Genomic DNA, 106,272 nt, shown 5'->3' with positions numbered 1-106,272 from the left:
TTTTGCTAATTAAAACCATCTACCTCTTTATGTTGTATTACCACAGTTGCAGTCAGTGAAAGTGCTCAATTGTTGATTCATGCATAGGTGTGGATGGGCATCCTTGTTTGCAATTAAATGACAGAAAATATTAAGGCTTATGAAATCCCCAGAAGTCTCCACTGAAATGAACGGTGGCTTTTATTTATCATGTATATGTACTGTATCTCACCATAATTAATTTATTTTATATACTAAACATAGTAATTTCTAAAAACAAATTGATTACAAAAAATTAATACAGCATACCTCTGAAAAATATATTTGAGTCAAAGATTGTTTCCATTTTGTCTATTTCATTTGACTTTTGGTTATTTTTCTCAGACTCTAACAACAATTCAACACTGATCTGAGCTGGGCAAATTTCATTTGATACTACAGAGGTGAGGTTACAAAGATCTTCTGATTTTTCACACAATGAAGGGCTGCCTTGCTGTTTTGCATTATGTACTGCAATTAATGGTTCCTTCATTGGCATTCTTACAGATCTGAAAAGAGGAAGTTTTACTATGAAGGAGAAATATAATGTATAATGTATCGCATAAATATATAAAAGTGAGCAGAAAATGCTAGAGAGAAATGATCAAATTTATGTAGACAACAGTTTTGCCTATTTGTATATTTTGCTAATAATTTGATGTCTCAAACCATCTTTTTGCAAACTAGACACAAAAGCTTTCTGATTACCTTTTTTAAAAAAATCTCTCTTCTTTATTCTAGAACAGCATGCAGCAATTAGGTCTATAAAAGCCCCTGACAGATTTTAGCAGAATTTCACATTTGCATGCTCACCCAGTTTGTGAAACAGACCCATATTACCTAACTGAATGATACAAAGTCTTGGACTGATGATCAACACAGCTGCTTTGACCACTTGTCAGTGTAAGAGGATTCTGAATATGCTATTAAAAATAAGAAAAAAAGTGAAGTAGCCATGTTAGAAACTGCTCAAAGGTCTGGAGTATTATACATAGTCCCAAGGTAAATCAATCACTGGACAGAGAACAGGTGAGGTGATGAAAAGTGGATGATATATTGCAGTTTATCATAGAGCTATTACCATTGCATATGTGATATGCACATTATATATATTTATACAGCCTACAGAACATTCCTTCAAAAGAATACAACTATTTCAAAGAAAAAAATGTTTTATGCCCAGACAAACCTTTTTTTTATATTTACAGATTATTTTAATCCCAAAGCACATACACATGCAGAAATTATTTCATACATCACTGAAATGCAGAAGCTATACAAGAGTGCACAGCAATTGAGTTCAATAGTTTAGAACAGAAAGTGAAAAAATATTGTGTTGAAACTATATAGGTATAAAGGAAAGCAAAATGTATTACCTAAATTGGAATTCTGCCATGATACCAGGGCTCCTACCTCATTTTTCAGGCAGAGGTCTCATCTAAAAGAGGAGAATCCCCCACAGCACAGTTCCCTCGAACACCACAGGAGGTTAGAATAGTACTAGCTCTCTGAGGAAGACTGCCACCTGCTAATTTACCAACAGCACTTTTGCACAATGTGGCTTCATCAGGATAAGTAGCTAAGTAACTTTAGAACCAGGTTCTCGAAATACAAAGGGTGAAATCCCGGCTTCTTTGAAATCAATTACAAAACTCCCACTTACTTCACTGGGGCCAGGATTTCATCCCAAAAATCTAAACACTTGGGGTAAAATTTTCAAAAGCACCTAAATGACTTAGAAGCCTACATTCCATTGACGATCAATGGGTCTTAGGCACTTTTGGAAATTTTACCCCTGGTCAAAAGTTAAATAGTATGGACTATAAGACTAAGCAGCAGACACGATAGCCTTACCCCCTTTTATTTACAACATTGTAAATATACAAACGAAAGACACTTACCTCAGAAAAACTGCTCATTTCAATTGCTGTTAAAAGGTTGTTATTCATAAATGCTTCTATTTCTATGAGAGTTTTATTCTGTATATAAAAATATAAATGAGGCCTTAAAGATGGAATTCTCTTTTAAACAGTTAAGCCCTTATATAGGAAGAAATCATAAATAACAGTAAAAATATTTTGTAACCTTTTCATGGTCAAGGCAGAGGAAGAAGCAATTTCTACATTTGATTAATTTGCTTACAGAAAAATACAAAAGTAAAACTGGGATTAAAATGTCCACACAGAGGTGTGTTGTTGAGTTCCAGATCAGTCAGAAGCATGAGGTGATCTTATAAAGGAAAAATGAATTCTGAACAAGAATTTTACTGAGAGATAATATATAGCCCCACCTTTTTCCATCCTGTTGGCAACTGTGTATTTGAAATAATTACTGTAGGTAAAATATTTTTAAATGTTCTAGTTAAAAAAATTAAACTAATTTTCTCTGAAGTTTCCACTAAAATGTGATATTTGGTTTTTAGTTGCTCAGAAGGTTTAAGTATTATGGTAATTACAGCATACCAAACAGTTTAATTTTTGACGAAGCACGACATTATAAAAATGCAACTCCTCTACTTCTTTCTGTAGAAAGATCTTCTCATTCTTCAGCCTCCGAGTATTTTCCTTCTCCAGAGTCAAAGCCAGAGCCAATGCTTTATTATTATGTTTTAAAGATATCTTAAAAATAGAAGAGTTGTCTGTAGAAAGAAACAAAATAATCATAATTTTCTACTTTTTGCTCACTCCTCACTTTCTTCCAATCAGTTTGCCTCTGTCTCAGCTACAGTCTATGACATTACTCATAGTTCTGATGAAGCAGTAGCAATGGTTACAGTTGACCTAAGACACATTACAAACCTTTGTTTCCAGTTGCTTTATCACTTTTTGGCCTAACAAAAGCTGTTCTGGGCTGGGAGCAAGAAGACCTTAAGTTCTGGTTGCACTTCTTCCAGTACCTATGTTACTAATTCTGTGACCTTCAAAATGATTACTGAGCAAGGCCTCACACTTCTGCCTTCGGAGATATAAGTATTTATGATTTTCCCACATTTAAAGCTGAGATATTTGAAGATCTGAGAGGCTGCAGTACTGGGAACAGAATCCAAGTTTCTAACACAACAAACCCGTCTCATTCACATATCTCATTGCATTGTCTCTCATAAAGAACATGCCAAAACTATGTGTTTAGCTATGGAGTCTGTAAAATGACGCTATTCTTGACTCATTCAGTGCACAGGTCAGATACTGTTCAGAGAATAATGCAGCTGTTCAAGAGTTTTGGTTATCCTCATCATTCAATTATGGCCCCATGACTTATTTACAACCCATCATATTTTGTAGATGAGGAAAAGTGAGGCACACAGAATTTAATGTCAACATTTTAAAATCCACTAATTTTGGTGGCCAATATGAGATAACTACATCTTGACTGTAGACATGTTGAACAACCACAACTACATAAGAACATAAGAATGGCCATACTGGATCAGACCAAAGGTCCATCCAGCCCAGCATGCTGTCTGCCAACAGTGGCCAATGCCAGGTGCCCCAGAGGAGCACCCAGAGGGAGTGAACCTAACAGGTAATGATCAAGTGATCTCTACCACTGAAGCATCTGAAACTAGTGTGCACTTTTAAAAGGTTTGGCCTAGCTGACTTGCCAAAGGTCAAGGGCATAAAGTCTAGCAAAGAACCAGATAAAGAACACAATAATTGTCATTCCAAGTAACATGTTTTAGTCACAAGACCATCTTTCAATTCTCAACCTTAATATTATATTAATGATAATCCTCTTTATTTAGGCAATTTAGCAAACATTAAGCACATCCATCACCCCATTTACTTCAATGGTGCACACAGTATATGGATTAAATTGCTGTAACAGTTTACTTTAAAGTAATTACACTCACTTATTATTTTAGTTTTGATTTTAGATGCAAGACAGGCATTCAGTTTTGCAGCTTTTAAAGCTCTATCCTTCTTCTCTTTCGTGTGCCCTCTAATGGAACCCTGCATGAAAATGGAGGATGTTTCAGCAGTTGCTTTGTTCGCCATTGTCCAAAAGGCCCTGTTTATCACAAAGAAAAAAATTCCAAAAGGATACAATATAAAGATTGCTTGCAGGGTTGTTATAGCCATGTTGGTCCCCAGATATCAGAAAGACAAGGTATGTGAGGTGGTATCTTTTATTGGATCAACTTCTGTTAGTGATAGAGACAAGCTTTTGAGCTCTGAATTCAAAATGGTACGCCCACACCTTGAATACTGCATGCAGTTCTGGTCGCCCCCTCGCAAAAAAGATATATCAGAATTGGAAAAAGTACAGAGAAGGCCAACAAAAATTATTAGGGGTATGGAACAGCTCCATATGAGAAGAGATTAAAAAGACTGGGACTGTTCATCTTAGAAAAGACATGACTAAGGAGGGATATGATACAGGTCTATCAAATCACAAATGGTGTGGAGAAAGTGAAGGGACATGTTATTTACCCCTTTATATAACACAAGAACCAGTGACCATCCAATGAAATTATAGGCAGCAGGTTTAAAACAAACATAAGGAAGTACTTTTTCACATAACACACAGTGGAAATCATTATCAGGGGATACTGCGAAGGCCAAAAGTATAACTAGGTTCAAAAAAGAATTAGATACATTCATGGCAGATAGGTTTGTCAATGGCTATTAGGCAAGACGGTCAGGGATGTAACCCCATGATCTGGATGTCCCTAAGCCTCTCACTGTCCAAAAAAAGCTGGGACTGGACGACACATGATTTATCATTCAATAAGTACCCTGCTCTGTTCATTCTCTCTGAAGCATCTAGCACTAGTCACCGTTGGAAGACAGGATACTGAGCTAGATGGACCACTTGTTAGACCCAGTATGGTCATTCTTATGTTCTGTTCTTATCCACACTATAAAGACACATTTATGCTTGTGCTTTTAAAAATAAAAAGTAACAGGTCTCAATTTAGGGTTACTTATCCCTCTTAACCCTAGAGATAGCTCAGTTTTCAGAGATCTCAGGGCTCTCAGATAAAAATGTCAAGTTAGCTCAGTTGTCCCTAATGGTTTAAGAGTAGCAAAGTATTTAACAAACATGTAAAATGAATGTATCACAGTTTTTGGATCTTGCTAGCTCCACTTCATTTTCTGATTCACTCAAATTTACATTTAAAGAGGAAATATATTCTAGCCCACTTCACTGCTGAGGATTCAGAATGTAATTGATCAACTGCTGTTCTGTTAAACCAGCTTCACAAAACTCTGCCTTCATTTTAACAGCATTGGAGTTTACAGTATTTCCAACCTGAAGTATTCAAAAATCATGTCAGGGTTCCAAAAATCATGAGATTAGCTTAAAAATTATGAGATTTCAAAATATATTTCAGGTTTTGTATTTACCCTCTTGATTTCTGAGCCTCTAAAGGGTAGTTCAGTCACATTTTCAGGCTTAACTTTGTAACCACATGGGCTAAAAATCTATTTTTTAAAAAAATGAATGCTTACAGTCACACAACTTTAGAAGCAGGGTTTTATGAAAAACATCAAACACAACAAAACTTTGCTAAAATTAAAAGAGTTGGTAACTTGGGACACATTTAGTTTGGATGAGTGTCCTGCCATGTTCTGACTGGTCGTTTGGGTTTTATAGATAGTCTCCATGTACCAATTGACAAAGATGCACACTGGAACCTCACCACACACAAAAAAGTGGGGAGACAGGTGAAATAATAAAAAGAATTTTCCAACTACTTTTAGCAGGATATTTTAAAAATGAATATTAGACAATTTAAATACAAAAATCAATCAATTCCTTCATAAACCCACTTGATGCTGTTAGCATGTAGGTAGGCTCATTTAACCTTTTAAGCTAAATTTTAAAAAAACCCTGAATTAGGAGACCTAAAATAGCTCCCAGTTCAGCTTTATAACTAAAATTTAATGCAACCCTGACAGTGCGGAAGAACTGGAATTGGACTTGGGGGGAAATGTCATGGTCTCCTTTGAGGTTCATCCATTTGGAGGACATTTATCAATGGAGTCATCTTAAAAGATCCAGAACAGGGGCATAGCCACAGGTGGGCCACGGCCCACTCACTTAGCATGCAGGGCCATCCCCCAGCCCCTGCTCTGCTCCACCGACACTCCAGCTGGGGTGTGTGTGGGGGGGCCGCTTGCCCCACGCCACCCAGCACTCCAGCCTGAGAGTGGAGCAGGGCAAGCCCCCACACCCTCACAGGAGCGCTGAGCAGAGGGGGTGCAGCAGGCAGGGGCACCCATTTGTCTAGGGCCCCCCAACTGGCTGGGGCCCCTGGGCACACACCTTTGGCCCAGTGGGTGAGCTTCAGGTGACCCAGTGGCAGAGTGTCCTTCGCCCCCCGCAAGGCTGGCTGGAGGAAGTGGGGGGGAGACTACACCACTGATCCAGAGACATATGAATGATCACAATCTCATTACATATTCCTGAAACAGCTGTTGGTAGCCGATTGTGCTCACACCTTCCTGAGACTCCGTGATGATTGTGCTTCACATGCTGGGAAGTGCACCACGCCAAGCCCACTTGGGGGAGGCGGGGAGTTTTGATAGCGCCCCAGGCCATGCCGGAGAAGTAAAATATGCAAACTACAGCGATGAGCAGAGCAAGTGGCCGTGCACCGGGACCGGCGGTCCCGCACTATGTCTACCACTCCCCTACTCAGCGGAGCGAGTGCCCTGCTTTCCAGCCGCCCCGGGCTTGGCTTGCACCCTCCGCTCTCCGCCAAGCGCGCTAGTGCCGGGGTCGGGGCATCAGGCAGGCCAAAGCCCCTCTCCCGGGGGGCAGAGCCGGCGGGGAAATGAGCTGAAGAGCAGGGGGAGTCGGGGCAGCGGGCGGTCCCCGTCAGACAGCGCAGTGTCAGAGAAGAGCCGTGTGCGGCGGCGGCGGGGAACCCTACGCAGCAAAGGGCCGCAGGCGGGCCAGAGCTGTGAGGAGCCCCACACCCCTCCCTCCGGAGGGGAGCTGTGGGGCAGGCGGAAATCGGCCCAGCTCACGCCAAATCCCGGCCCGTGGCCAGGCTGGCGGGCTTGCCTCGCACGGCAAAGCCTTCGGCCAGGGGGCGACACAGGCGCCACTGCCCGCCCCTCTCTCCACGAAGTAACCTCCTTGCATCCCCGCACCCCAGACTGCGGGCGCAGCTTAGGCTGGCCGAAAGGCCGGACGTGAGTCCGTAGCCCCATCACCTGCTTCCCCCGGCCCGAGCGGAGCAGACGACAGCTGCGCGACCCCTCACGCAACGGCCGTTAAACTGCTGCTCCGCGGGGCGCGCGCAGCCGCCTCTGGGCACCGCGCGCCCGAGACCAAGCAACCGGGGCGCGGGGACAGGGGAAGCGCGCGCGCCGCTTGGGTCGAGGCGGAGGTCTGAACGTGGTGGGGGCGGGGCGGAACTCGCACGGGGGCGCGCGGGCAGGGCAGGGCAGGGCAGGCGGCGTGGCTTGCTACGTCGTAGAGCGGGAAGTAGCTTGCGCAGGGATGGTGGGGGTGCTGGGCGCTGCAGGCTCCTCGGGGCACGCAGGTGACCCACCTGCCCCCATAAGAGCTCAGCCCGGGGCACTGGGCTCTGACGGGGTTTGCTGCCGGAGCTCTGCTGGCCAAATCTGCTCCTCAGTCAGCGCCTCCCTCGCCCTTTAAAGCACTGGACAAAGTAGAGGTCTTTGCAAATACTACAATCACGCGCACTGATAGCATGGCTGAAAACTGCCAAATAGGTGACTACAGTCGAGTTCACTGCGCTTTTAAATGTAAATGCCAGTGCTTCCCTTCCCCCATTCAAAATCTAGCCATCCAGCTAGGGTGTAATTAAATACAAGATGTAAAGAGGACACACGGGATTTGGGGCTAACGTAGCAACGTGTAGGTGACGTGGTGCTCATCGCTGTAGTTTGCATATTTTACTTCTCCAGTATGGCCTGGGGCGCTATCGAAACTCCCCGCCTCCCCCAAGTGGGCTTGGCGTGGTGCACGGGATTTGGGGGCTAACGTAGCAACGTGTAGGTGCCAAGGGGAGTGTAGAGTAAGAGGCACACGAGGTCTGGAACTAGAACAGGACACGACCATACGTAAAGTACATATAAAATGATCGATACTGCAGAAAACACTGCCTTTATTAAAAGGCATCTGAAATTTGGTTTACTGTATGTCTAAGAAGCAGGAACGGGAAAGAGGAGTTTGAAGGCACAGGTAGGGGGAGCCTGGTGTTCCTAGAGCCGTGGTTTTCAACTTTTTAATCATTTGCGGACCCGTAAAAAATTTCAAGTGGAGGTGGGGATCCCTTTGGAAATTTTAGGCATAGGCTCTAAGCCTCCCCCCCCCAGGGGTCTGTGGCCATAGGTTGAAAGCCACCAGCCTCGAGGAAGCAGCTGCTGTCTCCCTCATGCCTAGCAATGGCCCAGATGAGAGATGCTATATAATTAGTATAGACGCTCAATGACTACACATCTTCAAGTATTTTTTTCATTTACTTTTGTCATAATTACAAATTCATGATCTTCTGAATTTGTTGCTCTAAATTGTTTTGGGTGAATTTAATTAAGTACATTCTCCCTTTTTCAGCACCAGCTCAGTGAAAAAAGGTGCAGGATAACTATAGAGCAGAAGAACTTACAAAACAAATTACAATAATTCAAAAACACTTCCTTTACTGTATTTGATTCCTTTAATACTGCAACACTGAAAGTTAAGAACAGCAGTTTTATTGCCCTAGGTTAGAAATATGCAACTGAAAAACAGTAGATTAAGTACTTTGGAATTAATTATAGAAGGATAACAAAATGTGTTTGGGAGTTTTTTTTGGGTGGGGAGAAAGACAGGAAGGATTGAAGGTACTTTGGAAATAAAAAAACAAACTACTTAGATTATTATAATACAATAACATTTAACTATATAAAATATCAACAATAACCACAACCATAAATATCCACAACAAATGGTTACAAATAGTTTTAGGCACAATAAAATTATGTTGTGGCACTAGAAACAGCACTTACTTTTATCTTAAATCAAACTGATATTTTCATTCACCGGATAGGTTAGGAAAGAACAGTATGGCAAGTGCAGAACATTTTAATACATCATACATAGTACATGCTTTCTGGATCACATGGACAAATAAATATTAAACAAGTACTGTTTAAATTTACTGAAAGTCCAAGAGAATGGTCTAATCAAAAGATTAGTTAAAACATGACTGCAGCAATATACTGACACATAGGTAAAGAAAATATTCATTAATTTTTGTATGTTTTGTAGTACCAGTGCAATATTATACTGAAAAAGTAGTATTCTTGATTCATAAACTTCTGAATTTGTTGCTGTAATATAACTAAGTACATTCTCCCCTGTTCAGCACCAGCTCAAAAATCTTTGTGAATTTATTCTCCAGACCAAAGGTAGTTGATTATTTCTTGTCAAGGTCCAAATTTCTTCGTCAAGGCATAACCAAGGTCCAGACTCCAGAGAAAAAATAAAACAGACAATTATATTAAGTAAATAAAAAGATTTTGGGGTCCATTCAAAAACATCTGGCAATCTTGATTTGGCCCATGGTCCACCTATGGACTACCCCTGCTCCATATCTAACTCTGGTTTTTATTATCTATAAAATCAGACAGAAGATATTTAAAATGGAATAGAAAGTCATCTTTGTTTGAACCAAAGGCAAGATGTTTTCTTTAAGGAGTTTGGAGACGATGCTCCCAATCCTACAACTTGATCTGCACAGGCGGTACTCCTGGTGGGGGAATTCTGGGTCACTATGCATGTATAGAATTCACGGCCCCTGCAGATTTCTTTGCTTCTCCACAGAAAATGATGGGGAAGCAAAGTCCCTCCCAAGTAGTGCGGGCGCATCATTTTGGGTGCCTGGAGCAGCCAGCAGAGAGGTAAATTACCGACAAGGGGGGCATGTTTGGGGATGCCCCAGCCAGTGGCTTCTGCCCTGCGCCAGGCTCAGCTGCTAGTCCCAGCTGGGGTGAGGGAGGACAGGACTTCCTCTTCCCCGGCAAGGAGTGGCTGAAACTGGTCAGACTCACCCCCAGAAACCTCCCCCAGCTTCAGGAGGCTCCACACCCCCTCCTGCTTCCTGCCCCCATTGTTTCTCAGCTATGGGAGGGAAGGATTGCTGTATGGGGAGCTGCTCCACCGTCCACCCAACCCCTGTGCATCCACAGACCCTCTGAACCTGGACACCCCCCCCACTGAGCCCCACCCTACCTGCATCCAGACCCCCTTCCCCAAGTTCCACCCCCCGCATCTGGGCCCTAGTCCACCTCACAACAGAGGCTTAATTCATTAATAGTTCTGGTAAAAGATCCTTAGATGGAAGGTATTATAGAAATGCAAAGTAGTGTTACCATTACTTTGTCGTCTCCTGTAAGATGGTCAATTTCAACCTCAGAGCAAGCAGTTCCATAAACAAAATATTCAAATGGTCCACCTTCCCTATATCCCAGTCCATATTTGTAACAGAACCTTTGATGGAGGAAACAAAGTTTTTTGGTAAGCCTTCTGTGATAGTTCCAAAACTATGTCTATGTGAAACTTATGATTTTATGAAAGTTTTGTATCACTGAATGTTTCAGTGTATGACAAATCAGCCAGTTGCTGCCAGGGCTGGAGTCACATCTCCCAGCCGAGGTAGTTAACCTGAATAGCCTTCCATTCAAATGACAGCACATTTGAACAATGGAATAATGCTGCCTAGGGGAAAACCAGTTCTACCCAGGTTGTCTGCAAGTGGAATGGTTGGAGCAGTGGAAAATACCCAGCAGAAGAGAAGGAAAAAAGAAACAAAGTGTTGGAACAGGCTTTCAAAAACAAAAGAAAACAACCTGTCATATGACCCCAAAGGGTTAAACTAAAAACCAGGGTACCCACAAGGGTGTTGCTCTGGGGAAGTGTGCTTGAGCCACTGGAGTAGCTTGGGAGCTGAACCATAAGGATCCATTCCCTAGAAGTGGCACCAGATAGTGAGTCTGTACCCAGGAAGCACGCCTGAGAGGTCAGAGACCAGAACTGAAGCTTGTCCAAAACAGTGTTTCCTCTAATTTTTGACAGGCCATGTGCGCAAAATATTTGTGCAAATTGTTGTGCTTCTGTGCAAGTTTTTGTGCATACGGTGTTTTGGATCTGTGTGCACACAGCTTAGTGGGAACAGTGGTCCAGACCCAAGGGAACCTAGAAACACACATCCAGTTGCCTGTGCCACAAGGGGGAACTCAGCCAGGACTCTGATGCCTTTATATTAACACAAATGTTAAATACCAGTAAACTGGATTTTAACAATTGTCAAAAATTTACACAAGTAATTATTTCAAAGTTTGTTTGCATTAATACATCAAATGCAAGTGGATATTAATGTCCTAGGCATATACCGGTAATAGGCATGTCCTATGGTAACCTCCTCTATAGCCAAACACCCTCAAAGTCCTGGATTTCCTGTTCATTTGGATGAATGGTCCATTCAAAACTACTGAGACAGATGTCTAGTCTAACAGCCCTTGACAGGGCAAATACATGGTCTAATCCACAACAGTGGGAGTGAGTACTGCCCAGGGAGTACAATAATGGCCCTTCAATTTCCACCCTACGGGTTTATAAGAATGAAAAGATCCTTCATTTTGACTAGGGAAAAATACTAAATGCTTTGTGTACATACTAAAAATAGTTTATAGGCAAGTGCTTCCTACTGTAGCTCAGTTTTATTCTGAATATGCAGTGGCTCCTCCATAGTTCCTATAATATCCCTTACTTTTGGGCATGCCCCCCAAAATCCTCAAATAGAGGACTGTGAGCATCAAACCACAAGGAAGGTAAATTTTTCTACAATAGTTGAGGTCAGTTGGTTAAGTGTTCCTTATTTATGATACCTTAAAAATTTGACCAAGAGTCCCAAAAGTCTAAGTATTTTGCCACTTCATAGCAAATCCTTTCCCTACCCTCCTTCCCCCTGAAAAAAAAAAAGAAAGAGACATAAAAAAGAAAAAAGATAGGTTAGTGGATTCACCTAGTAAAAAAACCTAGATTACTTAGAAAGGAACAAAGGAAGGTTGAAATTGTCAAGGGGGCAGAATTAAAGTAGCTTAAGTATAACAGGTCTTACACTTAAGCATTTTCATTTCTTGCACTTTTAATCATAACCTTAAATTTTCTGGCTTTTTAATGTTTGCTTCTCGCTAACAACCTTCTTGTAAGGGTTCCCACCCCTCAAATCTTAACTAGGTTTGTATATGGGCATCATAACTAAAGTCAACTGAAAACTCATGAGACTTATGTTAAGTGACTTTGAGAACGATAACGAATTGGCCTAGTTAGCACTGACCAACCCCCACCCACACACTTGGTAAGGCAATGCCCATCTTTTCATGTGCTGCATCTATATACTGCTTATTGTATTTTTCCACTCCATGCATCTGATTAAGTGGGTTTTAGCCTGCAAAAGCTTATGCCCAAATAAATTTGTTAGTCTAAGGTGCCACAAGCACTCCTTGTTGTTTCAACCTGCACAGATGTCTGAGGGAAGAGTTTGCAAGGTATTGTGACAAAGTTCCTCCTCTGCCAGTGGGTCCTGCGCTTATTGGCAGATTTGCTTGCCTCAGAGATTCACGGCAGCCCTCAGTTTGGCCACTCTTGCTAGTGGCTCAAACCTGCCATCCACTCAGCTAACCTCATCACTGGCCAGCATGGGGGAAAATGGAGAACAATCCCCGCAGCCTCTGTGTCCCACCTAGTGGGTTGGGGACAGGGCAGATCCCTTTCCAATTTAGACCTTCCCTTCTGGTGTTTCTCACAGACCAGGTCAACTCCTCCTGTGTCTGATCAGGAATTGGGGTACTGGAAGAGAACCCGGGCCCACCCTCTACACCAGGTTCCAGCCCAGGGCCCTGTGGATGGCAGCTGTCCACAAGGTTCCCTGTATCAGCTGCGTGACGGCTACAACTCCCTGGGCTACTTCCCCATTGCCTTCCCCCCCAGCACCTTCTTTATCCTCACTGCAGGATCTCTCTCTTGAAGCCTGAACTCTTCACTCCTGCAGAAGCAGGCCTTCTCACTCCCTGCTCCTGGCATGCCCCCTTATTAACTGATGGAGGGTCCTTTTTAAATCAGGTGTCTTGATTAGCCTGCCATAATTGAATCTAGAATGTTCTTAATTGGCTCCAGGTGTCTTGATTAAGAACATTCTAGATTCAATTATGGCAGGCTAATCAAGACACCTGAAGCCAGCTTGCCTGTCTTAATTGGTTCTGGTAGGTTCCTGATTGCTCTAGGGCAGCCCCTGCTCAGGTCACTCAGGGAACAGAAAACTGTTCATCCAGTGGCCATTATATTTTCTGCAAAGTTTTGAGCACATCTATTCCCACCCAAACCCTGGGTCCTTAGCTGTTGCAGTGGTACAAGAGAAATCCAAGACAACAAAAAGGTATATCCCAAGGACAAAGAACCCCAAAAGTTGGGCCTGTTTGGATGCAAAGTCTATTTGTTGGCCTTGCTGCAACTACAAAAGTATTATTTGCCAAATACAATTTTCAGACATGGGAGAGTAGAAGTCTTTTAAATTCAAGTTGCCTCAAAACTAGGAAGGAGCTGAAGAAAGTTATATAGGGAGGCCAGAAGGTTGTCAGAACAGATCAGCAGGCAGACATGGACATCTTGGACACGCCATAAGGTTGATGGCCATGTTGTAGTCATATTGTAAGGCCTAAGGCCTTTGTCTGCAGCCATATTAGAAGAGCTGCCATCATAAAGCTTATACAGGGTAAACTCATAAATTGTTTGCCCTCCAAAACACAGAGAGGCATGCACAGCTGTTTGCCCCCAGGTATTAATACATACTCTGGGTTAAGTAAAAAGTGATATTAAATACAAAAAGTAGGATTTAAGTGATTCCAAGTAATCACACAGAACAAAGTGACTTACCAAGCAAAATAAAACTGAATACAGATAAAACCTCACCCTCAGCAGTTTCAATAAGCTATCACAGACTGGATGTCTTCCTGGGCAGGGGGCGGTTCAGTCAGGGGAGCTTGGATTGGGGGGTGCAGTTAGTGGCAGGGCCATCCCGAGAGGGGGTGGTCAGGGGACAAGGAGTGGGGGTGGGGTGGGGGGGTTGGATAGGTCAGGGCTTCTGAGGGGGGCAGAGGCCAGGCTGTTTGGGGAGGCACAGCCTTCCCTACACAGGGGTAGTGTATTAAAATTGCTCAGCGTAGGAATGTGCTACTTACACATGCCAGCCCTGGTGCTCCGTTAAGTACCATGTTCCTACAGGGAGCAGTTTAATCACTGCACCCAATGGCTCTTGCAGCTGCACAGCCCAGCAGGAGATCAAACACTCAGAGCACAAGCAGTGCAGTGAGCTGAGGCTGCGGAGGAGGAACCAGGGGCTGGCTCCCTGGCTAGGAACCTGTGGCAGAGCTGCAGCCCTGTGCACCTCTCCAGAGAAGAGCAACCATAGAATATCAAGGTTGGAAGGGACCTGAGGCAGTCACCCCCTGCTCGAAACAGGACCAATCCCCCATTTTTGCCCCAGATCCCTAAATGGCCCCCTGAAGGATTGAACTCAACCCTGGCTTTAGTAGGCCAATGCTCAAACCACTGAGCTGTCCCTCTTGCAAGAGACAAACAGAGGGAGAGTTTTTCCTCAATTTTAAAAAGTTCAAGCCCAGTGTGCACTCATTTCCTCTGACCTATGCAATACAGGGAGACTTTTGAAACCTTTACAGAGTAAGTAGAGAACAGCTTCTAAGATGGCTGCCAGGGTGTCCATGAAAGGGAGCTACCTCCCCGCCCCCTTCATTTCTCACAACATCATTCTGAAACTGGCGGCCACTGGCGGGGGGGGGGGGGGGGGGGGGGGAGGGAAGGAGGGGATGGGCTGCTGCTGGATCCCAAGGTACACACAGCATTAGTATAGGGCAGTAAGAGTCACATGCAATGTAACAGGAATAAAGCCCCACTTTCGTCACGTCTCTCCCCTCTCCAAGACCAAACTGCACTGAGCCATTTTAGCCAGTGGCCTGGGGAAGTTCCTGCCCCCCTCTCCACAACAAATCATCGGCTCTAACCTTGGCTCTCCCATTCACGTGGATCACCTCCATGGTATAATCCTGAAGCTGGAGCCTCCACCTCAGGAGCTTGGCATTGAGCCCTTTCATCTGGTGTAGCCACGTCAGGGGCGCATGGTCGGTGTATACGGTGAAGCGTGGCCCAAGTAGATATTGCTGCAACTTTTTAAGGGCCCATACCATGGCCAGGCGTTCCTTTTCTGTGGCTGCAGAGTTCTGCTTCCAAGGCAGCAGCTTTCTGCACAGGTACTTGATGGCATGTCTCTCCCCCTTTCCGTTTATCTGCATTAGCACTGCACCCAGCCCTTTTCCGAGGTGTCAGTGATCATCATACAGGGCTTGTCTGGATTTACCAGCACCAGGCCCTCGACCACAGCCTCCTTCAGAGCACAGACAGCCCTCTGGCACTGCTTGGTCCAGACCTCCTTATCTTACCCCCTTTATGCCGAAAGGTAGGACCAGGAACTCATCTAACCCCAGATGGGTGGTAAAAGCAGGATTTCAGCAGGGCATCCGGATCCAAAAGGTACTTGCCAGTAGCCCTTGGTGAGATCCATAGTAGTGAGATAACAAGCCCCCCGCCCCTCCAAGCTTGTCTAGAAGCTCATCAGGCCTAGGCATGGGGTAGGTGTTGAACTTGGTGATGGCATTAAGCCTCCGGTAATCCATACAAAACTGGATTGACCCATCCTTCTTGGGGATCAATGCCACAGGAGAGGCCCAAGGGCTGGATCATCCCTAAAGCCAGCATCTCCCCCCCTCTGTTCTGGGCTGTTTTTCCAGTGACCTGGAACGGGGAGCATCTTACCAGGGGGTGGGCTCCTGTCTCCACCTGGTGGAGAGCCAGGTTAGCAAGCCCAGGCTAGTTGGAGAACAGCTGCTGGTAGGAACACAGCACCTCTCGGATCTCAGCCTACAGGGCAGGGCTTAGCTGGTCTGAGAGGGGAACTGATTCTGGCAAATGGCAATCCCTGTCCCAGGGAATCAATCCACAAGGGGGTTGTCTCCCTGCTCCTTCCACTGGCCACACACGGCCAGTATCAAATTCTCCCTGTCAGAGTATGGCTTCATCATGTTGACATGGTACACTCGGTGGCTCTGAGCCCAGTTAGACAGTTTCACTACATAGTTTACCCATTCAGCTGCTTGATAACCTTAAAGGGCCCATCCCAGGCAGGCTGTAGTTTGTTCTGTGGACAAAGTGGGGTTTTATTTATCTTGTTATGTTGCATGCGAGTCTTACTGTCCTATACGACTACTGTGTGTACCTTAGTTTCCTCAGTGTACTGCACCAATACTTAGCTGGTGGGAATTGGGTGTGCAATTTTGCTGAGGCCTTCAGGACAGGTGAGACTGCCCAGCTATTTGCACATACGTAGCCAGGAGGGGTGTGTGTGAGACCAGGTCACATCCTTTGGCCTGGGAAGCAAGACAAAGAAGGGGCATCAAGGGGGGTGTCTGAGGTCAGGTGGCTGGAGGCTGGCAGTCTGCGTTGGGGGACTGGAAAAGGGGAATCCAGGGCATCTGGCCCAGGATTCCCAAGATGGACTCAGCTGAAAGTCACAGATTTCTGTAATAGCAAGCTCTGTTCTACGCTGTGTTCCTGTCGACGAATAAACCTTCTGTTTTATGCTAAGAGTCACCTCTGACTGCGGAGTTGGGGTGCAGGGCCCTCTGGCTTCCCCAGCAGCCCTGCCTGTGTATACTCACTATGGGAAGCGCACGGTGTGAAAAGGGGATGCTGAATGCTCCAAGCTCAGACCCAGGAAGGTCGAAGCTGTGTAAACATCTTGCCCTGGAGACAGTATGCTGAAAGAGAGGAGGCATGCTCCCACAGAGTCCTGACTGGCTTTGTATGGAGTAGTTCCAGAGCATTGCCCAGTGACTCCGTGACAACTGGTGGCAGAGGTAGGATTAAATTGCACCCTGTGGACAGAGCATCCTGCAGTAAGTGACTGGGGAGCAATAAAACAAAGGAGGATTAGCGAAAGACGGGCGTGCTGGAGGCTCCGAGAGGTGTGATTCCAGGAGGCAGAGGAGCCTACGGCTTAACCCCTGAGAACGGCTGTCGCACTGAAGGGGTGCCTCCCAGGGACTGTGGGGAGCTGAGAGGGCACAGGCTTGTGAGTCCGTGACCCCTTGGGAACAGCATGGAGATGGCCTATAACCATCTCCTTAAGAAAGGCATTGTAGAGCTGTGCTGAGAGAGAGGGCTGCGCATTGGAAAATTCACCAAGGCACAGCTGATTACCCAGTTGGAAGAGAATAATTGCTCTAAGGAGATGGTTCCTGAGCCAGCTGGGGCCACGAGAGAGGCTGGGAGCAGCCAGGCAGCCCCAGGGGTCATCCCAACCACCGACCCAACTGGGGATGCGGGAGGGGCTGAAATCAGCCAGACAGCCCCAGGATACACCTACCCGACCAGCAGGGAATCTTCCCAACCGAGTTCCCCGTTCGTGGAGCTGAGACGGTTAGAGTTGGAAAAGGTACTGAAACTGAAAGAGCTGGAGGACTGTGAGAAGGAATGGCAGGACTGTGAGAGACAGAGGCAGTATGAACTGGCAATTGCAGACCTGAGAAGCAGAGAGACCCCTACCATGGTGAGTGCGGATGGGCCCAGGGTGGCTAAGCCCACAGGGAACTCAGATATAAGAGTGCTGCCTCAGTTTAAGGAAGGGGATGATAGAGATGTCTTCCTCACTGCCTTTGAGAAGGCCTGCAATGTGCACCAGGTTGACCCTGCAGACAGGCTTTAGCATCTGACCCCCTTACTGGGTCCCAAAGCCATAGAGATGTTCAGCCAGATGGATAAGGTGGAAGCAGGTGACTATGAACTGTTCAAACAAGCCCTACTGCGCAAGTTTGAGCTGACCCCTGAGGTGTACAGGAAGAGGTTCTGGAGCGTGCAGAAGACCCAGGGGATGACCTATCTGGAACTGGTCACGCTGATGGGGGAAAAAAACACCCGCAAGTGGGTGAATGGGGCCAGGGCCCAGACCAAGGAGGATGTGATTGAACTAATGGGGCTGGAGCGACTATATGAACTCTGTCCTCCTGACCTGAGGATGTGGTTTGTAGACAAGAGGCCGAAGGACCTGCACCGCGCAGGGCTGCTGGCTGACGAGTTTGTAGCTAGCAGGTCGGGACATGGAATAGAATCCCAAGGGGACAGGCCCACATCAGTGTAGAAGGGGGGTCACCCAGGGGCTTCCCTGAAGGGAGTCTCGGATAAATCACTCCCGAAAGGCACAGCCAATACCAGAGCTGACCGACTAGCCTTAGGGGACCAATGGGACCTGAGGTGTAATTACTGTGGGCAGAGGCCACAGATGGGACAGGTGCCATAAGCTCTGGGACAGGATGAGCAAACCGAGCCCTCCAAGGGTTAACTGGGTGGGAGCCCAGCCAGAGGAGAGGCTGGCTCCCCAGGCAGGTGGGTCTGGCAGTCTCCCAGGCCAGCTCCTTGAGGAGGCTTGATGCTCTGGATTCAAAGTTCTCAGTCTACAGGGTGGGTGTGGGGTGGCCCCTGAGGAGCAAGTGCCTCATTCCCCTGGAGGTGGATGGGAAGCAGGTCACTGGGACACAAGTGTTGAGGGGATGCTGGCGTGGCTCAAGGTGGTGGCCCCCAAACCGGGTGGTGCCCAACACCTACCTAACCCTGATGGGTGTGTGTGGGCCCCTGTTTAAGGTACCCATGGCAAGGGTACATCTGAAATGGGGGAGCCAAGGAGGGGCCCCAAAGATGTGGAGGTGCACCATCAGTTGCCAACTGAGATGCTGATGGAGAGTGACCTGGCAGATTGGCCGGGTGGCCTGCAGAGCGCCTTAGTCATCATGCGTAGCCAAAGCCAGGGAAGGGCATTCTGCTCTGACACTGGGACAGTGCCCTGCCAGGGGTGCAGGTCCCTACCCCGGTGGCAAAGGAGTCACTGGGGACAGGACTTGGCGGGGCTGCAGCCTCGGACCCAGCCACTGAGAGGGAGTAGGTCCACATCCCTTCCCCAGCTGCTGAATTCCAGGCCAAGCTGGGGAAGGATCCCTCCTTAGAGAAGCTAAGGGAACTTTCTGGCCACAGCACGGCAAAACCCCTGGGGAAAGGCTGCCGGGAAAGATTCCTGTGGGAGAAGGGATTCCTGTACTGGGAGTGGGCTCCCCAAGGGTAAGTGGAACCATGTGGGGGGGGGGGAATCAGGAGACAGCTAGTGGTCCCCCAGAAGTATCGCCGCAGGCTACTGTACCTGATCCATGATATCCCTCTCTTGGGACACCAGGGAATCCAGCGCACCAGGCAGAGGCTGCTACAGAACTTTTACTGGCCCGGGATCTTTGATGCCATCCAGCAGTACTGCAGGTCCTGTGACCCCTGCCAGAAGGTGGCGAAGGCCCAGGACAAGGGGAAAGCAGCTTTGAGGCTCCTGCCCATCATAGAGGAGCCTTTCCAGAAGGTGGCTGTGGACATAGTGGGACCCCCTCAGCAAGGCAACTCAGACAGGGAGAAAAATACATTCTGGTGGTGGTAGATTTCGCTACTCCCTATCCTCAGGGGATTGCCTCAATAGAGGACAAGGCTGACACTGTGACAAATGCACTGCTGACCATTTTCAGCAGAGTGAGGTTTCCCAAGGAGGTCCTTACAGACCAGGGCTCCAATTTCATGTCAACTCTGCTCCGGTGCTTGTGGGAGAAGTGTGGGGTCCGTCACACCTGGGCCTCAGTGTGTCACCTTCAGTCCAACGGGCTGGTGAAGAGGTTCAATGGGACCCCAAAGATGATGCTGAAAACCTTTATGAACCAGCACCCACAGGACTGGGACGAGTATTTACCCCCGCTGCTGTTCGCATATGAGGAAGTGCCCCAGGAATCAACAGTGTTCTCTCCTTTGGGGTTGCTGTATGGGAGGAGAGCGAGGGGACCTCTGGACTTGTTCAGGGATGAATGGGAGGGGAAAACCTCGCCCCCGATGGAAAAAAAAAATCGGAGGTGGAGTATGTACTGACTTTCTGGGGAAAGCTCGCCGAGCTCATGGACTTGGCCGGGGAGAATTTAGCCAGGGCCCAAGGGAAGCAAAAGGTCTGGTACAACCACTCAGCGTGTGCCCGCTCCTATGCTCTCTGGGAGCTGGTGACGGTTCTCATTCCCATAAGAACAAAAACTACAGGCTGCCTGGGATGGGCCCTTTAAGATCATCAAGCAGCTGAATGAGGTAAATTATGTAGCAAAACCCTTGTGGCCAGAGTCAGGCACCGGCACAATGAGAGTCCATGAAAACATTACATTTCTTCTGGGACGATTAGATCCTCAATAGCTGAACACATCTTTATGACACTTATTCAAAGTAAGAATGGCCATACTGGGTCGGACCAAAGGTCCATCTAGCCCACTACCCTGTCTTCCAACAGTGGCCAATGCCAGGTGCTTCAGAGGGAATGAAGAGAACAGGCAATTGTCATGTGATCCACCCCATCGCCCATTCCCAGCTTCGGGCAAACAGAGGCTAGGGACACCATCCCTCTTTCCAGCAGATCTTGCAATTTAAAGCAGATTCACCCAGTCCCTTAACTGTCATCGTAAAGACACACGTACATATGCTGGACATGGACATTAGAGAAGCAATCTGCTACAAATAAGTGGAACAACTTTTACATTTCTACCTTTCTTGTATGACTCTCCGGGCCAAATGTTTAACAGACCTCCTTAAAGGCTTCCTCAACATTTGTAGGCAGATTTAGTTGCATAGCAAATTGGTCAGTTACATGTAGTTTCTGGATTTGCATAAGACTTTGTGCAAATGCCGAGGTTTGGCCCTAAAAGATCTGTTAGCTAGCACTCAAACAGGAAACTAAAACCTACTTCTAAAGCAGATAGGTAATTTATTGACTTTGAAATATTGGCTCCACCTCTTCAGTATCTACTGCCTGTCCTTTGTCCTTCCCAGAAGGTCAGTGACAATTATATCCACTTTTATAAATAAAATATTCGCATGCCAAAAAGGGATACCATCACGGTGAGTTGTCCTAACTGCCTACAACAAGTTATCATGGGTATGTTAAATTGAGGGGAAAACAATCGGTAAAGAAACAGATTTTTGTTTTGTACTTCCAGGTATGCACAACAGACGCAAGAAACAACCCCCCTGCCCATCCCAGATGAAGCCCTGGCTGCAGCAATACATGCTTTTACCTTCTACTCTACTTCCTCAATCAGCCCAATCTAGATGAAGCTTCAAGTGGTCCAGCACGCTGGAAGAACTCCTGACAGCATCACCTTGGCAACAGCTTATTTGAACACGTTCAATGCACTGCAGTGTCTCCCCAGTGCAGGATTTGCTTTGAGGTCCTAGCCCTAATCTATAAAGCCCCACTAATGTGAGCTAGATCAGGGGCTCTGTGCAACCCTTCAAGAATACACCAATCTGCACAAGGAATATGACTGACAGAGCTTGGAGGGGGAAGACAACACTCACTGCTCAAGTTACACTTCCCCCTGGAGCTGAGAGCCCTCGCCTGTGGAGCATCCCTCTGCTGGGGATCAGGAAGAGCCCATATATTTGGCAAAATAAAATGCTGGAACATCCTTGAAGGCCTGCCCCCAAGAGAGGGCAATGGGGCAAACTGCAAAAATGTCCCCCATTCCATAAATGCACAATACATCCCATAGGGCTCATTCTCTCTTTTTTTAAATAATGGTGTTAGCCACCTATATAAAGTACACGGTGATGGTTGTTTTACTCATGGCTAGGGTAGATACATACTCTGCAGCAGTTGGACATGGCACCAGCTGAACAATTACCTAGTGCGTCTATTTTGTGACTTAGACTACGGGGGGATGTGATCCTTTATTTGGGTTTATATTCTTCTTTGGGGAATCATGGCTTGCTGTGCCAGTAAGCAAATGAGTCAGGTGATCTCAGGTTCCTGTGCGCATGGAATAGGCACATGCACGTATATGAACGAACGGATGTCTGCATGACTATGTTCTGCTTCACCCCACTCCCACTTCTTTTTGCTGTCCAGCTTCTTGAGAGTGACAAACATACAAGCAATCCTGAACCATGAAGGTCATGACCTCAAACAGGTAGTGAGCTGGTGAAAAAGGAGCATTTAAGAAAGCCTATAATTACAGGAAAATTTAAGTTACACAGTTTTTGGACTGAGTAGCTATAGTGAGGCTAATGAAACGGAGTCATTTAGACACACATGCGTACCTGGTTGGATGGTCTCTACACTATGCTGTTTAAGACCCTCTAGCAAGACTTTCCAGGGCTTGGCATTTATACCTGGAGAGAGGAAGAGTTCTGATCTGAGGTTGAAATAATCCTGGGAAATGTCGTTCAGCAAGGGACTACAAATCATTTTAATTAGCTGAATTGCAGCATCAAGTCTGTTCTATTATCCTGAGCTACAATGTCTCAGAACTACTCTATCATAAAAGATCCCACATTGCTTCTGCCTTTGAAGCACATAATTATGGCACTGACAAACATTTAGCATCAGATTTTCAAAAGGCTAGAATGGTGGGAGCTGGCAGGTATGGAGCACTTTGAAAGGTCTGGCCACTTCACTAAAGCACCCAAATGGGAACTGAGCTCTTGAAAACGTGGCAACAAGGGATCAATTCTGCTGCAGCACATACTTTTAGTATCTTATTAGTAAAGTTTCCCACTGAAATCAGGGGGATGATTCATGGAATGAAAGTACTGCTCAGTGAAAGTAAAGGACAGAGGAAGCCAGCCCTTAATGCACAGAATGTGCCTTTTCTAGTTTGGAGTTTATTTATTGTTCCAAGGCAGCACAATCTCTGTAGAATAAAAAAACCAAAAAACCCCCCACAACCAAATTTGGGCTAGGCCTGGAGCTAAATCAATTCAAATCTTAGCAGCACAGTTATTTATATGACTTACCCGCAATACTTATCCCATCCCAAGTAGGGGAAAATTTCTTCCCAAGGACTTACAGAAGTAAAAATTTCAAAAGCAAGTGCAACCTGGAGTGATTCTCCCCCACCCCCTTAACCTTGTATCCAATATGGACAAAGTAAATCACTTCGTGTTAATTTGCTGCTGAAAGAATCCCTTCTGCAGATCAGGGTCTGGCAGCACATGTACTCATGCAATATAAAAGTGGCCAAGGACAGTCAGTCATTTACTGTTTGCCAAAGGTGCTATCATCAGCTGGATGTAGACTAGGGCTGAGATACAGTGCCTGCCACAAGGTGTAGGAAAAGAGCAAGTGGAAAAGGAAAACTACAAAAATGGAGTCATTTCAGACACACTGCAGTTAAAGTAATGTAAGAAAAAGCATTGTAACAGGGTTTACTCACCACTATGCACTTCCTCATGGCCAGGCATAGCTTCACAGTGTCCTTGTGGGGTAGCAGCCCTTGTCAACAGTCACTCTGGGGCGGTTTCTTTCATAGAACTCATCCCTCCAGCCAGGGCCCAGTCTTTCGCCCCTTCCTTCCAGGGTCAGCTATCCACACTAACATTCAGAACTATCTTAACAGAAATAAAAAGCTTCCACCCTCTCTACAGCTCTTCTTCAGCAAGGTCACATTCAGCCTGCAGGCCCCTCGCTGGGCTCAGCTACCCTTGTACACCGCTTCCTTGGGGCTGGTAGGGGAATCCAGTCCCCACCTCAATTCTGGGTTACAGCCCAGGGCCCTGTACTGAACAGCTATATCAAATCCTCTACCCATATTGCAATTTTCCCTATGCCATTTCCTTCCTCACCTCTTTACTTCCCTTCTAGGTCTCCCAATCTGTTCCCTGGATGCTCACTTAAGACCCTGCAGGCACCTTTTGACTCCCTGCATTCTCTTGCCTCCAGCCCTTCCTCAGCTGGGCCCACTCAGTAGTTAAACCTGGAATCACCTAATTTCTCTCAGGTGGGGTCCATTCTGTAATCAGGGCTGGCTTAGTCAAAGGCTCTCTATTATCATCTCAGAGCTCCTGATGATCTCGGAGTGTTGATCTCTCTCTCCATATATATATATATATGAATTTTATTGTCAGGCTCTGTCTCTGACTCTCTTACACCAATCACCGGAACTGACTTCTACTCTGAGTTATCTGTTTTCTCCTAATGATACTGGGCCAGCCAATGGTGCCAGGCTGCATTCCATGAGCTGAGAATCTGGCCCATTGTTCTCATGTTGGGCCAGATTCTGCCACCCTTATGTTGACTAGTCCAATACCCCACAAGCAAGCCCCATTGAAATCAGTGTTAGTAGAGTGAGGTATTACTCCGTGTGAGTAGGGGTGGCAGAATCTTGCCTATTATGTCTAACTATTCTATCTACACGTAGCAATGTAAATTAAAGGCTGTTTTCTGAATACTACACTTTTAAAAGTAGATTTTTCTCCCTGCCTAATGCAGCTGCCATCTTGTCCTTAAGACGCAGCATGTTACAGTCACTATGTTTTCTCTGTCATGGAAAATGTCTATTTGTTCAGTCTTTGGGCCCAATTCTGAGAAGTGCTGAGCACCCACTAGTTCAGTGGGAGTTCAGGGTGCTCACTACCTTGCAGGAAGCGGTTAGTGCCTCTTTGGGTTAAGCCCCTTTCTTTGGTGTTTTTCCTTGACCTGAAATGAAAACAAATCTAGCCTGAAGAGCATGTTTTACTCTGTGAGTATGAGCATGAATGATTTAGTTGGGATTGGTCCTGCTCTGGGCAGGGGGTTGGACTAGATGGCCTCCAGAGGTCCCTTCCAACTATGTTATTCTATGATTCTATGAAAAACACTGTTCCTGCAACTTGGAATCACCTTTGCCATAGCCTGTGGAGGTTCTTTACCTTGTGTAAGATTTTGTGTTTAGGTAACAACTGTAGCACCTCTGTCTTGTCTATTTATGTCCTTCTGCTTGTACATCAGTCTGTGTTGTGATCCTGTGTGTCATATCAGTGCACTTACATTTTCTCATACATTTTACAAAGAAGTATCTGACAGAGCATTCCATCTCCTGTGGTTTCACAGAAGGAAGATTAAATTGCAAAATGACGGATATTGATGCAAAAAAGTTACAGGAAAATTAGGAAAGGGTTAGACCTTAAACATTGTTGACATTATGTGTTTCACAACCCTGTCAGCTCACGTTGGATCCACATACATACAGGCTTTTTATCATACCTTAATTTCTATAATTTAAGAAGATCATCCACAATTCCAAAGTGGTATGGAAAAGACCTCCAATTCGTCAGCCAGTGCACTTCCCATTCATATTCTCCTTCATCTGAGAGACAGAAATAGTTTAGGAATATTTAAAGTTTGCTAGGCATGGAGGAAGTAAATGTGGTAGGAAAGGGCTAGGCCTCCCCAAAATATTGGCAAATCTCAGCTTTAACCATTTCTTCCAATTTAGAAAGCACATTTAAAATGTAGACAGCACAAACCATCGGTATCTTCCTTCTGTGAAACCACAGGAGATGGAATGCTCTGAGAAAATGAAACCTTAACTTATTGTTTATTTCCAGGTCTTTATATACATACTGTACCTGAGGAATAGATGCCGTTGGAAGGTGTGAATATCATGTCCTGTTGATCACTCCAAGTAGCTGACAATAGTGAAAAGTTGAGAATAATTCATAAAACAGGATGAGCAATTAGTATAGTAACACAGGCTAGAGAGGTACCTACATGGATGACTATGATTTACAATGTGGTCAGAAGGAGGTTATGCAGAGAAGTCACATTATGTATTTTTTTTACCACTTGTGTCCCTGGGATGAAAGAATTCAAATAATTTTAAGGAGCAGATTTATACCACACAGATTTCTACATGGGGAGAATTGATGCATTCTGACTTGTATATATAGTATATGTTTTTGAAAGTCATAAAATGTCAACAGAGAAGATAGTTTAACATTTTATTATTTTGCAAACGTCAGTTGCATACATGCTGCAATGATCTGTGCATTTGACCATCACCAGCATGAATACACAGTCAAGTAATTAAAAACAATCACCCCACTAGATATGAAATTGTTCTTTTGTGAAAGGAGTTGTGCTGAAGGGTTGCCATGTTGTCAGAAGTTCAGACGAATATAGGTCAAGATGAGTTTGCCCTGGAGACAGTATGCTGAAAGAGAGGAGGCATGCTCCCACAGAGTCCTGACTGGCTTTGTATGGAGTAGTTCCAGAGCATTGCCCAGTGACTCTGTGAAAGGGGGAGAGACATCCCATCGTGTACATGTGCAGAAAGCTGCTGCCCTGGAAGCAGAACTCTGCAGCCACAGAAAAGGAACGCCTGGCCATGGTACGGGCCCTTAAAAAGTTGCAGCAATATCTACTTGGGCCACGCTTCACCGTATACACCGACCACGCGCCCCTGACGAGGCTACACCAGATGAAAGGGGCCAATGCCAAGCTCCTGAGGTGGAGGCTCCAGCTTCAGGATTATACCATGGAGGTGATCCACGTGAATGGGAGAGCCAAGGTCAGAGCCGATGATTTGTTGCGGAGAGGGGGGCAGGAACTTCCCCAGGCCACTGGCTAAAGTGTCTCAGTGCAGTTTGGTCTTGGAGGGGGGAGAGATGTGATGAAAGTGGGGCTTTATTCATGTTGTTATGTTGCATGTGACTCTTACTGCCCTATACTAATGCTGTGTGTACCAGCTCTAAGGTGCCACAAGTCTCCTTTTCTTTTTGCGAATACAGACTAACACGGCTGTTACTCTGAAACCTGTGTGTACCTTGGGATCCAGTGGTGGGCTGGCCCCCCGATGGCCGCAAGTTTTGGAATGATGATGTGAGAAATGAAGGGGACGGGCAGGTAGCTCCCTTTCATGGATACTCTTCCCCAAATGTCCTGTGGGTCTTCCCCTAGTGATTTCTTTTAGAATCTTTTGTTTTTGTCATCGGTCTCTTTGTCGACCTTCAGTAACTTTCCACTTGTAACCCACATTCTCCTTAACACCAAGTTGGCCAAACTGCTTCCCTACTTAGCATAAGTATGTTGTCATTAGAACATAGTTTTAAAGTTAAGTGTTTCCCATTGTCCTCAGCCTTGTGAGTACCTGCTGTAGGTCCTGTCCAACAGGATGGATACACATAGAAACAGGTTTCCTATGATTAGGAAATTTCATGACAACAACTTCATAATATTAACTAGAATTCATAAGTCTTACAGACAGACCCGCTCCTCCCCCACCCGACACGCACACAAACAAATCAAGCCATGTGAATCAGGTTTGTGTACACTCAAGTCAGCAATTCCATCCCTCAGTTTTCTGACCAACTGGTGCTGCCCCTCCAGACCCTCCGAATCAGGCTTGTGTGCTCCTTGCCACCAACAATCAGTTTGGTGTACAGAACGTATTAAACTTTCAGAATTACCTAAATCCAACATTTAAAATTATAGTAATAAACCTGCTGGTGGCATCAGATCTAGTGAGGATCCACCTCTCTACCAAATTTTGTGTAGGTGGATCGTAGTTCTGAAAATACTACTTGGCACTGGAAGGACGGGGGCAGGGAATCTAATGGGACCAGAGCTGAGACAGATGCTGTAGATCTCTGTGTCTTGCGACACCTTTTTGATCAGTGCAGAAACCACAGAATCTGCTGGGTCTGCAGATGGAAGGACAGACTACAATTGCCCTGTTCTGCTCCTTCCCTTTGAAGCATCTGGCATTGGCCACTGCCTGAAGACAGGACAGGGGGCCAGGCAGACCATTGGTCTGATTCACTCTGGCCGTTCTTCTGTTCTCAAGCATATAACCAGAGTGTCACTACAGGGGCCTCGCTCCGCTGGGGTCTGCAGCTAGCCTGAAACTCCAGCGCTGAGAAACGTGACCAGCCCCCCTCAGCTCACTCCCCAGGTAGGGATTAGAGGGGTAGCGGATGGGGGGTCACGACGCAGTGTCACGCCCAGCACAATTGGGGCAGAGATGCTGCTAGGGAGTCGCGGTGCGGGTCCCCGCCCGCCATGGGGGATACGGGGCAGTTTGCTGAGCAGGGTGGGGGGTCCCTTCTCACTCCCTGGCCCCAAGGCCCGGCTCCGGGGCGCAGCCGCTGGGCTCCCCGGCCGGCGGGGCCGCAGGGCGGCGCTGTGTGGACTACGGACAGTCCCTGTTGTGGCGGCGGCGGCGGCGGGCCTGCGCTCGGTTACTATCCCGGCCCCTGAGGCGGCGGAGCAGGTACTGACTCCTCTTCACGCCCGCCGGTTCGCGCCCCCCAGCCCCTCGCTGCGGCCGCTCAGCGCGGGCGCGGCCTGGCTTCTCCCGGGGGCTACGCTGAGAGGGCCTGAGCGGAGAGCCCGCCCGCTCCCTTGCTCCTGCGCTTCACCGGTCCGGCGCGCCCGTTAGGTGAAATACGGCCCTCGCCACGGCCGGGCCCGAGCGCAGGAGGCGCTTCGCCTCCTCCCGGGGAGCCGGGCCGGCGTCTCCCCTCGGGAGCCCGGCAGCGCCGCCGCCGCCGCGGCCCGCTGGACGTGCAGGGTCAGGCCGGCCGGTCTGGGCCGAGCGCGGCGCTGGCAGGCGGCCCGGCCGCGGGAAGCGAGGGGCGACCCCGAGCTTCGCCCGACTGCCCGGTGGGGGTGGAACGCGGGAGGGGGCGCCCGAGGGCAGGCACCGCTCACCGGCGGCTCCCGCCGCTCCCTGGGGCTGCTTTTAAGCCAGCCGCGTTCGGGGTGTGAAGGCAGCCGGGGACTCACGGATCTGTGTGCGATGCTGGGTGGGTGGTCGGCCTGTCAGATGTGGCGTTGCACCGTGTAAGGGAAAACTACGCTCCCTGGGGGTAGCCCGGCAGCACAGGCGCTGACCGGGTAAAAAGCACTTGGGACCCTCCGCAACTCACTCCATGAATAAAATACCATCGCAAAGGCTGGGCGTGCCGTGGCCTTTTTAAAACATTCCCCTCTTGGAGGCAGCTGCCTCGCCAGCCAGGGAGACTGGCAGCCTGGGAATCCCGTGGAACAGATGCCAATCTTGCTTTGGTAATGGCTGCCGTAATTAAAAGGATTCTAATATGTCTTTTACCTCCTCAAGTGATCGTGCAAGGCCTAATCCGTTCATACTTGTTACTGACTGGAAGATCCTCAGAAGGGTTGAGTGTGAAGTATTAATATACAAAATGTATACTTTTAAAAACAAATATTGAAGTTTCTCTTCCGATGTTTATGCCAAAATCTAAATCATACTGGGCCCTCATCTGCAGTCAACTCAATGCCAGTAGACGCTTGCATCCACAGGGAACCCCACCGGAGTCTCACGCTCTCAGTAGGAGAGGTGAAACCACGTTTTGACAACACCGACCTGTATTCAGCAACACAAATTAAAAACAGGTTTTTGAAGAAGCAAAAGGCACCACATCCCATTACTAGTCCTTTGAACTATGCAGTTTTTCACCAATGTCCAATTTTTAAATGTTTCCAAAAATACCTAAGATTTTTATTCCATAGTCTTCCACCACTACTTTCACATGATAGAGTGGCCAGGCAAAATGCTATGTACGCATTTTCTTAGGGAGAGTAGTTGTGTGTGTGTTTGGTATTTTTTGTTTTTTTTTCTGAGTTAGTGAGATACACAGGGTTTTTTTAACATCATCATAAGGGCAGATGATTTGCTTTTGGGCACTAGTAAATTTTCAGGATAATTTTCAAGATAGATGTATGGTATTTTTTGGCTTTGTTTTATTGTGTTACATCAAGATGCCCAAGTTAAACAGAAATATTTACTTAAATGTGTTGTATGAAATATGCTTTCTTTGTATTAGAATTAACTATTTTTATTTCTGCACATTTATTACAGGATTTAATAGAACATAACTATCTTAATATTGAAATTTGCAAATGCAATGGAAGACGGCAAGACTGAAGAGGTGCTAGATATTCTTCGACTTAATGTGGGAGGTTGTGTGTACACAGCCAGACGCAAATCTTTATGCCGCTTTAAGGATTCAATGCTAGCATCCATGTTCAGTGGACGTTTTCCTCTAAAAATAGATGAGTCTGGTAAATAAATCTAAGTTGTAAATATCTAACATCTGCTCAGGTGGGCTTTAGAATCAGTTTAAATTGTCAGTTTAAATACTTTATGTTATGCAGTATTCAAGTTACAGAGGTACTGTATTAGTTACTGTAGCTAATAGGCAGAAACTGCCATAATATATTCTTTCAATCTTGAGATACACCTATGAAAGCTCTGGTTACAAATAGGAAAAATAAATAAAAGTAATACATAGAAAGGGACAAGAATACTTCTCAGGTAATCTGAGTCAAGTCTCCAGAATCAGAGACACTGTAAGAGGATGGAGTAGTGATAAATTATAAAGCTGATATTTGGATACAGTCCTACGGCCTGAATTGCAAAGGTGGTGAACACCTCCAGATTCTGTTAATTTAGTGGTTTCAGAGTAGCAGCCATGTTAGTCTGTATTCGCAAAAAGAAAAGGAGTACTTGTGGCACCTTAGAGACTAACCAATTTATTTGAGCATAAGCTTTCGTGAGCTGTAACTCACAAAAGCTTATGCTCAAATAAATTGGTTAGTCTCTAAGGTGCCACAAGTACTCCTTTTCTTTTTATTAATTTAGTGGGATTTGTGGGTGGTAGGTACTTCTGAAAAAATCAAGCCTCTAGCCTTCAGTTAGGGACACCACAAAATTAGAGAACACTTTTTTTCTTTAAAAATTGTGTTTAGTTTTTAGGGACAAAGTCTTTTATGATTGATTGAAGTTTTACTAGCCGCCTCCTTGTATTTCAAAATAAAAATGCAGTGTAGTCATTCAAGCTTAGGTTGAAGTCCAGGCTCTGGGACTTTTTCACCTCATTGCAGGATCTCAGAGCTCAGGCTCCATCCTGAACCCCATATCTACACTGCAATTTTATAGCCCTGCAGCTCAAGCTCCACGATTCAGACAATTGACCTGGGCCCGCCTCAAGCGTTTTGTTGCAGTGCAGACGTATCTCTGGACTTTATAGGAAAGTGAAGTTGAGAATTAAAGAGTTCACGAAAACATTATATTCAAAAGTTGGTGTAAATTAAGTGTTATCACTAATTTTAATAAGGCAATGGAAAACTTTAAAGTTAAATGCTAACGAATGATTTTCTGATATGGTTAATGAGCCTTCATACCATAAACATTGTTCGAAGGGATTGATTAAGGGTGCAAAATAACTTCCAGAATGCGTCATTGCCGGTAAAGAAGACTGCATTTTTTAACTAGCAGTGAAGTTAGATATGAAAGATTGATTTAAACTATTTGCAGTGGATTAAATTCTGCATTAAGACATAGCTGTGCAGCCTCACTGCAAAGAGTGGGATTGCACTGCTGTAATTGGAGGCAGAATTAGACTCATTACTGTGTGTTCACTTTTATGAAGGGACATAGTCAACTTAAAAAATCACTTCTGTTTGAAATGTTTTATCTGTTTTTACATGAAAGATTACTGTAGCTGAAAGACAGAGAAAAACAGCACTTTGTATATAATCAGTTTAATTGTTGGCCTTGTACAGTCAGTTTCTCCTTTTGCTTGTGTGGATCTTAGAAAAAACAAATAAGAAGAATATTGTAAAAGCCAAAAAGGGAAACTTAGGGACAAGTGCAGTACTGCAGACAAAATGACCAAACTCTTTTTGAGGCAGACTGGATTTCAACTTGACATTGACTCCCTAAGATCAAGATTAGATGCATCTAGAGTTAGTGTGATTTTCTCATTTAAATAGAGTACATTTTTCATGAGGTTATATTTGGTACAATCAGTTGAGGCTCTTTTTCTTTAAAGTGATCTGCACAGACTGACTCCAGATTTCTCATTAGGACTCCAGCTATCATAGGACTCCACCCCAGGATTGTAGGATTGGGAGTTTAGTTTGTTCATCTTCAAATTAAGAAATATAGTAGAGAAGCAAAGAAGCAGTTTTAAAAGAAGTGATGACATATTGCTGGGAAAAGGATACCACTCCCAAGCAAGATACCTGTTTTAAATAACTGTTAAGGAAGTCTCATATATACACCACTTGATAATTTGGTAAATATGACAAAAATTCTGCCTTAAATTACAGACAGTATTTTAAAATATTTTATTTTATTTTCAGGGGCTTGCCTTATTGATCGAGATGGAAACCTCTTTGAGTATCTTTTAGATTATCTTCATGGAGAAGTTCGGATTCCTAAAGATGAACAAACACGAATTGCATTGCAGGAAGAGGCAGATTACTTTGGCATCCCTTATCCTTACAGTCTGTCTGACCACTTAGCCAATGAAATTGAGACATATTCTTTAAGGTCAAATATAGAACTTAAAAAGGTCTTGGCATTTTCTTATGTTTCTAAAAGTATTCCATAATTCATATTGTTCAGTTGGTACCAAATAATATTTGAATAACCTGTATATGTCATCAATCAACTCAGAGTTTTAGAGGAAGAAATCACTTGGTACTTATTAGAGTTGCTATTAGAGTCATGGTAATGAAGGATACACCAGCATTTCTCTTCATTCTGCACCCTCTATTTTCATGGGTTTGTATTTTTGTAAGTTAATTGTCAACACTTTCTGTAAAGCAGTACTCTAAATTTGACCTTCAGTTTCAAATGCAGGTCTTCTCTGAAAAGTGACTTTGTAAAATTGGCATTGTGAGGTTCCATGTTTGTGTTTCAGTGACTTCATATTTAATTTGATCACTTTACAAGATGTTTCTTGTGTCAGTCTTGAAAACTTTTCCTGAGATCTGAAAGACAAACTGTGTATTTTAATTTTCTTCTATCATCCCACATAACCATTGCAGTGCCACTCTGCTAAATTCTATTTAGATAATGCAGTTCAGCGATGCATAAACAGGGACATCTCAGGAGTAAAGAGGTTATTTTAACTCTGTATTTGGCACTGGTATGTGCTGCTGGAACACTGTCCAGTTCTGTTGCCCCCAGTTCAAGAAGGATGTTGATAAATTGGAGAGGGTTCAGAGAAAAGCCACAAGAATAATCAAAGGATTAGAAATATGTTTAATAACGATAGACTCAAGGAGCTCAATCTATTTAGCTTAACAAGAGATGGTTAAGGGATGACTTGATTACAATCTATAAGTACCTATATGGGTAATAAATATTTAATAATGGGCTCTTCAATCTAGCAGAGGAAGATATAACATGATCCACTGGCTAAAAGATGAACCTAGACAAATTCAGCCTGGAAAGAAGACATATATTTTTAATGGTGAGAGCAATAAGGTATTGGAACAGTTTACCAAGGGTCATGGTGGATTCTCCATCATGGACAATTTTTAAATCAGGATTGGATGTTTTTCTAAAAGATGTTCTAGGAAATATTTTGGGGGAAGTTCTATGGCCTGTGTTATACATAAAGTCAGACTAGATGATCACAGAGGTCCCTTCTGGCCTTAGAATCTATGGAAACTGAGGGCAGTTAGAATTTTGTTTATTTCACTGAGGCACAGAAGGAACACAGTGCAGCACTCACTGTTCACGAAAGCTTATGCTCAAATAAATTTGTTAGTCTCTAAGGTGCCACAAGTACTCCTTTTCTTTTTGCGGATAGAGACTAACACGGCTGCTACTCTGAAACCTGTCACTGTTTTAGGATTTGTCTAGAGGATATTTTTTACGATGCTTGATTGCTAATTAGCTCAAGTTACCTATCACATTTAAATGTGAGAATCTCTAGACACCATGAACAGAAGCTCCCGATCTGTTTTCTCTAGACCATTATTTTATATACTTTTATCATATCTCCTTTTATTCAGCTCCTATCTAAAATAAACAATTAGTCTTTTCAATTTTGCTTCCATGCCTCTAATCTTCTTGTTGCTGTTCTCTGAATTTCCTCCAATTTCCAATATTCTCTGAGGTAGGAAGACTAGTACTGCATACACTCTTCTAGATGAAGCTGCACCATTGATTTACTTAGTAGAGTTCATTATTAAAGCCAAATAAACTTAAATGTGACAAAATGTAGTCATTTAAAAAAAATTCTTAGTATAACAACATGAAGTCCTACATTTTATATTTTTTTCCCCAGGCTTTGATAGACTTCTGTGATTCTTATGGTTTAGCCTGCACCAAGCCTACTGTTTGGGTTCTGCACTACCTCAACACATCTGGAGCAAGCTGTGAGAGTAGGATTATAGGTGTGTTTGCCACAAAAGCTGATGGGACTGACGTACTTGACAAGGAACTGGGAGGAAGAATAAATAATAAAAATATGTACAAAAGGTAAGATGATTGTTGGACATCAGAGAGCATACTGAAATGAGACTGTCAGTTCCTCAGGGCTGGATCCTAATTTCTTTTCTGTTTAGAAAGCATCTAGTTAATACATTGTTGTTGCTACTGGAAATTAGTAAAGTAAAGATCTAAAATTAAGCAGGGAGTACAATAATTAGAGAGAGCCCACAAAAGGTGGCCAGTTTACAGTTACTATAAATCCTCAATTTGTTTTAAGAACTGTTTTAAAAACATCTTTCCCTTTTAAAATTACGTTTTCATTTAGGCAGATACTTGCTTTAAATAGTGAAGAAAAATTGTATATATTAATACTTAGATCAGAAAACAAATGCAACATTTGTTAGTTATTAATGGAGTCACATTTTAAAATCTTATCTGACAAGACAGGAGGAAGAGATAGACAACAGGGGAATGAAGAAATGAAGGCAAAAGGAAACTGCCTAATTTATGCCCAGACTTATCAAAGGACATAGAATCCATTGTGGAATCTCCGTCACTGGAGGTTTTTAAGAGCAGGTTAGACAATCACATATCAAGATCGCACTCAAGGCAGAACTAAGTATTAGATCAAGGGACTGGAGTAGAAGACCTCTTGAAGTTCCTTCCAGTTCTACGGTTCTATAAGCATGTGCTTCAATACCACAACCGTAGTGCATTTTAAGAAGAAGAATAATGCTAGTTACTAGTACATCTACATTTTTTTTGGGTGGCTGGAAGCACTCTGCTTTTAACCTTGTACCTCAGGGTACACCCAAAGGGCGTTTGTTTTGTAACACTACACATCTTTTGATTTTTTGCTTAAAATAAAAGTTTTAGGTTTGTCATATATAAGTAAAGAATAAATTTAAATATACTGTAGAAAAAGCTGAAGGTAAAATTTAATACAGATCATTTAATTCTTGTAAAATACAGGTTTTCCTAAACTTTTTGTTAGAATAAGTTTAACTTTTCCTAAGTACTTGGGCATGTATGGATTTAACTGTCTGTTCCCCAGCATGTTGTCACTCTAAATAGTAATTACTCATGTCATTGAGAGTTGCAGGATCAGGCCTAAGTCATGAATTCTGTAACTTTTCTTTTGTGAAACAGCCACAGGATGAGATGAAGGCAAAAACAACAACAAAGTAGTAAATGTGGGAACAAAACCTGATCATATTGTAAAAAAATACTGGGAAAAAAAAAAGCTGGGGAAAGTAGTCCTAACAGTCAATCAATTACCTTCAGAAATCGTTGGAGTCAGAAGTCATTAGGCATGTCTATACAATAAATACCAGTTGCTGACAATTCATGTCAGCAGCAGGTGCAGTTAAGCTGGAGTTGGACACTTTTCAGCTACCAGTATAAGCACGGACAAATTTTGTTCAGCTCAAGTTTCTGAAACTGATAAACCATTTGTCCACGTCAGCCATTGCATGAAAACCATGTTCAGCATCAGTTCAGCAGCATGCATTACTGATGCCCATTTTCATCAGTGGGTATTTTTTGCAGAAGACAGGTGGATCAGAGGAGTACTGAGTTTTATAGAAATGAAAAGGATGTTAAAGTATAACATTTTCATATCTGCTTTGCAAAAAGCCTGCTAAGAAATCCTTGATTCTTTCTGGGTAAAGGAAGGGAGTGAAATATTGTTTTGAGGGTTTTGTACAACATATGTCATCTATAAAGTATTAACTAAATTAACTACCTAATTTTTACTTTTAAAATATTTCTAGAGAGGCTGGAAGTAATGTTCAATACATCTGGAGTTATTATTCAGTGAGTGAACTGAAAAAGATGATGGATGCTTTTGATGTCTGGGAAGGGAAAGGTACAGTATTAATTCTTTTCTTCCATTTTAGTAGTTATATCTCTGTGGGAATGTTGAATGGAGATGAATTTCGAGGAGTACTGAGCTTCACATCCCATGAGCTACTATCTCAAAGGTGCGATAGACTGGCCAACATAAGGCACTATGGTGGAATGCCTAAAAGACACATAGTATTGAAGCACAGATACCTGTCAGTCATAATTCTAAAGCAGAGGTTTTGAATATAATAATAATTCTTAGCATTTACATATATACACATGTATTGAGTATGTTCCCTCAGATGTTGTTAAGTATCTTGTCTTAGGAACTTCAGGTTTCAGCTATTGGAGAATGCCCCAGTTGATAGAATGTTGGACTCTTGAAGAACGCCCTTTGAGAGGAAGTCTCCATCATATGTCTCCAGTTCGTAAAAGGTATATTCACTGATTCAAACTCTGATTACTTGAGATGCACCGTAGAATGCACTGTTGCTTTTATAAGAGAAAACAACTTCAGGCTTGTCTTCACTACGGGGAGATCAACGCTGCTGCAATCGATGCAGCAGGGGTCGATTTAGTGACTCTAGTGTAGACCCACTAAATCAATGGCAGAGCGCTCTCTGGTTGACCCCAGTACTCCAGCTTTCCGAGAAGAGTAAGGTAAGTTGACCAGAGAGTTTCTCCCGTCGAGGCAGCGCAGTGAAGACCCCGGGGTAAGTCAGCCTAATCTACGTTGCTGGAGTAGCATATTCACGTAGCTGGAGTAGCGGAACTTTTGTCGACTTACCCCGGTAGTGAAGACAAGCCCTCAGTCTCTTTCTTAAAAATTTTAGATCCCGTTTAAGTAAGCTTTTGAAATAATTATGAACTTCAAGTTTCTGTCTTTCATTCTTCACTGTCTCGTCATTACACCTTCTTCATTTCTATAAAATCTGGTTTTTATCAGGGGGAAGAGAACTGCAAATCTGACCTCAATAGAAGAAATTTAACTTAATTTTGGCCTGTGGGAAGATCTTTCTCTTTCTACAGTCCTTCTCCTACCCCACAAACACACACTTTAAAATGGACCAGTGTACCCCAGTTTTGCCAGTTTACTTTAGACCACCAAACCTATAAACGACACAGCACTTGTGAGTACTTTTAACAAAACAAAATTAGGTTTACTGAATAAAGACTTAACTAGAAATGAGAGAGAGTGGTAGAAACAAGTGGTTACAACACTAACAAAACATAAAACGCAAACTTGGGTGTACACTTATCAATGGTTACCTTTCCTATGTAATAAAGAAGATTTTCTCCCAAAAGTTTGGTCTTTTGCAGAGCTGGCTGATTTCAGACAAACCAGGATGCAAATATTCATGAAAACACTCCCTGCCCGCCCCCCCACACCCTACCCCCACCACAAGGGGTTTCCCTCAGTGAATGGAGGTCCTTCCCCTTACCCTGTTATATTCAAAATAAACTTGTTTTCTATCCATAGATAGGGTAAACCCTGTCTTGTAAAGTTTCTTTTTTTCCCCTTCAAATGGTTTTGACTGTTTTTCATTGCCTTTGCTGGTTTCCCATTCAAAGTCTTAGTATTGCACAAGGTTAAACAATTGAATTTTGCATTGCATTACCGGCCAGACAGGGTGGGGTAACTCCCTCTTGCCCAAATTGCTGAGACATCCCGATGACTAATCTTTACCATTTTCCAAGTCTATAAACCATACTTTCAGAATTGATACATTGTTTCTTAAATATTACCCATAGATACATCTCACAATGATTATGAATCTTGAAAAGTTAGAAGCTTTCTGTAGATACCTTACATGTTACTCTTTATGGGTAAACATCAGGCAAGATATTTGGCATAATGAGTTTGTCAGGTCTGAGGTGAGAGTTGTTCATAAAAAACAAAGTATCCTTTCCAAGGGGTCTCTTTGTCACAGTTGAGTTATCTGTTTTCCCATTAGATTGCCAAGAAGCCTCCAATCCCTCCTGTACACTTCCAAATTCTCTTACCTTGTATTTGTATCTTCACTGTCTCCTTGACTTACCTCCATCCCTCTCTCATGATGCAGAAGTAGAGCAGTTTGAAGCTCAGTAGAATGGTATAATTGTAGTCTATTTCAGTGTGCTCTGATGCATCTTCACAGGTGCAGTCAATACGCAGAAGAACAAATGTGAGATTCCTGCTCAGTGGGATTTTGGTGCAAGGAAAGCACTTGATTCAGACACCCAGTTAAAACCCTTGATCTACCCCATTATTCTGATGAAGCACTGTATAATTTATTTTAGTTTACATTAGATAATCCTAGTTATTCCTATGGGAATATTTCCTCTTAATTACTGCTGATAAGAAATGAGGGTTGAAGATTTTAGGTCGTTAGTTTTCATTTCCTCCCCCTTCCTCCTTTTGTTCTGGTATGTATTATATGGACATTGAGGATACATTCCCCTCTCGTGTGTCTGTCTTTAAAACTGTACTTTGTCTCTTTACCTTACACTGGGTTTGCAAATCAATCTGAATAGTATTGCCTTTATCCTTCATATTGACTTCTCAGTTTTACAAAATTAGTGAATAACTACCTCTGATACTGTTAATTCTTCCAGTGTGAATCCATGGGGCACTCCACAATTGCTTTTATTCCAAAGCATTAAGTACTCACAAGATCATCCATTGTTTCGTCATATATCTAAATCTGTTCTTTCACTACTCAGGCAGTTCACAAACTTCACATTCTATTTATAGTACTGGCTTTCTAGTTGAGTGTCTCTGGGTGATCACTACAGAAATCTTTCCTGAACTTCAGGTCAATTATATCTACAGCTTTCCTTTGTCAACTGCCCAAAGTTCTCCCTATGGCAAATACTTATAGTTTGTTTCATACTCAGTTTTCTAGGCTTTCTCCTTTTATCAATGAGTAACAATTTCCGTATCTTTTTCACTGTGGCAGTCAGCATTACAGATTAATAGTTTCCTGGCTTTTGCCTTAATACCTTTTAAAAGTATTGACAAAATTATATAGGCTTCACTGCAATCTCTGTGCTCCTCTTTTTAACCCTCCGCCCCGAGAGGTTTATATGTACATTTGCTAATTCTCTCTTTGACCTACTTTTGGCTTGGATTCAATATAGCCCTTGTTTTGTCAACCCTTACATGTTCTAATTTCTTGATCTGCTGTTTCAGTGTGACCTGGATTTCCACCAGTTTTATTTTTATTATATCCCTGATGAATTTAAATCTTCCTGGCATCTGTTCATTTTCCATTGCCACACAGACTGAGAGAAAGTGTTTGTTGAACATTGTAGAAATGCTAGCTACTTCTGCCAAGAACATAAAAGTGCCCTTTTTTTGGTGAGATCCTATTGTCTTTCCTTCACTTACCCTTCATTTGTTCTCTTGAAAGTCTTTAGTGGAATCTTCTTTTCATTTGGGATCTTTGCTTTTCGTATAGCTGTTTTACATGCTTTAATTTGATAATCTTGTCAGTGCTCCTGTGTACCTGAGGTCTTGCATTTTTTAATATATTGGGGTCTTCTTACTGGGTATCACAGGAGACCTTTGGCCATACCCTAATTTATTTGAGTATTTTCAACTTCCCCCACTCTTCTTCGCTAGTCTCTCATGCATTTTAATGTAACACTTTCTGTATGTCATCTCCTTTTAAAATATTCTTATAGTACTGTCTTAAAAACCTTTCATGCCAGGTTAAAATATGTGGGGGTATGACTGATAGGAAATGATGACTGCTAAGAACTTTGAATAGCATAAATGAGTAACTACAACTGACCTTGGAATAAACAAAATATCAAATTTGTGGATGAATGTTCGAGACAAGCCATTTCATACTTACAGCTTAATTATGTGTGATGCATAGAATAACTAAAATACCTAGATTGCTCGTTTACGAGACAGTTCTTTGTTTTACAGACGATTAATAGACTTTACTGAAGAGGAGGAAGATGGTCCAAACTTTAAAGCTGGTCCTAAACCAATTAGATTTTCTGGTCCCTCAACAAGTACCCACATCAAAGTCAAGAACTCTGCTTCATTAAAGGTAGCTGCCTGTAACACGTCTTCACATTCTGTGGTAACTCTTAAACGACCCAGCAGTGATAGTTCGGTACAGCGCAAAGTAGTGCCAAAAACTGAACTTGCAGTATGCACATCATTGCCTACAAGTTCTCAGGCATCTTATGGAACTGAAGGTCCTGAAAATGGGGCAGCATATCAAACTACATTCAACATCTCAACGTCTAAGAAACCCATGACCACTCGTGTGGTAAAACTGAAGCGGACTCCATTGTGTATTGTGTCACCATCTCAGTCATCTTCCTCACTGAGTAAAACAGATGAACAGGAAGTTCCTGCTGTTGAAATTCCTACTACTTCTACATCGCTAAGAGAGAAAGAATCCGATATATCAACAGTGAATAGTAAGATCAAGAATAATTTGGAGAATGACAAACTGGATGATAATGTTTAACTCTTTAGCAGAGATTTCCTGGCATAATCTGCTAAACGAAAAGTTTCTGACCCTGGTGTCAAGGGACAAACGTACATCGTGGATTATAATTTATTACTAGAGCTGGTAAGAAATTGTGGAGAAAAATAGTAAAATGTACATGGACAAAAGGTTTTGAAATTTGTAGTAAGTTATGAGTTTTCTCACTTTACTTTTAATTTTTTTTGGGATGGAGGCAGGGTGTGTGGATTTTGAAAAACATTTTTGCAATACATGTTGACCATCTCTCAGATATTTACTTAAATCAAGCTGCCATGATGTTACTGTCTTTTAAAAATAGAATATACACATATACAAGCAAACCAAACCTAGCTGATTCCGTTATTGATAAAGGTCAAGTTTTTAAAAAATTTGAGACCAAGGTTAGGTTCCTAAATTTATATTTTCAAATTGGAAAAAATAGGTCATGTTAATTAATAATGTCGGAGATCCAGTCTTAGATCCCGACTCAGTCGTCTACTCTCCACGTATGTGAAATACTGGACATTGCAAAGATATCTGAATTACCAAGAGTAAGGAGCAGGGTTGCTGGCTTCAAAGTGCTTTTTGGGGAGAATATAGGAAGAGCAGTTTAACAGCAATGAAAGGAGCCATCCTCCCACCTGCCACAGAGGAGGGACTAGGAAACGTAAGGGGAAATAGAATTGAGACATACATGTATTACATTCCCAAGGGGGAGTGTTCTCCAGTGGAGAATTGAATGGGCGAGCTAGGCTTACATCGTATTCCTTAGAAATTGGAAACAGCCTGGCATTGCACCGTTACGGTCTGTCCTGTCCTACAATTGTAGTAAGGCTCTTATGCCAGACACACAGCTGTGATTGCTTTGTTCTCCCCTCACTCCCTTCATATATGCAGGACTCCAACATACGAGCAGGGTAAGTTCAGCCTCTTTCAAGCCCAGACAACAAAACAGAGTTTGAAAAATGGGTAAACAACAAAATTACGGGCTGAATACTGCTTTCAGTTGCACCAGTGTACATTTGTAGTAACACCAGTGAAATCAGTGAGTACTGCAGAGCTACACTTGTGTAGCAAAGCAGAATTTGTGCCAATGTCTTGAAGAAGTACCTTGATTCTTCTTGGGTGTTTAGACCAATGTTGCTTTATCTGAGATTTATATAGTGCATATCTTTGCTGGTCTTGCTTGACTAAAAAGAGTTTTAACATTGCCAACCCCAAGTGTGCAAAAATCACATGGTGGACTTAAATCATGAGACTTTTCAAGCTTTACTCTGCAACCATGAGGGCTAGAACTTAGCTTTTATTAATCTTTTTTTAAAAAGTGAGATTCTCATGTAATAACGTGCCTCCTGTAGCGGAGGTGCTAAGAAAAACACCAAATATCATGAAAGTCGGCAAAACTGCAGTTTTCTGGCCATCAACTTACATTTTGAAGGCCAGTTTGCATCTTTAATGGCCAAGATAGAAACTTGGATTTTTTTTTTTAAATGAAAGGTTGATTATGTAGAAAAGAACAAACATTATGGAAAAATGCTAACATTGTGTAGTCCTTTGTGTCCATTGGCCTTAGAGTCTGAAATGTTTTTAGAAGAGAGTTTGAATGAAAAATCAATTTTTTCATACATATTCAATTTTGTTTACTCATTACTTCATTGTTTTATAATGGCGCTATTTGTAATGGACTTTTTATCTTTCTAAAATGAGTTTCCTAAGACTTAATATTTCCTTCCTACCTGCTCTTCAATGTTTGATGATTTTAAAAGATTTAAAAACATGCACTAAAGATCAGCAATAGTCTGGAATTATTTTACACACACACACACACACACTTTTCAGAAAAAATCTTGTGCAATTTTCTGTGATGGCATCAGTTCCCTATTTACTCTAGGTAATCTTCCTTGGTAGTAAAGTAATTTTTTGCAATATTATTATTATTAAATAAGTATTAGTGCCAAATCCATAACATGTCACTCAGAAGCCAGAACAGTCCAGCACAAGACTGAAATAAATGGCAGAAACTCAACCTGAGGGTGATGGAGGAGAATTAAATAAATAAATAAAAATTACAATAGCCTTTAGAGGCACTGGTCAGGACCTCCATTGTGCTAGACATTGTATGTACTTGTAGTAAAAACAGGCCCCGCATCAGAGTTTACAATTTAATTTTTTGACATGATTCAACTGGTAGATGAAACAGTCGAGCAGACTGCGGGTGGTGAGGAAGTAAAACAGGATTTCTTTATAAAGGGATTGATCAAATTCCCTGTTGACATAACTGGAAGTTGGATCAAGCCCGTCATTAATGGAGTGGGCACAAACATGCTTTCCTTTAGTTGGAGACAAATATCTATTCTGATCCATTTTTTACATCTGTAAAGCTAGATATTGCACTCTTTCACATAACCAATGTGTGTATAATTTTGTGCTTGGATAGAATTGTTAACTTTCAAATGTCTTATGTATTAAATAGCTCCAACCTATAACTATCAAAAGAGATTTTTAGTGAGGAGCAGCAATGGCACTTAGCTCCTGCCTGTGAGCACGCAGGTAACCTGAAACCAAAAGAAACTTCCCAGGTCAGTGAGAAGTTTCATGGCATGGGTCACACAGTAGGTGTTTTGGAGAGGAGGGAACATTGGGTGGAATCTTTGCAAGTTAAAGGTTTTTGTGCAGATTTTTTACATTCCCCTGGTTCCCCCTCCAAAAATGCAGCATGGGGCCTAATCTCTTGAAAATTTGTTACATTAAATCACAATTGTCTATTTCCGCAAAGGAAGTCCTGTATGGCATTCTACATCTGCATTCAAACTCTTACGCAGATACAGGTAACATGAAAGATTTGAGGAAGTTGTATTAAACATGAGACTTGGTTCTTCATTTGGGATTTTACGTGTTCGATCAAATTGTGCTTAATAACCAGGGTACTTTGAAAAATGTACCAAGTTAAATCTATAAAAGAAACTGAATTCAGAGATGCTTCTCCGTGGATCTTAAGAAGTGGTTTTTTACCCACGAAAGCTTATCCCCAAATAAATCTGTTTAGTCTTTAAGGTGCTACCGGAATCCTTGTTATTTTTGTGGCTACAGACTAACATGGCTACCCCCGATACTTGAATTCAGAAAGTAACTTCAGTGTCGCAATCCATTGTGCTGACTACTAGCGTCCAATGGCCATGATCTCATGTATGAAATGTATTGCCTATTAACATTGTCACTCTTTCAGCCCTCTGTATAAGCAGAATTTTGTGTTTTCAAACAACTCAGTGTTTGGCAGTGCAAGTGTTAAGTATGCAGAAGAGTACCATTCCATGATCATGCCTCGAAAATCATTCACATGTGACTGAGCATGGGGCTGTGAGACAGAAGCCCGTTACCACCAACAGTACATGTGAGTCATACAGCTGTAATGCAATAAACTGCTTCAGAATATGGAGAATTCATTTGTACTTAATTGAAACAAATCAATGTTATTTCATATGATAGGCACATGTTCATTTTGAATGTCTAGGAAGAGAGAGTATTGATAGTGCTAAAAAGTTATTCAGCTAAGAGCCACAGAAATATTACAGTTAGTAACTGGTATTGGGCTCATCTAACTGTTAAAATAGCTTAGAAAGTTCTTCCACAACATGCAGTGCAAATAGTCATTTTTATAAACAAATATGATGTTACTTGAAGGGAAACTGCCTGTTTTCTGAACCCAGCATTATGATAGTTCAGTCTTGTTTTTTATGTCATCTCTTCTGCTCTGCTAATGACATCAGCTATGCCTGGCCATTTGTCTGCTTCTCCCACAAATATATACGTGCATTCTTCCACCCTCTCCCTTATTCATGAAAGGCCAATACTCTGTTCCATTTCAAATCCTTCCTTAATACCCACAATTGCTGTAACCCCCTGCAAGAAAACAGACAACTACTAATGGATAAATTGAGCAGCCAGATGGCATAGCTGATTGGGCTATACACAGCTAGGTTTTAGTTCCTTCTCTGCACTGAGAAGTCTTCCTCCTGGGAGAGACTGGGATGCAGAGATTGCATACAATAGGTATTTAATGTCTTGTCTCTTATCTTTGTAATCACTGCAGTGGTCTCACTTTTCAACATTTTGCCAGAGAAGAGAGGAAACTAGCTTTAAATGATTTCTGTTTAAGCACCTAACTGATTAGTGAGATGTGGCTGCACTTCAGCCATGGCTGGGAAGAGAGGGAATGATGTTTCCCAGTGAAAGGAAAATTTCACAGTTGTTTTTTTTTTTCCCCTTCTCTCTTCAATTTATGACATATCTTAGATCGACTTAGAATCACTTACTTCGCGGCGCGGGATCGATGGCCGCTGCTCCCCCGTCGACTCCGCTTCCTCCGCTTGCCGTGGTGGAGTTCCGGGGTTGACGGAAGAGAGATTGGGGATCCATTTATCTATTTATCTAAATAGTGTAGACATGGTCTTTGAAGTCAGTAGAGCTACCTGTGGCTCATGGTGCTATTCAGTGTGACTCAGGGTATTGGAATCTAGTCCACAACAGAAAGTAAGGGCCTGATCCAGAATCCACTGAAGTTAGTTGAAAGACTCCAGTTGACATCCGTGAGGTCAGGTCCCAAATGTCTAAGATAAATTTCAACAAGCAAGGAATAAAGCCCTAAAAATGGATAAAGAGAACTGATCTTGGTGGGACTTTTACTTGAATAAGAACTGCAAGATTGGGCCTAAAGTGCATGTTGAGGGTGGTTGTTGCCGCAAAGGTGAGTATAAACAAATGAGAAGCTCATGTGATTTGGTACTGCAAAGCAGCAAACATTAGAGATTTTAGGGAGTGGCTTTTAATTTTTTTGGAAGAAACAAGCTTTTTGAAATTCAGAATCAGAACATTAAAACTATCTAGGATTTTTTTTAAATAGAAAATTCAGATGGATGTGATAGCCACTCAAATATCCCTCTCCACTTTCTGCTGCACGTTGCCATAACAGAGTTGTAAGAGTCATAGTTCTCCTGTGGGAACAGTTTGGATTCAACTGCAACTTTTCATACGCAAAAAAATAATTCTGATTATTCATAGAAAAGTGACTGATAAAGGTGGCGATTTGGACTGTGCACCTGGATAACCGTGACTATATACATTCCAAACGTAAGAAATGAGCATTTTTCCAGACTGAGTAGTTTACCAATGAAAAATACTATGTTATGTATTAAATACAATTTATACTTGATCTTACAGATCTTTCACTATGGAATAACAGACAGAAATCAAATGTATTATGTTTTTTAATTTGTATAGAGCAATATTGTGAGAGTATATAATATAGATATATATATGGAGAGAAAGAGCGCTGTATAGACTTGTACAGAAAAATTCTATAAGAGCATCTGTTTTCATTGCAGACCATGATGTATGAACTTCCTGTTATTTTTTCTAACATTAGCAGTTCTACAAACAACAGAGTGGACTGGTACAACCGCATATCTATAGCGGGCATCTTGCTACTATGCATTTAATCTTCAATTTATTTTTTTCAACCTAGATTTGATTTTTCTAAGAAGCAAATACTGCCTGGCTAAAATGCTGCATTGTCATGACAAAAATAACCTTGGGCACATTGAGCAAAGCCTTGAAAGTATGAGGTGAACTATTATTGATTATTTGGAATTAATAAAAATACCAACAGGTTTTTAAGCAGCAACTGATTTAAACTGATTCTGTTTTCTGACAGACTAGCTTTTTGTCAGCATCTCAACTAGCATCTTGAGCGAGATACTGAAATGGAAAAAAATAAATCTGCTCTGTCTCTCTTCGTGGTGAGAATTTAAGCCACCAAAGTCACAGCTGGCACTGAAAGAACAGTGGCATCAGCAGAGACCTCTATTCTTGCAGGACATAAATTGCACTGAGATACCCCAGCAACGCTGCTGCGGAATGGTCTGGGCTCGGTGCTGTCTGGTGTACGATGCTTTCTTTGGGTTTTTTCTGTATGTGTGAGATTCTCTGTGGTCCTTGTAGCTGTGGACTGGTCTTGATTTTTCATAGCTCCTTTGTTTTTAGGTCTGAAACTATTATGCTGTTGTCTTCTGTGTTCATATCTGGAACTGCTCTTTATATTATTTTGATCTGTTTCGTTACTGGCACCTTGTGACTTGACCGATCCATTGAGCCGGATGCCGTGATACTGTGAGTTAAATCTTCGTCTCTGGCTAGACGGCACATTCTACCAAGAAAGAAAATGAATGATTGTTAGGTTGCATGCCCCCTTAAAAGATTTTGTTAAAAACAAATATAACACAGTGAATATTAATAAGTATATGCAGAATCAAATTCCTTATGCATCCAGTGCATTTGTTTAACCCTGCACGTAACAGAACATATAAGCTTGATCATTGCTAGAGCTCTGTTAAAAACTGCTACATCTACAAGACCATCACTACAGAGTTGGCACCTGAGCAGTCTGCAAATGCGTGTGCTGGTCAAAAGGCGATGATGTATTAGACAGCTCCACAGAAACACCAGCAGCAAAGCTAAGTAGCAGTAAAAACACGTGGGCCCTGACCCTCAAAGGTATTTAGGTGCCTTATTCCTCCTATTGGAATCAGTGGGAGTGAGGCACCTAGATACCTTTGAGGGTCTGAACCCAGGTTCACTCTGACTCGGCCCCCCAAGAATACAACTGCTATTTTTCTGGATAGTAAAGCGTTGTGTAAATAGTACAGTAAGAGCTGCAGAAAGAAACAGCGGATATCCATTTGGAAAGAAAAGAGTTAAGAATCCAGAGGGATGGGGGAGACGCCCATTTTGTTTACCACCTACAGAGAGCGAGTTTTTATCGGTTGTGGAAAGTGGTGGTTTTGCATGGAGTTGTATGACTGCTATGGCAGCAGATTCTATGTACACACGGAACTTATAAAATGCTCCTTATTTTCTCTTTATGGGTCTGTCTCATTTTGTAATCCCTGGTCAGGCAAAACTCAGACTGACTTCCTCAGGAGCTTTACCTAAGTAAGCACTACAGGACAAGGATATTGCAGGGTGCTCCTGTAAATGAAACAGATATAAATATGCCACAATATAGTTAGCAGAACTACTGAACTTGTGAAATAATATAATTCTCTTGAAATCAGGCAGATTTCAAATTTCAAGATCTACCAGGTCCTGAAGGCTAAGCTGATCACTTACCAATAGGAATAAATATTTCCCCATACCATAGTATAGGGCAATTAGGTATCATGCAGGGTTTTGAAAACCTTGCTCTGAAGCAACTGGTAGTGGTCACAGGGCATTGATCTGTTCCTGGTACGGCAATTCCGATGTTCTCCCATCACCTATGTTCCACACAGTCATGAAACTGGATTTGGAAACCATCTACTAGTTCATTTTGTCCATCCCTGTCAATGGCGAATTGCATGTGATGTGTTGCAGAATGGTATTTGGTTTGGTTTTGTTCACTTGGAATACCGCAGATTTTCCCATGAGTTTGTGACTGTTGAACTTCAGTCTAGCTCGTTTCTAGTTTCTTACCTGTTTATTTGTTGGGGTTACTTGGGGAGAGGATTCTGTGGGATTGGAAATAAGATGATTTGGCATTTTAGTGCTGGCCGTTTTACTGTCAAAGTTCTTGATGTGACTAGAGGATTTTCGGGAGTGTGTACTTTGCTTGCCAGATGCCACATGCGAAGTCACTGACAGCAGCACAGAACTGCATGGTGTTCTTGAGGAGTAGTTGTTCTTTGGATGAGAAACTACAAAAGAAAAACACTCAGTGTTATCAGGTACATCATCAGCACCAAAACACAAGGCCCAGATTCTTATCTCAGTTACACCAGAATTCAGTGGAGTCATTTCAGAATCAGGTCCATGAGCTGCCACAGTGGAGAAAGGGCCCTCTCCTCTCCAGCCCAGGTGCTGCTGCGGGGGGAGAGAGCTGAGGGTCCTCTCTCCCCACCATAGCCCCAGAGCACCCTCCTGCACCCCTCATCCCCAGCCGCACCCCAGAGCCCGCACCCCCAGCCAGAGCCCTCACCCCTGCACCCAACCCTCTGCCCCTCATCCCCGGCCCCACCCCAGAGCCTGCACCCCCAACCAGAGCCCTCACATCCCTGCACCCTTTGCCCCAGCCCTGAGCCCCCTCCCACACTCTGAACCCCACCACATGAATACTGTTATGTGCACCAATATGGAGGTGATGTGTCAGACATCACCTCCATATTGGTGCACATAATGAAATGCATTCCACACATGGGTGGGAAAAATTAGAGGGAACACTGCTCACCATGGTGGAGGGATGGCTGGGCCAAATTTGAGTGAGTGGCGTTGTTACCTGGCTCATGGGGTTGTAGTGCCATTCAGATTTGGCCAGCTACCCTTCCATCATGGTGAGCAACACCACAAGTAGCAGCAAGATGAGCAGTCAGTCCTGGTGAATCCAGAGCATGGCCAGCCTGGATGTGATGAGTGAATTGCATGGCTGTTCGGTAGGCCCTGGGCCTCCTCCCTGAATTTGGGCCCTAGGCACGTGCCTACTTTGTCTATGTGATAATCCAATGCTGGTTGTTTCCCTTTACACCTTGGACTGAATTTGGCCTGGAAATTGAAGTGAATTTCATGCTGATAAAAGGCTGCTGAGATGGAGTTTTGACTCCTTCCACAGAAGAGGTATAGCATGGATAACAGCCATGCCATGCGAGCTTCCCTATTATTCCCCAACAATGTGCCTCTACTCTGATTTGCAAGTTGCAAAGGCCATCTCTAGGAGTGAGAGGATAGTCCAGTCTCCATGGCTCATTCAATAATTAGCCTCTATAGGGAACCTGCCAACCCAAAGGCCTGATTGTGATATGGACACTTGTCTACTACTACCTTGATGGAGACCACAAACTCGTCTCATATATGCCATTGGAAAACTACTTGAGGAATTACCACTGTACAATCTCACATGTTTCTGTCACTTCTGCTACCACCCAATTCAAAGGGTTGCATCTCAAACACTTACAGATTTTGGCTTAAAGTTCACTAAAATCAACTCTTCAGTTCTGGATTCCTATAGCACTTCCATAGGGTCTTCAGCCATCTGAGTTTCTGGTCCATTAGCAGTCTCAGAAAGGGCTCTGGTGCTGTAAATAGATTATGGCTGCCCCACCTCACTCTGTTCTGACTTCTGATTACAGAACTTCCTTGTCCCACTTTGTCTTACAAGCACACATGATGCAAATATGCATCAAAAGCAAGAGATGGTGGACAGAGTCTTCAGCGTCCAGAGAGAAAGGAAGTTTCCAGCCAGATACATAGTTTTATCGAATGTTCAACATTATTCAGGGAGGACTCCCCATCTCTCCACCACTAGGATGAAAAAAGAGGTTGCAGCCTAATGCCAAGTGTATTTACAAACCAAGCACTAGCTAGTTTTGGTAGTGTTTTTTTAATCTCTTATTTATTTCCCTCCACTAGGTGACCTCTTAGCAAAAATAATGTAACTCCATATTGCTGAACTGCACAGAGCAAAACAGTGAAATAGTGAGCTGTAGCTCACGAAAGCTCATGCTCAAATAAATTGGTTAGTCTCTAAGGTGCCACAAGTACTCCTTTTCTTTTTGCGAATACAGACTAACACGGCTGTTACTCTGAAAAGTGAAATATAGGTCTTTCTTTTGTAAGCAGAGAGGATGATCTGAGCTGCGCTAGCATTGAATTCTACCATTCTGTCTTTTTTATGACAGACAGGCTGGTGTGGAAGCCAGTGCACGCATCAAGCTGCCTGTCATAAAGTGGGCTGCTTACTTTTTAACAGAAAATACATATTTTTCTTTAGAAAATTGTAAAAAAAAAAAAATAGTACAATGAAGATGTTATATTTTAAAGTGATCTTATAGAGATGATTACACGTTGGAGAGAGAGCAACTGGAACACTTTAAAATCCCAATGTCCATCACTCACAGATGTATATCATTCCTGTTGCTTTCATTTCACACTAATGCCTGTCTTACACTGTCAGATTGTGCAGCTTACCCTCCCTGGCTGCTCAAACCCCACAAGTTCCTTACTTTGCACAAACTTGTGTTAGTTGTTCCTGCAAAAAGGCCCCAAGTCAGCAAAGCCCTTCAGCACATGCTTACCTATAAGCACATTACTAGTTGTTATTTGTACTACAGTGGCATCTCAAGGTCCCAGTCTTGGTTAGGGTCCCATGATGGTTATCATTGTACAGACACACAGTGACAGACAGTCCCTGCCTTGAAGATCTTACACTCTAAATAGACAAGCCAAACAAAGGACGGGAGAGATACAAAAGGCCCAGAGAGAGGAACTGACTATTCCAGCCGAGCTAGGAATTGAGTCCAGATCTCTTGAGTCCCAGTCCAATGCCCTACTGTCTCACCACTATCCTTAAGAGTAATAGCCCTACAGATTGCAATGTTCTGAATTCAGTGGGTCAACTCATGTGCTTAGAGTTAGGTAACTGCACTGATGAGCCAAGGCCTAAATAAAAATAATTAACCTGTGAAATTCACTGCAGCTGCAGGTTATTTATGGAAATATTTAGTAAAATTAAAAAAACAAGTATATATTACATCAATAGCAGCTGTGGTTACACTAGGTAGGATAACAATTAAAGAACTTCCAAATCCTTAAGCTTTAGGGCATGAGATAGTTACCATAAGATCACTGTGCCCAATTAGATGCATTATTTGGAAATTCATGCTTTCCTCCAGCACATCTGGGATTAGCCACTAACAGAGACAGGATACTAGGTTAGATGGATCCCTCAGACTGTTCTGCAATAGCAATTCCTGTGTTCTTGTGTATTAAACTGTTTGTGACTCGAGGGAGACAATTCTTAGGCGATGGAATCACAAGATTCATTCTGGCAGATTCACGATTTGTTTTTCTTGCTATTTATAGTAACTCCTTGGAAATCTGAAGCTGGAAATTGTTTTCTTCCTGAAATCGTTTTTCCTCCACCATGCCATGTTTTGTTTGCTCATGAGTGCTGGGGCTGGTGGAGTAGAGGCGGATGGCTGGCGGGAGGAGAAAAGCATTGAAGTATTTGTTTTTTAAAAAAACATACAAAGTCTTGCACGACATAATGAGAAATCAGAGAGGTCAAATTTTGCATCCGGGGAACATGACTTTTGAAGCAGACAATGGTTTGTGAGCATCTCAGTAAATTTACAGAAGGACAGGTGTAAAATACCTTGCACCAAATTTAGCTTCTGCAAAAAACAATACACATCATCTGAAATCAGTGCAGTTGCTCCCTCTTATGCCAGGGCTGAATCTGGTCCCTTGACATCATGGTAGTGCAGAGAAGTCAAGTAGTTGCTACATTCACACAGCACTTACTTTGAAAATCACCAGAACTTACTTTCTCCGCAGAGCTGAATTTGGGTCTTTAGCTGTTCTGTGTCACAGGAGAACCGGGCAGACCTACCCAGCTCTTCATCATATTTGCGTTCGCTCACAAAGTGCTACAAAAATACAAGGAAATTAACATTGGCTAACATTCTAATGTAGCCCACTTCATTCTATAGATGGTGAAGAAATCACCCTAATGTTAATTATCCCAAGGTCACTGTATGGTCTCTGCTGTCTGTCATCCATAGTGCTCAGGCTCTCTGCACAGAATCTGAGCAGATAAAACAGGAGGAGTTTCCCATCCTGTATTAAGCTCTGGCAGCGTAAAGGGACCTTAAAGTAGGTGTACATTACACTGTACAATACACCCACTTTAAGGCCCCTTTTCAATGCCAGAGCAGTACAAATGCACCTTTGTGTAAATGGAATCAGGCCCAAAGTGGCCTCATTATTGTTAGGCCTCTCAGCGGCCTTTGATTTCCGCCGAAAGATTTTGTCGACTCACTTGCAGAACCTGATAGAAGTGGCTGGGAATGCCCTTCTGTAGCTTTGCTTCCTGCTCTGTGACTGGTACCAAAGGGTAGAAATAAGGCTCTTGGCTTCCTCCCTGAGAGCTCTGACATGTGGAGTTATACAGAGCTCCAACTTGTAGCCCCTCCTGGTCACTGCATACGCCTCCACAGGGGGAGGGGAGAGAGCAAGGTATTTTGGTGTGCTACAATAATATACCAGCAATACTCCGTTCTGGGGGTTACCTGTTCACTTACAAGTGCACTTCAAGGTACTGGTTACAGTCCAAAAAGCCTCAGTAGCAACCATTCAGCAACCATTATTGGAGGGATGGCCTCTTTCCTGATGTCACATCACCCCCAGTGTCAGTTTCTGTGCCAAGGCAATCTCAGCGAAGCTGTCACCTGCAGTCTGAGTTGGTGTGCTTCAGAGCACAATACAAGAAGAACCTGATTGACTGATGCATCAATTTGATATTTGGGAAAAGGAGCTTGTGTCATTCTGCCACTGTGCAGAGGTTTTTGTTATTTGGCCTTTAAGCTTACAGGCTCAATATGGGCCGCAACTAATTGGGACTAATAACTCTGGGATGCACACATAGCAGAAGCCCCTGCTACACTATTTAATAGGGTGCAGCTTGGACCGCCTCCATACTAGTTTCTATTCATTGGCCAGAAGTACAGAAGCTTGCCCTGAGCAGGCGTTCCTCCCACAAATGGTCAGCAACGTTCTGGTCCTAAGCATTTATAGCACAGAATAGGGATACAAAGTTATGTTGGCAGCACAGGCTTAGTCTCCATGTAAAGAGAGCACACATCCAAATGGAAGTGTCTTGGTGGACTAACCTTGATTTCAGCCCTGAGTTCAGCCAGTTGTGTCTCAGCCATCTGACTAGCTAAGTCTGTCAGTCTCTTTAGCTCCTCAGCTCTTTTCTGACGAGCAGTCAAGATTTCCACTGCCAAGCAAAAAGGATAATACATTAGTGCTAGGAACATAATCACTTTTTAACTCGTTACTGTCTGTACATTAACACTATTTGCCGCATTGTTGTACCCATGTTGGTCCCAGGATAGTAGAGAGACAAGGTGGGTGAGGTAATATCTTGTATTGGATCAACTTCTGTTGGAGAGAGAGACAAGCTTTTGCGCTTACACAGAGCACTTCTTCAGGTCTGGGAAGAAGAGCTCTGTGCAGCTGGAAAACTTGGAAAAGGTATTATCTCACCCACCTTGTCTCTGTACATTAACATTGTACATCAACACATGGAAAACACACAACATGGCAAGCACATTTCCATCCATATGACCCTGTCTGCACCGATTAATCCAAATCAAAGGATTTAACTTAACCGTTTATTGTTAAGAAAGATATGAAATTGATATGCTGTTAGAAAATCAAAATCCCCACCCAAAGTTAAACCTGCTCTTCAACATTTAGACAACCAGATGGTACACATGGTGTTTTGAGCTTTTTCCAATTATTTTTTTTAAAGCACAAAATCATCGAGGACTCAGCTGAGATGCAGGAAGTGACTTGAGCCAACAGCTTTACACCCGGTGCATGATGTCTTTTATTTAGATGTGACCATTTTATCCCCTTCTGAAAGATTCTGTTGTATATAGTTTGTCTAATTTCTAAGAGTTATGGTTTTGCTTTCAAGTACAGATTATGCTCTTATGCAGTTTAGCTAATGAAGCCATATTCCATTTATGTAACAAATTTTAAATGCATAAGATTTTTATGAAAAATATTAAATACACAAGACTCCACATGTTGTATACACTGTATAAGGAAATTATTATTTTACACTCCCTAATCTGCTATTAGAAAAAAAATATTATGAACCACAATAGCAGTGGCCCACTCTTTCTTAATGCTTAGGATTATGTAATATGACAAATTGTGGAGGACAATGAAATTTGCAGTTACCTAAACATTGATGATCCATGTGTTTGCAAAATCTGATTCAGCAGTAGGGAAATGGTGGGGTTTGCATTTATGCAAAGGGAGGAAAGGTGAAATCTAAATGTTAAACAATGATAATAGTGTTCTTACGGCTGATGCACAGGACTGGGAGCCAAGAGACCTTGGTACACATCCTCAGCTGATGTAAACTGTTACAGTTGGTTGACTTCCATGGAGCTCTGACAATTTACACCAGCTGGATTTACCCCCTAGTTTCTATGCTTGCTTTGCCACAGATTTCCTGAGTGACCTTGGCACTTAGGGTTTATGTACCCAGGGAAGTTATTGTGTAATAAGCTAGGATATGACTTTAGAGTGTGGACACTCTTACTCTGTACTTAGAGAGACTTTTTGTGGTTTAGCAAAATTAATCTACACAAAGCACTTTTAGTGCAGAATAAGAGCGTCCATGCAGGGAATTAGTGTGGGACAGCTATTGTATTTTAAAGTTCACACCCTATTTTATTGCACACTAATATCCCATGCAGACAAGCCCTTATCCTCTTTGTGCCTCCTTTATACCATCATTAAAACGAGGTGTAATATGACCAAGTCTTACAGAGGGTTTGTGTCGCTTAATTCCCTAATTTTTGTAAAGAGCTTTGAGGTCCTCAGATGGAAGGCTCTGTGACAGTGCAGCACACTGATAGTTATGATAAGTGGTGGCCTTTTACTTTGCTCCTTAGCTGATTTTTTCATTCCACCCATCATCCTTAGCCATATGTGGAATATGGATTCCAGCGTTGTAACATGGGGAATCCCTGTTGGTTTGTTAAACAAGTCACTAAGTTTTATAGTGATCACCTTGCTTATATATTATTCCTTGCTGAAGAATTATTTTAAATTGTGCTAACTATGCTGTCTCTACAGGTTCAGGACCAAATTTTTCAAAGTGACTGTCCAAATCATGTGCTCAAATTCCACAGCTGCAGATGCACACTAGCATGTGATGCACATGCAAATACCTATTTTTGCACACTGTTAAGGTTACCAGTTTGGGAAATTTGACCTATAGAAATATTAAAAATGATCATCAGTTCAATAATCCTCCCATGTGGTGGAAAGATGTGAAGATAAATAATAACATAATTATTAATTAATACTACACACTTTTCAGTAATAACAGCAACCCAAAGATCTAAGAGCACTTTACAGACCCTAACTCTCACAATAGCCCTGAGCGACAGCAGAAGCTGCAATTTAAAGAAAGGCACAGAAATCTGTCCAAGCACACGTATAGAGTCAATGGGAGAGCAGAGAATTGAATCCAAAGTGATATATTAATGCAGCGCGAACCCAATAGGTACATCCTAGGTTAGTATCTCTGTATAATATAACTAGTTTTACTTAACCCAAAAAGTGGATTCCAGCCTCACACTAGATGAATGTGTAGCCCTCTGATAACATCAGAGCTATGCGGTGGATTTCTAAAATGTGGCTTTATTTGTGCACTGGATCCTGCTCCACTGACATCAATGGGAATTTTGCCATTGATTTCATTGGAAGCAGTTGCATGCCCTCCAGGTGATTATGACAATCTTTGCAGGTAACCAAGGAACTGCTGGCTTGTTTCTATCATTATCTTGAAAAAAAAGTCCCCCCAGAACTCCAAATCCACATGTCTTTCACGTTTGTGTTAGAAGATCTCTCATAGGAAACATTTTAAGTGTACATTATGGTCAAACTTTGCTAGAATAATTTCTTCTCTTTTGCCTCCACATGTGTATAGTCACAAGGAACTTATCTGAAAACACAGATTTTTTGTTGTTTTAAACACCTGTCAGCTAACTCAAGAGATCTACATACAAATGCAGCTTTCAAGAACATGTGTATTTGTGACCCTCCCTCATAGCGCTTTAGGTTTATAAACCAGTGAAAGACCAATAGGATCTTCACCTGTGACAGACAATCTCCCTCCTGTGTTACTAATATTGGGACAAATCCTGAGCTCACTGCTCAGCCTTTTTAGTCCTTACTTAGACATACTCCCACTAGAGCTGGTTTAAAAGTGTGATTTCTAATGTGGGGTATACCACTGCTGCTGCAGTGTCCCATTAAATGATTGGTGCGCGTTACCTTTTCCCCCACCAGAATATACCTATCTAGATAGCACCTATACAAGAGACAGAAGTTAGATGAAAGTCTGGAATGCTTCTGATCAGATTTGCCTCAATTGATAATTAGGAAAACAGGTTTTGATCAACATCTGTTTTTTACGATACCTTTTAAATTCATGAGCATGATTACAACTTTGTCTCCTTAAAAATGATGTAAAGCCAAATATAGCTGTATTGCGTGATATTTCACTATATATCTTCATATATTAGAAGCCATGTATATAGTACTATAGTGACCCGAATGAGATATATATATATATAACTGTTTCACCATTAGCAAAGGAGTGCAGGGATTGAGAAAGGAAAATGCAAGAAGCACTCTACAAGCTGTAATAGTAGGTTAAGTCTCAGCTTGGAAAACTCTGGATTACTTGGGATCCCAGGTTTAACTCTTAACTGGGTTGATTCTTCAACCCTCCAAGGCAGATAAAATGATTTCCATGTGTGTGACAGGGTGCTATCAGCATTAAAATATATATGTCACTAAAGTCAGACAATATGTTTCTGAATACACACAGGGGCTGATCTGTCATAAGAAGGTGCCATATTTTAGTCACTTTTCAGAACAGAAACATACTTTAAAAACTGAACTTCTGCCCATTCAGAGTCATTAAAAATCCCATGGACATTTTCATAAGAGAAGGGGTTTGGCTGCGTGTATACGGGACTCAGTCCTGCAAGCCTGGTGCAGACGAAACTCCCATTAACATCAATGGGGATTCCATACATGGAATGCTTGCAGGACTGGATGCTTAGTCTATAAAAAGTGTGTTGAGTCATTCAGAATGGAAGGTGCCATATAAATAGAGAACACTAGAGAATTAGTGATGTCACCACATCCAAATATTCTGAAGGGTTAATAAGTTCCAAAGCAAAAGAGTGACTTCATGATTATATGGAATTCTGCAGCCAGCTTTAGATTCTGACATCCTTGCATTATTGACTATTATTAAGGCTATGTTTTAGTTACAGGTATTTTTAGTAAAAGTCATGGACAGTTCACGGGCGGTTAACAAAAATTCACGGCCAGTGACCTGTCCATGACTTGTCCTATATACCTGTGATGAAAACTTGGGCCAGGGGTTCTTTGGGGGTGGGGGTGCAGGGGCGCCGCTGGTGTGTGGGGGGAAGAGCCAGCGGTGGCGCATGGCCTGGGACCCTTGCTGGTGCAGGGGGGGAGAGGGTTGGCTGGGCTGGCAGGCTCCCTACCGGGCTCCGCGCAGCTTCCCGGAAGCAGCTGGCATGTCCCTGAAGCTCCTAGGGGAGGGAAGGCCAGGGGGCTCCACGCACTATCCCCACAGCTGCCATTGGCTGAGCCGCTCCCATTGGCAGGGAATTGTAGCCAATGGGAGCTGCGGGGGCGGTGCCTCCAGGCAGGGTCAGCTCGCAGAGCCCCCGACCCCTCCATTTAGGAGCTGCAGGGACGTGCCAGATGCTTTCAGGGAGCTCCCCTTCCCAACATAAGCACCGCCCCGCACCCCAACCTCCAGGCCCCTCCCACACTCAAACTGCTCTAGCAACGGCTGATGCGACTGGCCCAGGAGCTGTCTGATCTGCTCAGGCAGCCCTGGAGCCAGCTGCACTGGCCGCTGCAGAAGTCATGGAGGTCACAGAAAGTCACGGAATCCATGATCTCCGTGGCAGACATGGAGCCTTAACTAATACATGTTAACACTCCAGCTGAATTTATAGGGATGGAAATATGTTAAAATTTGGTGCACAATTCTTTTAGACAGAACTTGTTCAGGAAGTGGTAGAGAATACCAGAGGCCCTGTATACAACAAACAATGCTGTAATGCTGCTAGAGGAACTGATTTACTACTTAGTTTTTCTGCAGAATCAAAAACACATGTTCTCCCAACTCTTCCAAAACACACACAAGCACTCTAGTATGTTTTCTACTTACTGGCTTCTTCTTTAACTTTATCAACTTCTGCCATTAATGACACTTCTTTGTCTATGATGCTAAAAAGGAAAAAAAAATATGATTTAACCCAAGATAAAACTATGATGTGAAGCAGAACTAAAATATATCTTATACTAATAAATGCTATTATATAAAAGACTTCAGAACGCTGTTACTGACAGTTTTGGAATTAATAAAGGGAAAATTAAATGGAAAGAGATAAAATAACTAGACACTAACTGAATACAGCAGCCAGTGCTAACTAATCTCTAATGAAAGTTAATACATTATTAGCCAGATACTATCCTTTTGCATTTATATGCGGATATCTCTGATCTAGCTGCACAAGTACTATCTGGGTGCAAGTCCATATTCTCACTTCTGGATTAGTAAAATGCATCCTAGCTAATATCCATGTTGACCTGGTTTACCTCACAGTGCAGTTTCTTACAACAATGTAATCATGGCCACGAGCTAACAGCTTTCTCTCCTTAGCGATCAGGCAACAAGTTTCTCCAGAACACGGTATTTTAATCGAGTAATTAGTCTCTCCTTATGTAAGGTACATAACCCTTGGCACATCACCTAGCAAGGTCACTAGCTGGAAGATTCACCCTCCTTGCCCAGTTTTTGTAGGATTTATGGGATGAGACAGGTACATGGTTGGCTTCCTTCCTGCCTTCTTCTCCTGCAGAGCTCCTGAGCTCCCCCACTCAAGCAGAACTCCTGCAACCCTCTGCCACAGCACTCCCCAGTCCCCATCTGTGCTTTTTAACTGGCAAAATGCAGACAGGTGGATCTGTTGAGAGTTAACAGTGGGTCAAAGGCCCTGTTAATATAACGATGCAAATTAGTGAAGTAACAGCACTAGAGAGCTCGCCAATAGATGGCGCTTTTGTACATAGCTCTGATATACTTTGTAAAGGAGTTCTTGTTTATTAACTATTATCAACATTAATTTTTCAGTTTTGCAGAATCAAAAGGGTTTTGGTCTTGTTTTAAAAAAAGGCATGGCAAGTAGGTCAGATCCCACAAGTGAAATCAGGCAGGCCACTACTGGGGGAAGTGGAAAGTTCAGCTCTTACAACAGAAACATCATAAAATCATAAGCCTTGGCACAGAATGAGATATTAGGAGTTCAAGACCTAAAAATAGCAGCATGAAATGTAGCTTTCTTTCTGAATCAAACCTTACTGATGTGAGGAGACTCGCAGAAGTCAATGAAACTGAAACCTTACATGAATAAGGAAAGGTTGAACAGGCCCTTTACGTCTGGGTTGTTATTCTTTCAGTATTCTAACATAACTGCATTGGGTGATGTGATTTGTATGAAAAGCAAGGGACAGTGCAGCTTCACACCACCCCCAGTGTAGGTCTGTTCCTGTTTGACACAATCTGGTCCGTAACAGGAACAACTATATTACCAATTCATGTGAAAATACCGATATTAACGTACATGTGGTCCTACAGCCCAATAAAGAGTATAAACCAAGAGTATGTATGCGATGTAACAGCAATGTGAAGTGTAGTTACACATAGTGTAAGTCCAGAGTATGCATGTAACAGTAACACAAAATGTGGTATAGATAGGCTCACTTATAATTATAAAATTGCTTCCTCTTGGCAAAGACCAACTGTATGTGCTTTAACTGTGCATAAGTCCTTTGTCAGGAGTCTATATTCTGCATTGGCAGATGGATGAAACAAGAACTAGAGATGGGCTCAGAGTAAAACTCTGGATCTGAACAGTCCCTCCTTTTAGTAAGGTTCATATCCTAATCCAAACTTTGCACCTCTCCTCTCTCTACAATGGGCCGAACCAAAACCCCACATCCAAACACCCGCAAACTTTGAGGTTGTTCAGATTAGATCTGAACTTTGTACCTAGCACAAGTCTTTTCCATCTCTAGCTACATAGCCTGATTGGTATTAGGAAATGGAACAATCAACCCATTAAGTCTCAATCACAGCTTCTAAAACAGCATTGAAAATTGTTTTTTCTAGTCTACACTAACACACATAGATTTCATTACTGGTTCAGAGGCACCCATTGTGGATAAACAGTTTCAACAATTCAGTTTCCTGCTATAGACCAATCTTCTTATGATCCTAAATAACTAACAGGATACAAGGATATTTGTGTAAAAGCAAATACAGGCCATGATTCTGTCTCTCTTATTCTTACACTGTGTCATAAATATAAAGGGAAGGGTAAACCCCTTTGAAATCCCTCCTGGCCAGGGGAAAGCTCCTCTCACCTGTAAAGGGTTAAGAAGCTAAAGGTAACCTCGCTGGCACCTGACCAAAATGACCAATGAGGAGACAAGATACTTTCAAAAGCTGGGAGGAGGGAGAGAAACAAAGGGTCTGTGTCTGTATGCTAGTCTTGGCCGGGGATAGACCAGGAATGGAGTCTTAGAACTTTTAGTAAGTAATCTAGCTAGGTATGTGTTAGATTATGATTTCTTTAAATGGCTGAGAAAAGAATTGTGCTGAATAGAATAACTATTTCTGTCTGTGTATCTTTTTTGTAACTTAAGGTTTTGCCTAGAGGGGTTCTCTATGTTTTTGAATCTAATTACCCTGTAAGATATCTACCATCCTGATTTTACAGGGGGATTTCTTTATTTCTATTTACTTCTATTTTTTTATTAAAAGTCTTCTTGTAAAAAACTGAATGCTTTTCATTGTTCTCAGATCCAAGGGTTTGGGTCTGTGGTCACCTATGCAAATTGGTGAGGCTTTTTATCCAACATTTCCCAGGAAAGGGGGGGTGCAAGTGTTGGGAGGATTGTTCATTGTTCTTAAGATCCAAGGGTCTGGGTCTGTAGTCACCTAGGCAAATTGGTGAGGCTTTTTACCAAACCTTGTCCAGGAAGTGGGGTGCAGGGTTTTGGGAAGTATTTTGGGGGGAAAGACGTGTCCAAACAGCTCTTCCCCAGTAACCAGTATTAGTTTGGTGGTGGTAGCGGCCAGTCCAAGGACAACGGGTGGAATATTTTGTACCTTGGGGAAGTTTTGACCTAAGCTGGTAAAGATAAGCTTAGGAGGTTTTTCATGCAGGTCCCCACATCTGTACCCTAGAGTTCAGAGTGGGGGAGGAACCTTGACACACTGAAATAACTTTACTGACTTCCCCATCCAGCATGCCCTTTTAGGCAGCTGTTACTTGGCCCGTAACATATGTAGTAGTTTACAATACCCGAGAGCACGAGTTTGGTCCTGCAGTTTCAGTATTGTGAACGAAAAGCTCTCATAAAGTCAATGGGAGTTTTGTGGATAATGATTGGAGAACAAGGTCCTAAAGGAGTCACCAGAGCACTGGAAACTACAAGTCAGTTGTGGTATAAACACCTGACTAAAGTACAAGAATTCCAAGTGGAAATGGTTGTATGCAGTGCCGTTGTAGCTGTGTTGGTCCCAGGATATTACAGAGACAAGGTGGGTGAGGTAATATCTTTTATTAGCCCAACTTCTGTTGGTGAGAGAGCCAAGCTTTCGAGCCACACAGAGTAGTTCTTCAGGTCTGGGTTTCCATTTCAGACAGCTAAATTCAGTATCTTCCATTGTTGCATGTAGTGTAGTTGTAGCTGTCGGTCCCAGAACCTGAAGAAGTAGGACCTGAAGAAGTGGTCCAATTGCTGCTCAATATTCTCTAGGCATATGGATAGACTTGGGATTCAAATGGGCAATGGATAATTCCAGCTTATTGCTCAGAAAAGCAATAGCTTCCCAGAATCTATTTCCTATTAATCATTCATGACCACACAGGTATCGAACTTCCTTGGCTGAATTCTCCAGGTGACAACAGTGTGTCTTGAAAATTGCACATGAAACAAACAAAAAAAAGCACTTACAAAAGTGCATCCACAGTACGCCACAGGTTATGTAAACACAACCTTTAGATTGGAAAAAAAATGAAGAAATACCGAGCAATGAGTTCACATAAACAGAGTGAACAAAAACGCCTGGCCCAAACCACTTCAGACCTGTTCTCTCCCCATTCCAATAATAGATCTTTGAATATATGCTAAATTGCTTGGCCAGTTACATTATATTTTGATGCCAAATAAAAAAGCATTTATTACCAAAGGAAAAACGAGATCACAGCCAACCCAAATTTCTTGTATGTTGTACATTAATCATAGTAATAACTTGCCATTTTCTAGATAAGTTTCCACTCTTTATCTATTCTGGTACGTGAATAAAGAACCCCTCAGGAAGGTGCTCAGATACAACACAGAAGTTCCTAGATAAACAGGAATGATTTTGAAATTCCCTTCACAGCTATTACCTGTAATTGAAGATTGAGGCATAAACAAAAGTGACATTTCTGTGGTTCATTTGCCACCAGCAGAATAAATAATATGTTAAACTAAGCTAATTTAAGGACCAGATCCTCAGCTGGTGTAAACTGACATGGCTCCACTGAAGTCAAAGGAGGTACACTAATTTATACAAGGAGAGGATCTGGCCCCATATCTCTAGTATATAGAAGGAGGATGGCATACCTAATCCCAGCAGATGGCTATAAATCAACGGTTCTCAAACTGGAAATCACAAATCACCAATACATCATGAAGGATTTGTAAGGGGTCTATGAACTAATGAAGGAATATGCCTTTCCCCAGCGAATGTCTGATGCCAAACAGCACTGGAAGGTGGAGAGTCATTCTCAGTTTCTCATTCACTCATGGCAGGACCAGGGTGTGGTGTGAGTGAAACTGACTAGTCTGATTCAATTCCCCTTTCCGCAGAGCCCAGTGCAAAAGGAGGTTAGTGCAGAACTCTCTTAACTCTTCACCTACCAATGGAACTTCATAGAGAAGGGAACAAATGAAAAAAAGAGGGACAAACAGAGGGGAAAAAAAGATACAAGACAAATGTACACAGAAAGAAGAAAAATAAATAAGGGTATGTCTGAAACTGAAGGTGTGTTTGCAGCTTGGGGAGGCACACCCGCAGCAGCAGCGTGGACACTATACAGACTTGCCCTAAACCCTAGGTACGTCACTGTGTTGCTAGCCCACACTGTGGTCTGTGCCACCACATATTCACTGCCAGTTTTAGCCACATTAGCTAAATTAAACCAAGCATAGGTATGTCTATCGGAGCTGCAATCACCCCTCCAACTGCAATGTAGACATTACCCCCAGAGGGAGAAATGGATGTAAAGAAGAAAAAAGACAAGTGCATGCTCCTGGTGCTGGTGCTGAGGCAAACCCATTTTCCTGCTATCTTAGGGTATGTCTACACTGCAAATAAAAACCGCCAGCTGTCCCGTGCCAGCTGGCTTGGGCTGTGGGGCTGTTTAATTGCAGTGTAGATGACCAGGCTCAGATGAGAGCCTGGGCTCTAGGACTCTGCGAGGTGGGAGAGTCCCAGAGCTCGGGCTGCAGCCCAAACCAGAATGTCTACATCGCAATTAAACAACCCCACAGCCTGAGCCTCACGAGCCTAAGTGGGCTGGCCCAGCCCAGCCGCGGGTGTTCACATGCAGCATAGACATACCCTTAGTATTCCAAGCCATTCTCACACTGAAGATTTTGCTGCTTGTGTTTGTACTGAACAGTTTCTTAAATTGTAAGTAGTTTAACTGGTTTCAATGAGAATTCTCAAGGACTAAGGTACCACTCACCCTAAGCAACGCCATTCGATTCTGGCCCCATAAGCTATCAACACTTAAGGCAAATCAGAGCATTGCTTACCAATCTCTGAAATGAGTCCACAGTATGACCGTTCCCTGTTGAAAATTGGCTCTCCGAATGCCTTTACATTATGCCTCAGTATTGTCACTTTCAGACCACATCAGTCTCCACTGGATACCAAAGCTTACAGGTGACCTACTAACATGTGTTTTGCAGCTATTGGAGTGATGGGTGGGTGGGGGGCTGAAAGCTCATGTAGGGTCTTGGGGAGCTTGGGCCTATTGTAGGGTCATGGAGTGTGAAGGGAAGGAGAACTCCAAGTTTAGAGAGCTGAACATTTGGAGAGGAAGTCCCTTTTCCTTTAAAACCGAGCGAATGTGAGGCCACAATCATTCAGTTATATATAACTTACATCTAGTTGAAAGAATGTTTGGTCACCAAAAAGGACAGATAAATAACAACAGTTAGCATTTATATAGCGTTTCTAAGTTGCAGATCTCAAAGCATTTTACAAAGATGTTATTTATCTCCATTTTAAAGATGGGAAAAATTAAACACAGAGATTAAGAAACTTGCCCGAGGACACACAACAATAGCAACAGGAGGGGAGTAGAACCCTGTTTTTTGATTCCCAACAAAGAGTATTATTTTGCACAATACACATCAGTCTCTTGGACTTAGTACTAAAGCCAAAAAGGTGTTGGCTCCTACAGCAGTTTTATAAAACTCTGTAAACTGATCAGCTAGGCCACATGTTAGGGACTCAGACTGGTTGAGCTTATAGATGGACAAATAATGAGCTCATAGATGGCATGAACTCTGTTTGCCATACTGAATTATATTTTTATAAAGATTAAAAGCACAACGCACTTCCCAAAAGACAATGGGTCAGAAGAAAACTACAGGTAAATATAATGTCACTCATGCCACATCAAAGATGATTACTTACGTATGGAATAAGGTCTGCCTAGTTTTTGCACTTGCTTTCTCATATGCCTTTCCTGGGGCAGATAGAGTAAAAATTTTGGGGATGGTTTTGCACAAAGATTCAGTACAGTATTTAAATTACAATATTATAGAGTCACCTTTTGTTATTGAACATGAAAAGGATTTGACTCTATGGATAAGCAATCAAATAAAACATCCAATGAAACAGAGCTTATTCACATCCTTTTTCTCAAACAGCACTAGAAAGTCACAAAAATCCATATACAGTAGTTGCAAATTGCCATTCAGCATAGACGTTTGAGTCAGACTGTACTTCAGGGAGAGAACTCAGGATCTGACCCTGTGAGGTGCAAAATGTCTCCTTCAATCAAAAGGGACAGATCTTAGCATCATGGATTACACACATCATTCAATCTCAACCCCTCTACCAATGGACACCCAGCTCCTTCAAAGCTTGAGAAAAGCTGGGCTTGACAACATGCCCAAAGGTCACCAAAACTGGGACTCTGGGAGAGCAGGGAGGGACATGCATTTCAGAGTTAAAGATTCCTTAAGGAAAATGCCCTGCTAATAACTTCTTCAGTAGCCATAGGCCTAAAGAAAGAGCACTGGTGTGAACATGGGTCACCAATCACAGACATTTCCTTAACCAGGGGTGCAGAAGTCACCTTTGCCAGTTTTTCAGGTTGGTTCAACAATAACATAATTTCAGTCATCAACTCTCCCTCATCCATTCTCCACCTTTAACACTTGGCTGTTCATTTCACTGCACCATCTTGGTCTGATGTGATGGAAATGCAGAACTCAGAACATCAGCATACTGAATACAACGCATCCCATGTTTCCTCAATAACAAAGACAGGCTGGACAAGAAGAGGTGACAAAAACCAACCCTGAAGAATCCTTCATAAAAGGCACAAATGGGTGAATAGAGACAGGAGAGGAATTCAGCAAAGTAGCAGGGGAAAAAGCCATCCGGTGATGTTTATGCAATGAAATTCAGGCAGTAGGTTAAGTTCTGATAGTCTCAGTTTGGTGGCCAGTCAAAGCACCCTGGGTGCATAACCCTCATCTGTTAGGCAGTTTTATTTCAAATCAGCTTCCTTTTATGTTTTCTTAATGTATTTGTATTAAATGCAGAACAATAAAGTGGACTATTAGATATTTTGATAGCATCTTTCACAGAAGAATCCAAAGCAGTTATGTGTTTCACAAACAATATAGTGTACATATGCACCCACGTTGGAGTGGAGGGTGGCAACCAACTAGTGCACAGCACAACAATATAAGGAGGGGTATTTCAGCCAAGGACACCAGGCAAACCTCTCATTTTTACCAAAAAGTCATGTGGGCCCTTACCATCCCCCTGGAACAGACTGAAGTTCAGTTTTAAGAGTGTTTTCTGAAAGATTTACATGAAGTAAACTGCATAGCACTCAGTTTGTTGTGAATGTACGTGTGGTCACTACCCTTGGTCTTTGTGTGTTCCTAGAGACTTTAAATCTGAAGCAAGAAGCAGAGGTGACTTTTACTCTATTAAGCCTGAAACTGTAGCCTCCAGAGCCAAACCCATGATGGTGTAACACAACATTACAAAATTCACTTTCAATAAAATAAAAGGCAACATTGTCCAGTATTCACTTTATCACAGAATTGAGATCTAATTTATCCCTGCTGGGAATTAAGCATTTATTATGTGTGGTGTAAGAAGCTATGGTAAGTGTAAGAATTTTGTTTTCTGCATACATCACCTTTAAATTTCCAGGTTTCTGAATGCACCTGCCAGTTTGTAAGGGGGAGCAGATGCAGCCTGTCCCAGAGAAGATACATACCGTACTTTCTTACAGAGGCTTCATTTTCATGTGTTCTTGTTTGTTCTCTCTCTTAATAGCATGGATAATATAATAAAAAACACTCTGACTGACAGTGTGTGGTTGTTCTTTGTATGTGTGAAAACACAGCAATCTGAATGCAATCAAAAAGTCCATATAATTAGAGAGGTAGGATTGAATGGGAAAAGGGGCTGGGTTATTTCCTATTTGATCTGAACCAAGATACTCATGTGCAGTTATAACCTCTTCCCTTTTTAACCAGTAGTTTGTGGTCAGTGTCAAATTATTTACTGTAATGAAGTCTGAAACTTGGTTCAATGGGGCTAGTTGTCAGTCCCTTAAAATTATCATCACACTCTGTTAATCAAAGCAGACTGAAGATGGTTTTGTACAGAGGATTAAAAGGCAGGTCTGTAGCATTGTTTGGTTACCAGAAGAAAAGCTGGATAAATGAAACTTTTCTGTGGCTGTGAACAGTGTGTGCAAGGAACAGGATTTTCTAAGTCATAACAGCATTACATTGCATTGGCTTAACACAGGGAACATCTACACTCAAGCTGGAGGCGTAATTTCCAACTCAGGTTGATGTACATGTGCTGGTTTTGATTGAGCTAGTGCACTAAAAACAGCAGTGTAGCTGCAGTAGCATGGGCAGCAGGATGAGCTAGCTGCGCCAAGCACAGTCTTGCCCTGGACCCTGCATACTTAGGTGGCTAGCCTGTCCCACTGCCCGTGCTGGCTACACTGCTATATTTAGCGCTCTATCTCAATCAAAGCTAACGCAGGTATGCCTACCCCAGCTGGACATTACACCTCGAGCTTGAGTGTAGACATCCCCATAGAGGAGATGCAAAGAGCATCCCAGAATAGGCAGGGATGTCACAGCCTTGTCCGTGCATGAAGCGACATCTGATGGCATGGGAAGGATTCACATGGAAGTTCCCTTAGGTTAATTTTGCATGATAAGCACTACAAGGAAGAGCACAAATCCTATTCTTGGTCGAAGGGATTGTGACTGGGCTTTTGACAAGATTTCAAAATTCACACTAGAGTATTATGGCAAAACAGGCGCAAATGCCACACTATAATGAATAGCTGGCACAGCACTGATACTTGTAAGCCACAGTGACAGCTGTCTCATTTCACAATTTCATAACTTTGAATTTCTTCTGACTTCAGTGGGAACAAATTCATCTTTCCTGGTTTACAGCATGGAATTTAGTTCATGCAAAAGAAAAAGGACAGATGCTTGCCTGGGTTTTCCATAAGAATAAAAAGGACAGTGCTGTATTCTCTCTAAGATCCTTGAATGTTATTCAAAACTTTTCAGAACTCTAGCTTTACATTGCCACACTGGCTGATTTGTGGTTGTGCTCTACTTATGAAGTCCAGAAAACTCCCAAGGTTTGCGGTGATTGGAATCACCTCTCTCTCTCTCTCCCCTCCAGCTCTAGTCATTATTAATAACCTATTATTCCTGAAGAGTGGCAATAAAAGGAGGAAACCTGATGTTCTCCTGAATGTGTGGTGTTGGCATAACATAAGAATCTAATCCACAAATGCTCTTCAGGAGGGCTATTAATACAAGGTGCTATTTATGTTGCATTCCTGGCAACTACACTAAACCCAAAATAAGACTATTTCTGTACTGTGGGGTATGTATCAATCTTCCATTCCCTCATGACAACAAATTCATTTCTTACAGCAGCCCCTGGAGAGAGAGGCAGAAAAAGGAAAAATGAAAGAGATGAAATTCTTGTTTCAAAGGAGAAGTCAATACCTGCTTAGAAAGGAAAGGCTTCACAAAAATCAGGCTATGGTATGACAGGAGCCTGGGTTTCAAGTGCAATGGGCCTGATTCTCCCATGATTTACCCTGGTAAAACTCCATTGACTTCATCAGAGTTATGCCAGCATGACGTTAAAATCAGGCCCCAGGAGCTACTCCAACCTGTGCTGGGGGACAAATCAGCATGTGGCAACCCCAGCATGGGGGAGGTGCAAAGGTGCCCCCTCCTCTCACCACTCACGCAGTCCCTGTGCTGAACTCAGCTCAGGTGATTTTGACCCAAAGGATTTACTGTAACAATGGAGATGCTGAATTTCCCCAAGGAAACCAGCACCTTTTATAATTTCACCATGGAGATGGAATGCATTTCAGCTTGGAGGCTAAAGAAGGTGTGGTAAGAGGGGACACATTAGAGCATGGGTTCTCAATCTTTTTCTTTCTGAGCCCCCTCTCCTCGCCACATGCTATAAAAATTCCATAGCCCACCTGTGTCACAATAACTGGTTTTCTGCATATAAAAGCCAGGGCCAGCATTAGAAGGTAGCAACTAGGGCAATTGCCTGCGGCCTCATGACACAGGGGCCCCTGTGAAGCTACATTGCTCAGGCTTCAGCTTCAGCCTTGGGTGGAGGGGTTCAGGGCCCGGGCTTCAACCCCATGCAGAGGGGCTTTGGCTTTCTACCCTGGGCCCCAGCCAGTTTAATGCTGGCCCTGCTTGGTGGCCACCCTGAAACATGCTCATGGCCCCCCAGGGGCCTCGGAACCCTGGTTGAGAACTACTGCATTAGAGGACTGCAGTAGGGCTTATCCTTTGGAACTGGAGACTGGGTTGCTTTTCATGGTCAGGGATATTCTGTGGTTGGGATCAGCAGACAGAAAGTTGGATTATTGAGTTAGAGGTAGCTGAGTCTTTCGTTAGTGAGGAAAGGGTTGTGGACTGGGTCAGCAGAAAAATGGTCAGGGCTGGGGAGTTACTGGGACTTTGACAGCTGGGGATTCAGAGGACTACAACATACATGGTCTCCTTGTGACTGTGCCCTGTATTGTGTGTGAATTCCACCAATTTTGGCTTTTACAAGCATCTATTCCCTAAAAATCAATTATTTTAGTGGCAGCCACTTCAGTTCTGCTGAGAGCTTAAAAGACGTAAGTGAAAACTTTCTTCAAGAAGTTTACAAAACAATGTTGGCTGCACACTTTATTAGCTAGCAAGTTGAAGAATCATTTTAAGAGAAGGACTGGATGGCTCCTGTAGGTGGATATGGAGGCTTTCTCCTTCAGGCCATTTGTAGGAACATAGCAATTTAAGATGAAAAAGATGTATTAGATCCTCATTTCTATCCTCCTACAAGAGCAGGTTATAGTCCTCTGCCACAGGATTGATCAGATGTGAGCTGATGTTAAAAAATTATATAATGCATAGGTTAAAAAAGAGTGTCTGTACATCTGGGTATAGTGCTTCGGTTATCCACAAATACAAAGTTTATTTTAGAAGTCATAAAATACATATATGAGAAGGGTAGTCAGGATCTGTAAAAGCGGCAGAGTCCTGTGGCACCTTATAGACTAACAGACGTATTGGAGCATAAGCTTTTGTGGGTGAATACCCACTCCTTCAGATGCATGCATCTTCTACGTGCACCTAAAGAAGTGGGTATTCGCCCACAAAAGCTTATGCTCCTATACGTCTGTTAGTCTATAAGGTGCCACAGGACTCTTTGATGCTTTTATAAAATACATCTAGTACATAATCAGCAATAACCCAAATTTAGGTGAATACATTTAAAAATACAGTTTAGATATTAGCATCCAAACATTCGGGTACATCACTCATGAAAAGTTATACAGAGCGTTGGTTGTGGAAAGCAAATATATCAGTGAATGAAGTTTGTCCCTCAGTAACTGAGAATCAGAAAATGCAATCCTATTTTAGCCAAAAGGCCAAGAAGCCAAATCAAATCAGTAGTGACCAAAAACTATTACCATTTGACAGTTGTTTGGCGGTCTGTGCCAAATGAAGAGGTAGTCTCAGTCAGATCCTCGTGGACAAGTGTCCACCTCACAAAGCCATCATGACTTGCTGGCAGTATCAGAAGAGATTTTAAAGGTTAAAGAGGCACAGAGACTGAACTATCCTCTTCCATGAGATGGGGTCACTCCAGGGCTTAGTTTAAAGTTGCCACATATATGTATTTTTCCTAAGGATTAAACAAATCATGCTGTGATGTTGCATCATCACATACTGATAAAAACATCACATCTGAAAGAAATCTTGGACTCTTTAATGGCCTAATCCAAAGACTATTGAAGTGATGGGAAAGAAGCTCAAAAAATCATGTGAAATTTTGTGACAGCTGACAACCCACTGAAATATTATAGGGAAGGCTGAGAGAAGCTTATGCTCACTACTGTACCTGATCTGAGGATACACAGCAATTCAAGGGACACTTAATCTAGTTTAGGCCCCCAGGATTAATTTTATAGTATGTCTCTGGCCATTACTTTTCATTTAGTGTATGTACTTATATCCTAAGGTTAATATATGTGATCCAATGGTGGAATAGAAAGGCTATTACATGTGGCAAAACTCTATAATGATTTTATGTTTAGAAAAAAGCAGTCTCTCTAATTCAAAAACATAAATGTTATGTTTGTTAAACATACAGTACAAGAAGCTAGAATGATTTGGGTGCATATACATGCATGACCTGAGATCTGTAACAGGTGATTAAAAGCTTCGTAACAGCCCTGAAGCAATGCTGCATGCCTGGAGAAATGGCTTTCTTTACAGTAATAATCCCATAAGAATATTCATTAGATGACATATTTTGCAATGCCTCAGTAAACAGCATTCTTACATTATTAGCTCAACTGTATTTGAATTTTCATGGAACCCAAAGTTTCCTATTTGATCACTGTATTAGTATATACATAGTATTTGCATAGCAATCGAGATTAGGCTCATTTTTATTCTGGCTACAAAGGCAGTCTGACGGAGCAGACAAACATGAGACATGGTAAATCAATTTCACTGAAATCCTTCCTCTCTACAGTGCACCAGCTGGTAATGGTGAAAGTGCCCATGGGCTTTTCATTATGTGAGTTTACTTTAAGTCATTATTGTATACCTTTACTAATACAGGTATATCTAGAAACCCTTGATTATAGTGGTGCCTATGAACACCAGAATAACTATAGGTCTGTTTGCATCTTTCTTTACAAATCACTTTACAATCAGCTAGTAATTTATAACTTGGCTATAAAAAGTGTTTCGGCTAAAAATTGGCATAGTGGGCCTCAGAGTGGGAGAGCATTTTGATTTTTATAACTTAAAAAAAGAGGAGGTTACTCACCTGTGCAATAACTGACGTTCTTGGAGATGAGTGTCCCTGTGCGTGTTGTGCGCCCCTGTTCGGAGATTTTTACAGCAGTACCTGTATCGGCCGCACATGCGCGGAGCCTGCCTCACACACCAGTCTTGTCTTAATAGTGCGCATGCGCGGCCCAACTCCTCAGCTCCTTCTCTACAACGAAGGCCGCCCCAGCTCCGAAGTAGGGGGGTGGGGGGTAGGGAGTAGAGCACCCACAGGGATACCCATCTCGAGGAACGGCAGTTACCGCACAGGTGAGTAACCTCCTCTTCTTCTTTGAGAGGTGTCCCTGCGGCTGCTCCACTGTAGGCGACTGAAAAGCAGTCTCTCTCAAGGAGGTAGGGACTTCGGATCTGGAAGGAATACAGTCGATAGAACAGCTCTGCCCACACGTGTAGCGGTGATGGGTCCCTGTGTAAGAGCATAATGTTTTGCAAACGTATTTTCAGAAGGCCAAATGGCAGCTCTGGAAATGTCCTTAAGGGGAACATTACGTAGAAAGGCGACTGAGGCTGCCATGGATCCGGTGGAGTGAGTCCTGATAGTAGGGGAGTCACATTCTGTAATTGATAGCAGAGACGAATGCAACTCGAGATCCAGTTGGAAAGTCTGTGGTTAGAGATAGATGAGCCCTTAGAGCGTTCTGCAATGGGGACGAATAGCTTGTCGGAGCGCTTAAAGGTTTTAGTCCGGTCCAAGTAGGACAAAGCTCTGCGCACAACAAAAGTGTGCATTGTAGATTCAAAGGAATTTGCATGTGGTTATGGAAAAAGATAGGGAGATGGATAAGCTCATTGATGTGGAAAGATAAGTGCACCTTCGGTAGAATTCTGGGGAGTAAACGTAGGGTGGCTTTGTGCTTAAAAAATATGGTGTATGGCAGATCTGCCATGAGTGCTGCAATTTCTCCTGCACGTCTCACAGAGGTAATTGCTACTAGAAATGCAGTTTTCATAAAGAGATGTAGGAGGCAACATGTGGCTAATGGTTCAAATGGTTTTTGGGTTAGGCATGTTAAGACAAGGAGAAGGTTCCAAGGTGGATTAGGCGGTTTGATATCTGGGTATAGGGTTTGGGGTCCCTTAAGGAATCGTTTAGTAATGGGGTGAGCAAAGATAGGCCTATCAACGGTGGCATCATGGAACATTGTAATTGCGGCCAAGTGGACTTTGATGGAACTCAGGGAGAGTCCAGAGTGTTTAATCTCTAACAGATAGTTGAGGATTAGCAGGAGAGGCGCAGAAAAAAGGAGCAGTTTCTGTGGCAGCCCACCAGTGTGTAAATCTTGTCCAGTTATGAAGGTAGGTGGTGCATGTAGAATTTGTTGTGCTATAAAGGAGTACATTTCGAACCTGCTCCGAGCAAGTTCGCTCGGCATGAGAGAACCATGAAGGAGCCAAACCTTGAGGTATAACATGTTAAATTGGGATGGAGTAGCAGACTGCGTTGTTGGGACAAGAGATTTGGGCGGAGGGGTAGTGGGATGGTTGTGGAAAGCGCCATCTTGGCAAGGAAAGGGTACCTGTCTAGGCCATGCGGGGGCAATCATTATGACCCTGGCTTGGTCTGTTCGTATTTTTATTAATACTTTGTGTATGAGTGGTATTGGGGAAATGCATATGTGAGGTCGGGGTTCCATGGGAATATGAACGCATCCCCCGAGGAGTGTTTGCCTAGTTCCGCTCTGGAACAAAATCTTGGGCATTTCTTGTTTGCTGCAGTTGTGAAAAGGTCTGTGGTTGGATATCCCCATGTGTGAAATATGTTTAGTACTATATCCTTGTTTAATTCCCATTCGTGGTCTATGGGAAATCTTCTGCTGAGGTCGTCTGTGGTGGTATTGAGAGAGCCAGATAAGTATGCAGCTGATATTCAGACATTGTGTCTGAGACACCAGTTCCATCATTTCATCGCTTCTGTAGAAAGGGAGTGGGATCACCCCCCCTTGCCTGTTTACATAGAACATGCAGGCAATGTTGTCAGTCATTATCCTGACATGTTGGTTTTGTATGAAGGGGAGAAATTGGAGGCAGGCATTGCGTATCGTTCAGAGTTCTAGACGTTGATGTGAAGGGACATCTTGGCAGGAGACGAAAGCCCCTGGGCAGTGTATTGGGGCACGCATGCTCCCTATCCCGTAAGGGATGCGTCCGTAGTTATGATAACTGGTGGGACGTCCTGTAGAAAGGGGACCCTGGAGCAAAGGTTGTGAGGCAATGTCCACCAGTGGAGGGAGTCCTTGACTCTGGGAGGTATGTATAAAAGGTTGTTCACACCATGGGCATTTGGTCTGTAGGCAGTGGTCATCCAACTTTGGAAACACCTCATGAAGAGGCGAGCGTTTCTGACTACAAAAGTGCAAGAGACCATGTGGCCTAGGAGTTGTACAATCTCATGCAGTCACCTGTGGACTGTTGTACAGCTTGGCAACCAAAAGGTTGATGGTGTTGAGAAAGTGGAGTGGGAGAGGTGCTATTCTTTTGCATGAGTCAAAATGTGCTCCTATGAACTCCAGTTGTGGGGTGGGAGTGAGTGTAGATTTTCTTTGTTCATTCGCAGGCCAAGAGCATGGAAACACTGGACTGTCTGTTGTGTGGATTGAATGGCTTCTTGGAGGGTCCTGGCTTTGAAAAGGCAGTTGTTGAGGTAAGTAAAAATTATGATTCCCTGCCTTCTAAGATGAGCTGTTACAACTGCGAGGAGTTTGGAAAAGACACGAAGCGCAGTCGAGAGGCTGAAAGGTAGGACCCTGTACTGGTAGTGTTGTGAGCCCAAAACAAAGCGAATAAAACATCTATGATCAGGATATATGGTCACATGAACATAAGCGCCCTGCAGGTGGAGGGCTGAAAACCAATCTCCCTGCTTCAGTGCTGGGATTATGGTTGCAAGAGTCACCATTTTGAATTTTTTTTTTAAATAATGAATTTGTTGAGGCATCTGAGGTCGAGAATGGGTCACCATCCCCCAGTTTTCTTTTCTGTTAAAAGTAATGGGAGTAGAACCCTTTTCCTCTGTGTTGGTTGGGCACTGGTTCTACTGCTCCTAATTGGAGAAGGTGATGCACCTCTTGGTGGAGCAGTTGTTCGTGAGAGGGGTCCCTGAAAAGGGACAGGGTGGGGGGCAAAGATAGGAAGGGAATGGGCACTGAAGTAGGGATGATGTTTTCTATACCCTTGACCACATCTTCAAATTTGCTTATTTGTGGGAGGGGGTTGACATAGAGCCGATTAATTGGTATAGCGACGTTGGTATCTTGGTCACTGATGTTGTTGTTCATATGGTCTATGACTTTGTTGAGTACATGTCGGGTAGCGTGGACGTTGATAAGGTTGGTATCTATATTGTCTCCTCCTATTTGCAGGGGTTTGGATACAGAGAGACCTTAATGTCGCTCTCGAGTCCTTCATGGAGTGAAGCACATCGTTGGTGTTACTGGCAAATAGTTTTCCATCAAAAGGGAGATCTTCATTGGTATTCTGAACTGTGCGAAGAAAAGAAGACGATGAAAGCCATGAAGCTTGACGCATCAGGATTGCTGTAGCAGTGGACCTTGCAGCTGTATTAGCAACATCAAGAACAGCTTGTAGTGTGGTATGGAAAACGGTTTGTCCCTCAGAGACTATGGCTTTAAACTGATGGTTTTTTGCTCTCTGGAATGTCATCAATAAACTCCATGAGTTTCTCATAGTTTTTGTGGTCATATTTTGCCAGAACCGCCGAAAAATTAGATATCCGGAAGTGTAATGTGGACGAAGCATACACTTTACGATCAAGCAGCTCCAGCCTTTTACTGTCTTTAGCAGGGGTGGGTAGACCTGGGAAATTGGAAACTTTTGGTTAGCTGTCTCTACTACCAATGAGTTTGGTGCTGGGTGAGTAAAAAGGAACTCAGACCCTTGGGAAGGAATAAAATATTTCCGGTCGGCTTGCTTACAGGTAAATGTGCTAGTAGCCGGTGTCTGCCATAGGGTTTTGGAAGGATCCATAATGGCTGAATTTATAGGTAAGGCAATCTTGGATGTGGAGGTAGGTTGCAGGATGTCAGTCAATTCATATTGGTTTTCAGAAACTTCCTCCAGATTAATCCCCAAGTTGTTGGTGACTCTTTTGAAGAGGACTTGAAATTTTAAGAAATCATCCGACAGTGTTGGTGGGGCAGGCAGTATAGCCTCATCCTGTGTGGATACGGGCTCCAGAAGGATTGGGGAGTGTGTGTAGCGTGTTCATCAAAGTGTGGAGTAACAGCTTGTTGTTGTGTCTCATTCATAGCTGTATGCACTGGAGGTGGCGAGGTGGCATTGCTCCTATTTCTGGCATCTTGGCTATCACAGTGGAATCACTTATATGGTGCCCCTGGACCTTAGTATTGCCACTGAACGGGGAAGGGCATAGGTGGTATCCTCCACGGGTTTGTATACCAGGGAGGGAGGTCTCTGATGAACGAAGACCTAGATTTTGTGTGACCAGTGCTGATTTGGGTCTATAACTGGGAGAACTGGTATGATGAAAAGTCTCCCTGCACTATGGCTTCCTCATCACTAGAAAAGTGAGAGACAGCAGGAGACAGCTGTCCGGACCGCATGTGAATGTCTGGGGGGAAAAAATAGGGGTCAAGTAGAGGTGACTCCAGGTTAGGTGACACCTGTAGGTCTGGTGAATGAATGAACTGTGGTGCCAGAGAGCCCGTGTGAGAGAAACCCTCTGTGAGGAGTGCCTGTGGCGCTGGAGGGCTGTTCAGCACTGACGTTCCCTGCACCGTAGTGGTCAATGCATGCGCTGAGGTCGGTGGTGCTGGGGAGGTAAGCGCAGCCCGCCTCTGTTCCAGCAAGGTCCTCTGTGCTGGCACCGTGTCCATTGTGGTGCTGAACGGTGCCATGAGAGAGACAGGCAACTGGAAGCCTGAAGCCTCAGCACTGGGAGCTTGCGCTGTCGCCACAGGCAGAGGCGGGATTAGCACGATGCTGGAGGAACCTGGCGCATCAAAGGTACTGAGCTGAGAGAAGGTCCGCATAGAAGAAATAGACCTGGTCAGTGACCCTTTTGTGTGCAATGTTTCCTTTCTGGGTGAGGGAGGCGGGTGTTTTCTCTTTTGTCCTTTTTGGAGGCAGGAGGGCTGTGGTTCACTGAGGAGCCCGTAACTCCTGTACCAGAAGCAGGTCTGAGTAACTCCTACCCAAGAATCATTTTCAGGCGGAGTTCTCTGTCTTTACATGCCCTGGATTTTAATTTGGAACAATGGCCACATTTCTGAAGAATGAGGGACTTCCCCAGACATTTTATACCCTGGGAGTGACCATCTGAGATAGAGATAGCGTCTCTGCATGTAGTGCACTGCTTAAATCCTGGGGAGCCAGGCATATTAGCGGGGGCTGGAGGCTGAGAGGAACAAGCGGGAACGGATTTTTTTTTTTTAAAGGGATGAACTTATCTAGTAACTAGACTGCTAAACTAAGGGAAAAAAGGATGTAGAATGGGTAAGAGAAAAAGTTTTAATGAGTCTGCTGTAGGTCCGACTCTGGACGGGGATGGTAGAGAAGGAGCTGAGGAGTTGGGCCGCGCATGTGCACTATTAAGACAAGACTGGTATGTGAGGCAGGCTCCACGCATGCGCGGCCGATATAGGTACAGATGCTCCCTGGGTTACGCAAGACCCGACTTGCGCAAATTCGTACTTACGGAAAAAGTTCCGTAAGCTAGAAATAGGAGGGTTTTTTTGTTTTTTTGTTTTTGGCATAACGGTCAGGTATACCAGGGGTTCTCAAACTGGGGGTCGGGACCCCTCAGGGGGTTGCAAGGTTATTACATGAGGTTTGGCCTCCACCCCAAACCCCGCTTTGCCTCCAGCATTTATAGTGGTGTTAAATATATTAAGAAGTGTTTTTCATTTATGGGGGGGGTCACACTCAGAGGCTTGGTATGTGAAAGGGGTCACCAGTACAAAAGTTTGAGAACCACTGAGGTTAATGTTTCCGACTTACGCAAAATTCGAGTTACGCGAGGCATTCTGGAACAGAACGACTGCGTAACCCCGGGAGCATCTGTATTGTTGTAAAAATCTCCGAACAACGGTGGAGGGGCACACCGACACCTACAGTGGAGAACCCACAGGGACACCTCTCGAAGAAGAGCAGAAGGGTCTGTTTTACAGTTTTAAAATTAGGGAGCACAGAAAACTATGGCTTTGGGGGGGCTACTGGGCTAACCAAGAAATAGCTTTGTTTTTAAAGCTGAAATCTCACAGGTTATTAGCTCATAGTACAAGCCAGGCTCATTGCTTATATTTTCAAAGAAAGAAAAAATAGATGAGATATTAACACTGAAAAATAGTCTATTGCCCATGTACAACAACTACTTTTTACCATACTTCTGGTATTCAGGAGTCTTAAAAAGCAAATCTGTGCTGTTGGTCATAGTTAAGGTGAGTTTTTGTCAGGGATATTTTTAGTAAAAGTCACGGACCGGTCATGGGCAACAATGAAAAATTCACAGAAGCCGTGACCGGTCCGTGACTTGTACTAAAAATACCCATGACAAAATGGGCATCCTGGGCAGCTGCAGCGGGGGGAGGAGGGGCGCGGCTGGGAGCTCCAGGGTCCCCCTCCACTGGCGATTCCAAGCTGTGGGGGTCCCCCTGGTCTCCCACCGTGGCTAGGAGCTCTGGGGATCCTTCCTGCAGCCTGCTGCGGTGGGAGCTCCCAGGGTCCCCCCAGCCGCTCCCCCAGCCGCCGGCAGCAACCGTGAGCAGTGGGGATTTCCCCGGCCGCTGGGTCCCTCCTGTTGCCCACGGTGGATGGGAGTAGTGGGGAATCCCCCTGCCGCCCACAGTGGCGGGGAGCAGCGGGGGTCTCTTTTGCTGGCCAGAAGTGGCAGATCCTCCGTCGCCCATGGTGGCGGGGAGTGGTGGCGGGGAGCTGCAGAGTTCACTCCTGCCACCCGCAGTGGCCGGGAGCTATGGGGGTAGCTGGTGCTGGCTAAAGTCATGGAGGTCTTTGGAAGTCATTGATTCCGTGACTAAATGACAGCCTTAGTCACTGTCTCTGGGCACACCATGATGTACTTTGTCAGGTATGCAACTGTACACTTGCATGCAAAATGGCATCCTCCACACAGCCTGGCCTCATATGCATCATGTGTGCGAAGTGACGCTGTGCAGAGGACACCATTTTGTTTGAGGGCCTGAAAGAATTGTCCTGTGGGCACAGCCTGTCTTGGGGAATGTCATGCATGCTTTGCACACAATAATGGTGCCACTCATGGATTCCCAGAAATTGGAGCCTCTACATCCATGGGTGAGAGCATGAATGAAATAACAACAACCCACAAGACCTTGCTACATCTTAACAATTCCATTGGCATTGGTTGAGTTATATGTCATCAGCACACTGAATAGGTTTCCTATATACTACCCAGTGTGTTTCCTTCTATGTATCTAAGGTATGGCCCCCATTACCATATCTGAGCAACTCACAGTCTTACCTATATTTATCCTCACAACATCCGTGTGAGGTAGGGCAGTGCTGTTATTGCCATTTTACAGATGGGGACCTGAGGCAGAGACAGACCAAGGGACTTCCCCAAGTCACACTGGAAACCTGCTGCAGAACAGGGAACTGTACCTGGCTCTCCTGAATCCTAAGCTCATGCCCTCACCATGGGTCCAACCTTCCTCACCATATACTGGATAAGTCAGACCCTTCTCAGCTTGTGACAGATGGTGAGATCATGACTGAAGGTGGGGTGCTTGCTGACTATGGCTCTGATTTTACACTGTGATCTGCGTGGGTACAACAATCTGCCTTTGTTGATCACAATGCAGGATCGAGGCATCTGTGACTATTACTAGAGATAAAGTCACCCTCTCCATTTGGATAGCAATAGGCAAGAGGGAACGTACAGGCTATTGAGGTGTGAATGATCTAGACTACAGAGATGACATGACAAACACTAGAAAACAATACTAACGGCTTAGAGAAAGTGAGAAAATACAGGCTACAAGTCAACATCTCTAAGGCTAAAAGAATGAAACTGAGAAGGAAGAAGGTGCAAGGAGACAAACAGAGTTTCTACATCTGCCAAGGGAAGAAACAGAGTAAATAAAACTCTTCTCTCTTTGGGGTGTCAGATACCTCAGAATACCAAATGTAAAGCAAAGGTAAGGAAAGGGACTGCACATCAAACTTGGCACCAAATGAAAGCTATCTAATGAAAGTTTTCTGCTCCCCTTGTAACACATGTGGAAGGTAACCCAAACTGCCGGAATCTGCCAGAGGTAAGAGAAAAGAAACTAGGCACAAGCCCCTCTGCTGCAGTTCTGTGGAGTTTGGCATCTTCTGGCATTTCAGGGCATCAGCTTTCTGAGGCATGCTCCCCTCCAGACTTCACAGATATTTGAGCAAATAACCAACTAGGAGTTAATGCTGCTCCATTAACTCTTTCTGGGTCTCCTTTCACAGTTTCTACTGCACAGCTAGTAGAGGCATGATTTCTTCCTGGTGTGATCCAGGGGACTGTGTGGAGGCATCAAGTACCAATGGGTTTTCCAAGGTTCACGTAGATCTTAGGGTATCCATGCATCTGCGGTAAGACTGGTAACAGCACAAACATGAGAAGGAGCTCTGGGAAGATTTGAAAGAAAATAGTTCAGAGGAACAAGGAAGACAAAAATATGGCGAAAAGGAACCTGGAAATACAGCCAAAAAGGACTTCCTGGAAATGCTGGAAGTGGACATGAAGATAGTTCAGAGGCATTATCAGACTTGCTAAAGGAGCCCTGGTAATGCCTGCTCTTGCCTACCACACAACCAATTATTACCAGGGCATTGGGGTCGCCAACACCAGAAAGATCACCTCCTCTTTGAGGTAGCATCCTCATTAAATCCTACCAAGTCAGCAGAGCATGGATGGGGCTATCTGAGTAACAGAGAACAAGCATCTTTAAATGCCATCATGTTAGAGTGTCAGGATGGGCATGCATTAGGTTCATTCTGCTGCTCTAAAGTTGGGACAGCTGGCAGCGCTACTTATCAGCCGACGCTCAAAGAGCACAGATACATCCTTTCAAATTATTCCAGCCGGTTTTTAAATAATGCCGAGAAGCTGCCTTTTCCTCCACATACATAGAATATATACTACCCATCTTTCCCCAGGATGTTTGAACATCTTTGTTTTCCCAACATTATTATGGAGCCAGTTACTATCCACCATATGGAAAAGCTTTCAAGTACTATTTGCTCACATCAAAAATCTTGACTGTAGTGTTTTTAGTGCTCACTTTAAGGCACTGGAGCTATGAATATGTTTGAGATGAAAAGGAGAGAGGATGTCTGTTTGGGCCAGTTCTGCATGAGATGTAATTAAATCCGCCCCTTATTATTCTCTACAGATTATTTTCCATTTGTGGTGGGAAGTGGATCATATGGGCAAATAGCAGATGGTTCTTTTTAGTTCTCCATATGACTTTGTGCATAGATTCTGATATGTGAAAATGATTTTCTCGTGAAAGGTGCTATGAGGACTGTGGCTCCTTTTGTGCTTTCTACATTTCACTCTAATTTCCTGGGGGCTATTTTTAATCCCAAAATCCTTATTCAGCCTTTTCACGGGAAATTGAGAACATGCTATTATAGTATACGAGTGTTAGCCCCAGCCACCGTGTCTTGATCAAATTCTAATTTGGGGGAGGGTGGGAAGTACATTCTGCCTTCCTAAATTCCCCCTGCAGTCTAATTGACATATAGAATTCTTCTTCACGTATGTTCCAACCTGGTCTATTATGTGGCTGTGTGCTGGTACACAGCTGCACCCCAGAGTTGGCTGCATCTGAGTAGTGGATGAATTGATTTTTATTTATATTTTAGGGTCAAGTATGCCTGATAGACACATGCCTGTGTTGGGTGTGGTGAAGAACCAACTGGCCAAGGAGGCACTCCATGAGGGATACTCTGTAATGAAAAATGCAATGTAAACCTGTCTTGATGGCTTCCAGGTGCATGTTTGGGGCACAGTGGGCATGTGCCTAGGGTGCTTTCTTTGCATCCAGCCAGTTCTGCCTGCTAGGGTGGAGAAGGGATGAGGTCCTGGCTTTGCCTCTCCACACGCTCTTTGAGGTTTGCTAGTATTCTTGAGGAAATGAGCAGGGCATAATCCCTGTGCTCCTCGCAGGACAGGGACTGGACGAGTGCCTAGTTGCTGCACAAGAGAAGACATGGGGACAAGGCACAATCAGGACAAAGGAGGTATGGTACACTGTGCACCAGGGAGAAAAAGAGTAATACATAGTCTAGCCCATGGTCTACAAAGTGCTTTGGATTCTTTGGGATGAAATGCACCATATGAAAGTACGTCATTATCACATTATCAGGGGCTTAAGGGAAGAATTACACCTACTCAAGTGCCTCTTAAACTTCCTGTCCTGTGGTGTTTGTTTATTTTTAAACTGACATCTTAGGATTGTTTTTGGCCCGGTTTCATTACAAGTTAAATGAGGAAATAAGCACTGCATTCCTCCAAGATGTTATAGCGTGACATACCACATCTGCTTCACATCATTCCTTTCAGTTAAGATGGGGGGAAAGCACCGTTTTGTCACGTAGGTGACTTTTTAACAGCAGCCTTGACTGAGCTCATTCAGGAGTAAACTTCTGCCATCAGTTAAAAACACGAGGTGATTTACAAGCTGGCTGGAGACATAAGACTTCCTCCAGCTGTTGCCACTCCTGGCCCTGTGGTCTCTGCTGCTAAGGACAGAAAACTCTCTGGAACAATCCACTGAAAATCTCAAGATGTCTCTGACCACGTGCAATGTTAATTTCCCTTTGTAATAATGGGACAAGTTGCTGCTTAGGGGCAAGAAGCAGCCATATGAAGTTGTCTCTGCACTCCTTTGCTCCTGCTGCAATTGGTAAGCCAGTGAAGTGAAAAACTAGTTACTCCTTCTCAGAAAGAAATATTGGAATACCCTAAAGACCTGATTTGATACTGATTTCAAGGGGAACAGGCAGTAAAAATAAAGGAGGGAGGAGATGACACCTACTACGGAATCAAAGGAAAAAACAAAACTAAAAGAAAACAATAGAAACAACAGAAACTAAAATGTCATTTATCCTTCAGAGGAGACATAAGAACAAAGGTCCTGACCAAGTGTGTTAATTAAAAATCCAATGGCTCTTTTCCCAAGAATAGTGGTGCTAGCTTCATGTACCAGGAATGGGCCAATTTCCAGTCTGGCTTAATGCATTCAGCTCACCTAAATACCCCCTGCAGTTTTGACTGGGGATGGTACTTCTCAGTTCTCATTCTACACTGCTGGGTAGTGTTGCCGAGACCCTTCCCACCCCGTAGGTGGCTTTGCTTCTGCGGCTGGGAAGTGAAGTGATTCCTCTACAGTTTGTAAGTGCTCTGGAATCACCAGCATGAAGGAAACAAGATAATATTACAGGTTTCAGAGTAACAGCCGTGTTAGTCTGTATTCTCAAAAAGAAAAGGAGTACTGATGCATCCGATGAAATGAGCTGTAGCTCTCGAAAGCTTATGCTCAAATAAATTGGTTAGTCTCTAAGGTGCCACAAGTACTCCTTTTCTTTTTAAGATAATATTATGTCACTAACATTCCTCACTAGCTCAGGCTGCTCTCCTCTTGGCCATGGAAACAAAAGTCTGGGTAAATTACTTACTTTTTACCGGACTGATAAATATACTGAGCTACAATGAACGGAACAGTGATAACTATTCAGTAGTCTGAGGGCTCCTCTTAATTACCTTCTCCTCTTTCCACCAGCTGCTGATGCTTTCTTTAACTTTAAATTCAGGAACATGGGACATCAGTAACATAAGCAACATCCCAAAGCCTGGTGCTACTTGCTGAACATATGGGGCCCAATCCTGCAAACACTTACTACCAGTCACAGCAGTTACTATTGTGATTAGTCCCATTTAAGTTACCACATCGTGGAGCAAGTGTTCACACGATCAGGTCACTTCTTATTGCACACATAGGATATACAGTGCATACAAAGTTATCCCAGGAAGGATATTTATTTCCCAGGAAGGCTGACGGAATGACAACGGATTAGTAGTTAAAACAAAGAGATTCATGGATTTTCTACACATTCAATCAGGCAAAAATTAGGCCTATCAACTGCCTAAATCAATTGCAAGATGATGCACCACATCACTGATATTTTCACCCCAGACTTCATCCCATTAGGGTATCTGTGCTGTAACATTGTGATGTATGAAGGAAACTGTTCTGTGGGGCCTGCAACTTGAGAGGCATGGACCTGCCCTATTGCATTCTACAGTTTTTCATAGACTAGCTGGCACTTCTGTAACCTAATGAGCATGATCCTGCTCCCACTGAAGTAGATGGGAGTTTTACTATTGATTTAAATGGGAGCAGTAGCAGGTTCCATGTACCTTTTGAACTGATTTCTTATCACTGTAAATATATTTTGATGCATGTACTGTCTAGTGTAGCAGCTCTTTATAAGCTAAAAGATAAATAAATAGAGAAATGAATACTCTTGTTTCTCAATCTGCTAACACACTAATATGGGAACACAGACCATTTGCAGATGGACTCCTGGAGACAGACCTCTACAGCTCATGCTTCATTTTCATGATCCTAATGAATATCATTTACAGATCTAACTAAGTGATTGCAACCCCCTAAACATAAAAATGTCATTAATTGCATTTGCAAAACTGCCAGCACAAAAAGGAAAAGGAAGAGTGGGCTGAAGCTGAGCTGCAAATCAGACCCCTACTGTCACTTTACTTAGTTAAAAGGCATTAAGGCTTCCTAGCAAAATCTGTGAATGTGTTTTATAATGCAAAGTTCCATGCAAAATATCAATGAGAACTAACGGCGATGCAACGGGTTAATGAACTCACCTTTCATCTGTATGCACCTGGGTTTGCAGCTACTGCAGCTTAGGCCATAAACAAATATTAATATGATGGCTTCAAAGTATTTTTATCTGAAAACATTAAACAATTTTGCATGACTGGCAATGGCAGACTCTGTTCAACAGAGCTCCTAGGTTGCCACAAAAGGGGTTGTTGATGGTAAGCACTAAGGTGCCTTGCCTGCACAGAGAGGGAGAAGCTGGCATGGCACTCTGCTTTGTGATGCCTGGATTCTAGTACCATGAGGACCTCACTTTGTGTGTCCTGAAATTCATTCTAAACATGTGGCTAAGCATAATGAGTGCCCCACTTACTGTTTGCCACCATCTATTTGTAAGTGGCTACTCTGAATTATAATCCTGAATGAGGTTATATGGTACTCTCTGATAGAGAGCTAAAAAAAGAAAAAAAAGAGAATGATCGGACATGTAGATAACACAATATGTTGGGGGAGAGACAACACAGCTTTTGTAAAGGGAAATCATGCTTCACTAATCTATTAGAATTCTTTGAGGGTGTCATTAAATGTGGACAAAGGTGATCCAGTGGATATAGTGTACCTGGACTTTCAGAAAGCCTTTGTCTAGGCCTCTCTCCAAAGGCCCTTCAGCAAAGTAAGCAGTCAGGGGATAAGAGGGACTGTCCTCTCATAGATCACTAACTGGTTAAAAGATAGGAAACAAAGGGTAGGAATAAATGATCAGTTTTCACAGTGGAGAGAGGTAAACAGCAGCCCAAGGATCTGTACTGGGGCCAGTGCTGTTAACGTATTCATAATTATCTGGAAAAGGGGGGTAAACAGTGGGGTGGCAAAGTTTGCAGATGATACAAAAGTACTCAAGATAGTTAAGTCCAAAGCAGACTGTGAAGAGTTACAAAGGGATCTCACAAAACTGAGTATCTGGGCAAGAAAATGGCAGATGAAATTCAATGTTGATAAATGCAAAGTAATGCACATTAGAAAACATAATCCCAACTATTCATACAAAATGATGGGGTCTAAACTAATTGTTACCATTCAAGAAAGAGATCTTGGAGTCATTGTGGCTAGTTCTCTGAAAACATCTGCTTAATGTGCAGAAGCAGTCGAAAAAGCGAACAGAATGCTGGGAATAATTAAGAAAGGGATAGATAATAGAACAGAAAATATCATAATGCCACTATATAAATATACAGTGCACCCACAAGTTGAATAGTGTGTGCAGTTCTAGTTGCCCCATCTCAAAAATGATATATTAGGATTGGGAAAAGTACAGAGAAGGGCAACAAAAACGATCAGGGGCATGGACCAGCTTCCACACGAGGGGAGATTAAAAAGACTGGGACTGTTCAGCTTTGAAAAGAGAGATATGCTAGAGATCTATAAAAGCATGAATGGTGTACAGGAAGTGTTATTTACCCATTCACAGTACACAAGAATCCATATGTCACCCAATGAAATTAATAGGCAGAAGGTTTAAAACAAACATGAGGAAGTACTACTTCACACAAAAACATAGTCAGCCTTTGGAACTCGTTGCCAGAGGATGTTGTGAAGGCCAAAAGTTTAACTAGGTTAAAAAATAATTAGATAAATTTATAGCTATTAGCCAAGATGGTCAGGGATACACCACCATGTTCTCTGGGTGTCCCTAAATCTCTGACTGCCAGAAGCTGGAACTGGATGACAGGATGATGATTGCCCTGTTCTGTTCATTCCCCCTGAAGCATCAGGCACCGGTCAGTGCCAGAAGACAGGATACTGTGTTGGATGGACCCATTCTTACATTTTTATGTAATCCATTACCACAGGAAATCGCTGAGGCCGAGAACATAACAAGGTTTAAAAAGGGATTGGCTATCAAGAACATCCACTATTACCGCAATGACAAATATTTTGCAACGGGTATGAAACCTCACATTTTAAGGCTAAAATCAATCTCTGCCATTAGAGAACAGGATGATACCTAGGCAGGGCAGATTATCCCCCATCTACCTAATATGGCGTCTTTATACCTTTCTCTGAAGCACCTGGTGCTAGCCACTGTCACAGACAGTACACTGGCCTATATGGGCCGTGAGTGTGATCTAGTCCGATACTTCCTGTGTTCTTTCACTGAGCCAAAGTGTGTTCAATTTCAGAAGAAAGGTGACCTGCTCTGTCTTTGCTATTTAGATGGATTGGACGATTATTGCCATATAAACATTTAACTTTATGCGTGGGATCATCTTCCCTAGGCCTGTATACAAATACAATTTTAGACAAACAGAATAATTAGAAGAGAAAAAAGACCAGAACTGCAAAATTCAGCTTTTTTACTTTCAAAACATTGTGAATTTATCAACAAGTAGTTTCTAACTTTAAGCTTATTTTCCATACAGCAAAGCCATTGAGCAACCATCAGATGGTATCTACTTTCAGTCACTACTGACCTGGGCTGCAACATAGATATGAAAAGTTCAATAGCCTATTTGCAGTTTCATGAGACATCAAGTCCCTAGGCTTTCCTTGTGTTTACTCCCCTGCTTTTTCCTAGCAGACCTGCAGCAGTTGCAGGTATGCCCCTCTAAAGAATACATAGTACAGGACTGGGTCCTGGATTTAGAGGAGGTCTATCCTATTAAATATTTTCATTTCCATTCCCATCTGGGAGGTAAGGTGGACCTTGTTTTCAAATGATCTAAAATACGTGGGGATTTACAATGGAAGGTGATCTGCCACTGTACATTGCGTGGTGCAGATTCATTTGTTTTGTCAAATCACAGAGTCTCGTCTTGCTATAGTCTGAAAACAACAGAAAGGCAGTAGTTGGCACAGTAACTTATGTACAGTACCCACCTATTGTACACAGTACCACTGAAGACTCTGGGACTAATTCTGTTCACACTTATGCCACTGTAAAAGAGATGTAACTCTACTGAAGTCAAAGTACAGTGCTGGAAGTGTGAGCAGTAGTAAGACCACTGATTACTATCGTAAACAGCAGAGACTGTTGAATAAATTAATGGTATGAGGTTGTACTTTCAAGATTGAGTTTCCTATGCATTCTAGGATTTGATGTTATAATAAGACTGTTTGTCTTTGTTCTTACCCTAATGTATTAAATTACAAGATATAGAACTCCAGTAGCAAGCGCCAGGAACTAGAGTCTCTGCTCAAAATAAAGGCCAGTGTTCACTTCTTGAGTTCCCACCACTTTTGCTGTCAGAATTTATGCAGTAGCCCCTTGATCACAGAGAGTCTGCTTGCACAGGGAATAAAATGCCACAAGCTACACACAATCCTTCTCCTCCCAGGGGAGGGACATGGTGCAGGCTGAGACAGCTCAAGAAGTGGGTGAAGCTAACTACAGACCAGGCATGACCAGGGGACATGAGAGAGGCACTGTTTTGGCATTGCTTTTAAACTGTCTCACTCCATTAGTGTGGCTCCCCATAGAACAGAGATCAACTCACTTTTACGCCCTTGACACAGCAGTGCCTCCAAGAGCATAGGGTATTGGTAGGGCACTAGATATTAACAGAAATCCATATCTGATATACTTGGAAAAGCCTTAGGGCCAAATGATCATTTCAGTTATTTGGATGCAACCCCATTAGCTGCACCCACATAGGTGAAAGCAGAATTTCACCTTTACTCTTGGTTATTTTTATTACATTTATTTTATCCTTGCTCAGGAGTGACCCCTTAGTTAGACCTTTCACTCCCTGACTCAAGACACTATTTGAGCACATTGGACTGTGTGCCTGCTGCTGCTCCTCATGAAGGAATAGGAAATACTACCAAGGACTTCAATGGGAGCTGAAGCAATCCCCATGAGATACCATAACAGATCCCTCGCCGGATATCATCACATTTATATTGTTATATATCTGTAGGGCCAACTCCTTCAGATGTGCGCACAGGACCTCCATTTGAGTCACTGAGCATCACACTTATCCCTCTGAGGACAGAATATGGCCAGTAAGTTTTGTTATACGCTATATGGATTATTTTGGGAGAACTTTAATGAATTCTATCGGTGGGATTTTCAAAAGTGTTCAATATTGGCCTGACTCTGCTCCCACTGAGGTCAATAGGGCAGATTTAGGCCAAAGCAAAGGACCTTTCAACTCCCACCCTGTATGTTGGTTTATTTTATTATTAGGAAATATGACTGGGCCTGTGTATCTCAATATATGCTTTTTTTTTAGCATTTTAAGGTCTGAGAGGTGTGACTTACTGACACTGTATCTTTTCTGATTAAAGACAAATGATATACACAAACAGGATTTAAACAAAGTTTCCCTGAGATGTTTGTGGCCTGCATGAGCCCCTTTTTGCCCAGGATTTGCAGAGGTCTTTCCCACACTGATTTACCTACCAGTTGTGTAATTCAGCAAAGGCAGCTTTGATTTTCTTCACTGAATTATCCACTTCCTCTTTGATCATCATGCGGTATCTAGTTAAAGAAACAGTGCAACGTTGCAAATCTTTTACGGACTTTTCAATGTTTGGACCTAAAAAAACAAAGAAACAAAACAAAACAAAAATTGTACAAAAGTGAACAACCACATCGCTATCTAATCTGGTGGGGAAAAAAATCTCAAAGTGTTTCTTGTAATGAATGGTTAGAGTGAAATTCTGGCCCTACCTAAGATATTGAAAGTTTTGTCATTGACTTAATAAGGTCCCAGTTTCACCCTTAACATTTCTATGGTGCTTCCACTTCTAAGAACATTAGACAAAATTCACCCCATTCCAGCCCCTGGATCAAAGCTAGGACAAACACTAGTTTTAGACACTGACAACACATTCTAAAATTCCTAAATGACTCTTTCTTTGTGAACAAGCACTTCAAATAGACTATGGATACTCCTGCCCACGTTAGTTACACTGAGCCTGATTCTGGCCTCACTCATACTGGAGTAGCTTCATTAACTTCAGCAAAATTACCTTTGATTTATAGGAGATCAGAATCAGACCCACTAAACCTATGAACCCCTCAGAATGATGAGGAGAGTGAAAAAACCCACACACTGGTCTTCTGTAAAGAGCAATATTCCCTGGTATCCCATTCCCAATACATTGTCTCTCCTCCTCATGTCAGCTCTTGATGCAGTCCTCCTATGATGCACTGCAAATCTGATCACCTTCCTGAACAACAACTGATGAATTGTAATAGGAAAAGAAATCAGTTTTACCCTTTTTCTTGATTGAATCATCTGGCTTTGTTTCAAGATGGGCTGCAGGGACAGAAGCTTTAACTGTGGACATTTTTGACTTCGGCCTGCCTACATTACTCTGTGGTTGAACTGATGACTGAAAAGTATCTTGCTGTTCTGTTCCACTTACAGACTTTAGGTTTAAATCTACAGATATTTTCTTGTGTTCCAGGTTTTTGTCTGAAAGAGAACATCAGATAGTGAGTAGGGAGTTACTCCGATTCATTGTTATTGGATCAGAATGTTTCTACGTTGGTAAAATGAAGTTCTGTTTCAGCAGTGTGCATTCTACAGAAAACCTGAAAGACTGACAGAACAGAATTACAATGGCTTTGTGATTAAAAACCAATTTGAGCAGATTTTTGTGTTTCACCAGTCTAAAAAAATGATAAAGAGATTTGACTTTTCTATGCTGAAATGGTACAAATATCTTACTCCATAAGCTGAGTACTTCATTCATTTTAATCTTTTGTCAAATATCATAGACAGGGGTAAGACTACATAAGACCGGAGTAGCACAGGTGAGAAACAGGCCCCAAAATATTTGAAGTATGAATGTGTGGTGTGCAGAATGCTGTGATCATTTTATTTGTTTATAGAGGATTAGAAGGTATATTGAAGAAGATAAAGAATTAAACATACACAAAAATAGCTAAGTTAGAAAAATCTGTAGGTGTCTGTGGAAACAAGAAATATCAGGCCATCAGAGTCCTAATTATGCAGAATGTAAATGCAAATTTTCACCTTCTCAGTTCAGATGTAGCAGTCTGTATACTGGAGTAGGAGCCAAGAACTCAGCGCTTATATGACTACCTTTAACCTTCTGCAAGCCTTAATAGGTAGTTAAAGCAACCAGTCTAGCAGCTAAAGCTGCTGACAGGAAGTCAGCACTCCGGGATTCTATTCCCATATCTGTACCCACTTGTTTTGTGACATTGGGCATATTGTTTGTAAAGGGCTTTGATATTCTTTGTTTAAATGCAAAATTACTATTATTGAACTTAATTAACTGTTTTGGACATTCATGAAGAAAAATGACAAATCAAAAAAGCCTTTCCTCTTAAACAAACCCACCTTGACCAGTAGTTATATTTTAAAAATAGTTTCTACCATTTATATATATCATCTGTTATTTACCTTGGCATCTTGTTTGAAATGTCAAATATTCTACAGTGGAACACCAGAGTTATGAACACCAGAGTTACGAACTGACCAGTCAATCACACACATCAGTTGGACCCGGAAGTACGCAATCAGACAGCAGAAGAGACAAAAAAAAAAAAAAAAAAAAGCAAATACAGTACAGTACTGTGTTACACGTAAACTACTAAAAAAATAAAGGGAAAGCAGCATTTTTCTTCTGCATAGCAAAGTTTCAAAACTATATTAAGTCAATGTTCAGTTGTAAACTTTTGAAAGAACAACCATAATATTTTGTTCAGAGTTATGAACATTTCTGAGTTACAAACAATCTCCATCCCTGAGGTGTTCATATCTCTGAGGTTCTACTGTACTTTGAAGCCCAGTAGTAAGAGATCGACATAGCTTAGCAAACAACATCTAAACATGTTGCAAGAAGACTTTCAAGTTCGATTGAGAAAATTCGGGAAAATTAAAGTTGTTTGTGGAAGTCTGCATCAAATCCCCACAGAACTGTGCCAGCTCAGCAGCACTTACAACTAAGATTAGGGATCTGTGACTCTAACAAACATCTAAATGAAAAATCAATGAATTGTGTAATAAGAGATAACAGAGTAATTTTTGTGGCATTCTGTATTTCATGAGGGCTTGGAACACTAACACTCTAGTCTAAGATGTGAGCTCTGGTGTATTGATGGTTAAGCGTTTATCAGACCTGCTAGTAACGGAACCTGCTCACAGAAACTCTCCAGCTGTGCCACAGACCATGGAATGTGTTTTATCTTTTTATAACACCTTGACATTCAAAACCTTTAAAAAAAATTGCCTTGACAGAATCGTTTGCTGAGGAAAAGCTCTCTTGAGATGTGAACAAGTAGTATGGGGGAGTTAGCACAATCGCCCTACGTGAAAAACAGCTGAGAAAAGTGGGACTCAAAATGGAATGTGCGTATCCAGCCTCACAAAATCACAGAAATGTAGGGCTGTCCTCTAGTCCAGCCCCCTGTGCCAAGCCAGGCCCAGGCAGGTTTCAGCTAAGTCCCAAAACCACAATAATGGGGCAATATGGCACTTTAAATGTTTCAGCCTGATTTAAGTTTAGTATTAAATTATAGTGCCTAAGAGGTTACATGAGCTGATAGTTAGCTATTTTTAGGATATTATTTTAAACAGTGGCGGTTTCAGAGTAACTGTTAACACCTTTGCCCTTGGAAACAACGCCACAGGATCTTTAATTGTGTGTGATCTAGAACTGGGTTTAGCTCTCACAGGAAAGATGGCACCTGCAGCAGCACAGTGCCCCTAGTACCATGCTGGGTTTTATCTGACAGTTTATTTCTAAGTACCGTCTTGATATGACCATATTTAAACTGTGAGTTTTTACAAGATCATAGGAAAAGGTGGGATGGCTGCAGAAAGATATCACTGAAAGCACCATGTTAGAGAAAGATCATTCATTAAATCGACACATTCGGCAAGGTGCAATTAGTGTTTATTGGGCAAAGCCTTTTCTAAAGAGAGAAATAACAGCTGCTTAATGTACAGTACCAGTTATAACTGTTCCCAGGTGTGTCTCAACTGCAATGGGATTCCCTATCCCCGCTCTGGTAAATGGTTGAATCAGAAGTATTTTAAATACACAAGGCCAAATTGTGGCTGGATGTAAATGGAGAAAGGGCACAGATGGGCCACCTAGCATCCTGGTGCTTGAACACAGCGGGTGAAAACTACTGGGAAGTATTAGCCACCAAATACGTTTGAGGGAGACACTGCTCTGTGATGGGGCAGCCCCCAAGGTCTCAGAGCAGCAGGAACAGAGCAGTGATCAATAATGATTTGACAGGAGACACAGATCCTGGGACTCACAAAAGTCACTATGTGCTGCCAGAGTGACAAAAAGTGACCTTAGAGCTGCCCTGGTATGAGGGAATTCTGTGTAAAGCTGACAACAGACCTTCCTGGGCCACCTGCTAGCAGGTGTGTATCAGGGCTGGCAGGGGGCAGGAAGATGGCAGATTCAGGGTAGGGAGCACATTTGATGGAAGCCGTAAGGCAGGGGTTCTCAAACTGGGGGTCAGGACCCCTTGGGGGTCACGAGCTGTCAGCCTCCTCCTCAAACCTTGCTTTGCCTCCAGGATTTATAATGGTGTAAAATATATTTAAAAGTGTTTTAAACTTATAAGCGGGGGGAGGGGGTGTCACACTCAGGGGCTTACTATGTGAAAGGGGTCACCAATACAGAAGTTTGAGAACCACTGCCATAAGGCATTCCTGGCTGACAGAAAGGTCCCCAGGGGACCATGTGACACAACCAGCAGCAGGCCAGTGGCTACTCTAACTTGCTTGGGAATTGGTTGGGCCCCGACTGTGCTCATGACTGAAGGAAGCGTAACGGTAACTGACAACTATCTTTGCTTCCCCCACCTCAGCTGCCTCAAGCAGGTACTTGGGACAGCTGAGAACTTCTGAGCCTCAGATGTACGCTCCAGGAGTAATGCTGTGAAGCAGCCAATGGCGAGGACATATCCAGACCCTCAATGACCAGCTACAGAAGTTGATCCAGTCTCAATCCCCCAATTCCTCTAGCAGGTCAATGAAGGCCAGGACCCAATTAATCATTGCTGATTATATAGCATGTGAAATGGAAACATTAAGACAATACAGAGTAACAGGAGAGTGCTGCGGGTTTATGTTCATAATGTTTAGTGGCCAGCCAGGTAAGAAACAAGTAAGCTGGACTTCACTCTAAACCATCTCTTAGCTTTATAATCTGCAGACTGTTATCTCACAACTCTCAATTAAACAAAAGTTTTGTAAAGAAACAACCAAAAAAAGGTACTTCAACTAAAGAGAAATGGACTGTGTCCAACGGTAACAGCATTACCACTAGGTGAGCAAATGTCAGGTAAAGACAGTGGTCAACAGGTTACCCTCCACCAGAACAGGTAGGATAGTAGAATGTGGCGTGAGGGGAGACAACCAGCTTTGCTGCATTCTCCCTTCTGGTCCCAGAAACCCCTCTGTGTGTTGAGGATTTCATGACTCAGGGAGCTAAGTCCAGGAAGGGGAGGCAGGGGAGCTAATGCTGCAGCCTCACCCACCTCATGCTGAAGGGAGCCTAAAGAGCTGTAAGGAGACATATGAATCTGGAGCAGAAGCCAATGTCCTTATTAGATCATGAGCATCTGATGGTTGCGGAAGGGAACTTCCACAAGCCCTGCCTAGACCCAAGCCTCTGACAGGATGATCAGAGGAAACTCCATGAATAGGAACAGGGAGTGTATCCTAGTCCCTACGTCAGAAAACCTACATAGGCGCACTGGCCTCTGGCCTAAAAGTGTGGTCCACAAAGTCACACCAGGCTTGTCATTGCCTAAGTTCATTCATTCAAATGATAATTTTTGGGCTTGAATAGCTGGAAATACATTTAAAATGCCCGCTCTCCTGAAACTGACCCTGGACCCATTGTCCAGGAAACCAAATAAATGGACCTCTCAGAGCAGAGCTCAGAACTGATAGAATTAATAAATGTCTGATGGAAAAGGAGTGCAAGAACACTGGAAAACACAGAAGCAAGTGGAAAAAAAACGCAAGGACAAACAAAACAAAGGAGATTATAATACAAAGGGAACATTTGAAACCAAGATGCTTAGAAATGCTGGACTGAATTCCAAAGTGTTTTCCAGCTCTTCAATGCAAGCCATGTATCTCGATCAGAAGCCACAAGGGTATGGCAGCTGACCTCGAAGGGATCCTACTCAACATTTTGATGTGTACCATTCCTTTAACTTCTACATGTTTAGCAATATGTATATATATTGCTTCTTTAACTGTAACAAGGCTGCTACTGCACTTTTCTGTAGAATCAACATAGGGCTTTTATTTCCTCATGCTCAAGTTGAAAGTGAACTAAAGGAGAAACTCTTTCCACCACCATTTCAGAATGTTGCCAGGAAGATATTTTCCTAAATTTGAATGTTGCAGTGACATAGCAGAATTAAGCAAGTATCTGCTTCTGCTGCAGAAAATTTGCAATTATACTTTTGTTTATTAAATAATTAATACTATTTGGTATGGTTAATACTTTCATTTATATTAATAAGTAAAATTACAGTAGAATTGTGAAACCAATGTCATTAATTGCTATTGCCAGACAGAAGGATCTTACATCTTTTTACATGTTTTTATTTTATACGTATAAAATTTTTGTTTGCATCAACTGAAAGAGATGGAAAAAACACCTAACCCTCTGGCCACACACACAATGTCCCAAATAATATAGGCACTCTCCTCAAAGCACACAGCTACCTTGCACTCACAACCACCATTTTTTTGAAAATTTCATGGAAACTTAAATCCCATTTAGGCATGTGTATCTGTATTCACGCACCTCGCCAACTTTGAAAATTCCAGCCTTGATGACACCTCCAAAACAGTTACTGATGCAGCTTGAAGTATTTATAGCCATTACCAGATATTGCAGAGAAAATAATATGACATGAATATTTATAGACTGCAGAATAAATGATAATTATACTCAGATATGGAAATTTGGAACTTCTTAGTCGTAACACATTTCTAGCTATATGAATTGAGAACATTTTTTGCTGAAACGTAAGAACATTACTGCACCTTACTCATGCATCTCTTTTTCAAGACAGAGTTCCTTGCTCAGCTATTCTGTTTTGCTGGAATTTGTATCTAGCTGGCCAGAGGTTGGCACCACCACCAAAGTATTCTGTAAGTAGCACAGAATCAGTTTCAGGACAGCTATACATTTGGCATAAATCTTTAAAGTTTGGTTTGAGTAGCATGTTTGTAATCATGAACAAAGTGCCTTCAAGGAAAGCTCCTTTAATGCAATGCAACTTTTATATATTACTTAAGATTTAGCAACAACAACAACAATAGTGGCATTGATCTAGGCCCTTCAGAAGTTTTGAAATGCTAGGAGTTGAAAAATGTAACAGCAAGAAGTACAATTAAAAATAAACATGAACTTTATGGAAGGATATGGAAGGAAGGCAAAGGCATGTAGGCTTTCACTGAGTATCCTCCCTAAAAGGGTAAGGTTCGTTTTCACTGATGTTACAAAAAACCAAACAAACCTCATTTCAAAAGAGCCCCGGGGAGGCAGACTGCAGCTTTCATCACTGCCTCCAGGAGTTCCAGAGACACCATGCAAATCCCGGTTGAACAGCATGTATTCAGAGAAGCTGCCAGATTAAATCTCCAAGCAGCAGGGCCAGAGGATGGTCCCAGGGAAGTCACTGGGAGTTTTGCAGCTATTCACCTAGATAGGGACTACAGTATGTAAATAAAAGCTGTGACTAAGCAATAAGGGAATCATCCGACATTCCATGAATCCTTAAAGCAAGAGTCACTTTGGGTTGTTTTGTGGGGCCTTGTCACTGCTGTCTCTCTCTCATACATTCAACTGCCTGGTGATGGGGCACGTTCAACTAGTCTAATTAGACTTTAGTCCTTTTTTCTCTTGAGATAAGGACATTTAGATCTTGATCTTGCAAAGAGAATTGTTCCCATGTGGGGTCCTCTTGCTTGGTTCTCCTTGTAAATTAGGGCCTATTTTGCCCAAACACAGCTGTCTGCTTGATTTTTAAAATTAAATTTTACATTACTTCAGTAAAGGTGCCAAGTTCTTTGTGCATGTTGGCTTGGCCCAGGCATGGCTATAAAGGTACCTTCTGCAGAGCACACTAACCTGTGATTTCTGGATGTGCTTGCACCACCTCCTCGAATCCACAGCTTTTGTTCTCATGAGAAATGACTTCTGATTTCTCATTGGCAGAGTCACTGGAAGAGTTATCCTTGTCACATCCATTCAGATGGCAGCCATATATCTCTTGGGGCTCTAGGGAAACCTTTTCAGGTCTATCATTCTTCTCTTTCGTATCTTTATTGCCTTGATACTGTTTAGATTTGCTTCTTTTTCTTTTATTATTCTAAATTGAGAAATATTTCAAGGACAGAAACATTACTCAGCATAGGTCAGACTAACTCAAAATATGAGCAATAAATTGTTCATTCTCTTCAGTTCTGAAAAAAGCCTCACAAGCTACAATCACTGTAGTGATATTTACAGACCATGGTGTACTGTGATATGCTTTATCTGTTCAACTGAATATATACATTGTTTGAAACAAAAATAAAATGAAATATCAGCAGAAGTTAGAGTCCTATACCACGTTTATTTTTTCACTGCCTGGAACGTTTGCATTTTTAAACCATGATAGCATCCTAGTACAAGAAGCTTCTTTTCAAGCACCTGCTTTGAACTGTGCTGCTTCCACAAAAGTTTGCGAATCACACTGGCTGAGCAATTCATAACTGTCAAAAGCAAAAATACTGACCTCATAATGTGACTAATTCCTTGTGGAGCATGTTCAGTGAGTATGTATACAATGGCATTTTGTTGTTTGCTTTAAATAAACAAAACCCGTAGGACTCGTTCTGGCAGGTGCCCACTGGAGAATCCATGGCCACAGGTAATCCGTGATGGAACCCTTAGAGAACCAATCTGGTGGTGAGGGTCAGTCCTAGACATCTGGGGCATGATCTACATGATCCTGACGTGGTAATTATCCTTATACATTGCCCCAACACAGATTATTCGTACTCCTGGCAGCCATAGCCTATCTTGTGTGGTTATTGGAGATTCTGCAGGGGGCTGCTACTGGCCAGAATATACGTATATATTAAAGCTTCTTGTGCAGTATATGGGTACTATTTGGTGAATCATTCTGTGTATTTCTAGAGTTTGGTTCCCATGTGTGTACCCTGCTGACCTGGAAACCCTACCTGAACAGCAATCTGGAGAGATAACAGAGGTGAATTAGAAAATAAGGTGAACATTTACTTTGAAGCCTTTTGAATACAGATGTGGATCAAATCATTTATTATGTTAGCAAATTAGCACAAGATTTGGCAACAATGATTGCTGCTATACTCTACTACAGAACGCTGATAAATGGTGTTAATGTTTTAACTCTCAAGAGTGAGTCCTTACCTTCTTTTTCCCTGTCATATTCCATTCTTTTAGTACCTGAACTGCACTACCTACAGTAGGAAAAGATAAAAATACTTCAAGAAATGTTCAGCTGTGATAAAGAATAACTGTGCTCAGTCTCCTAGGTAGGTGATGTTTCTTATGTTTCCATTTGTTTTTGAAAGTGTTTCACATGTTGGTGAAACAATTTTATCTGCTGTATTTCATTTTTTGTTCCTTGATGTCATATTTATTTGATTTACAGTTCATGCATAGTTTTATTATTTGCATCAACCTGTCTCCCTATCGTATAACTTGTATTTTTTCATCATTCTAATTTGGAGATGGGAAAAAATTTCTTAGAAATTCTCTAAATTAGACAAATTTATGGTAGGAAAACGGTGACACAAACTTGTATATGGTGAGTATCTCTATATAATGTATCTATAATCTTCTGGTTTGAAATCTCTTATGCTTCACATTAGACTATAACATGCACGCTGCTTAGCATATGTGCTCTTTGTGGCCCTGAATCAGCAAAGCACTTAAACAGGTGTTTAATTTTAAGCACCTGCTTAAGTCCCATTGAAACCATATGCTTAAGTGCTTTGCTCATGTGTTTTAAATTAAGGATGAATTGCGGCCAAAGGTACCAAGGTAGCCTAGTACATTACTAACAGTACTTACCTCTCTAAGACAGCCTAGCTGGTTAGCTGGTGGAGGATTATTTAAAAAGAAAAATATTTAAAAACTTAACATTTTACTCCAATATCTCCTGTAAAATATCTGTCATATTCAGAAGACATGATGGTGAAATAAAAAGGCTTTATTGGCACTCTTAGGATGATCTGCCTAATTCACTCATCAAAATCATGGTCATCCAAACATATGTCAATGAACTTTTTATAACACACCACACAATTATGTGCTTTCTATGTATACTCTGGACAAACCTTAAAAAAAAACAACAATCTATAGGTGGAAAAGGCCTTTCAGTTCATCTAACACATATCCTTGTAGATGTAGGATTGGTTCTTAATGTATACAGACTAGTACTGGGCACAATCTAATTTTACATGACTCAAGCACTGTCACACACATTACATTAATCCATCATGTCCGTGGTAGATTGTATGACTGGGTAAAAATAAGTGTCATTAGAAATTAAAAACATTTATTTGCTTTATTTCTTTGGATTTCCAAAACGACACCTCCTCAGCACTCTAGATGCCTCTGACAATTATTTAAAACAATGTTTCCCAAACTTGAGAACCTTGGGAGGCTGCTTGTTCAGGGAAAGCCCCTGGCGGGCTGGGACGGTTTGTTTACCTGCCGCGTCCACAGGTTCGGCCGATTACAGTCCCCACTGGCTGCAGTTCCCCGCTCCAAGCCAATGGGGGCTGTGGGAAGCGGCACGGGCTGAGGGACGTACCAGCCGCCGCTTCGCACAGCCCCCATTGGCCTGCAGAGGCGAACAGCAGTCAGTGGGAGCTGCAATCGGCTGAACCTGCAGACGCGGCAGGTAAACAAACCGGCCCAGCCCGCCAGGGGCTTTCCCTGAACAAGTGGCGTCCCAAGTTTGGGAAACACTGATTTAAAACATAATAGGTCCACATAAATAAAATAAACAGCAACCTCTCAATGTAGAATACTGAATAACCATGAAGCACAGAAATAAAATAAATTCCCTTCTTTCCCCAGGCCACACGTCAACTAGGAAAAATTGTAGCTAGTAAAAATTAAAAAAATTTTATAATTAGATTTAATTCATTCACCCAGATCCATGTTGGGGCAGATATAGACTCTGATTTCCTGTACCCGCTAAATATATCAAAATCCAACTGTTGTCAATGGCAGTGATAAATGGAGAGTAGGATGCCTGTATCGAGATGCACCATATGGATCTGATGGAAGAATTTTGATGCATGTGTTTATAGTTTTTGTGTTTACATTTGCTTTCTGTATCTTGGTATATAATTTCTGGCCCAGGCTGACTGATGCTTCTTGGACCAAATATTTTAGACAGTTATTCTAAAACAGAAATAAATATTTATATCCCTACATCTATAAATATGTCCTTTTAAAACAACATGTATATAAAGTGTGTAACACAGTGGGATACTCATGTCTCTATGGGTTATATTGAAATCAGGCTACATAGACCACCCAGCTGCTGCTGTTTGTTTTTGAATATGCCTAGGCCTTTTGAAACCAGTAAACATACAGTAACTCTTAAAGCAGTCCTAACGCCCTGAGGTTTTACAGGATTTCCTACTGGCCCACTAAGCATAGTAAAAATTGTTTTTTACAAATCAAAGGACTTAAATGAGAACTCAAATATATTAGTGTTACATTTTTACAAGGAGTGTTATTTAAATACAAATGACTTCATTTATCATTAGAGATGGTCAAGCTGTAAAATTTGGAATGCTCCAAAGTTTCACGGGAGACTTGGTTCAGCCCATTATAAAGGTAAAGACTATTAGCAAAATTCAAATCTATGTTTAAATTTCAGTACACACACACACACAAAGTTCAGGGGATCTTGGCATTTGCTTCAGAAAGATCCTTGCTTTTTATCATTGGTAACCTTCTTCTGATATATTGACTTTTATGCTTTCATTCACTTTATATTTAGAGACATTGTAGCTTTTCAAACCACACATTTTATCTTCTTTATTGGTCAATGTTTAGAAGCAATCTCTGAAAGGCTGAAATAGGATATGAAAAACAGAATTATTTCCACGTATTGCAGTAACACCAAAGGATCCTGTCAGCGTCAGGGCCCAAACACACAATAAAAGACTGTTCCTTCCCCAAAGATATTATTGCAATCAATCTATCCATCCTATTTATTTATATGTCCCCCATTACCATAGTACCTGAGCTCCTCACAATCTTTAACGTATTTATGCTCACAACACCACTGTGAGGTAGGGAAATGTTACTATCCCCATTTCACAGATGGGGAACTGAGACCCAGAGATACTAATTGACTTGAACAGCATCATACAGGAAGTGGTGGAGTGTGGAATTGATTGTGGGCTCCTGACTCACATGTTAGTGTCCTAACCACTGGACCATCCTTTCTCTCTAAGTTAAGACAAGATGAGACAAATGAATGTAGCAAACAAGAGAGGCAAGGAGGGGAAGGAGAATGCGTGTAATATATATGGACTGTATGTGCCTAAATTAATCATTCAAAAAAAATTTAAAATATAAATAAGTAAATAATTACCGGCGATCCCTACTGGCCTTCACCCTAGCTACTACTGGGCGGCAATTTCCTGTAAGTGTCGGGGTGGAAGTGGATTTTGAGGAGGGATTTAAAGGAAGGGAGGGAAATGACTTTAAAGAATAGATTGAGGAGGAAATCCCACACATAAAGAAAGATGTGGCAGAAAATGGAAAGACAGGGAGAAATAAATAATTAGGCAGTTCAGGCTGGCAACACTGGTGGAGTGAAGATGAAAATGACTAGCAATTAACAGAAAATGTACAGACAAGCAGTCATTTCAACAGAATTACAGCCCACATTTCAGGCAACTAAAAAGTATTTAGTGTTAATTCCTCATGCTTTAGTGAGATATGTACAGTATACTCACCATCCATAAAAGCTTGAACTGCCTTGTCTACATTGTTATCAAATTGCTGTAACACCAGAACTATTTCATTATTGCTTTTGTTAGGAACAATTGATCGAACTGCACTGATCTGGGGAAAAAAAGAGGAAAATATGCCGTTTTAGCATATTCCTGTAGATGAAATAAAGTCATTCAGAAAAAAAATGCACATGTATCTGAATTGCTTGTAGTTTTGTAATAGGTTATTTGTACAAAGTAACACTATACATCTTCTGAACCACTGGTGCAACCAACATATGCAATTGCTTCTAGTGATTAGAACTGGTAGTCAGGACTCCTGGGGCCAAATCCTGCTGTCAGTTACATCTGGTGTAAATCTGGAGTAACTCCATTGATAGAATTTGGTTTCTATTCCTGGACATACCATTTGGATGCCTTGTCTACACTACAAATGCTTTGCTGGTATAGCTATAGCAGTACAGCTGCACTAGTGGAGATCCCTAGTGTAGACATAGCACATGCCAACAGGTGTCCTTCTGCCAGTGTAGAAACATCACATTTCTGAATGACGTTAGCTATGCTGACAGAAGCCCTCTTCTGTTGGCATACTTGCATCTACACAAAGGGATTTGCCCGTATAGCTTTGTCGGCTGGGGGCATTGTTTTTTTACACTCCTAACATAGCTATGTCAACAAAACTTTGTAGTAAAGAACTGGACTGACACTGTGTGACTTTGAACAAGTCCTCTGTCCTCTGGTTTACCCATTTATAAAATGAGTTTAAAATACAGACCTACCTTGCATAGGGGCGTGGCAAAGGTCTGTTAAGTCACATTTGTAATGTGCATTGGGATCCTTGGATGGTTGCAAAGTATTCTAATTAATATAAAAAGTCATATGCTAAAACGAAGAGAATGTATAAAGCTTGTCCTCTGATTTGTCACTCATAACAAATGCAGTCTTGAGAGCAAAGATTTGAAAACTTTTAGTATTAAATATCTTACTATTGGTATTTGAAACAATGACATGGTGGGCCAAATACATCCCTGCTGCACTCTACTGAAGTCAATGGAACCCTCAACCTATGTAAAGTGGTATTACTCCATTGACTTCAGGTCCAATTTACACTAAGAATCTCTTCTATTGGATTTTGAATACAATATTTCCACTGGAAACCATCTTGATGTTTTAATTTCTTATTTCCATACAACATAGCTGAAAGCAAATAAAAATTATGTCGAACACATTGCATATGTCTCTTCTTTATGCTACTCAAGCTTTATTGGGCATTTAAATATAAAAACTCAGAAAAACAAACTAACGTAGGCCACTGGCAGCACTTTCAGAAAGAGAGGGATCAGCTCCAAAAAAATCTGATTGTTCCTGTCAAGGTTCCTCCCCCACTCTGAACTCTAGGGTACAGATGTGGGGACCTGCATGAAAAACCTCCTAAGCTTATCTTTACCAGCTTAGGTCAAAACTTCCCCAAGATACAAAATATTCCACCCATTGTCCTTGGACTGGCCGCTACCACCACCAAACTAATACTGGTTACTGGGGAAGAGCTGTTTGGACGCGTCTTTCCCTCCAAAATACTTCCCAAAACCCTGCACCCCACTTCCTGGACAAGGTTTGGTCAAAAGCCTCACCAAGTTGCCTAGGTGACTACAGACCCAGACCCTTGGATCTTAAGAACAATCAACAATCCTCCCAACACTTGCACCCCCCCTTTCCTGGGAAATGTTGGATAAAAAGCCTCACCAATTTGCATAGGTGACCACAGACCCAAACCCTTGGATCTGAGAACAATGAAAAAGCATTCAGTTTTCTTACAAGAAGACTTTTAATAAAAATAGAAGTAAATAGAAATAAAGAAATCCCCCCTGTAAAATCAGGATGGTAGATATCTTACAGGGTAATTAGATTCAAAAACATAGAGAACCCCTCTAGGCAAAACCTTAAGTTACAAAAAAGATACACAGACAGAAATAGTTATTCTATTCAGCACAATTCTTTTCTCAGCCATTTAAAGAAATCATAATCTAACACATACCTAGCTAGATTACTTACTAAAAGTTCTAAGACTCCATTCCTGGTCTATCCCCGACAAAGACAGACTATAGACTGACACACAGACCCTTTGTTTCTCTCCCTCCTCCCAGCTTTTGAAAGTATCTTGTCTCCTCATTGGTCATTTTGGTCAGGTGCCAGTGAGGTTACCTTTAGCTTCTTAACCCTTTACAGGTGAGAGGAGCTTTCCCCTGGCCAGGAGGGATTTCAAAGGGGTTTACCCTTCCCTTTATATTTATGACAGTTCCCAATCAGTTTTCTGAGCTATTTTATTGAGAAATCCTGCATTCATTGATTATTGCCTTATTGCAGCATAAGCATTATCTGACACTCATTACTAGCCTGCCCTCTAGGGGAATGAATCTTAGATCTGTTTACACCTTCTTTTTGGATTAGTAACTAAAAGCACATGCTGTTGCATGGGTGTAATTGGTAAAATCATGTCTGTAAAAAAAAGCCAAAAATGGAGGGCTCTCTCTTGTTTCCATGCGCTGTGTTGTCGTAAGCAATGATGCTGTTTATACATGTTCCCCAAGGTTTGTGTACAGAGCTGCAACCTTGCCGGAGGCATGACCACCTCTATTATGTAGCTTCCCACCTTCTCTGATCAACTGTCACATTCCAACTGCCACAGAACCTTTGGACTTCAACATTCCATCGGAATCATCAGTGATGATTCAAGCTGGTGATATTCTGCCCCCAAAATGCTCTCAGCCATGCTTGTAGTTGTTTCCATCACTGCACACGGACCCAACAGATATTCTAGGCTTATGAGTGATACACAGAGTGACAATCGCATCTGTTAGGTCTCAGCACTCTGTCACACTCCTCCCCCTACCCAAGAGCATTTTTTTCCCTCATACCCTCCCCTTATTGTAGGAAGCACTTGACTCTCTACATTCCTGTTTGTCCCAGGGAAGTCTTGTAGGATCCCCTTTCTGGGTCCTTCCATCCTTGACCCACAGAAATCACAAGGAATGTCCCCATAATTTGGTCTCAGTCCACGGATCTTCACACCATTGTACAACTTGTAGGCCCACGTGCCTCATTTCCTTCCCCTCTGTCTTGGGGTCAGCCCTGTTGTTGATCCCACTCCTTCCCCAAAGCTTCTGGTTCTCCAAGTCCCATGAACTGACCCTGAGCTCCTCCCCATGCCCTTTCTGAGGTGCAGGATCTCAGGACTGTCCAACTTTTGGAAGCTTGGGCTGCTCTTCTCCCCTGAGCCTCGTTCTACCTTTTCCTTTTTCTCACCCTTTCCCCATGAGGTGGTTCTATTCTCCTCCTCTCTTGTATTGTTCCATCTAGGGTGGTCCAATTCTATCAACTCGGTTAAAAAAAAAAAGGATCCACTTGTTTATTAGTCTCTTCTTCTGTACTAATGAGTACTACATAAGAAGTCATGTTGTATGTGCCACTTTCCCTCATCTTACAGAGTTATGAAGAGGGTCAATGCACTGGGTGGGGGGGAAGGAAGGTGATCCCTATAGTGTGGTATTAAAACCTGCTATTTCCCTTCTCTCACCTGTGTTCCTCAGCCTGCCAAAATAATAGCTGATCATGTCCATTCTAAAGAACACAGCCCATGTCACTGCCAAAGCAGCAGCAGCACCACCTGCTACACTGGGAAAACTGGGTTGCTACCAGAGCAGGAAGACAGCTCGCCCGGGCTGAGCCAGGCCAGACTCTCCCTCCTGGGACCATACCCCTAGACTTTGCACATGGCCCCAGCATCCCATCCCCCTCTCAGGGGGACCATATGGGGCAGCAGTCCCCAGCCAACTTCCCAGGAGAGAAGAGAGCCAAGCTGGGCTCCCCTACCCACCCTGGACCCTGCATATGGTGTCAGTAGTCTATCTACCACCCTGGGATAATAGCCTTTTCCTGATGCCAGCTAATGTAGTTAGTCCTGTAGCTCAAGTGGTAAAGTCTATGCTGAAGCTTCAGGGTACAATGATCCATGAAGGGCTTTTACAGCTATACATACTGAAATTTGAGTTTCATCTTTTTCTTTAAAAAACCCCTAGGAAATTAAAGACAAAAACACTATGCTGCAAGAACAATATTCAGGTTGCAAAGTAATGCACTCAAAAGTTAGGAAATGCCAAATTTACAGTTGCCCCATCATCTTAATTTGGCCTCCATGTGCGTATGCATTACGCTAGTCTTTAATTACATGATCACTTGCTTTTTTTTCATAGAACCCAATGTCTCATACACTGCACAGCATGGAAGCACCAGGGTTGCATGGGCAGCCAGAAATCTGGCATTTCTTAACTTTTGAATGCTTGGCTTCACAACCTACATTGTTTTTTAACAGATTTTGTACATAATAATGATGTTTGGGTTACAATTTTCACAATGATCTGCTTAAAGCAATTTAAGAATCCCACTCTCATCTGGGTATGATTTGATTCAGCTGCTGTACCACTCATACCTTTATGTTAATGAAGACAGCACTGTG

At 42.7% G+C, this 106,272-nt stretch overlaps 2 protein-coding genes across 4 annotated transcripts; one reads left to right on the top strand and one right to left on the bottom strand.

Moving 5' to 3' along the window:
• The first annotated feature begins 28,099 nt into the window (after nt 1–28,099).
• Nucleotides 28,100–43,927, top strand: KCTD18 (potassium channel tetramerization domain containing 18). Of its 3 annotated transcripts, none has more exons than XM_077830569.1 (7): nt 28,100–28,193; nt 29,805–30,007; nt 32,093–32,304; nt 34,033–34,226; nt 35,951–36,045; nt 36,359–36,458; nt 39,940–43,927. In XM_077830569.1, exons 2-7 carry the CDS (start codon nt 29,851–29,853, stop codon nt 40,493–40,495), a joined length of 1,314 nt encoding a protein of 437 aa, XP_077686695.1. In that variant the 5' UTR covers nt 28,100–28,193; nt 29,805–29,850; the 3' UTR covers nt 40,496–43,927. The 3 variants fall into 3 exon arrangements, with proteins under 3 accessions (XP_077686695.1, XP_077686693.1, XP_077686694.1); XM_077830567.1 differs by having other exon boundaries at nt 36,350–36,458; XM_077830568.1 differs by lacking the exon at nt 28,100–28,193 and adding an exon at nt 28,622–28,990 and having other exon boundaries at nt 36,350–36,458.
• Nucleotides 43,928–45,748: 1,821 nt separating this feature from the next.
• SPATS2L (spermatogenesis associated serine rich 2 like) lies at nt 45,749–101,867 on the bottom strand. Its single transcript, XM_077830566.1, has 10 exons — nt 101,763–101,867; nt 98,179–98,228; nt 96,874–97,114; nt 89,991–90,191; nt 89,171–89,306; nt 58,332–58,390; nt 53,188–53,297; nt 51,843–51,945; nt 48,002–48,222; nt 45,749–46,697 (listed from the first exon to the last, which is right to left on the bottom strand). Exons 1-10 carry the CDS (start codon nt 101,767–101,769, stop codon nt 46,299–46,301), a joined length of 1,527 nt encoding a protein of 508 aa, XP_077686692.1. The 5' UTR covers nt 101,770–101,867; the 3' UTR covers nt 45,749–46,298.
• Between the last annotated feature and the right edge of the window lie 4,405 nt (nt 101,868–106,272).

This window comes from Eretmochelys imbricata, chromosome 11, assembly GCF_965152235.1.
Source record: "Eretmochelys imbricata isolate rEreImb1 chromosome 11, rEreImb1.hap1, whole genome shotgun sequence".
In the NCBI taxonomy this organism is placed as follows: Eukaryota; Metazoa; Chordata; order Testudines; family Cheloniidae; genus Eretmochelys; species Eretmochelys imbricata.
The sequence above is the reverse complement of the archived record's forward strand: the minus strand, read 5'-3'. Positions and strand labels throughout refer to the sequence as shown.

Coding starts and splice junctions, on each gene's coding strand:
- KCTD18 (XM_077830567.1), top strand. CDS start 29,851: ATGGAAGACGGCAAGACTGAAGAGGTGCTAGATATTCTTCGACTTAAT. Junction 32,305..34,032: donor CAAATATAGAACTTAAAAAG/GTCTTGGCATTT, acceptor TTTTTTCCCCAG/GCTTTGATAGACTTCTGTGA. Junction 34,227..35,950: donor AATAAAAATATGTACAAAAG/GTAAGATGATTG, acceptor AAATATTTCTAG/AGAGGCTGGAAGTAATGTTC.
- SPATS2L (XM_077830566.1), bottom strand. Junction 58,391..89,170: donor TTTGCTGAATTACACAACTG/GTAGGTAAATCA, acceptor TTTCCTTTTTAG/CATCATAGACAAAGAAGTGT. Junction 53,298..58,331: donor TAAAGTTAAAGAAGAAGCCA/GTAAGTAGAAAA, acceptor TTTGCTTGGCAG/TGGAAATCTTGACTGCTCGT.